Source organism: Rhinopithecus roxellana, chromosome 7, assembly GCF_007565055.1.
Source record: "Rhinopithecus roxellana isolate Shanxi Qingling chromosome 7, ASM756505v1, whole genome shotgun sequence".
NCBI lineage: Eukaryota > Metazoa > Chordata > Mammalia > Primates > Cercopithecidae > Rhinopithecus > Rhinopithecus roxellana.
This window is the reverse complement of record NC_044555.1, coordinates 49,989,796-50,133,974: the sequence shown is the minus strand read 5'-3', so window position 1 is coordinate 50,133,974 and position 144,179 is coordinate 49,989,796. Positions and strand designations below refer to the sequence as shown.

At 40.2% G+C, this 144,179-nt stretch overlaps 3 protein-coding genes across 5 annotated transcripts; 2 read left to right on the top strand and 1 right to left on the bottom strand.

Moving 5' to 3' along the window:
• The first annotated feature begins 18,778 nt into the window (after nucleotides 1-18,778).
• CYSLTR1 (cysteinyl leukotriene receptor 1) lies at nucleotides 18,779-41,378 on the top strand. Of its 2 annotated transcripts, none has more exons than XM_030934760.1 (3): nucleotides 18,779-18,803; nucleotides 29,561-29,647; nucleotides 39,070-41,378. In XM_030934760.1, exon 3 carries the CDS (start codon nucleotides 39,097-39,099, stop codon nucleotides 40,108-40,110), a length of 1,014 nt encoding a protein of 337 aa, XP_030790620.1. In that variant the 5' UTR covers nucleotides 18,779-18,803; nucleotides 29,561-29,647; nucleotides 39,070-39,096; the 3' UTR covers nucleotides 40,111-41,378. The 2 variants fall into 2 exon arrangements, with proteins under 2 accessions (XP_030790620.1, XP_030790619.1); XM_030934759.1 differs by lacking the exon at nucleotides 18,779-18,803 and adding an exon at nucleotides 22,139-22,251.
• A 31,190-nt stretch (nucleotides 41,379-72,568) lies between these two features.
• TAF9B (TATA-box binding protein associated factor 9b) lies at nucleotides 72,569-99,075 on the top strand. Of its 2 annotated transcripts, none has more exons than XM_030933787.1 (7): nucleotides 72,569-72,696; nucleotides 90,737-90,862; nucleotides 91,499-91,580; nucleotides 92,335-92,684; nucleotides 93,444-93,519; nucleotides 95,838-95,948; nucleotides 97,509-99,075. In XM_030933787.1, exons 2-7 carry the CDS (start codon nucleotides 90,812-90,814, stop codon nucleotides 97,670-97,672), a joined length of 834 nt encoding a protein of 277 aa, XP_030789647.1. In that variant the 5' UTR covers nucleotides 72,569-72,696; nucleotides 90,737-90,811; the 3' UTR covers nucleotides 97,673-99,075. The 2 variants fall into 2 exon arrangements, with proteins under 2 accessions (XP_030789647.1, XP_010387811.1); XM_010389509.2 differs by lacking the exon at nucleotides 72,569-72,696 and having other exon boundaries at nucleotides 90,194-90,862; nucleotides 92,335-92,471; nucleotides 92,550-92,684; nucleotides 97,509-98,797.
• A 3,715-nt stretch (nucleotides 99,076-102,790) lies between these two features.
• On the bottom strand, nucleotides 102,791-126,019 carry PGK1 (phosphoglycerate kinase 1). The gene is made up of 11 exons (XM_030933786.1): nucleotides 125,939-126,019; nucleotides 120,071-120,121; nucleotides 116,079-116,234; nucleotides 115,818-115,962; nucleotides 112,567-112,670; nucleotides 111,813-111,932; nucleotides 106,645-106,759; nucleotides 106,220-106,399; nucleotides 104,547-104,724; nucleotides 104,169-104,267; nucleotides 102,791-103,803 (listed from the first exon to the last, which is right to left on the bottom strand). Exons 1-11 carry the CDS (start codon nucleotides 126,001-126,003, stop codon nucleotides 103,763-103,765), a joined length of 1,254 nt encoding a protein of 417 aa, XP_030789646.1. The 5' UTR covers nucleotides 126,004-126,019; the 3' UTR covers nucleotides 102,791-103,762.
• Nucleotides 126,020-144,179: the final 18,160 nt, after the last annotated feature.

Sequence of the window (144,179 nt, the reverse complement as noted above, 5' to 3'; positions counted from 1 at the left end):
CCTGCTGCAAAAAGAAAAAAAAAAGGAATCAGTATATCAAAGCGATATCTGCACTTCTGTTTGTAACAGCACCATCACAATAGCCAATATTTGGGAACAACCTAAGGGCCCAACAACAGATGAATGGATAAAGCAAAAGATGGTACATATACACAATGGCATACTATTCAGCCGTAAAATAAAGAATTTAATCCTGTCATTTGCAACAACATGGATGGAACAGAAGATCATTATTTTAAGTGACATAAGCCAGGCACAAAAAGATAAACATTGGTTCTATTCCAAGATGGCCAAATAGGAACAACTCTAGTCTGCAGCTCCCAGCATGACCAACAAAGAAGACGGGTGATTTCAGCATTTCCATCTGAAGTACCTGTTTCATCTCACTGGGACTGGTTGGACAATGGGTGCAGCCCACTGAGGGCGAGCCAAAGTGGGGTGGGCATCACCTCACCTATGAATTTCAAGGGGTCAGGGGATTTCCCTTTCCTAGTCAAGGGAAGCTGTGACAGACTGTACTTGGAAAATCAGTACACTCCCGCCCAAATACTGTGCTTTTCCCACAGTCTTAGCAACTGGCAGACCGGGAGATTCTCCGACATGCCTGGATCGGTGGGTCACACGCACACAAAGCCTTGCTCCCTGCCAGCACAGCAGTCTGAGATTGAACTGTGAGGCTTCAACCTGGTAGATGGAGGGGCATCTGCCATTGCTGAGGCTTCAGTAGGTAAACCACGTGGCTGGGAAGCTCAAACTGGGTGGAGCCGACCACAGCTCAGCAAGGCCTACTGCCTCTATAGACTCCACCTCTGTGGGCAGGGCATAGCTGAACAAAAGGCAGCAGACAACTTCTGCAGACCTAAATGTCCCTGTCTGACAGGCCTAACAAAAGCAGTGGTTCTCCCTGCTTGGAGTTTGAGATCTGAGACTGGACATACTGCCTCCTCATGTGGGTCCCTGACCCCCATGTAGCCTAACTGGGAGTCAGCTCCTAGTAGGGGCTGACAGACACCTCATACAAGAGGGTGCCCCTCTGGGATGAAGTTTCCAGAGGAAGGATCAGGCAGCAATATTTGCTGTTCTGCAATATCTGCTGTTCTGCAGCCTCCACTGGTGATATCAAGGCAAACAGGGTCTGGAGTGGACCGCCAGCAAACTCCAACAGACCTGTATCTGAGAGACCTGTTAGAAGGAAAACTAACAAACAGAAAGTAAGAGCATCAATATCAACAAAAAGGACATCCACACCAAAACCTCATCTGCAGGTACCAATATCAAAGACCAAAGGTAGGAGAGGTTCCAAGATGGCCGAATAGGAACAGCTCCAGTCTACAGCTCCCAATGTGAGTGACGCAGAAGACAGATGATTTCTGCATTTCCAACTGAGATACAGGGTTGATCTCACTGGGGCTTGTCAGACAGTGGGTGCAGGACAGTGGGTGCAGTCCACGGACTGAGCTGAAGCAGGGTGAGGTATTGCCTCACCTGGGAAGTGCAAGGGGTCAGGGAATTCCCTTTCCTATCCAAAGGAAGCCATGACAGACAGCACCTGGAAAATTGGATCACTCCCACTCTAATACTGTGCTTTTCCAATGGTCTTAGCAAAAGGCACACCAGGAGATTATATCCTGTGCCTGGCTCAGAGGGCCCCACGCCAACAGAGCCTTGGTCACTGCTAGCACAGCAGTCTGAGATCAAACTGCAAGGCGGCAACAAGGCTGGGGGAAGGGCGTCCACCATTGCTGAGGCTTGAGTAGGTAAACAAAGTGGCCGGGAAGCTCGAATTGGGTGGAGCCCACCACAGCTCAAGGAGGCCTGCCTGCCTCTGTGGACTGCACCTCTAGGGGCAGAGTATAGCTGAACAAAAGGCAGCAGAAACTTCTGCAGACTTAAACATCCCTGTCTGACAGCTTTGAAGAGAGTAGTGGTTCTCCCAGGATGGAGTTTGAGATCGAAGAATGGACAGACTGCCTCCTCAAGTGGGTCCCTGACCCTCGAGTACCTTAACTGGGAGGCACCTCCCACTAGGGGCTGACAGAAACCTCATACGACTGGGTGCCCCTCTGAGACGAAGTTTCCAGAGGAACGATCAGGCAACAACACTTGCCATTCTGTAATATTTGTGGTTCTGCAGCCTCTGCTGGTGATACCCAGGCAAACAGGGTCTGGAGTGGACCTCCAGCAAACTGCAACAGAACTGCAGCTGAGGGTTCCTGACTGTTAGAATGAAAACTAACAAACAGAAAGGACATCCAAACCAAAACCCCATCTATACATCACCATCATCAAAGACCAAAGGAAGATAAAACCACAAAGATGGGAAGAAACCAGAGCAGAAACGCTGAAAATTCTAAAAATCAGAGCACCTCCTCTCCTCCAAAAGAAGGCAGCTCCTCACCAGCAACAGAACAAAGCTGGACGGAGAATGACTTTGACAAGTTGAGAGAAGATGGCTTCAGAAGATCACTAATAACAGTTATCCAAGCTAAAAGAGGATGTTCAAACCAATCGCAAAGAAGCTAAAAACTTTGGGAAAAGATTGGAAGAATGGCTAACTAGAATAAACAGCATAAAGAAGAACTTAAATGACCAGATGGAGCTGAAAACCATGGCATGAGAACTACGTGACACATGCACGAGCTTCAGTAGCTGATTCAATCAACTGGAAGAAAGGGTATCAGTGAATGAAGATCAAATGAATGAAATGAAGTGAGAAGAGAAGTTTAGAGAAAAAAAAAAAACAGTAAAAAGAAATGAACACAGCCTAAAAGCAATATGGGATTATGTGAAAAGACCAAATCTATGTCTGATTGGTGTCACTGAAAGTGACGGGGAGAATGGGACCAAGTTGGAAAACACTCTTCAGGATATAATCCAGGAGAACTACCCCAACCTAGCAAGGCAAGCCAACATTCAATTTCAGGAAATACAGAGAATGCGACATAGATACTCCTTGAGAGCAGCAACTCCAATACACATAATTGTCAGATTCACCAAAGTTGAAATGAAGGAAAAACTCTTAACGGCAGACAGAGAGAAAGGTCAAGTTACCCACAAAGGGAAGCCCATCAGACTAACAGCAAATCTCTCAGCAGAAACTCTACAAGCCAAAAGAGAGTGGGGGCCAATATTCAACATTCTTAAAGAAAAGAATTTCAACACAGAATTTCATATCCAGCCAAACTAAGCTTCAAAAGTGAAGGAGAAGGGGCGGAGCAAGATGGCCGAATAGGAACAACTCCAGTCTCCAACTCCCAGTGCGAGCGACACAGAAGACCGGTGATTTCTGCATTTTCAACTGAGGTACTGGGGTCATCTCACTAGGGAGTGCCGGACAATCGGTGCTGGTCAGCTGCTGCAGCCTGACCAGCGAGAGCTGAAGCAGGGCGAGGCATCGCCTCACCTGGAAGCGCAAGGGGGAAGGGGATCCGTTTTCCTAGCCAGGGGAACTGAGACACACAACACCTGGAAAATCGGGTAACTCCCACCCCAATACTGCGCTGTAAGCATACAGGCATTCCAGGAGAATATATCCCACACCTGGCCGGGAGGGTCCCACGCCCACGAAGCCTCCCTCACTGCTAACACAGCAGTCTGCCGCGATCTATCCGCAAGGCAGCAGCGAGGCTGGGGGAGGGGCGCCCGCCATTGCTGAGGCTTAAGTAGGTAAACAAAGCCGCTGGGAAGCTCGAACTGGGTGGAGCTCACAGCAGCTCAAGGAAGCCTGCCTGTCTCTGTAGTCTCCACCTCTGGGGACAGCGCACAGCTGAAGACCAACAGGGGAAGTAGCGGGAGCCGGTGCAGACGCGAACGACCCTGTCTGACAGCTTTGGGGAGAGCCACGGATCTCCCAACGCGGAGGTTGAGATCTGAGAACGGACAGACTGCCTGCTCAGGTGTGTCCCTGACCCCTGAGTAGCCTAGCTGGGAGAAATCCCCCACTAGGGGCAGTCTGACACCCCACACCTCACAGGGTGGAGTACACCCCTGAGAGGACACTTCCAAAGGAAGAATCAGACAGGTACACTCGCTGTTCAGCAATATTCTATCTTCGGCAACCTCTGCTGCTGATACCCAGGCAAACAGGGTCTGGAGTGGACCTCAAGCAATCTCCAACAGACCAACAGAGAGTCCTTCTGACTGTCAGAAGGAAAACTATCAAACAGGAAGGACACCTATACCAAAACCCCATCAGTTCGTCACCACCATCAAAGACCAGAGACAGATAAAACCACAAAGATGGGGAAGAAGCAGGGCAGAAAAGCTGGAAATTCAAAAAATAAGAGCGCATCTCCCCCTGCAAAGGAGCGCAGCCCATCACCAGCAACGGATCAAAGCTGGTCAGAGAATGACTTTGACGAGAGGAGAGAAGAAGGCTTCAGTCCATCAAACTTATCAGAGCTAAAGGAGGAATTACGTACCCAGCGCAAAGAAACTAAAAATCTTGAAAAAAGAGTGGAAGAATTGACAGCTAGACTCATTAATGCAGAGAAGATCATAAACGAAATGACAGAGATGAAAACCATGACACGAGAAATACGTGACAAATGCACAAGCTTCAGTAACCGACTCGATCAACTGGAAGAAAGAGTATCAGCGATTGAAGATCAAATGAATGAAATGAAGCGAGAAGAGAAACCAAAAGAAAAAAGAAGAAAAAGAAATGAGCAAAGCCTGCAAGAAGTATGGGATTACGTAAAAAGACCAAATCTACGTCTGATTGGGGTGCCTGAAAGTGAGGGGGAAAATGGAACCAAGTTGGAAAACACTCTTCAGGATATCATCCAGGAGAACTTCCCCAACCTAGTAGGGCAGGCCAACATTCAAATTCAGGAAATACAGAGAACGCCACAAAGATACTCCTCCAGAAGAGCAACTCCAAGACACATAATTGCCAGATTCACCAAAGTTGAAATGAAGGAAAAAATCTTAAGGGCAGCCAGAGAGAAAGGTCGGGTCACCCACAAAGGGAAGCCCATCAGACTAACAGCAGATCTCTCGGCAGAAACTCTACAAGCCAGAAGAGAGTGGGGGCCAATATTCAACGTTCTTAAAGAAAAGAATTTTAAACCCAGAATTTCATATCCAGCCAAACTAAGTTTCATAAGTGAAGGAGAAATAAAATCCTTTACAGATAAGCAAATGCTTAGAGATTTTGTCACCACCAGGCCTGCCTTACAAGAGACCCTGAAGGAAGCCCTAAACATGGAAAGGAACAACCGGTACCAGCCATCGCAAAAACTTGGCAAAATGTAAAGACCATCGAGGCTAGGAAGAAACTGCATCAACTAACGAGCAAAATAACCAGTTAATATCATAATGGCAGGATCAAGTTCACACATAACAATATTAACCTTAAATGTTAATGGACTAAATGCTCCAATTAAAAGACACAGACTGGCAAACTGGATAAAGAGTCAAGACCCATCAGTCTGCTGTATTCAGGAGACCCATCTCACATGCAGAGACATACATAGGCTCAAAATAAAGGGATGGAGGAAGATCTACCAAGCAAATGGAGAACAAAAAAAAGCAGGGGTTGCAATCCTAGTCTCTGATAAAACAGACTTTAAACCATCAAAGATCAAAAGAGACAAAGAAGGCCATTACATAATGGTAAAGGGATCAATTCAACAGGAAGAGCTAACTCTCCTAAATATATATGCACCCAATACAGGAGCACCCAGATTCATAAAGCAAGTCCTTAGAGACTTACAAAGAGACTTAGACTCCCATACAATAATAATGGGAGACTTCAACACTCCGCTGTCAACATTAGACAGATCAACGAGACAGAAAGTTAACAAGGATATCCAGGAATTGAACTCATCTCTGCACCAAGCGGACCTAATAGACATCTATAGAACTCTCCACCCCAAATCAACAGAATATACATTCTTCTCAGCACCACATCGCACTTATTCCAAAATTGACCACATAATTGGAAGTAAAGTACTCCTCAGCAAATGTAAAAGAACAGAAATTATAACAAACTGTCTCTCAGACCACAGTGCAATCAAACTAGAACTCAGGACTAAGAAACTCAATCAAAACCGCTCAACTACATGGAAACTGAACAACCTGCTCCTGAATGACTACTGGGTACATAACGAAATGAAAGCGGAAATAAAGATGTTCTTTGAAACCAATGAGAACAAAGATACAACATACCAGAATCTCTGGGACACATTTAAAGCAGTGTGTAGAGGGAAATTTATAGCACTAAATGCCCACAAGAGAAAGCAGGAAAGATCTAAAATTGACACTCTAACATCACAATTAAAAGAACTAGAGAGGCAAGAGCAATCACATTCAAAAGCTAGCAGAAGGCAAGAAATAACTAAGATCAGAGCAGAACTGAAGGAGATAGAGACACAAAAAACCCTCCAAAAAATCAATGAATCCAGGAGTTGGGTTTTTGAAAAGATCAACAAAATTGACAGACCGCTAGCAAGGCTAATAAAGAAAAAAAGAGAGAGGAATCAAATAGATGCAATAAAAAATGATAAAGGGGATATCACCACTGACCCCACAGAAATACAAACTACCATCAGAGAATACTATAAACGCCTCTACGCAAATCAACTAGAAAATCTAGAAGAAATGGATAATTTCCTGGACACTTACACTCTCCCAAGGCTAAACCAGGAAGAAGTTGAATCCCTGAATAGACCAATAGTAGGCTCTGAAATTGAGGCAACAATTAATAGCCTACCCACCAAAAAAAGTCCAGGACCAGATGGATTCACAGCTGAATTCTACCAGAGGTACAAGGAGGAGCTGGTACCATTCCTTCTGAAACTATTCCAATCAATAGAAAAAGAGGGAATCCTCCCTAACTCATTTGATGAGGCCAACATCATCCTGATACCAAAGCCTGGCAGAGACACAACAAAAAAAGAGAATTTTAGACCAATATCCCTGATGAACATTGATGCAAAAATCCTCAATAAAATACTGGCAAACCGGATTCAGCAGCACATCAAAAAGCTTATCCACCATGATCAAGTGGGCTTCATCCCTGGGATGCAAGGCTGCTTCAACATTCGCAAATCAATAAACGTAATCCAGCATATAAACAGAACCAAAGACAAGAACCACATGATTGTCTCAATAGATGCAGAAAAGGCTTTTGACAAAATTCAACAGCCCTTCATGCTAAAAACGCTCAATAAATTCGGTATTGATGGAACGTACCTCAAAATAATAAGAGCTATTTATGACAAACCCACAGCTAATATCATACTGAATGGGCAAAAACTGGAAAAATTCCCTTTGAAAACTGGCACAAGACAGGGATGCCCTCTCTCACCACTCCTATTCAACATAGTGTTGGAAGTTCTGGCTAGGGCAATCAGGCAAGAGAAAGAAATCAAGGGTATCCAGTTAGGAAAAGAAGAAGTCAAATTGTCCCTGTTTGCAGATGACATGATTGTATATTTAGAAAACCCCATCGTCTCAGCCCAAAATCTCCTTAAGCTGATAAGCAACTTCAGCAAAGTCTCAGGATACAAAATTAATGTGCAAAAATCACAAGCATTCTTATACACCAGCAACAGACAAGCAGAGAGCCAAATCAGGAATGAACTTCCATTCACAATTGCTTCAAAGAGAATAAAATACCTAGGAATCCAGCTTACAAGGGATGTAAAGGACCTCTTCAAGGAGAACTACAAACCACTGCTCAGTGAAATCAAAGAGGACACAAACAAATGGAAGAACATACCATGCTCATGGATAGGAAGAATCAATATCGTGAAAATGGCCATACTCCCCAAGGTTATTTATAGATTCAATGCCATCCCCATCAAGCTACCAATGACTTTCTTCACAGAATTGGAAAAAACTGCTTTAAAGTTCATATGGAACCAAAAAAGAGCCCGCATTGCCAAGACAATCCTAAGTCAAAAGGACAAAGCTGGAGGCGTCACGCTACCTGACTTCAAACTATACTACAAGGCTACAGTAACCAAAACAGCATGGTACTGGTACCAAAACAGAGATATAGACCAATGGAACAGAACAGAGTCCTCAGAAATAATACCGCACATCTACAGCCATCTGATCTTTGACAAACCTGAGAGAAACAAGAAATGGGGAAAGGATTCCCTATTTAATAAATGGTGCTGGGAAAATTGGCTAGCCATAAGTAGAAAGCTGAAACTGGATCCTTTCCTTACCCCTTATACGAAGATTAATTCAAGATGGATTAGAGACTTAAATGTTAGACCTAATACCATAAAAACCCTAGAAGAAAATCTAGGTAGTACCATTCAGGACATAGGCATGGGCAAGGACTTCATGTCTAAAACACCAAAAGCAACGGCAGCAAAAGCCAAAATTGACAAATGGGATCTAATTAAACTAAAGAGCTTTTGCACAGCAAAAGAAACTACCATCAGAGTGAACAGGCAACCTACAGAATGGGAGAAAATTTTTGCAACCTACTCATCTGACAAAGGGCTAATATCCAGAATCTACAAAGAACTCAAACAAATATACGAGAAAAAAACAAACAACCCCATCAAAAAGTGGGGAAAGGATATGAACAGACATTTCTCAAAAGAAGATATTCATACAGCCAACAGACACATGAAAAAATGCTCATCATCACTGGCCATCAGAGAAATGCAAATCAAAACCACAATGAGATACCATCTCACACCAGTTAGAATGGCAATCATTAAGAAGTCAGGAAACAACAGGTGTTGGAGAGGATGTGGAGAAATAGGAACACTTTTACACTGTTGGTGGGATTGTAAACTAGTTCAACCATTATGGAAAACAGTATGGCAATTCCTCAAGGATCTAGAACTAGATGTACCATATGACCCAGCCATCCCACTACTGGGTATATACCCAAAGGATTATAAATTAGTCTACTACAAAGACACATGTACACGTATGTTTATTGCGGCACTATTCACAATAGCAAAGACTTGGAATCAACCCAAATGTCCATCTGTGACAGACTGGATTAAGAAAATGTGGCACATATACACCATGGAATACTATGCAGCCATAAAAAAGGATGAGTTTGCGTCCTTTGTAGGGACATGGATGCAGCTGGAAACCATCATTCTTAGCAAACTATCACAAGAAGAGAAAACCAAACACCGCATGTTCTCACTCATAGGTGGGAACTGAACAATGAGATCACTTGGACTCGGGAAGGGGAACATCACACACTGGGGTCTATCATGGGGAGGGGGGAGGGGGGAGGAGGGAGGGATTGCATTGGGGAGTTATACATGATATAAATGATGAATTGATGGGTGCTGACGAGTTGATGGGTGCAGCACACCAACATGGCATAAGTTTACATATGTAACAAACCTGCACGTTATGCACATGTACCCTAGAACTTAAAGTATAATAATAAAAAAAAAAAATAAAATAAAATAAAAAAAAAAAAGAAAATTAAGAATACTATTTCTAAATGAAATTACTAAAATTTAAATTGTTTTTTATTTGTATTTTTCCTTTGAAAATAAATGAACTAAGCAACAATCTTTTATTTCAAAAAAAAAAAAAAAAAAAAAAAAAAAGTGAAGGAGAAATAAAATCCTTTGCAGACAAGCAAATGCTGAGAGATTTTTTCACCACCAGGCCTGCCTTACAAGAGCTCCTGAAGGAAGCACTAAATATGGAAAGGAAAAACCAGTAACAGCCACTGCGAAAACATGCTAACTTGTAAAGACTATCGATACTAGGAAGAAACTGCATCAGCTAATGAGAAAAATAACCAGCTAACCTCATAATGACAGGATCAAATTCATACATAACAATATTAACCTTAAATGTAAATGGGATAAATGCTCCAATTAAAAGACACAGACAGGCAAATTGGAAAAAGAGTCAAGACCCATCAGTATGCTGTATTCAGGAGACCCATCTCACGTGCAGAGACACACATAGGTTCAAAATAAAGGAAGGAAGAACTTCTAGGCAAATGGAAAACAAAAAAAAAGCAGGGGCTGCAATCATAGTTTCTGATACAACAGATGTTAAACCAACAAAGATGAACAGAGACAAAGAAGGCCATTACATAATGGTAAAGGGATCAATTCAACAAGAAGAGATAACTATCCTAAATATATATGCACCCAATACAGGAGCACCCAGATTCATAAAGCAAGTCCATAGAGACTTACAAAGAGACTTAAACTCCCACACAATAATAATGGGAGACTTTAACACCCCACTGTCAACATTACACAGATCAATGAGTCAGAAACTTAACAAGGATATCTAGGAATTGAACTCAACTCTGCAACAAGTGGAACTAAGAGACATGTGCAGAACTCTCCACCCCAAATCAACAGAATATACATTCTTTTCAGCACCACTTAACACTTATTCCAAAATTGAACAATATAGTTGGAAGTAAAGCACTCCTCAGCAAATGCACAAGAACAGAAATTATAACAAACTGTCTCTCAGACCACAGGGCAATCAAACTAGAACTCAGGATTAAGAAACTCACTCAAAACAGCTCAACTACATGGAAACTGAACAACCTGCTCCTGAATGACTACTGGGTACATAACGAAATGAAGGCAGAAATAAAGATGTTCTTTGAAACCAATGAGAAGAAAGATACAACATAACAGAATCTCTGGAACACATTTAAAGCCATGTGTAGAGGGAAATTTATAGAGCTAAATGCCCACAACAGAAAGCAGGAAAGATCTAAAATTGACACCTAACATCACAATTAAAAGAACTAGAGAAGCGAGAATAAATACATTCAAAAGCTAGCAGAAGGCAAGAAATAACTAAGATCAGAGCAGAACTGAAGGAGATAGAGACACAAAAAAAAACCTTCAAAAAAATGAATGAATCCAGGAGCTGGTTTTTTGAAAAGATCAACAAAATTGACAGACCACTAGCAATAATAATAAAGAAGAAAAGAGAAAAATCAGAAGCAATAAAAAGTGATAAAGGGAATATCACCACCGACCCCACAGAAATACAAACTACCATCAGAGAATACTATAATCACCTCTATGCAAATAAACTAGAAAACCTAGAAGAAATAGATAAATTCCTGGACAGATATACTATTCCAAAACTAAAGCAGCAAAAAGTTGAATCGCTGAATAGGCCAGTAACAGGCTCTGAAATTGAGGCAATAATTAATAGCCTATCAACCAAAAGAAGTCCAGGACCAGACGGATTCACAGCCAAATTCTACCAGAGGTACAAGAAGGAGCTGGTACCATTCCTTCTGAAACTATTCCAATGACTAGGAAAAGAGGGAATCCTCCCTAATTCATTTAATGAGGCCAACATCATCCTGATATCAAAGCCTGGCAAAGACACAACAAAAAAAGAGAATTTTAGACCAATATTCCTGATGAACATCGATGAAAATTTATTGAGGATGAAAATCCTCAATAAAATACTGACAAACAGAATCCAGCAGCACATCAAAAAGCTTATCCACCATAATCAAGTGGGCTTCACCCCTGGAATTCAAGGCTGGTTCAACATATGCAAATCAATAAACGTAATCCAGCATATAAACAGAATCAAAGACAAAAACCACATGATTATCTCAATAGATGCAGAAAAGGTCTTTGACAAAATTCAACAGCCCTTTATGCTAAAAACTCTCAATAAATTCGGTATGGACGGAATGTATCTCAAAATAATAAGAGCTATTTATGACAAACCCAGGGCCAATATCATACTGAATGGGCAAAAACTGGAAGGATTCCCTTTGAAAAGTGGCACAAGACAAGGATACCCTCTCTCACCACTCCTATTCAACATAGTTTTGGAAGTTCTGGCCAGGGCAATCAGGCAGAAGATTGAAATAAAGGGTATTTGATTAGGAAAAGAGGAAGTCAAATTATCCCCATTTGCAGATGACATGATTGTATATTTAGGAAACCCCATTGTCTCAGCCCAAAATCTCCTTAAGCTGATAAGCAACTTCAGCAAAGTCTCAGGATACAAAATCAATGTGCAAAAAACACAAACATTCCTATACACCAATAACAGACAAACAGAGAGCCAAACCATGAGTGAACTCCCATTACAATTGCTTCAAAGAGAATAAAACACCTAGGAATCCAACTTACAAGGGATGTGAAGGACCTTTTTAGGAGAACTATAAACCACTGCTCAATGAAATAAAAGAGGACACAAACAAATGGAAGAACATACCATGCTCATGGATAGGAAGAATCAATATTGTGAAAATGGCCATACTGCCCAAGGTAATTTATAGATTCAATGACATCCCCATCAAGCTATCAAAGACTTTCTTCACAGAATTGGAAAAAACGACTTTAAAGTTCATATGGAACCAAAAAAGAGCCTGCATTGCCAAGACAATCCTAAGCTGAAAGAACAAAGCTGGAGGCAGCATGCTACTTGACTTCAAACTATACTACAAATCTACAGTAACCAAAACATAATGGTACTGGTACCAAAACAGAGATATAGACCAATGGAACAGAAGGGAGCCCTCAGAAATAATACTACACATCTACAACCGTCTGATCTTTGACAAACCTAACAAAAACAAGAAATTGGGAAATGATTCCCTATTTAATAAATGGTGCTGGGAAAACTGGCTAGCCATATGTAGAAAGCTGAAACTGGATCCTTTCCTTACTCCTTATACAAAAATTAATTCAACATGGATTAGAGACTTAAATCTTAGACATAAAACCATAAAACCCCTAGAAGAAAACCTAGAAAATAACATTCAGGACATAGGCATGGGCAAGGACTTCATGTCTAAAACACCAAAAGCAATGGCAACAAAAGCCAAACTTGATGAATGGGATCTAATTAAACTAAAGAACTTCTGCACAGCAAAAGAAACTACCATCAGAGTCAACAGGCAACCTACAGAATGGGAGAAAATTTTTGCAATCTACCCATCTGACAAAGGGCTAATATCCAGAATCTACAAAGAATTCAAACACATTTACAAGAAAAAAAAAAACCATCAAAAAGTAGGCAAAGCATATGAACAGACATTTCTCAAAAAAAGACATGCATACAGCCAACAGACACATGAAAAAATGCTCGCCATCACTGGCCATCAGAGAAATGCAAATCAAAACCACAATGAGATACCATCTCACACCAGTTAGAATGGCGATCATTAAAAACTCAGTAAACAACAGGTACTGGAGAGGATGTGGAGAAATAGGAACAGTTTTACACTGTTGGTGGGACTGTAAACTAGTTCAACCACTGTGGAAGACAGTGTGACCACTCCTCAAGGATCCAGAACTAGAAATACCATTTGACCCAGTCATCTCATTGCTGGGTATATACCCAAAAGATTATAAATCATGCTGCTATAAAGACACATGAACACATATGTTTATTGCAGCACTATGCACAACAGGAAAGACTTGGAAACAACCCAAATGTACATCAATGACAGACTGGATTAAGAAAATGTGGCACATACACACCATGGAATATTATGCAGTCATAAAAAAGGATAAGTTCATGTCCTTTGTAGGGACATGGATGCAGCTGGAACCCATCATTCTCAGCAATCTATCGCAAGGAGAGAAAACCAAACACCACATGTTCTCACTCATAGGAGGGAATTGAAAAATGAGAACACTTGGACACAGGAAGGGGAATATCACATACCAGGGTCTGTCATGGGTGGGGGTAGGGGGGAGGGATAGCATTCGGAGATATACCTAATGTAAATGATGAGTTAATGGGTGTAGCACACTAACATGGCACATGTATACATATGTGGCAAACCTGCACATTGTGCACATGTACCCTAGAACTTAAAGTATAATAAAAAAGAAAAGACCAAAGGTAGATAAAACCACAAAGATGGGGAGAAACCAGAGCAGAAAAGCTGAAAATTCTAAAAACCAGAGTGGCTGTTCTCCTCCAAAGGAAGGCAGCTCCTTGCCAGCAATTGAACAAAGCTGGACGGGAATGAGTTTGACGAGCTGACAGAAGTAGGCTTCAGAAGGTGAGGAATAACAAACTTCTCCAAGCTAAAGGAGCATGATCTAACCCATCACAAGGAAGCTAAATACCTTGAAAAAAGGTTAGATGAATGGATAACTAGAATAAATAGTGTAGAAAAGAACTTAAATGACCTGATGGAGCTGAAAACCCTGGCATGAGAACTTCGTGATGCACGCACAAGCTTCAATAGCCAATTCAATCAAGTGGGAGAAACGATATAAGTGATTGAAGATCAAATTAATGAAATAAAGTGAGAAAACAAGTTAAGAGAAAAAAGAGTAAAAAGAAATGTACAAAACCTCCAAGAAATATGGGACTATGTGAAAAAAACCTAATCTACATTTGATTCGTGTACCTGAAAGTGACAGGGAGAATGGAACCAAGTTGGAATACACTTTTAAGGATATTATCCAGGAGAACTTCCCCAACCTAGCAAGGCAGGCCAACATTCAAATTCAGGAAATGCAAAGGACACCACAAAGATACTCCTCAAGAAGAGCAACCCCAAGACACATAATTGTCAGATTCACCAAGGTTGAAATGAAGAAAAAAATGTTAAGGGCAGACAGAGAGAAAGGTCGGGTTAACCACAAAGGGAAGCCCATCAGACTAACAGCGGATCTCGGCAGAAACCCTACAAGTCAGAAGAGAGTGGGGACCAATATTCCACATTCTCAAAGAATTTTCAACCAAGAATTTCATATTCAGCCAAACAAAGCTTCATAAGTGAACGAGAAATAAAATCCTTTACAGAAAAGCAAATACTGAGAGATTTTGTCACCAGCAGGCCTGCCTTAGAAGAGCTCCTGAAGGAAGCACTAAACATGGAAAGGAACAATAGGTACCAGCCACTGTGAAAACATGCCAAATTGTAAAGACCATTGATGCTATAAAGAAACTGCATCAAGTAATGGCCAAAATAACCAGTTAACATCATAATGACAGGATCAAATTCACACATAACAATATTAACCTTAAATGTAAATGGGCTAAATGCCCCCAATTACAAGACACAGACTGGAAAATTGGATAGAGTCAAGACCCGTCAGTGTACTGTATTCAGGAGACCCATCTCACATGCAAAGACATACATAGGCTCAAACTAAAGGGAAGGAGGAATACTTACCAAGCAAAGGGAAAGAAAAAGAAAGCAGAGGTTGCAATCCTAGTTTCTCATAAAACAGACTTTATTTTTGTGTGTGATGTCATGGTTAATTTTTAATTTCTTTTTTATTTATTTTTATTTTCTTTTTTAAATTACACTTTAAGTGATAAAACAGACTTTAAACCAATAAATATCAAAAGAGACAAAGAAGGCCATTACATAATGGTAAAGGGATCAATTCAACAAGAAGTGCTATCCTAAATACATACGCCTGCAATACAGGAGCAGCCAGATTCATAAAGCAAGTCCTTAGAGACCTACAAAGAGACTTAGACTCCCACACAATAATAATGGGAGACTGTAACACCCCGCTGTCAATACTAGACAGATCAATGAGACAGAAGGTTAACAAGGATATCTAGGACTTGAACTCAGCTCTGCACCAAGCAAACCTAATAGACATCTACAGAACTCTCCACCCCAAATCAACAGAATATACATTCTTCTCAGCATCACATCTCGCTTATTCTAAAATTGACCACATAATTGGAAATAAAGCACTCCTCAGCAAATGTAAAGGAACAGAAGTCACAACAAATTGTCTCTCAGGCCACAGTGCAATCAAATTAGAACTCAAGATTAAGAAATTCACTCAAAACCGCAAAACTACATGGAAATTGAACAATCTGCTCCTGAATGACTGCTGCATAAATAACAAAATGAAGGCAGAAATAAAGATGTTCTTTGAAACCAATGGGAACAAAGACAAAATGTACCAGAATCTCTGGGACACATTTAAAGCAGTGTGTAGAGGGAAATTCATAGCACTAAATGTTCACAAGGTAAAGCAGGAAAGATCTAAATTCGGCACCCTAACAAAACAATTAAAAGAACTAGAGAAGCAACAGCAAACAAATTTAATGCTAGCGGAAGACAAGAAATAACTAAGATCAGAGCAGAACTGAAGGAGATAGAGACACAAAAGAACCTTTCAAAAAATCAATGACTCCAGGAGCTGTTTTTTTTTAAGATCAACAAAATTGATAGACCACTAGCAAGACTTATAAAGAAGAAAAAAGAATCAAATAGACACAAAAAAAATGGCAAATGGGATATCACCACTGATCCCACAGCAATACAAACTACCATCACACAACATTATAAACACCTCTATGCAAATAAGCTGGAAAATATAGAAGAAATGGATAAATTCCTGGACACATACACCCTCCAAGACTAAACCAGGAAGAAGTTGAATCTCTAAACAGACTAATAACAGGCTCGGAAATTGAAGCAATAATTAATAGCCTACTAACCACAAAAAGTCCGGGACCAGATGGAATCACAACTGAATTCTGCCAGAGACACAAACAGGAGCTGGTACCATTCGTTCTGAAACTACTCCAATCAACAGAAAAAGAGGGAATCCTCCCTCACTCATTGTATGAGGCCAGCATCATCCTGATACCAAAGTCTGGCAGAGACACAACAAAAAAAGAGAATTTTAGACCAATATGCCTGATGAACATCAATGCAAAAATTCTCAAAAAAATACTGGCAAACCAAATCCAGCAGCACATCAAAAAGCTTATTCACCATGATCAAGTGGGCTTCATCACTCGGATGTAAGGCTGGTTCAACATATGCACATCAATAGACATAACCCATCACATAAACAGAACCAATGATGAAAACTACATGATTATCTCAATAGGTACAGAAAAGGCCTTCAACAGAATTTAACAGCCCTTCATGCTAAAAACTCTCAATAAACTGGTATTGATGGAACATATCTCAAAATAGTAAGAACGATTTATGACAAACCCACAGCCAATATCATATTGAATGGGCAAAAATGGGAAGCACTCCCTTTGAAAACTGACAGAAGACAGGGATGCCCTCTCTCACCACTCCTATTCAACATGGTGTTGGAAGTTCTGTCCTGGGAAATCAGGCAAGAGAAAGAAACATAGGGTATTCAATTAGGAAAAGAGGAAGTTAAATTGTCTGTGTTTGCAGATGACATGATTGTATATTTAGGAAACCCCATCATTTCAGCCCAAAATATCCTTTAGCTGATAAGCAACTTCAGCAAAGTCTCAGGGTACAAAATCAATGTGCAAAAATCACAAGCATTCCTATACACCAATAACACACAAACAGAGAGCCAAATCATGAGTGAACTCCCATTCACAATTGCTTCAAAGAGAATAAAATACCTAGGAGTCCAACTTACGAGGGATGTGAAGGACCTCCTCAAGGAGAACTACAAACCACTACTCAATGAAACAAAAGAGGACACAAACAAATGGAAGAACATTCCATGCTCTTGGATAGGAAGAATCAATATCATGAAATTGGCCATACTGCCAAAGGTAATTTATAGATTCAGTGGCATTACCATCAAGCTGTCAATGGCTTTCTTCACAGAATTGGAAAAAAGCTACTTTAAAGTTCATATGGAACCAAAAAAGAGCCCACATAGCCAAGACAATCCTAAGCCAAAAGAACAAAGCTGGAGGCATCGTGCTACCTGACTTCAAGTTATACTACAAGGCTATAGTAATGAAAACAGCACGGTACTGGTACCAAAACAGAGATATAGACCAGTGGAACAGAAGAGAGGCCTCAGAAATAATACCACACATCTACAACCATCTGACCTTTGACAAACCTGAGAAAAACAAGAAATGGGGAAAGGATTCCCTATTTAATAAATGGTGCTGGGAAAACTGGCTAGCCATATGTAGAAAGCTGAAACTGGATCCCTTCCTTACACCTTATACAAAAACTAATTCAAGATGGATAAAAGACTTAAATGTCAGGCCTAAAACCATAAAAACCCTAGAGAAAAGCCTAGGCAATATCATTCAGGACATAGGCATCGGCAAAGACTTCATGACTAAAACACCAATAGCAATGGCAACAAAAGCCAAAACTGACAAATGGGATCTAATTAAACTAAAGAGCTTCTGCACAGCAAAAGAAACTATCATTGGAGTGAACAGGAAACCTACAGAATGGGAGAAAATTTTTGCAATCTACCCATCTGACAAAGGGCTAATATCCAGAATCTACATAGAACTTAAAGAAATTTACAAGAACAAACAGCCCCATTAAAAAGTGGGAAAGGATATGAACAGACACTTCTCAAAAGAAGACATTTATGCAGCCAACAGACACATGAAAAAATGCTTATCATCACTGGTCATCAGAGAAATGCAAATCAAAACCACAATGAGATACCATCTAAAGCCAGTTAGAATGGCAATCATTAAAAAGTCAGGAAACAACAGGTGTTGGAGAGGATGTGGAGAAATAGGAACACTTTTACACTCTTGATGGGAGTGTCCATTAGTTCAACCATTGTGGAAGATGGTGTGGTGATTTCTCAAGGATCTAGAACTAGAAATACCATTTGACCCAGCAATCCCATTACTGGGTATATACCCAGATTATAAATCATGCTACTATAAAGACACATGCACACATAGTTTTATTGTGGCAATATTCACAATAGCAAAGATTTGGAACCAACCCATATGTCCATCAATGATAGACTGGATGAAGAAAATGTGGCACATATACACCATGGAATATTATGCAGCCATAAAAAAGGATGGATTCATGTCCTTTGCAGGGGCATGAATGAAGCCAGAAACCATCATTCTCAGCAAACTATCACAAGGACAGAAAACCAAACACCACATGTTCTCCCTCGTAGGTGGGAATTGAACAATGAGAACACTTGGACACAGGGTGGGGAACATCACACACCAGGGCCTGTCAGGAGGTGGGGGGCTGGGGGAGGGATAGCATTAGGAGAAATGCCTAATGCAAATGACGAGTTGATGTGTGCAGCGAACCAACATGGCACATGTGTACCTATGTAACAAACCTGCGCGTTGTGCACATGTACCCTAGAACTTAAAGTATAAGTTAAAAAAAGATAAACATATCATATTCTCACTTATTTGTGGGATATAGAAACCAAAACAATTTAATTCATGGATATAGACAGTTGAAAGGTGGTTACCAGAGGTTTGGAAGGGTAGTGGGAGGAGGTGGAGATGGTTAATGGATACAAAACATTAATTAGAGAGAATGAATAAGACACAGTATTTGACAGAACAACAGAGTGACTATAGTGAATAACAACTTATTTGTACCTTTTAAATAACCAAAAAGAGTAAAATTGGATTGTTTGTAACACAAAGGACAAATGCTTGAGGGGAAAGATACCCCATTCTTCATGATATGATTTTTACGCATTGCATGCTTGTATCAAAACATTTCACGTACCCTATAAATATATACAGCTACTATGTCCCCACAGAAATGAAAAATAAAAAAAAAATTAAAAACATAAATTGAATGACCACAGAGAAGCAATGAATGGAATTATCAAGAAAGGTACAGACAAAATACTGTAGCATTTCAAAGGAGAGAAATGTAAAATTGGGTTAAAAGGATCAATAATGGCTTACTATTTCATTAGAAACAAAAAAGAAGTATTATTACAATTTCATTTAGTAGAAGACACCAGTCTGGGAACTACCTGGGGACACTTTTGGATCACTAGCTGTTCCTGTGCCTCACTTAACACAATAGTATATAATTGATTCTTGTTCATACAATTCTATTGCAGTAACAATATAGTTGTATGGTATATGTGTTGGCACCTTTTTATTTTTTAAGAGACAGGCTCTCAGTCTGTCACCAGTCTGGAGTGCACTGGTACAATTATGACTCACTGCAGCCTTGACCTCATGGGCTCAAGCAATTCTCCCCCCTGAGCCTTCTGAGTAGCTAGGACTACTGGCACTATGCCACCATACTTAGCTAATTATTTTATCATTTTTTTGTTGTTGTTCTTTGTTTTTTTCTGAGAGAACTAATTTTTTAAAATTATCTTACCATTCATGTCCCTTAAAAACAGCTGTACTGAGGTAGAATTGACACTCAGTAATCTGCATACATTTAAAGTGCACAATTTGATGAGTTTTCACACATGTATATACTTATGAAACCATCAGCATAATCAACATAGTGAATATATCCATCACCCCAAAGTGTCCCCTTTGTAATTTCTCCCTCCTGTCTCTAGTTATGGGCTCTCCCCTTCCTACCCTGTTCCTATTCCCAGGGATCTGCTGATTTACTCTTCATCACTATGCACTAGCTTATCTAGAATTTTATATAAATGGAATCACACAGTATGGATTCTTTCTCGTCTGGCTTCTTTCACTCAGTATAATTGTTTTGAGATTCATCCACATTGTTGACTGTTTCAATAATTTCTTCATTTTTAGCGAAAACTCAAGGTATAATTTATACATCATAAAATTCACCCATTGTAAGTGTACAATTCAATTATTTATAGTAAATTTCCAGAACTGTGCAGTCATTATCACAATGCCATTTTAGAACACTTTCACCACCCCCCAGAAGATCCTTTGTGTCCAGTTGCAATCACTCCCTGCTCCCACGTGTGGATTCAGGCAGCTATCACCTATCTCTATAGGTTTGTCTTTTTAGGATATTTCAGATAAATGGAATAAGCAAAATGTGGTCTTTTGCATATAGCTTTTACATTTAGCAAATATTCCTGAGTTGATCCATGTTGTAGCATGTATCAGCACTTCCTCATGACTTTGAGTAAAGAAAAAATTTCTTAGATATGGCACCAAAACCACAATCTATAAAAGAAAAGTTGATAAATTGGATGTCATCACAATGAAAACTTCTGTTGTTTGGAAGGCACTGTTAAGAGAGTAAAAACGCAACCCATAAAATAGTAGCAAATATTTGCAAAGCATATATTTGATATAGGTATTGTGTCCAGAACATATAAAGAACTCTCATACACAATAATAAGAAAATAAACATCCTAATGGAAAAATGTGTGAAATATTTGAATAAACATTTCACCAAGGGAAATATATGTATGGCAAATAAGCACATGAAAAGGTGCTCAATATCATTCATCATTAGAAAAATGCAAATCAAAATCAAAATAAGATATCACAACACACGTATTAGATGGATATAATTTAAAAGACTGACCATACCAAGTGTTAGTATATGGAAATATGGAGGGGATATCAAGTAGTATACCCACATTACCCACCTTAAAAAGCAGTTTGTCAGTTTTTTAAAAAGTTTAACATACACCTACCTTATAATCCAGCTACCAAAAGAAAAGTGAAAACATGCCCATATAGAGACTTGCACATAAATGTTTGTGGCAGCTTTATTTGTAATAGTCAAAACCTGAAAGCAACTCATATGTCCATCAATGACTAAGTGTATAAACAATTTGTATATCTATATAATGAAATCCTATTCAGCAACAATTTTTTATTTTTTGTAGAGGAGTGGTCTTGCTGTGTTGCCCATGCTTGTCTCAAACTTCTGACCTCAAGCAATCCTCCCATCTCACCCTCCGGAAGCACTGGAATTACACAATTAACCTGGGGTCTGATATTCTTAGGAAACCTCTGCGCTCTCTTATTTACCTTGTACACTAGAGCTTGACCAGGTTATAGGTTCAATAGATGCTAAGGGCTGATGCAGAAAACGTATCCTCTTCCTTATAAGAATAGGGGCTCCTTAAATATTTGTTAATCTGAACTGAATTGGACTTAACATGAGCTGAATAAAAGATCTGAGTAGCTCTTGAATTAAACAATTAAAATCAAAATCATACAACCACATTTGACTTCATTAACTCACCTTTACCCTCCCTATCACCCAGATAACAATGGTAGAGCCCAATATTGGCAGAGCTCCTGTCAGAGACAAGAGTCCTCAAGGAACTGAAAAGGAAAGAGAAGCAAGGAGTGAAAGTATTGAGTGCCTACTATGTGCAAGGCTAATTCATAAAGGAACCATAGAAGACCCTTCAGAATCCCGAACTTGAAAAATACTACATTGTTGCCCAGACAATGTGACATTTACTCACTTGTGTATGTAAAGATTGGACTAAATTGTAATTGCACAGCCACCATGGAAATGGATAACCAGATAGTGCATTAAGCTGGTAATATTAAACTTCTCATAGGTGGGTCTTAGAAATTCATAAATTTTCTTTCTTGTCCCACACTAGGGAAAAAAAAAAAGCATTGTCTAAACACAAAACCAGGACAGAGCCAAGTTAATTTTCTTCACAGGTGAGTAGAATCATATAATTTCAGGATCAGAAAGGATTTTTATAAATTCAACATTCAGTCACTAGATTTTTACTGATGTACGGAGACCCGGGACAAGCTAAACAAACTTAAAAAATGTGTTTATTGGCGCGACACAGAAGACCGGTGATTTCTGCATTTTCAACTGAGACTCCACCTCTGGGGACAGCACACAGCTGAAGACCAACAGGGGAAGCAGCGGGGGCCGGTGCAGACGCGAACGACTCTGTCTGACAGCTTTGGGTAGAGCCGTGGATCTCCCAACGGGGAGGTTAAGATCTGAGAACGGACAGACTGCCTGCTCAGGTGGGTCCCTGACCCCTGAGTAGCCTAGCTGGGAGACATCCCCCACTAGGGGCAGTCTGACACCCCACACCTCACAGGGTGGAGTACACCCCTGAGAGGAAATTTCCAAAGGAAGAATCAGACAGCTACACTCGCTGTTCAGCAATATTCTATTTTCGGCAACCTCTGCTGCTGATACCCAGGCAAACACGGTCTGGAGTGGACCTCAAGCAATCTCCAACAGACCAACAGACAGTCCTTCTGACTGTCAGAAGGAAAACTATCAAACAGGAAGGACACCTATACCAAAACCCCATCAGTACGTCACCATCATCAAAGACCAGAGACAGATAAAACCACAAAGATGGGGAAGAAGCAGGGCAGAAAAGCTGGAAATTCAAAAAATAAGAGCGCATCTCCCCCTGCAAAGGAGCGCAGCCCATCGCCAGCAACGTATCAAAGCTGGTCAGAGAATAACTTTGACGAGACGAGAGAAGAAGGCTTCAGTCCATCAAACTTCTCAGAGCTAAAGGAGGAATTACGTACCCAGCACAAAGGAACTAAAAATCTTGAAAAAAGAGTGGAAGAATTGACAGCTAGACTAATTAATGCAGAGAAGATCATAAATGAAATGACAGAGATGAAAACCATGACACGAGAAATACGTGACAAATCCGCAAGCTTCAGTAACCGACTCGATCAACTGGAAGAAAGAGTATCAGCGATTGAAGATCAAATGAATGAAATGAAGCGAGAAGAGAAACCAAAAGAAAAAAGAAGAAAAAGAAATGAACAAAGCCTGCAAGAAGTATGGGATTATGTAAAGAGACCAAATCTACGTCTGATTGGGGTGCCTGAAAGTGAGGGGGAAAATGGAACCAAGTTGGAAAACACTCTTCACGATATCATCCAGGAGAACTTCCCCAACCTAGTAGGGCAGGCCAACATTCAAATTCAGGAAATACAGAGAATGCCACAAAGATACTCCTTGAGAAGAGCAACTCCAAGACACATAATTGCCAGATTCACCAAAGTTGAAATGAAGGAAAAAATCTTAAGGGCAGCCAGAGAGAAAGGTCGGGTTACCCACAAAGGGAAGCCCATCAGACTAACAGCAGAACTCTCGGCAGAAAATCTACAAGCCAGAAGAGAGTGGGGGCCAATATTCAACGTTCTTAAAGAGAAGAATTTTAAACCCAGAATTTCATATCCAGCCAAACTAAGTTTCATCAGTGAAGGAGAAATAAAATCCTTTACAGATAAGCAAATGCTTAGAGATTTTGTCACCACCAGGCCTGCCTTACAAGAGACCCTGAAGGAAGCCCTAAACATGGAAAGGAACAACCGGTACCAGCCATTGCAAAAACATGCCAAAATGTAAAGACCATCGAGGCTAGGAAGAAACTGCATCAACTAACAAGCAAAATGACCAGTTAATATCATAATGGCAGGATCAAGTTCACACATAACAATATTAACCTTAAATTTAAATGGACTAAATGCTCCAATGAAAAGACACAGACTGGCAAACTGGATAAACAGTCAAGACCCATCAGTCTGCTGTATTCAGGAGACCCATCTCACATGCAGAGACATACATAGGCTCAAAATAAAGGGATGGAGGAAGATCTACCAAGCAAATGGAGAACAAAAAAAAGCAGGGGTTGCAATCCTACTCTCTGATAAAACAGACTTTAAGCCATCAAAGATCAAAAGAGACAAAGAAGGCCATTACATAATGGTAAAGGGATCAATTCAACAGGAAGAGCTAACTCTCCTAAATATATATGCACCCAATACAGGAGCACCCAGAGTCATAAAGAAAGTCCTTAGAGACTTACAAAGAGACTTAGACTCCCATACAATAATAATGGGAGACTTCAACACTCCACTGTCAACATTAGACAGATCAACGAGACAGAAAGCTAACAATGATATCCAGGAATTGAACTCATCTCTGCACCAAGCAGACCTAATGGACATCTACAGAACTCTCCACCCCAAATCAACACAATATACATTCTTCTCAGCACCACATCGCACTTATTCCAAAATTGACCACATAATTGGAAGTAAAGCACTCCTAAGCAAATGTAAAAGAACAGAAATTATAACAAACTGTCTCTCAGACCACAGTGCAATCAAACTAGAACTCAGGACTAAGAAACTCAATCAAAACCGCTCAACTACATGGAAACTGAACAACCTGCTCCTGAATGACTACTGGGTACATAACGAAATGAAAGCGGAAATAAAGATGTTCTTTGAAACCAATGAGAACAAAGATACAACATACCAGAATCTCTGGGACACATTTAAAGCAGTGTGTAGAGGGAAATTTATAGCACTAAATGCCCACAAGGGAAAGCAGGAAAGATCTAAAATGGACACTCTACCATCACAATTAAAAGAACTAGAGAGGCAAGAGCAAACACATTCAAAAGCTAGCAGAAGGCAAGAAATAACTAAGATCAGAGCAGAACTGAAGGAGATAGAGACACAAAAAACCCTCCAAAAAATCAATGAATCCAGGAGTTGGTTTTTTGAAAAGATCAACAAAATTGACAGACCGCTAGCAAGGCTAATAAAGAAGAAAAGAGAGAGGAATCAAATAGACGCAATAAAAAATGATAAAGGGGATATCACCACTGACCCCACAGAAATACAAACAACCATCAGAGAATACTATAAACGCCTCTACGCAAATCAACTAGAAAATCTAGAAGAAATGGATAATTTCCTGGACACTTACACTCTCCCAAGACTAAACCAGGAAGAAGTTGAATCCCTGAATAGACCAATAGCAGGCTCTGAAATTGAGGCAACAATTAATAGCCTACCCACCAAAAAAAGTCCAGGATAAGATGGATTCACAGCTGAATTCTACCAGAGGTACAAGGAGGAGCTGGAACCTTTCCTTCTGAAACTATTCCAATCAATAGAAAAAGAGGGAATCCTCCCTAACTCATTTTATGAGGCCAACATCATCCTGATACCAAAGCCTGGCAGAGACACAACAAAAAAAGAGAATTTTAGACCAATATCCCTGATGAACATCGATGCAAAAATTCTCAATAAAATACTGGCAAACTGGATTCAGCAGCACATCAAAAAGCTTATCCACCATGATCAAGTGGGCTTCATCCCTGGGATGCAAGGCTGCTTCAACATTCGCAAATCAATAAACGTAATCCAGCATATAAACAGAACCAAAGACAAGAACCACGTGATTATCTCAATAGATGCAGAAAAGGCTTTTGACAAAATTCAACAGCCCTTCATGCTAAAAACGCTCAATAAATTCGGTATTGATGGAACGTACCTCAAAATAATAAGAGCTATTTATGACAAACCCACAGCCAATATCATCCTGAATGGGCAAAAACTGGAAAAATTCCCTTTGAAAACTGGCACAAGACAGGGATGCCCTCTCTCACCACTCCTATTCAACATAGTCTTGGAAGTTCTGGCTAGGGCAATCAGGCAAGAGAAAGAAATCAAGGGTATCCAGTTAGGAAAAGAAGAAGTCAAATTGTCCCTGTTTGCAGATGACATGATTGTATATTTAGAAAACCCCATCGTCTCAGCCCAAAATCTCCTTAAGCTGATAAGCAACTTCAGCAAAGTCTCAGGATACAAAATTAATGTGCAAAAATCACAAGCATTCTTATACACCAGTAACAGACAAGCAGAGAGCCAAGTCAGGAATGAACTTCCATTCACAATTGCTTCAAAGAAAATAAAATACCTAGGAATCCAGCTTACAAGGGATTCCAAGGACCTCTTCAAGGAGAACTACAAACCACTGCTCAGTGAAATCAAAGACGACACAAATGGAAGAACATACCATGCTCATGGATAGGAAGAATCAATATCGTGAAAATGGCCATACTGCCCAAGGTTATTTATAGATTCAATGCCATCCCCATCAAGCTACCAATGACTTTCTTCACAGAATTGGAAAAAACTGCTTTAAAGTTCATATGGAACCAAAAAAGAGCCCGCATTGCCAAGACAATCCTAAGTCAAAAGGACAAAGCTGGAGGCGTCACGCTACCTGACTTCAAACTATACTACAAGGCTACAGTAACCAAAACAGCATGGTACTGGTACCAAAACAGAGATATAGACCAATGGAACAGAACAGAGTCCTCAGAAATAATACCACACATCTACAGCCATCTGATCTTTGACAAACCTGAGAGAAACAAGAAATGGGGAAAGGATTCCCTATTTAATAAATGGTGGTCGGAAAATTGGCTAGCCATAAGTAGAAAGCTGAAACTGGATCCTTTCCTTACCCCTTATATGAAGATTAATTCAAGATGGATTAGAGACTTAAATGTTAGACCTAATACCATAAAAACCCTAGAAGAAAATCTAGGTAGTACCATTCAGGACATAGGCATGGGCAAGGACTTCATGTCTAAAGCACCAAAAGCAACGGCAGCAAAAGCCAAAATTGACAAATGGGATCTAATTAAACTAAAGAGCTTCTGCACAGCAAAAGAAACTACCCTCAGAGTGAACAGGCAACCTACAGAATGGGAGAAAATTTTTGCAACCTACTCATCTGACAAATGGCTAATATCCAGAATCTACAAAGAACTCAAACAAATATACAAGAAAAAAACAAACAACCCCATCAAAAAGTGGGGAAAGGATATGAACAGACATTTCTCAAAAGAAGACATTCATACAGCCAACAGACACATGAAAAAATGCTCATCATCACTCGCCATCAGAGAAATGCAAATCAAAACCACAATGAGATACCATCTCACACCAGTTAGAATGGCAATCATTAAAAAGTCAGGAAACAACAGGTGTTGGAGAGGATGTGGAGAAATAGGAACACTTTTACACTGTTGGTGGGATTGTAAACTAGTTCAACCATTATGGAAAACAGTATGGCAATTCCTCAAGGATCTAGAACTAGATGTACCATATGACCCAGCCATCCCACTACTGGGTATATACCCAAAGGATTATAAATTATTCTACTACAAAGATACATGCACACGTATGTTTATTGCAGCACTATTCACAATAGCAAAGACTTGGAATCAACCCAAATGTCCATCTGTGACAGACTGGAGTAAGAAAATGTGGCACATATACACCATGGAATACTATGCAGCCATAAAAAAGGATGAGTTTGCGTCCTTTGTAGGGACATGGATGCAGCTGGAAACCATCATTCTTAGCAAACTATCACAAGAACAGAAAACCAAACACCGCATCATCTCACTCATAGGTGGGAACTGAACAATGAGATCACTTGGACTCAGGAAGGGGAACATCACACACTGGGGCCTATCATGGGGAGGGGGGAGGAGGGAGGGATTGCATTGGGGAGTTATACATGATATAAATGATGAATTGATGGGTGCTGACGAGTTGATAGGTGCAGCACACCAACATGGCATAAGTATACATATGTAACAAACCTGCACGTTATGCACATGTACCCTAGAACTTAAAGTATAATAAAAAAAAAATGTGTTTATTGCCTGATTGACAAAATATAAAGGACAACTCTGAGTAATTTTGCACCAGCAACACACACTTTACCCAGAGTGTAGTAGGTTACATATGTCAACTTCTTACCTAGAGAAGAAGGAACAATTTGGAGAGGGAGAAGAAAGTGGAGAAGATCTAAGAAATGATTATCTGAGTACAAGGGGGGTTCAAATGGCAATATTGCAGCAGTAGGTTCAGGTTTCTACTTTTAAAACTAGACTATATTTTTCATTTTTGCATTTCTTTTATTTTCCTTTTGATTTTTTTTTTTTTTTTTTAGTAGAATTCCTTTAGAAAATTCCAGCCTATTTCTACTGATTAAGAATAAACTGAAGGGGCCAGATATGGTTGCTCATGCCTGTAGTCCCAGCACTTTGGGAGGCTGAGGCGAGCAGATTACCTGAGGTCGGGAGTTTGAGATCAGCCTGGCCAACATAGTGAAACCCCATCTCTACTAAAAATACAAAAATTAGCTGGGTGTGGTGGTGCATTCCTGCAATCCCAGCTACTCAGGAGGCTGAGGCAGGAGAATTGCTTGAATCCAGGAGGCGGACGTTAGAGTGAGCAGAGATCATGCCACTGCACTCCAGTCACTCCAGCCTGGGCAGAGTGAGACTCTGTCTCAAATAAATAAACAAACAAACAAATAAACTGAAGGAAAGTGTTTATTTTGTTAGCGCTTGGACCACGGATAAAGGAATAGTAGCTAGCCTCTGGAGGCCTTGCAGGCAGGAATTAAAGTTGCCATAGGACAAGAAAAACTTAGAAGAAAAGCATTCAGGTTGCTCCTCCTTCAAGAAAGCCCATCTCTGCTCATTTTTTGGAGATGTGTTATACTTTCTTAGATTATTGAGTATAACTTAATTGAAGAGAAGAGATATATGCTTATGAAAAGTTAACTATACAAAAAGTTGATCTCCAAAAGTATATAATATATGCCAAATTAGTGATATAAGCATTACATGCTATTATAGTTTATAAGGAGAAGAGTGCAAGGTTCTTTAAGCCATTCGTCCTTTAAGGAAAACTATTTCTAAGCCATTCCAGACAGATATACTTGATATTTTTAATGTTCTAACACCTATTCGTAGCAATCCAGATCCCTGGATGTAAAGTTCCAAATTACTTCCCCTCTTAACTTTATAACCAAGTGTTTAGAAGAGAAGATAGAGGAAATACCCTGGTTTCATAGAGAGAGGAATATTTTATAATAGTGTGTTCATTTTAGATAGAGAAGCTACAAGCACACAGCAGCAAATATCTGTGACCAGCCCTTGTCTGTATTCCAAGTTTCCCCCTGGGAATGTAAAAACAGATGGAGAAAAAAGGAGACACAGAATTCAGTGACTAGCCCTAAATCTGTCAGTAAAGCTTTGATGCCCCATTACACACTCTGGATCTATAAATAAGGCTGCTAAGTTCTCATGACCCTTCCGGACTGCTTCTATAGTTGTTAACTTCCTTTTCAATCTTATGATTTCAGCGTGGGCTTCCTCTGATATTACACCATAGAAAGCATTGATCACCATAAGAAGGAACATTTGTGAAGATACTCCAGTGCCAGAAAGAGGTATACCTGAATTTTCCAAAAGAACTTTGCTTTTTCAACTTGCAATTATCTTAACAAAGTAACTTACTTCATTATTCTCACGAAAATAAAATCAGTTCTATTTATGTTTGTTGCTAGCTTTTATTAACCCATTTGTTTTCTGCTAAGACGGCTTTTACAATGCTGTATTGTAACCTCTTCACACTTCTAAGTTATCATTCCTATCCCCCACTAGAAAATGAGCTGCTTGAAGGCAGGGATGAGGTCTTAAGTATCTTAGATTTCCAAAGAAACTCTCTGTATTCATCTAGTGGAGGGTAACATTATTGGGGGATCACAGTAAATTCTAAAAAACAAATTAAATGCTGTTTCAGACAAGTAAAGCCATAATCTGTGAAAAGAGTGGCTTGTACTAAATGATCTCTACCACTCTAGGATTCACCACTTGCTTGAAAGTTTTACAGTCTTCTTTTTATGGCTTAATACAAATTGTTGACTTCATTATAAATAGACAACTGAGTCTAAATATTTAAATTTTTAGAAAAGTTTATTTTGGTCTGCAAGGACTGGGACATTATTTTTTTTTTTTTCTTTTTTTTTTTTTATTATACTTTAAGTTCTAGGGTACATGTGCATAACGTGCAGGTTTGTTACATATGTAAACTTATGCCATGTTGGTGTGCTGCACCCATCAACTCGTCAGCACCCATCAATTCATCATTTATATCATGTATAACTCCCCAATGCAATCCCTCCCTCCTCCCCCCTCCCCCCTCCCCATGATAGACCCCAGTGTGTGATGTTCCCCTTCCCGAGTCCAAGTGATCTCATTGTTCAGTTCCCACCTATGAGTGAGAACATGCGGTGTTTGGTTTTCTCTTCTTGTGATAGTTTGCTAAGAATGATGGTTTCCAGCTGCATCCATGTCCCTACAAAGGACGCAAACTCATCCTTTTTTATGGCTGCGTAGTATTCCATGGTGTATATGTGCCACATTTTCTTAATCCAGTCTGTCACAGATGGACATTTGGGTTGATTCCAAGTCTTTGCTATTGTGAATAGTGCCGCAATAAACATACGTGTACATGTGTCTTTGTAGTAGACTAATTTATAATCCTTTGGGTATATACCCAGTAGTGGGATGGCTGGGTCATATGGTACATCTAGTTCTAGATCCTTGAGGAATTGCCATACTGTTTTCCATAATGGTTGAACTAGTTTACAATCCCACCAACAGTGTAAAAGTGTTCCTATTTCTCCACATCCTCTCCAACACCTGTTGTTTCCTGACTTCTTAATGATTGCCATTCTAACTGGTGTGAGATGGTATCTCATTGTGGTTTTGATTTGCATTTCTCTGATGGCCAGTGATGATGAGCATTTTTTCATGTGTCTGTTGGCTGTATGAATATCTTCTTTTGAGAAATGTCTGTTCATATCCTTTCCCCACTTTTTGATGGGGTTGTTTGTTTTTTTCTCGTATATTTGTTTGAGTTCTTTGTAGATTCTGGATATTAGCCCTTTGTCAGATGAGTAGGTTGCAAAAATTTTCTCCCATTCTGTAGGTTGCCTGTTCACTCTGATGGTAGTTTCTTTTGCTGTGCAAAAGCTCTTTAGTTTAATTAGATCCCATTTGTCAATTTTGGCTTTTGCTGCCGTTGCTTTTGGTGTTTTAGACATGAAGTCCTTGCCCATGCCTATGTCCTGAATGGTACTACCTAGATTTTCTTCTAGGGTTTTTATGGTATTAGGTCTAACATTTAAGTCTCTAATCCATCTTGAATTAATCTTCGTATAAGGGGTAAGGAAAGGATCCAGTTTCAGCTTTCTACTTATGGCTAGCCAATTTTCAGGACTGGGACATTATTAATGAGACTAGAGACCATCTGCTTCTTTGTATATTTTTATAGTTATTTATCAATTTTATTTAGCATCTTTCAAAGATGTGAGAATTTCAAATTTAATTATAATATGTAATGGATTAGTCTATATCAATGATATGGGTGGGATTTTTTTATTTTTTAGATACAAGGTCTCACTGTTTTGTCCAGGCTTGTCTCGAATTCCTGAGCTCAAGCAATCCTCCTGCCTCAGCCTCTTGAGTAGCTGGGATTACAGGCATATGCCACCACAACTGACATTATCTGTGCTTTTTAACATTATAGTTAGCCTTGTGACTTAGTACTTTCCTTGATATATTGGGAAGCAACTTTACTTACACAGCAACTTCGGACTCTGACATTGGAAAGATTTTAATTTATATTGGAATGAGAAGATAACTCCAAATGGTTTTAAATGACAAATACCTTCAAATGTTAAACTTGTCCTATCATTAATTTAGTATTCACTCAACACTTACTGAGCACTTATGGGCAAGGTACATACGTGCTAGGCCCTGTGTGGGCTGCTTTTTTATATATTAACCAGATAGTCTGGGAGCTAAGGTATTTACACAAATCATTGATTTGCAAGATTGATTTAAGTTTCTCTAGAAGTTCATCAAAGATAGAAATTACTTCAGATAGAGGCTGAAGGAAGACTTAGTAAAGAAAGTGTAATTTGAGCTGAATGATGAGTAGTTTTTGTATATGCAAAGAAGGAGGAAAGGGCATTTCAGGAAGCAGGAAAGGCCATTCAAGAAGAAAAAAAGACAGTGAAAAAAGACAGCCAGGTAGGTAAGCTTATGGCACATGTCACTGGTATACTAAAATAGTTGTTTCTTCTAACTACACAGTGTACAAAAGAGAGCAGTGAGAGAGAAACTTGGAAAGGTAAATTGTACTCAGACTATAGAGAGCCTTAAATATCAGGCCAAGAAGTCTAGATGTTATTCTGAAGGCATTCTAAGTCACTGAAGATTTTAAGGAAGACACGTCATAATTGAAAGCTACAGTGTGTAAAGAATTATTCCAGAAAGGGTTTGTAGCAAGGTAGATTGAAAGTTGATAGTGGTGGGAAGGCCTGCTGGTAATTATCTAATACCTTTCAAGTGTGGCTCATCTATAATATGAACAAGTTCTGAGGAGTTAATGTACAGTATGGTGGCTATAGTTAATATTATATTATTTACTTGAAATTATTATATTATTTACTTGAAATTTGATAAGGAAGATCTTATTTCAAAACCACAATGAAATACCATCTCACACCAGTTCGAATGGCTATTATTTAAAATTCAAAACATAAGGCAGGCCAGGCATGGTGGCTGACACCTGTAATCCCAGCACTTTGGGAGACCAAGGCAGGCAGATCACCAGAGGTCAGGAGTTCAACACCAACCTGGCCAACATGGTGAAATCTGGTCTCTACCAAAAAAATACAAAAATTAGCCAAGTGTGATGGCAAACGCCTGTAATCCCAGTTATTCGTGAGGTTGAGGTGGGAGAATAGCTTGAACCCGGGAAGTGGAGATTGCAGTGAGCCGAGATTATGCCATTGCACTCCAGCCTAGGTGACAGAGTGAGACCCTGTCTCAAAAATAAATAAATAAATAAAACATAACAGGTGCTGGTGAGATCGTGGAGAAAAAAACACTTATACAGTGTTGGTGGGAGTGTAAATTAGGTCAGCCATTGTAGACAGCAGTGTGGCAATTCCTCAAAGAGCTAAAAACAGAACTGTCATTCCACCCAGAAATTCTATTACTGGGTATATACCCAAAGGAATATAAATCATTCTACCATAAAGATGTGTGTATGCATATGTTCACTGCAGCACTAGTCACAATAGCAAAGACATGGAATCAACCTAAATGTCCCTGAATAGAAGACTGGATAAAGAAATTAGAGTATGTATGCACCATGGAATACTATGCAGCCATGTAAAAGAATGACATTATGTCCTTTGCAGGAACATGGATGGAGCTGGAGGCCATTATCCTTAGCAAACTAACACAGAAACAGAAAACCAAATACCACATGTTCTCACTTATAAGTGGGAACTAAATGATAAGAACACATGGACACAAAGAGGAGAACAACAGACACTGGGACCTACCTGAGGGTGGAGGCTGTGAGGCAGGAGAGGATAAGAAAAAATTAGCAATGTGTACTAGGCTTAACACCTAAGTGATGAAATAATCTGTACAACAAATGATTGTATAGATAAAAAAAAAAAAAGCGCATGACACAAGTTTACCTATATAACAAACCTGCACATGTACCCCTGAACCTAAAATAGAAGTGAAAAAAAAAGAAAGTAGATCTTAAGCATTCTTACCGCCCCCTGCCCCCACCCACCCAACACACACATACAAATGGTATATGAGGTAATGGATGTGTTGATTAACTTTGTTAGAGAAATGATTTCACAGTGTATACTTACATGAAATCATCACATTGTACACCTTAGAATATGCAATTTCTATTTGTCAATTATATCTCAATAAAGCTGAAATGGGTTATTACCAAAATTTTCAACAGCACTATCTAGTGTATTACAAGATAATACTGCTCAGTTTAGAAAAAAAACACTTGACATGGAACTAAGGAAAAGGTTAACTTTAGGCAGTTTTTTTTTTCCACAACTGCACCTGAATGAGCCAGGTAACTAGAAAGCAAACTGAGAAATAATGCAGGAGTTTCAAATAGGAGTCACATTTTTCTCTATGGCCTCAGAATGATTGTTCTTCAATTTTGGGGTTTGGGGAGGATTCAGGGGCTACACGTGCAGGTTTGTTACATGGGTATATTGTGTGATGCTAAGGATTGGGGTACGAATGGTTCCATCACTGAGGTAGTGAGTATAGTGCCCAATAGGTAGTTTTTCAGTCCACAATCCTCTCCCTTCCACCCTACCTCCTATGATAGTCTCCAATATATATGTTCCCATCTTTATGTCCATATATACCCAATGTTTAGCTCCCATTTACAAGTGAGAACATGCAGTATTTGATTTTCTGGTCATGCATTAATTTTCTTAGGATAATGGCCTCCAACTGCATAAATGTTGCAGTCAAGGACATTATTTAATGCTTTTTTTATGGCTGCCTAGTATCAAATAGTGTATACATACCATATTTTCTTTATCAGTCCACCACGGATGAGCATCTGAGTTGATTCCATGTTTTTACTATTGTGAATTGTGCTGCAATGAACACATGAGTATATGCATCTTTATAGAAAAACAATTTATATACCTGCGGGTATTTACCCAATAATGGGATTGTTTGGGTAAAATGGTAGTTCTGTTTTAAGTCTTTTCAGAAATCTCCAAACTGCTTTCCATAGTAGCTGAACTAACTCACATTCCCACCAGCAATGTATAAGTGTTCCCTTTTCGCAACCTCACCGACATCTATTATTTTTGTTACTTTTGAATAACAGCCATTTTCACTGGTGTGAGATTACCATCTCACTATGGTTTTGACTTGCATTTCTCTGAATAGTTACATTGAGCATTTTTTCATATGTTTGTCGGCTGCATCTATGTCTTGTTTTGAGAAGTGTCCATGTCCATTGCCCATTTTTTAACAGGGTTGTTTTTAGAATGTTGATTTAAATTTTCTTATAGATTCTGGATATTATACCTTTGTTGGATGTATAGTTTGCAAATATTTTCTCCCATTCTATAGATTGTCTGTTTGCTCTGTTGATAGCTCCTTTTGCTGTGTGGAAGCTCTTTAGTATAATTAGATCCCAATTGTTAATTTTTGCTTTTGCTGCAATTGCTTTTGATGTTTTCTTCATGAAATCTTTGCTAGGTACTGTGTCAAGAATGGTATTTCCTAAGTTTTCTTGTAAGGTTTTTATACTTTTAGGTCTTATGTTTAAGTCTTTCATTCATCTTGAGTTTATTTTTGTAGATGGTGAAAGGATGTGGTCCAGATTCAATCTTCTGCATATGGCACTAGCCAGTTATCACAGCACCATTTTCTGAATAGGAAGTCCCTTCTCCATGGCTTGTTATTGTTGACTTTGTTGAATATCAGATGGTTGTAGGTGTGCGGATTTATTTCTGGAATCCCTATTCTGTGTCATTGGTCTATGTGTCTGTTTTTGTACCCGCATTATGCTGTTTTGTTACTCTAGCTTTGTACTGTAGTTTAGTGTGATGCCTCCAGCTTTGTTCTTTTTGCTTAGTTTGCTTTGGATGTTCAGGTTCTTTTCTGGTGCCATATGAATTTTAGAAGTGATTTTCTTAATTCTGTGAAAAGTGATGTTGGTAGTTTCATAGGAATAGCATTAAATCTGTAAATGGGCAGTATGGCCATTTTAACAACATTGATTCTTCCCCTCCAGAAGCATAAAATGTATTTCTATTTGTTTATGTCATATCTGTTTCTTTGAGCAGTGTTTTGTAATTCTCATTGTAGAGATCTTCCACCTCCCTTGCTAGCTGTATTCCCATGAATTTTACTCTTTTTGTGGCTATTGTGAATGGACTTGTGTTCCTGATGTTTTCCATGTTGCTTGCTCTCTCTCCCTGTCTTTCTGGGATGCCAATGAGTCATGGGTTCAGTCTATTTACATAATCCCATATTTCTGAGGTTTTGTTCTTTCTTTATTTTTTTCTTTATTTTTGTCTGACTGAGTTATTTCTGAGAACTGATCTTTGAGCTCTGAGATTCTTTCCTCACTTTGGTCTGTTCTGCTGTTAATACTTCCATTTGCATTATGACATTCTCGAAGAGAGTTTTTCAGCTCTAGAAGATCAGTTTGTTTCTTTCTTAAAATGGCTATTTTACCTTTTAGCTCTTGTATCATTTTATTGGATTCATTAGCTTCTTTGAATTCTGTTGCAGCTTGCTCCTGAATTTCAATGAGATTTGTCGCCACACAGATTTTTTAATTCTATGTCTGTCATTTCAACTATTTCAATCTGGTTAAGAGTCATTCCTTGGGAGCCAGTGTGGTCATTTGGAGATAAGAAGATACTGATACTCTGGATTTTAGAATTGTCAGAGCTCTCCCACTGGTTCTTTCTTATTTGTGTGGGCTGATGTCCCTTTAAGGTTTGAAGTTGCTGTTCTTTGCATATGGCTTTTTGCTTTTATATTCTTTGATGCCCTTGAGGGTTTGACTGTGGTATAACTTAAGTTTAGTCAATTGACTTTGTTTCTGGATAATTTCAGGGGTCCAAGGTTCAGCCCAGTCCTCCTGAGCTGTGTGTTTTAACCTTGGTGGACTGGGACCAGGCCCACAGTTTTTCGCTGATCCTTCAAGATTAAGGACCTGCTGTGCTGGAGGAACCAAGGTGTTCCCAGTCTACTGACAACAACACATCAATAGGGACTGCCAGCAAAACCACTTCAGGGGGGTGGAGGGTGGCAGTGGGGTCTTTGCACATGTACTGGTGAAGTGGTGGGGAGAGGATGCAAGCAATTGCATGCTAGTGGCAGTCTATCTACAAAAGCTCTCTGACTGTTATGCAGGGTCATCTGGTGAAAGAGCTAAGGTGGTGGCTGCTAGCAAGTTATTTGGCTGGGCAGCTGAGGCTGTGCTGCAAGCAGGTGTGGCCAGGCAGGGACCCTGGGAGAGTCCAGCAGACAAGGGTATCCTCAGATCAGACTACCGCTATCCTATGAGCAAGATAGCCCTGCTCTGTCCAGGTCTGGCAGTCAACAAAGGATGAAGCTACTTAGAGGAGTATGGTGATCCTTGGGGTATGTGTAACCATGGCCATGCTCCACTATAGTCATTCTGGTGCCAAATACTCTAGGCTCTGTGAAGGCTAGATTTCTGTCTCTGCCAACTCTCTGAGCAGTTCTCCCTGCTAGCTCAAATGTCCATGGAGAACATGGGGTCTCCTGCAGTTAAGATTCCAAATGTCCATGGCCCACATGTCCCAAGGGCACTCCATGCCTGTTTCACTCATCTCTTCCCCAGGAGCTGCTCTGGGCCAGGAATGAGTCCTAGTACTTGGTACCCCTGTGCAGTGTTCTCAGCTTCCTCCCCTTTCAGCCCAGGGTCTCCATCCTCCATCTGTCCACTTTCAATGCCTTTTTTATAAGGATCAATTTGGAGTGTGCCAATCTTCTTCACAGTCTGGTCTTTTGGTGGAAGAAGCTCTTTCTGACTGCATATAATTGGCCATCTTGGCTCAGATAATCCATCCAATTTTTATCTTATACCAAAAGTTCTTGGTAACAATAATAAAAATGACATTTTTTAATGAAAGGGGAAAAATGGAACAACTTGCTGGGATGGCTAGACGGATGGACACTGCATCCTCAACAGCAAATATAATTGCTAGCAGTAGTAAACCTGGGAAGTTATATCCTACCTGCAACAACTACCATAGCTATCTGTTTCTGTATCCCTAGTAAAGATCAGTCCCCTTCATGGCTGGCAGTTTTTGCATACTCAAGCAGTCTTCCCACCTTACAAACCCCAACACCTCTCTTACAAGGGAGCGGGAGTTGTGTAAAAGGCCAACATCAGACTTCAATCAAAGATTATCTGACATATTACATATTGAGTACCTTCAACCTTTGTAAAGAATAAAAGAGGATAATCTAGAGAAACATGAGAGACATCACTACTTCTACACTACAATATCTCACCTCAAGCCTTCTCTGATCAGAACTTCTTGACTGCCCTCAGTGACATAGCTGAAATAGACTAGAGCAAGTATCAACTACAAGAGAAATTCTTCCTATAAGAGAAATAACTATATATTGCTAAACAGTACAGTCTATAAAGTTTAGAAAGAGAACAAGAATGAATGGCTACAACATTTTTCTCAGCCGACAAGTATATTCCAACTACTTGTACTACATCTTTCTTCAGAGATTTAAATACTGGTGCAGATTTTAGAAATGTATTTTATCACTCTGAAACATTTTTCTCATCTTTAAAATAACTATATGGCTTCTAAGGTTTCTCTTGCCATGGAGTTCTGCAGTTATAGGTAGAGTCAACCATGTTCTAGATTAATACTCTCCCCCAGGGGAGGGAGTTTCATTAACAGCAAATTAGATTATTTTCCACAAGTATGGGCGGCACTCAACAGATATTACCAAGGAAGTCCTCTTCTTGAGGGAACCAAGCATTTTCATCCAGATTTTATTCTCTAAAATATTTTAGAGATTTTCCAATAAATAGATAGATATAGATATAAATATATTCATACATGTGAAGCTGCTATCTTAAAGCTTTTCTCTAATAGAAAAACAAGTTCATTTGAAAGGATAACCTACCAAATTGTACTAGAGTAATATGATTTAAAATACAGGGGGGCTGTTTTACCTAGGTCTTGAAGATTTAGAGGAAGTCCATCAGAAAAACATGGGAGGGAAAGGACAAAAATAGTTTCTGGATGTCTGTAGGATACAAACTGTTCTCCAGAGGATAAGGTACAGCTGAATCCCTCCTCAATGCCTCACTACTCTTGCTTGCTGCCGTGGTCAAAAAGTATATATAGTGACACTATGAAATGAAACATTAGTACTTCCTGTAATTTATGGTCTAGTTAAAATTGACAATTTTTTTTATTTATTGTAGGCACAAAGCAGACATTCCTAGAGAAACATGGATGAAACCGGAAATCTGACAGTATCTTCTGCCACATGCCACGACACTATTGATGACTTCCGCAATCAAGTGTATTCCACCTTGTACTCTATGATCTCTGTTGTAGGCTTCTTTGGCAATGGCTTTGTGCTCTATGTCCTCATAAAAACCTATCATGAGAAGTCAGCCTTCCAAGTATACATGATTAATTTAGCAGTAGCAGATCTACTTTGTGTGTGCACACTGCCTCTCCGTGTGGTCTATTATGTTCACAAAGGCATTTGGTTCTTTGGTGACTTCTTATGCCGCCTCAGCACCTATGCTTTGTATGTCAACCTCTATTGTAGCATCTTCTTTATGACAGCCATGAGCTTTTTCCGGTGCATTGCAATTGTTTTTCCAGTCCAGAACATTAATTTGGTTACTCAGAAAAAAGCCAGGTTTGTGTGTATAGGTATTTGGATTTTTGTGATTTTGACCAGTTCTCCATTTCTAATGGCCAAACCACAAAAAGATGAGAAAAATAATACCAAGTGTTTTGAGCCCCCACAAGACAATCAAACTAAAAATCATGTTTTGGTCTTGCATTATGTGTCATTGTTTGTTGGCTTTATCATCCCTTTTGTTATTATAATTGTCTGTTACACAATGATCATTTTGACCTTACTAAAAAAATCAATGAAAAAAAATCTGCCAAGTCGTAAAAAGGCTGTAGGAATGATCGTGGTCGTGACCGCTGCCTTTTTAGTCAGTTTCATGCCATATCATATTCAACGTACCATTCACCTTCATTTTTTACACAATGAAACTAAACCCTGTGATTCTGTCCTTAGAATGCAGAAGTCCGTGGTCATAACCTTGTCTCTGGCTGCATCAAATTGTTGCTTTGACCCTCTCCTATATTTCTTTTCTGGAGGTAACTTTAGGAAAAGGCTGTCTACATTTAGAAAGCATTCTTTGTCCAGCATGACTTATGTACCCAGAAAGAAGGCCTCTTTGCCAGAAAAAGGAGAAGAAATATGTAAAGTGTAGTTTAAGCCCATTTCCAGTCCAAACCAATGAAAATAGTTTCCCAAATAAATATTTTGCCAAATCATTTACAAAAAAATACAATTTTTCATTAATATTTTACAAATACTTAACTATTTGGGCTTACAAATCTATCTCATTTTTGCATTCACATGATTAGATATTTATAGATATTTTAAGTGCTAAAAATACAGTCCACAACTATGAACTAAATTATAAATAATTTTGACCACTTACCAGAATTTGGAGACTATTTGTATGTTTACACTATAAAATATGTCTTATATTAAAGTTTTCCTTTTCAAATAAAAGCTTTACAAAGGATAAAATACATAAAATTAGTCAATATAAAATGTATGTAAGCTAAAAGTTATAAAATATAAAAATAGATATAAAATTGGCAAAGAGTTTTCAATCATTCTAACACATTCCTTTGCATGCATGCCATCGGATGAGAACTGGAGATGACTCAGAAGCTAAATAAAATGTACTGTCAGCTTTCTTTGTAGTACTGATTGGCTAGGCAAATTAGGGCCATTTCTTCCAAAAGAGAATGTAAAAGTGCTAGAACAGACTAGTATTCAGCTAAATGGTCCTAAAGGCACCATACAATGTTCAATATGGAAACAGGAGAAATCTGGTCAAAAGCCAGTTTGTCTCCAGTTTTCTTCTGCCTTTGCCTCAGGCTCCCAAAATTGAATAGTGGAGTTTTAGCTGCTCAGTGAGGTTCCTGTAGAGAATTCTCTCCATCCATGACATAAAATTCTTCCTTAAAAAGCCAGACAACTAGCACTCCCTTATATAAACAGAAGTAATTAAAAATTTATCTGAAGAAGAGGAAAGGAAAAGGAATCTACTTTTCTATATGCCAATTGCTGGGATCAAAATAAACTACAAGGGATTGATGAAGAAAATTGTGAATGTTCATGTTACAAATTATTTTAAGAAGTACATACATTTATGTATATGTATTCAACAACCTTATGTAAGAGATTTTGCTCTATGATATGCAGTATGGCTGAAAGTTCACTATAAGTTTTATTATTGTTTTATTACTTTTTATTGGTATGTTGACAGGAATATCATGGATATGTTTATAGTGACTTTTATATTACAGTGGATGCTTTGATCTTAAAACAGTCACAACTCATCTAGGGCTGAAATATAATATTCATGGACAAGCTTTTGCTGAAGTGTAGTGTGTCCTTTAGCTTTGCCTTTTAAGAGGTACATTACCTCAGAGGAAATAAATTATAACTATAAAGAAAAAAGAAAGCTTTGGGAAAATTTTCTATCTGAATCTGCCATGGGTACATTATTTCTATTTCATTTCTAATGTTGCAGTCCCTTGGGGAAAAAAATTACAAAACATAAACAGAAAGGACCTCTAAGGCATAGTAATAGCTTGTGCCCACTTATTTTTAATATACCTGTGACCTGGCCGTCCCTATACTCTTACCCTATACTATTTTTCCCTTGCTGGAGACAAAGACCAAACATAATATTTATCACAAAATTCAATCCTCATTTCTCATTTGCTGGGCCTTCTGCTATTCAGCAAGTAGCATAGTATGGTAGAAGAGCACTAGATTGGAATCCAGAAGACCTGGATGCTAACCTGGTCTCCATTGCTTACTAATTAAGTAACTCTAAGCAAATGACATAAACTCTAATCCTCAGCTTCCTCATTTGTAAAATGGTAATAACAATACTTATCTTGCATCGTTATAGGGCATTTGTGAAACTCAAATGAGATCAGGAATGTTAAAGTTTTTAAAAATATGTAACAAGATATAATTTTTAAGTATTTAGTGGTACTTCTGTTACTTAAAATTACTGAGTCATATTTACTACATAAGTTCTCAGATTTGAAAGAATTTGAACAAAAAATAGCCATAGTTAAATCCTACTCCACATCAAAGAATCTTGTGGGTTATTTATTTCTTCCAGGCTTTTGTCTATGTTGTCATTTCCAGTCATAGTCCCATTTCCTCCCATACAGCAACATACCATAAAATCTTCAATTACTTGCAAGCCCACCATAAATTTGCTTTTTTTCATGTCTTATGTATTTATAGCCTCTACCACACTGCATAGTACTTAATGTTTTCACCAATTTTTCCACGTGTTAATATTGTCTCCCAAAGTGGAGTTATCACTTTGTGGAATTATAAATTCCTTAAGGTTGAAAATTATGTATTTAAGTGGTAGTGTCTATCATTTAATAAACTCTAACTATATACTATATTCTATTTTAAGTGCTTTGCCCATATCAATTCATTTTATGCTTACAACTGCCCTGCAAGGTATGTACCATTATTATGCCTGCTTTGCTGAATTAAAAACTGAGGTGAGGTTATGTAACTTGCTCAGTCAGTCAGCTAGTAAGCACCGGAACCAAGGTCCAAACCCAGGCAGTCTGATTTCACAACCCATGTTCTTAATTTGCTATAATATCCTGCTGGACCATTTTCAGGCAAAAAGCTTCAGCTGTGAGAGAGAAATAGGTTCTACAGATGTGTTTTTCAACATTGAGCCTATAGTTAACAGTACAATATTATATATTTAAAAGTTTGTTAAGAGAATATATTTCATGTTAGGTGCTTTTACCACAGTAAAAGATATACAAATACAGAGAGAAAGAGAAATATAGAAAATTAAAGTTTATTTTTTAATGATGTTTAAATTATTTATTCATTTATTTTAAAAATTAGGTTTAATTAAACTACAGGCTTATATTTTTTAATTATATAAACACATGAACCATGACCTAAAGCCTATTATTTTAGTTGGAAGAACATCTTAAGAATATTATATCCTGGCCAGGCATGGTGGCTTACGCCTATAATCCCACCACTTTGGGAGACCAAGGCAAGTGGATCACGAGGTCAGGAGTTCGAGACCAGCCTGGCCAATATGGTGAAAACCCGTCTCCACTAAAAATACAAAAATTAGCTAGGTGTGGTGGCACGCACCTGCAATTCCAGCTACTAGGGAGGCTGAGGCAGAAGAATTGCTTGAACCCAGGAAGTAGAGGTTGCAGTGAGCCAAGATCGCACCACTGCATTCCAGCCTGGGTGACAGAGCAAGGCTCTGTCTCAAAAAAAAAAAAAAAAGAACATTATATCCTAGAACATTGACATTAGAAGGAGCTTCACATTTGTGATTCCTAATGGCCTTCACACACATTCTTTTGGTTGTAAACGGTCCTTTTAAATATTATCAGCTATCTAAACTCTCATTATATACTTAGTTTTTTATTTTGCTCCGCCAATATGGTTTCTGTATATCAAAAAAAATTTCAAATCTTGAAAGAATACTCTGCATTTTCTCCTACAAAATAAACATAAATGGTTCTGTGTACTCAGACTGTAAACTTTGGTTTTTTTGGTTGTCAAAACCTCCTAGCCTTTCACCTTAGTGACATAATTTTGCATTTTAATTGTCCTTTTAAGATAATTAAATATATATTTCAATATCTACTTCTTACTAACACTTCAGTGACTCCAAAGTTAGAAAATTTGGAAGATTGAAAGGTGAGATTAGATCTCAGCAATGTAAATTTGTGGACTTTTATTGGTAAGCACTACTGCACAGAAGGTAGGCAAAGAAGCTCATTTATCATATTCTAACTCATGTGTACAACTCAGGTTAGATTGGCTTTGCCTGATACTAAAATAGCAAAATGTTTCTGAGAACCACATCTGAAACATTTTCTTTGATCCACCAAGAGCTCTGTTACTCCAGATGAATCACAAGACAATTTCTAACTCCTCATTCATCTACTTAGTTCCCTTTTCTCTGCACTATATGTAATCCCTTCACATAATCCCCTCCATGGTAACTCTGCTAAATCACAAGAATATATTTCTTTTCTAAATTACAAAGGCATAACTTAAACTTTGTCAAACAGATTTACATGGAACACATGCTCAAGTGACATTTAAATTTGTATCCCCAAGAAGCTGACCTTTACAGTGTCTCTTGATAGCTAGTTACTTGATCTAAGAAATGTTTTGCATGTCCCTAGCACTATCTTAGAAATTTAACCCAATTAAATTATCCTTAAGGAAAACTGTCCTTTGGTGCAGAAAGTTATTTACTGGCTATCCAAATGGCAAAACAAAGTAAAAGTATGCTCTTGCCTCATTGCATTGCACTCTGGGTAAATAAAAAATAGCATATTTGTTTCTGAATACCCATAACTGCTTTTGGTTCAGTGTTTTTCACCTTCCTAACTGGAAAGAGTAATGGACTCTTGAAGACCCAGATAGTTATGAAAATTAAAGAATGAAAAGTAATGTTTTACATCCCATTAAAAACCAGATTATTCTTTCTGCAACTTGGCAAGGAATAATTCAAATTACTACCTAATTCTAGTCTCCCTTTAAAAAAATTCAAACAACTGACAAGAAACCAAGAAAGTTTCTCCCCTTTTACTCTTCCAAATAGTTTTCCCTTTTACTGGATAAAAGTTATTGTAGCTCAGCATAAAATTTGGCTCTTTATTCACTCCACAGGAGTTTTTGTCACTAAAACAGCACCACAACAACAACTCTTCATGTATATCAGGTTTTAAACTTAAGTCTAACTATAAAAGCATTGCAAATCAGATCCTATAGTGCTGCAGGGCTTGATTTCTAACTCTGTGTCTTTTCCCATTATGCCACATTTAGTACTCAGCATAACTGGCATCTTGAATGAACCCTTTCTTCCCCTGTTTTGGGAGGGTCCCATTGACAATCTATATTCTAATATTGTCAGAATATTAGAAAAAGCCTAAAATTCCTTGATTCAAGGGAGTGAGAAGCTAGTGTATTAACAGAAAAATTGGGCCTTTCTCAAGGCTAACATAATTAGGGACCCTTAAGGTAAGTGTTCCCATCATTATAAAACCCCAGGCAGTACCATGGAATGTTTGAAAGTAGAAGTTGAGGTGATATTAGGACAATATATATACAGGGGCACTCAAGGGAGTGCCCAAATGGATGACAGGAGATCTGGTTAGTTTGTACAGTCTTCTCTCTGGTCAAATGCATTATTTATCAATAAACTTTAGAATATCCATTTTTTTGCTTACTTGCCAGAAAGACAAAATATTGACTAGTTGATTAGAATATCATCTGCTTGGTTATTTCACTTTTTACTACATATTATTCAACTGGCTTTCTGGTACAGATTCTTTTCTGGTGAGTTTGGGTAACATGAGCTAGTTTCCCTGTGCCCCAACCTCCATCCCCTTTCCTCTCAGCTCCAAACCATCCCTGAAAAAATAAATTGACAAAAGATAGAAGTTTCAACTCTGGGATAGAGAAATACTGCAACCTCAATGTCTTGTTTATTAAGCTATTCCTCAATATTGCAAATATGGTTATGGTACTTTAAAAGCAGACACTATAAAAAAAAGTAGATACTATAATCACCTTGACTGTGTCTCCATATAACTATTGAATAATTTGACTAATTAAGAATCTTACAATCTGGGAATTGAAAGAGGCCCTAAAGATTGTGTAGTTCAGACTCCCATACATTGTTTGATTACCCTCTAGGGCTTTCTGCCAAGTGGCTATTTAACCTGTTCTTAAAAATGACAGGAACTCAAAACCAGAAAGGGAGAAAAAAAGAGTGAAAGATCAAAAAAAAAAAAAAGAAAGAAAGAAAAGAAAGAATCAGGGCAATGAATAGACAACAGTTATAAATATAGTAGTTATTAATTCAACTATATTGTTAATCACCTTAAATGTGAATAGTAGTCTAAATACACAAACTAAAAGACAGAGACTGTGCAAGTGAATTTCTTGAAAGACCAACTCTATGTTTTCTACACAATACTCACTTTAAATATAAAGACAGAGATACATCAAAACTAAAAGAATGGAGAAAATATACCATGATAGCACTAATCAAAAGAAAGAAGATACATATATCGATTCTGAAAAGGAGACTTCAGAGGAAGGGAAATTATCAGGGATTAAAAGGAGCAGGGATTTCCAAGATGGCCAACTAGAAACAGTTGTGGTCAGAGGATCTCACTAAGAAGAATGAAAACAGCAAATGAATCCTGCACCAGCAACTGAGGTATTCAAGTTCTCTCATTGGGACTAACTAAGCAGTTGGCACAACCCATGGAGAAAGAGGAAAAGCAATGTGGTGCAACAGCCCACTTGGGAGCCACAAGGGGCAAGGGGAGCCCCCACCCCTAGCCAAGGGAGGCAGTGAGTGACTGTGCTACCCCACCCAGGAAACCAGGCTTTTTTCCATGTATCTGTGCAACCTGTGGGTCAGGAAGTCCCCGTCATGTGCCTATGCCACCAGGGTCTTGGGTCCCAAGCACAGAACTGTGTGGATTCTCAGCAGTCATTCAATAATCCTAGGAGACTGCCTAAGATTATTGAGTTCCCACGGGGAGGGTTGGCCACCATCAATTGTGACTGCCTGCTGCCTAAGGCAACTGAGCTCCTCAAGGGAGAGGCAGTAGCCATCACTGCAGCTGCCTGTCACCTGAGAGGACTGAGCTCCCAGAGGGAAGAGGCAGCAGCCATCACTAAAGCTCAAGTCTGCCATTTCTCCCCTGCCAGAGTTGGGGAGATGAGGCAGTTTGGACTCAGAAGGAATTCCCCACAATGCAATGCAACACAGCAGCTGTGGCAGATCATGGCCAAACTGCCTCTTTAGGCTGGACCCTGACCCATCCCTCCTCACCAGGTGGGGCCTCCCTGTGGAAATTTCAGCAACTCCAGCCAGCGGATTATGAACAGAATTCTGATATCCCTAGGATGGACCCCATGAAGGGGAGGGTGGCCACCATCTCCACAGATCAGCAGATTTAGTCTTTCCCCTGCTGGTACTGAGGAATCCAGGCAGTTTGAATGAGTGGAATTTTTCCCCAGCAGAGTGCACCCCCTCCCCCAATGGACAGCCAGAGTGCTTCATTAAGCAGGATCCTGATACCATGCCTCCTGACTGGTTGAGCCCCCTCAACAGAGTTTGCCAGACAGCTTATATAGGAGTGTTCCCACTGGTATCAGGTTGGTGCCCCTCTAAGACAGAGCTCCCAGAGGAAGGAACAGGCTGCAATCTTTGCTATCTGCAGCCTCCAGTGGTGACACTTCCAGGTGCAGGAGGGACCCAGGTGAATAGGGTCTGGAGTGGACACCTAGCAAACCACAGAAGCCCTATGGAAGAAGGGCCTGACTGTTAAAAGAAAAACAAACAGAAACCAACAATAACAACAGCATCAACAAAAAATTCCCCACAAAAACTCCATCTGAAAGTCAGCAGCTGCAAAGATTGAAGCTAGATAAACTCATGAAAATGAGAAAGCATCAATGCAAAAACACTGAAAACTCAACAAGCCACAGTGTATCTTCTCTTCCAAATAATCACAACACCTCTCCAGCAAGGGCACAGAACTGGACAGAGGCTGAGATTGATAAATTGACATAAGTAGGCTTCAGAAGGCTGCTAATAATGAACTTCACTGAGCTAAAGGAGCATGATCCAACCCAGTGCAAAGAAGCTAAGAACCATGATAAAACATTACACAAGCTGTTAACCAGAATAACCAGTTTAGAAAGGAACATTAATAACCTGATAGAGCTGAAAAACACAATACAAGAACTTCACAATGCAAGCACAAGTATAAATAGCCAAATAGACCAAGCAAAGAATTTCAGAGCTTGAAGACTATCTTGTGAAATAAGACAGGCAAACAAGAATAGAAAAATCGGAATGAAAAAGAATTAATAAAATATCTGAGAACTACGGATTACGTAAAAAGACTGAATCTATGACTGATTGGGGTACCAATCAGTACCAATCTTCTGAAGGAGACAGAAGTAAAAAAACCAAGTTGGAAAACATACTTCAGGATATCATCGAGGAGAACTCCAACCTAGCTAGAGAGGCTAACATTCAAATCAAGGAAATCCAAAGAACCCCAGTAAGATGCTCCAAGAGAAGATCAATCCAAAGACTCATAATCATCAGATTCTCCAAGATCAGTTTGAAGGAAAAAATGCTAAGGGCAGGCAGAGAGAAAGGCTAGGTCACCTACAAAAAGAAGCCCATCAGACTAACAGAGGGCCTCTTAGCAGAAACCCTACAAGCCAGAAGAGATTGGGGGCAAATATTCAACATTCTTAAAAGAATTTCCAACCCAGAATTTGATACCTAGCCAAACTGAGCTTCATAAGCAAAGGAGAAATAATTTTTTCTCAGACAAGCAAATGCTGAGGGAGTTTGTCACCACTAAGCCTGCCTTGCAAGAGCTCCTGGAGGACGCACTAAATATGGAAAGGAAAAATTGTTACCAGCCACCACAAAAACACACTGAAGTACAAAGACCAATGACACTATGAAGCAATTACATCAACAAGTCTGCATGGCTAGGCATGGTGGCTCACACTGGTAATCCCAGCACTTTGGGAGACTGAGATAGGCAGATTACTTGAGGTCAGGAGTTCGAGACCAGCCTGATCAACATAGTGAAACCCCGTCTCTACTAAAAATACAAAAAAAATTAGCCAGGTGTGTTGGTGCGTGCCTGAAATCCCAGTTACACGGGAGGCTGAGGCAGAAGAATTGCTTGAGCCCAGGAGGCAGAGGTTGCAGTGAGCTGATATCATGCCATTGTACTCCAGCCTGGGCAACAGAGCAAGAATCCATCTCAAATATATATATACACAAAATAACCATCTAGAACCATTATGATAAAATCAAATTCACACATAACAATATTAACCTTAAATGTAAATTGGCTAAATGCCCCAATTAAAAGACACAGAAGGGTAAGCTGTATACAGAGTCAAGATTCATCAATATGGTGTCTTCAACAGACCTATCTCACATGAAAAGACACACAGAGGCTCAAAATAAGGGCTAAAGAAAAATTTACCAAGAAAATAGAAAGCAAAAAAGTAGGGGTTGGAATCCTAGTTTCTGACAAAACAAACTTTAAACCAACAAAGATCAAAAAAAGACAAAGAAGGGCATTACATAATGATGAAGGGGTCAATTCAACAGGAAGAGCTGACTATCCTAACTATATATGCAACCACTAGAGGAGCACCCAAATTCATCAAACAAGTTCTTGGAGACTGATAAAGAGATTTAGACTCCTACACAATAATAGTGGGAAATTTTAACACCCCACTGTCAGTATTAGACAGATCGACAAGGCAGAAAATTAACAAAAATATTCAGGACTTGAACTCAGCTCCAGATCAAGTGGATCTGATAGATATCTACAGAACTCTACACCGAAAAACAATAGAATATACATTCTTCTCGGTGCCACATGGCACTTTACTCTAAAATCCATCACAAAATTGGAAGTAAAACACTCCTCAACAAATGCAAAATAACAGAAATCATAACAGTCTCTCAGGTCACAACACAATCAAATTAGAACTCAAGATTAAAAAACTCACTCAAAACAAACATCTACATGGAAATGGAATAACCTGCTCCTGAATGACTGCTGGGTTAATAATGAAATTAAGGCAGAAATCAAGAAGTTATTTGAAACCAATGAGAACAAAGAGACAATGTACCAGAATCTCTCAGATGCAGCTAAAGAGTGTTAAGAGGGAAATTTATATATCACAACTAAAAGAACTAGAGAACCAAGAGCAAACAAACCCCAAAGTTCACAGAAGATAAAAAATGACCAAACTTACAGTGGAACTGAAGCAGATAGAGACATGAAAAATCCTTCAAAAAATAAATGAATCCAGGAGCTGGGTTTTTGAAAAAAAATAATAAAATAGATCACTAGCTAGACTAATAGAGAAGAAAACAGAGAAGAACTAAATAGATGCAATAAAAAATGATAAAGGGGATATCACCACTTATCCAACAGAAATACAAACATCCATCAGAGAATACTATAAACACCTCTCTGCAAACAAACTAGAAAATCCAGGATAAATGGACAAATTCCTGGGCACATATACCCTGCCAAGATTGAACCAGGAAGAAGTGGAATTTCTGAATAGACCAATAACAAGTTCTGAAATTTAGGCAGTAATAAATAGCCTACCAAGCAAAAAAGAAAAGGTCAGGACCAGACAGATTTACAGCTAAATTCTACCAGAGGTACAAAGAGGAGCCGGTACCATTTTTTTCTGAAATTATTCCAAACAGTTGAAAAGGAGGGACTCCTCCCTAACTCATTTAATGAGGCCAGCATCATCCTGATACCAAAACCTGGCAGAGATACAAAAAAAAAAAAAAGAAAGAAAACTTTAGGCCAATATTCCTTATAAATATTGATGCAAAAAAAATCTTAATAAAATACTAGCAAACCAAATCCAGCAGCAAGTCAAAGATGATAATTTAAATCTTCATCTGAAAAAACTAGAAAAAAAAGAGCAAACTGAATCCAAAGTAAGAAGAAGAAAGGAGATGGAAATTAGAGCAGAAATCGATGAAATTGAAAAATAGTAAGTCAAGAGAAAATCAACATAACCAAAAGCTGGTTCTTTAGGGCCAGAGGCATCACATTACACAACTTCAAACTATATATAATGCTACAGGGACCAAAACAGCATGGTCCTGGTTAAAACAATAAAGCAAACACGTAGGTCAATGGACTGAATTCAGAACCCAGAAATAAACCCACACACCTACAATGATTTGATCTTCAACAAAGTCAACAAAAATAAGCAATGGGGAAGAGATTTCCTATTCAAAAATAGTGCTGAAATAACTGGCTAGCCATATGCAGAAAAATAAAACTGGACCCCTACTTTTAACCATACACAAAAATTAACTCAAGATGGATTAAAGATTTAAATGGAAGACCCCCAAACTATAAAAATCCTAGAAGAAACTCTAAAAAATACTATTCTGAACCTTGGTGTAGGCAAATAATTTATGTCTAAGTTCTCAAAAGCAATTGCAGCAACAACAAACCTTGACAAATGGAACCTGATTAAGCTAAAAAGCATCTGCACAGCAAAAGAAACTATCAACAGATTAAACAGACAATGCACAGAATGGGAGAAAATATTTGCAAACTATGTATCTGACAGAGGTCTAATATCCAGAATTTATAAGGAACTTGTACAACTCAACAAGCAAAATACAAAAACCCCATTTAAAATTAGGAAGTGGACATAAAAGAAGACATACATGCAGTCAACAAACATATGAAAAAATGCTCAACATTACTAATCATCAGAGAAATGCAAATCAAAACCACAATGAGATCCCATCTTGCATGAGTCCAGAATAGCTATTACTAAAAAGATTTTTAAAAAATAACAGATGCTGGTCAAGCTGCAAAGAAAAGGGAATGCTTGTAAACTCATAAACTGTTGGTGGAAATGTGAATTAGCTCAGCCAAGTGTAGGAAGCAGTTTAGAGATTTCTCAACGAATTTTAAACAGAATTACCACTTGACACAGTAATCCCATTACTGGGTAGACACCCAAAGAAAAATAAATTGTTCTATAAACAAGACACACGTCTTCATATGTTCATTGCAGCACTATTCACAATAGCAAATACCTGGAATTAACCTAAGGGCCTATCAATAGTAAGTTGGATAAAGAAAATATGGTGTATATATACGCCATGGAATATTATGTGACCATATAAAAGGATAAATTTGTGTCCTTTGAAGAAACATGGATGCAGCTGAAGGCCATAATCCTAACCAAAACAGAGGAATGGAAAACTAAATATCACATGCTCTCACTTATAAGTGGGAGCTAAACATTGGGTATATATGGACATAAAGATGGCAACGATAGACATCACAGACACTAATGGAAGAAGAGAAAGTGGGGAAAGGGCTAAAACATGACCTGTTGCATCCTATGCTCACTTCTTGGGTGACAGGATCATTTTTAACCCAAACCTCAGTGTCACAAAATATAGCCATGTAACAGCCTGCACATGTACCCCCTGAACCTAAAATAAAAGTTGAAAAGATATTAAAAAAAAAAAAAACTGGTTCTTGAAAAGTTAGTAACATTAGAGAGACAGAGCAAAACGACAGAATACACAGCTCCATCAATCGTGCCGCCCACAAGGACACCACACAGAAAAAAAGAAAAAAAAAAAAAAACACTTGCATAAGAACCAAAAATCAGATGAGCACTCATAGTACCTCGTTTAAACATCATATTGCTGGAAGGGGCACTGAAGAGATCAAAAAAACAAATCTGAATTGCTGACACAACCCCACCCCCACTCCAGACGTGCTGAGAGCATCTCTGGACACTGAGGGAGGGAGAACACAGTAACTGTGAGGCATTGAACTCGGTGCCCTCCTGTTAGAGCAGAAAGAAAAGCAGATCCAACTCAGCTGATGCCCACCCACAGAGGAGGCATTTAAACAAGCCCTAGCCAAAGGAAAATCACCTATCCCAATGGTCCAAACTTGAGTAGTGCCTGAAAACCTCGCCACTGAGGGCCAAAGTGCTCTTATTCTCTAAGTAAACCTGAAAGGCAATCTAGGCCACAAGGACAGCAACTCTTAGGTGAGTCCTAGGCCTGAACTAGGCACAGAAACAGTGAACTGGGAGGGTACATGACATACTGAAAGACCGGCTGGGGCAGCCAACAGTGTGCTGGCATCACCCCTTCCCTAACCCCAGGCTGCACAGCTCCCAACTCAAGAAAAAACCCCTTCCTTCCACTTATGGAAAAGAGACAGAAAAGTGGGGAGGACATTGTTTTACATCTTGGATACCAGCTCACCCACAGCAGGATAGGGCTCTGGCCAGAGTCATGAGACCATCGTTCCAGGCCTTCGCTCCCAGATGACATTTCTAGACACACCCTGAACCAGAAGAGAACCTGGTGCCTTAAAGGAAAAAATTCATTCCTGCCAGCATTTATCACCTGCTAACTGAAGAGCCCTGGGGCCCTGAATAATAAGCAGCAATACCAAGGTACTACATCAAGGGCCTTGTGAGAGCCTCTGAGACTTCTTGGCTTCAGGTGAGACTCAGCACACTACCAGCTGTAGTGGCTATGGGGCAAAACTCCTCCTGCTTCAGAAAAGCAGAGGGAAAAGCCAAGGAGACTTAGTCTTGCACATTAGTTACCAACAATACCACAGGGTGTGGTAAATCACCAAGCAGGCTCTTAGGGATCCCCAATTTCAGGATATGAGTCTTGGATGGCATTTCTGGACCTGCCCTGGGCCAGAGGGGAATCCACTGACCTGAAGGGTGAGTCCTAGGTAAGGCAGCATTCACCACAAGCTGACCAAGAGACCCTGGGCCTTAAGGAAACATCAGTAGTAGACTGGTAGTACTCCTCATGACAAGAGTTGGTGGTAGCCACGGGGTGTAACTTCTCTGCCTTTGGAAAGGTGAGAGAAGAGTGAGAACTGCAACTTGTAGTTTGAGTGCCAGTTCAGCCACAATACAGTAAAATACCATGTAAACTTCTAAGGATTTTTACACTAGTCCCTGACTCCCTCCCAGATGGCACTCCTGGACCCATTCAGGGCCTGGGGGTCCTCTCCAACCTGAAGGGAAAGACATAAGTCTGACTGCCTTTGCTACCTGCTGATTTTAGAGCCCCAGGGCATCAAGTGAACATAGGCAATAATGAGGGAGTAGATACAGCAGGTCTTGCGTGAGACCCAGTACTGTGCTAGCTTCAGGTCTGACCCAGAGCAGTCACAGTGGTGGTGGCCAGAGGGGGGTTTGTGTCACTTCACCCCAAGGATTACATGACTTAGAACAGAGAGAGAGACTGTTTGGGAGAAAGTAAGGGAATTATACAACAGTCTCGGCCTGGTAATCCAGAGAATTCTCTTAAATCTTGTCCAAGACCATCAAGGAAGTACCTCTATGATTCTGCAAGAAACACGGCATTACGAGGATGGGGGTGCTCCTTAAAAAAGATATAGCTGGGGCAGAGCAAGATGGCCAAATAGGAACAGCTCCAGTCTCCAAATCCCAGCGCGAGTGACACAGAAGACAGGTAATTTCTGCATTTTGAACTGAGGTACTGGGTTCATCTCACTAGGGAGTGCCGGACAATCGGTGCTGGTCAGCTACTGCAGCCCAACCAGCGAGAGCTGAAGCAGGGCGAGGCAACACCTCACCTGGGAAGCACAAGGGGGAAGGGAATCCCTTTTCCTAGCCAGGGGAACTGAGACACACAACACCTGGAAAATCAGTTAACTCCCACCCCAATACTGTGTTTTACCAAGGGTTTTAGCAAACTGGCACACCAGGAGATTATGTCCCACACCTGGCAGAGAGGGTCCCACACCAATGGAGCCTCCCTCACTGCTAGCACAGCAGTCTGCTATCTAACAGCAAGGCAGCAGCGAGGCTGGAGGAGGGGCGCCCGCCATTGCTGAGGCTTAAGTAGGTAAACAAAGCCACTGGGAAGCTCAAACTGGGTGGAGCTCACAGCAGCTCAAGGAGGCCTGCCTGTCTCTGTAGACTCCACCTCTGGAGACAGGGCACAGCTAAACAACAACAACAAAAAGCAGCAGAAACCTGTGCAGACGCAAACGACTCTGACAGCTTTGAAGAAAGCAGTGGATCTCCCAACACGGAGGTTGAGATCTGAGAACGGACAGACTACCTGCTCAAGTGGGTGCCTGACCCCTGAGTAGCCTAACTGGGAGACATCCCCCACTAGGGGCAGACTGACACGCCACACCTCACACAGTGGAGTACACCCCTGAGAGGAAGCTTCCAAAGCAAGATTCAGACAGGTACACTCACTGTTAAGCAATATTCTATCTTCTGCAACCTCTGCTGCTGACACCCAGGCAAACAGGGTCTGGAGTGGACCTCAAGCAATCTCCAACAGACCTACAGCTGAGGGTCCTGATTATTAGAAGGAAAACTAACAAACAGGAAGGACACCCACACCAAAACCCCATCAGTATGTCACCATCATCAAAGACCAGAGGCAGATAAAACCAAAAAGATGGGGAAAAAGCAGGGCAGAAGAGCTGGAAATTCAAAAAATAAGAGCGCGTCTCCCCCTGCAAAGGAGTGCAGCCCATCGCCAGCAACGGATCAAAGCTGGTCAGAGAATGACTTTGACGAGATGAGAGAAGAAGGCTTCAGTCCATCAAACTTCTCAGAGCTAAAGGAGGAATTACGTACCCAGTGCAAAGAAACTAAAAATCTTGAAAAAAGAGTGGAAGAATTGATAACTAGAAAAATTAATGCAGAGAAGGCCATAAACGAACTGACAGAGATGAAAATCATGACACGAGAAATACGTGACAAATGCACAAGCTTCAGTAACCGACTCGATCAACTGGAAGAAAGAGTATCAGCGATTGAGGATCAAATGAATGAAATGAAGCAAGAAGAGAAATCTAAAGTAAAAAGAAGAAAAAGAAATGAACAAAGCCTGCAAGAAGGATGGGATTATGTAAAAAGACCAAATCTACGTCTGATTGGGGCGCCTGAAAGTGAGGGGGGAAATGGAACCAAGTTGGAAAACACTCTTCAGGATATCATCCAGGAGAACTTCCCCAACCTAGTAGGGCAGGCCAACATTCAAATTCAGGAAATACAGAGAATGCCACAAAGATACTCCTTGAGAAGAGCAACTCCAACACACATAATTGTCAGATACACCAAAGTTGAAATGAAGGAAAAAATCTTAAGGGCAGCCAGAGAGAAAGGTCGGGTTACACACAAAGAGAAGCCCATCAGACTAACAGCAGATCTCTTGGCAGAAACTCTACAAGCCAGAAGAAAGTGGGGGCCAATATTCAACATTCTTAAAGAAAAGAATATTAAACCCAGAATTTCATATCCAGCCAAACTAAGTTTCATAAGTGAAGGAGAAATAAGATCCTTTACAGATAAGCAAATGCTTAGAGATTTTGTCACCACCAGGCCTGCCTTACAAGAGACCCTGAAGGAAGCACTAAGCATGGAAAGGAAAAACCGGTACCAGCCTTTGCAAAAACATGCCAAAATGTAAAGACTATCGATGCTAAGAAGAAACTGCATCAACTAACAAGCAAAATAACCAGTTATTATCATAATGGCAGGATCAAGATCACAAATAACAATATTAACCTTAAATGTAAATGGACTAAATGCTCCAATTAAAAGACACAGACTGGCAAACTGGATAAAGAGTCAAGACCCATCAGTTTGCTGTATTCAGGAGACCCATCTCACATACAGAGACACACATAGGCTCAAAATAAAAGGATAGAAGAAGATCTACCAAGCAAATGGATAACAAAAAAAAAGCAGAGGTTGCAATCCTAGTCTCTGATAAAACAGACTTTAAACCATCAAAGATCAAAAGAGACAAAGAAGGCCATTACATAATGGTAAAGGGATCAATTCAACAGGAAGAGCTAACTCTCCTAAATATATATGCACCCAATACAGGAGCACCCAGATTCATAAAGCAAGTCCTTAGAGACTTACAAAGAGACTTAGACTCCCATGCAATAACAATGGGAGACTTCAACACCCCACTGTCAACATTAGACAGATCAATGAGACAGAAAGTTAACAAGGATATCCAGGAATTGAACTCATCTGTGCAGCAAGCAGACCTAATAGACATCTACAGAACTCTCCACCCCAAATCAACAGAATATACATTCTTCTCAGCACCACATCGCACTTATTCCAAAATTGACCACATAATTGGAAGTAAAGCACTTCTCAGCAAATGTAAAAGAACCGAAATTATAACAAACTGACTCTCAGACCACAGTGCAATCAAACTAGAACTCAGGACTAAGAAACTCAATCAAAACCGCTCAACTACATGGAAACTGAATAACCTGCTCCTGAATGACTACTGGGTACATAGCGAAATGAAGGCAGAAGTAAAGATGTTCCTTGAAACCAATGAGAACAAAGATACAACATACCAGAATCTCTGGGACACATTTAAAGCAGTGTGTAGAGGGAAATTTATAGCACTAAATGCCCACAAGAGAAAGCAGGAAAGATCTAAAATTGACACCCTAACATCACAATTAAAAGAACTAGAGAAGCAAGAGTAAACACATTCAAAAGCTAGCAGAAGGCAAGAAATAACTAATATCAGAGAAGAACTGAAGGAGATAGAGACACAAAAAACCCTCCAAAAAATCAATGAATCCAGGACTTGGTTTTTTGAAAAGATCAACAAAATTGATAGACTGCTAGTAAGACTAATAAGGAAGAAAAGAGAGAAGAATCAAATAGATGCAATAAAAAATGATAAAGGGGATATCACCACCGACCCCACAGAAATAAAAACTACCATCAGAGAATACTATAAACACCTCTACACAAATCAACTAGAAAATCTAGAAGAAATGGGTAATTTCCTGGACACGTACACTCTCCCAAGACTAAACCAGGAAGAAGTTGAATCCCTGAATAGACCAATAGCAGGCTCTGAAATTGAGGCAATAATTAATAGCCTACAAACCAAAAAAAGTCCAGGACCAGATGGATTCACAGCTGAATTCTACCAGAGGTACAAGGAGGAGCTGGTACCATTCCTTCTGAAATTATTCCAATCAATAGAAAAAGAGGGAATTCTCCCTAACTCATTTGATGAGGCCAACATCATCTTGATACCAAAGCCTGGCAGAGACACAATAAAAAAAAAGAGAATTTTAGACCAATATCCCTTAGGAACATCGATGAAAAATCCTCAATAAAATACTGGCAAACCGGATCCAGCAGCACATCAAAAAGCTTATCCACCATGATCAAGTGGGCTTCATCCCTGGAATGCAAGGCTGGTTCAACATTCACAAATCAATAAATGTAATCCAGCATATAAACAGAACCAAAGACAAAAACCACATGATTATCTCAATAGATGCAGGAAAGGCCTTTGACAAAATTCAACAGCCCTTCATGCTAAAAACACTCAAAAAATTCGGTATAGATGCAACGTATCTCAAAATAAAAAGAGCTCTTTATGACAAACCCACAGCCAATATCATACTGAATGGGCAAAAACTGGAAAAATTCCCTTTGAAAACTGGCACAAGACAGGGATACCCTCTCTCACCACTCCTATTCAACATAGTTTTGGAAGTTCTGGCTAGGGCAATCAGGCAAGAGAAAGAAATCAAGGATATTCAGTTAGGAAAAGAAGAAGTCAAATTGTGTCCCTGTTTGCAGATGACATGATTGTATATTTAGAAAACCCCATTGTCTCAGCCCAAAATCTCCTTAAGCTGATAAGCAACTTCAGCAAAGTCTCAGGATACAAAATTAATGTGCAAAAATCACAAGCATTCCTATACACCAGTAACAGACAAATAGAGAGCCAAATCATGAATAAACTGCCATTCACAATTGCTTCAAAGAGAATAAAATACCTAGGAATCCAACTTACAAGGGATGTCAAGGACCTCTTCAAGGAGAACTACAAACCACTGCTCAGTGAAATCAAAGAGGACACAAACCAATGGAAGAACATACCATGCTCATGGATAGGAAGAATCAATATCATGAAAATGGCCATACTGCCCAAGGTAATTTATAGATTCAATGCCATCCCCATCAAGCTACCAATGAGTTTCTTCACAGAATTGGAAAAAACTGCTTTAAAGTTCATATGGAACCAAAAAAGAGCCCGCATTGCCAAGACAATCCTACGTCAAAAGAACAAAGCTGGAGGCATCACGCTACCTGACTTCAAACTATACTACAAGGCTACAGTAAACAAAACAGCATGGTACTGGTACCAAAACAGAGATATAGACCAATGGAACAGAACAGAGTCCTCAGAAATAATACCACACATCTACAGCCATCTGATCTTTGACAAACCTGAGAGAAACAAGAAATGGGGAAAGGATTCCCTATTTAATAAATGGTGCTGGGAAAATCGGCTAGCCATAAGTAGAAAGATGAAGCTGGATCCTTTCCTTACTCCTTATATGAAAATTAATTCAAGATGGATTAGAGACTTGAACGTTAGACCTAACACCATAAAAACCCTAGAAGAAAACCTAGGTAGTACCATTCAGGACATAGGCATGGGCAAGGACTTCATGTCTAAAACACCAAAACCAATGGCAACAAAAGCCAAAATTGACAAATGCAATCTAATTAAACTAAAGAGCTTCTGCACAGCAAAAGAAACTACCATCAGAGTGAACAGGCAACCTACAGAATGGGAGAAAATTTTTGCAATCTACTCATGTGACAAAGGGCTAATATCCAGAACCTACAAAGAACTCAAACAAATTTACAAGAAAAAAACAAACAACCCCATCAAAAAGTGGGCAAAGGATATGAACAGACATTTCTCAAAAGAAGACATGCATACAGCCAACAGATACATGAAAAAATGCTCATCGTCACTGGCCATCAGAGAAATGCAAATCAAAACCACAATGAGGTACCATCTCACACCAGTTAGAATGGCAATCATTAAAAAGTCAGGAAACAACAGGTGCTGGAGAGGATGTGGAGAAATTACACTGTTGGTCGGATTGTAAACTAGTTCAACCATTATGGAAAACAGTATGGCGATTCCTCAAGGATCTAGAACTAGAAGTACCATATGACCCAGCCATCCCATTACTGGGTATATACCCAAAGGATTATAAATCATGCTGCTATAAAGACACATGCACACGTATGTTTATTGCGGCACTATTCACAATAGCAAAGACTTGGAATCAACCCAAATGTCCATCCGTGACAGACTGGATTAAGAAAATGTGGCACATATACACCATGGAATACTATGCGGCCATAAAAAAGGATGAGTTTTTGTCCTTTGTAGGGACATGGATGCAGCTGGAAACTATCATTCTCAGCAAACTATCGCAAGAACAGAAAACCAAACACCGCATGTTCTCACTCATAGGTGGGAACTGAACAATGAGATCACTTGGACTTGGGAAGGGGAACATCACACATCGGGGCCTATCATGGGGAGGGGGCCGGGGGGAGGGATTGCATTGGGAGTTATACCTGATGTAAATGATGAGTTGATGGGTGCTGACGAGTTGATGGGTGCAGCATACCAACATGGCACAAGTATACATATGTAACAAACCTGCACGTTATGCACATGTACCCTAGAACTTAAAGTATAATAATAATAAAAAACAAAAAAAGCACTTGATTTTGGATTATTATTAGTGTTATGTTGAATTTTTGTTGTTAACTGTAGCATTTTATGATATTCTAATATTTTGTGTCTATTATTAAAGGCAAAGATGAAGACTTCAAAAGTTGCTATATGAGTATCATAAAACAGCACAAGATCCTTGGACTGAGTGTTTCTACAAAATACTCATTCAGATTAGCTGCCAAAAATAACTTTGGCTTGAAGTATATTTAAGTGTTTACAATATTTAAGTCTGTACTTCAATAAGAATCTGAGACTAATTTTCCATCTTAATCTATTTTTCAGTGATTTCAGGTAAATAGCAGTCTTCCATACATCAGGAACTATGCCTCCAACACCTCAGCCTCCTGAGCTAAAAGAAGCAAGAATCCATTATTTGTCATTAGACTGCTGTGCCCCAACACAAACCAAAATGACACCCCTAGTTATGTACTAGAAATGGAGGAAGCAGGATCTGTACATTTTTCTTTCATATGCGTTAATCTTCGACCTCAGTTTTAGGTATTTGTTACATGGATTCCACACTTGAGAAGAGTTTTAATTTAATCAATTTGCTTTCTACTCAGTCAATTCATTCAGGAATTGCATAATTCCCGAGTCCCCTGTGTTCTGCAGGGAGCCAATACAGAGCCAAGGTTGGGTCAGGAATTGCGTGATTCCTGACTTCCTGTGTTCCAGATGGGGCCAGTGCAGAGCTGGGGTTAGGCAATGCTGCACAGAAAGATCTAAAACTACTCAAGTCCCTGCAAATTAGCTAGAAGCAGCAGCAGCCATAACAATAGCATAGAGACTCAGAGAATTGTGTTAGTTTTTAACTTTGGGCCTATACCAGACAACGTTGCATAGTCACATAAATCTTCAGCACCTCAACATATTTCTACCCTTTGTTCGTATCACTGGATTCTTGATAAGGGTGGGCAACTATTTCATTCCATCCTGAACTTTCAAGTCTGTACTGAATAGGCTGGTAAATTTGTAAAGCAGCTGTAAATTATATTATGTATATTTTACCACAGTTTACATAAAGTAGATAAATATTGAGAAGTGTTCTATGTTGCAAGTAATGTGCTAAGTGCTTTCACATTCATTACCTCATTAAATCCTCCCAAAGGAATGAGCCCATCAAAGTAGAAATTATCTCCATTTTTTATACAGAGAAACTGAAGTTCAGAGACACTAAGGGACTTGCTCAGAATCACCCAGATGGAAAATAAATTGAAGTTGTAATCCATGCTTGCCCAGTTCCAAAGTTCATTGTCTTTCTAGGGTTTAGATTTTAAGCTGAAATACAATGGAGAAGACTTTTCATGCACTATAAGAAGTCTTCAGAGAAGTACTACATACAAGGGTATGTGGCTATACTTTATAAATTTGTGTCATATTTTAATACAAAATTATACTTTTCACCAGAGAAATGAGTGTATTTTATTTGAAATTAAACCTTATTTTGTATTTATTTCTTAGAAATGCTCACTCAACTTACTTTATATTTGCAAACTGAACTTTTTCAAATCAAACATTCATTTGCAATGGTCAGCCACATCATCCTCTTTTATTTAAACAGATCTTTGCCTGCAATATGGAAGGAAGAAGCAACCCCAGTGGAGAAGTAAAATATACTACCTGTCCAGATAAAACTGGATCCCCTAGAAAACCATATATAAAGGGAAAGACCCATGCACACAGTATAAAAATGGGATGGAGTAAGTAATGTTTTTGTATTTAAAATTTTCCCTCTGTCTTAATATTAACTATTGAGAAGAAATCTTCCTCTCATTGTCCTCAGCTTTATAAAATGTTCTCTTAATCATTTATATGTGAGATATTCTGTCATATAAATGGGTTTAGTTGTAAACTATATTATTTTTCTAGTTCTCTCTTGCTATCTCATTAATTTGCACATGAACAAATTATTAAGCTTTATGTGTCCTTAAGTAAGATTATATCTAATATGGAGGCCACAATTAGAAGGCCACATCAATGATAAAAGTCAGCTTAAGAAATTATATTCATACAAATTATTTTCTCTCCAAACTAGAGAAATCAACTTTATGGCACATATACTTAGCTTTTCAGTGTCTTGCAAATAACTTTACAATATTTATTTAAATGCTTCATGTCCAATATTCCAAACATGTAACTTGAATTATGTTTTCATTATCTTTATTAATATCTGGTTATTAATACACTATTGTTTCATGTTTATATTTTTTCCTCTGTGAAAAATTTTTGTTAACTCATGAGATAACATTCAAGTGGGAGACTTTTAAGTTTATTCAAGAATAATTTTGATTTTATTTCTCTTTGCAGAACCATCCAAACATAATGGTGGAACATACATTTCAAGTTACAGTTTAGAAGTCAGTGAAAATTCAGATGGTAAGGCATCATGATTTTTTTTAATATTTTATTTTGAAATAATTTTAGACTCACTAGAAGCTGCAAAGAAAAAAAAAGGTATAGAGAGTTCCCATGTTAAATCTTCACTCAGCTTCTCCTAAGATTAATATTTTACATAACCATAGTACAATTATCAAAACTAGGAAATTGGCATTGGGATAATGCTATCACCTAAACCCAAGAAATTACTTGAGTTTCTGCAGTTTCTAGTAATAAATCATGTTTACTGACTGATATCTTATGATTTTATGGTTAATTCAAGGGGCATATATTATTTTACTATTGAAATAGATAACTGGACCAACTTCATTTCCAAAGTTGTTATTTCTTAGTATATACATGAGATATCATGGAAACCAATAACATTTATAAGCAAGCTGGGCATGGTGTTTCACGCCTGTAATCCCAACACTTTAGGAGACCAAGGCGGGTGGATCACTTGAGGTCAGGAGTTCAAGACCAGCCTGGCCAACATGGTAAAACCCCGTCTCTACTAAAAATACAAAAATTAGCCAGGCTTGGTGGCACAAGCTGGTAATCCCAGTTACTTGGGAGGCTGAGGCATGAGAATCGCTTGAACCCAGGAGGTGCAGGTTGCAGTGAGACAAGATTGCACCACTGCACTCCAGCCTGGACGATAGAGCAAGACTCCACTCAAAAAATTTTTTTAAATGATAAGCTACCTATAAATAAATTGAATAAATTTGCTTTTATCCCTTCAGTGAATCTCTGGAACATAATTTACAGTGGCAACAAAAGGGAATTTCTATATAATCACCTGCAACCTGGTACTGCATATAAACTGAGAGTCTTTTGTAACTCACTTATAGTCCAGACAGGTGAGAAAAGAAAGATGGAAAACATTTTAAACTGAAGACTGAAATGAGCTGTATCATATTACTAAATGTTTTACAAAACTGAACTTTAATTCAGTACAGTCATAACGTATTTTTTCTTTCTCTTAGCCTTCAGATATATTGACTATTCAAACACCTACTCTTTCTCCTGCATCTTGCTGTCCTCCACCCTTGAATGGTAAGACAAAGTCCAGAGAAACCAATGTCCTATGCAGTGAGCCTTCTTTGCATGATTTGTATGACTAAGCCTATATTTCCTGTTTTGTAACTTTTGATTTTTTATATATTAAATGATATTAAAGCAGAAAGAGTGATTTTCTTTTAGTATATAATCAAATATTGGTCAGCCAATTGTTTCTTTTTTTACTTTGTTCATTTTTTAGATTCTGGGTCTCACTCTGTCACCCAAGCTGGAGTGCACTGACAGTAATCATAGCTCATTGCAGCCTTGAACCCCTGGGCTCAAGCAAACCTCCCTCTTCAGCCTCCCGAGTAGCTGGGACTACAGGCATGCACCGTCATATCCAGCTACATTTTTTATTTTTTGAAGAAACAGGGTCTCACTTTGTTGCCCAGGCTGGTCATGAATTCCTGGCCTCAAGTGATCCTCCCACCTCAGCCTCCCAAAGCACTGAGATTACAGGCAGGAGCCACCGAGCCTGGCCAGTTGTTTCTTACTTAGTAATTGAAACCACAATTTTTTTAAGTCTGTAAATAAAATTTAAAAATTAATTGACACGATTACTACATTTTGAGTCTTCTGTTACTTTAAGTGTTTTAACAGTCTTCTCAAATTGTTTTGTATAATTTTAGAGAAGCACCTTTAAAACTATTTACAAAATACTTTAAATTTGATTTTGTATATTTTAATAGAAAATTCTGTTGCTAATGGAAACCCTGAAGCACTTGTATATGTCAAAAAAGCAAACGGTAACCACGATGACACACAAGGGCACCCTGGCTCTGAAGTGAAATACAGATCGAGAAAACAAATTCCTGTAGAATACACAATTTCTAGTTAAAAACAGCAAATAGGGATAGAGAAGTTATATAGTTACGTTGTCCCATTTGTAGTCCATTTCACTTTGGATGGATATATGCTGCTACTTCCCGTCAAGGTGGGAAGTGATCATGCCTGCACAATCATTTGTATGTTTGCTTATTTGTTTGTTTGTAGTTTGGATCTTTCAATGAAGTGTGAAACCACATCAGTCCCAGGCCCTCCTTCTCAATGTGGTACATCTGTACTAACCTGAAAGGGTCCAAACTGTGTTGTTGTTAGTTGGGGAGTATGTTATCAATTTATTGTTATTAATTTATGATTATTATAAAAGCACAGTAATTTTTTTAGAACCTTTTTTGGAAACTCTGGAACTCCCTAAGGAGTCAGAGTTTAGAATTAGAATCCCACAAATCTTGGATCATGGTTTCTGGAACACACCTAGGATGTAATACTAATGGTATTAGGAAGGCTATAGCAATGCTAATCCTGCTCTACAGAGCCTATATTTGAGGAGAGTAATACATTTGGAAAACCAAGTAGAATATCAATAGGTCACTAATTTAATTTTTAAAACTAAAATAGGAGATAAAGTTAAATCAATTTATAGAACTTAGCATTTTTTAAAGCATCATTGGGAAATCTCTGGTCATGTTTGCTTGCATGTAACTATACAGTATGACACATAAGAAATGTGGCTATAAGATAATGAGGCTTTAAAAAAAACAAACTTTTGGTTGGGCGCAGTGGCTCACAACTATAATCCCAGCACTTTAGGAGGCCAAGGCAGGCAGATCACCTGAGATCAGGAGTTCAAGACAGCCTGACTAACATGGAGAAACCCTGTCTCTACTAAAAATACAAAATTACCCGGGTGTGGTGGCGCATGCCTGTAATCCCAGCTACTCAGGAGGCTGAAGGAGGAGAATCACTGAATCACTTGCACCCTGGAGGCGGAGGTGGCGGTGGACCAAGATGGCGCCATTGCACTCTAACCTGGGCAACAAGAACGAAACTCCATCTCAAAAAAAAAAAACAAAAACCAGAAAATAACTTTTTTACATCCATGTGAATATTTTCACATTCAAACTAAGCTCTAAAAAAAAAAAAAAAAAAAAAAAAAAAAAAAAAAAAAAGGCCTAATTATTTAGCCATGTAAGTCTCTTTAAAATTTTCTTCCCTTTTTCCCAGACTCTAGCAGGGTATGTGTAGCATTAACAAAAAGCCTTAGTCTCTTAATAATAGATGACAGGTATGATTACATCACTGTATCACTGTATAAAGGCCAGAGAATACTGGGTTTTGTGTTTCATCCCAGTAACCAATAGTAATATAAAGCAACATTAGTATATGTAAGTTTGCTCTTTTTTAAGTAACTCACTTAAAAATAATTTTAATACATTTTTAAAGGCATTCATCTAATATGTAAAATTAGATTGTCCTTTTTCTTAGTTTTATTTGAGCCTTTTAATGTTAATTATAGTATACTGCCTTATGCTTAATTATTTCTACACTCGTCTGTATCTCATAGCATTTAATAGATTATAAGCTTTGACACTGAAAGGATCATGCTGTAACTCTTGACAGTATCTAGTATAGTGACTACCTAGAGAAAGAACTCAATTTCTGTGTCTGTTGCATCTTTCACATTCCTGTATGCAATGGTGCTGAAATCACTGATTACAGGCTAGAGTGGGGACAAATTGAAAAATCAGTGCACTTGATTGACACAGGCCCTTGCTTGAGCTATGAAGTTAAAGGTCTCATTCCTGCAACTACATATTTTTGCAGAGTCCAGGTAAACCTGACAGTTCCTCCAATGTAAACAAGACAACAGCTCATAACCTATGCTATCCACAGTCATAGTACTGGCAGCATTTCCAGTATGGAAAGCAGGAGATAGTCACAGACTTCCAAATGTTAGATATTGCTCATATTCAGTGGCAACATTCTGAGCTCCTGCACCTGGCTTTGAAAGTCTCACATAATCTAGCACCTACTTTCCATTCCACCTGGCAGAATAATTCTGCCATTATTCTCTCTACAGTTCTGTGTTTCCCAAATTTCCCTGAACCTAAGAATCATCTGATATGCTTGTTAAAAACACTGACTCCTATACCCTCACTCAGACCTATTGAATCAAAATTTCTAATCCAGAGGTTTGCTAATCATATATTTAACAAGCACCCAAAGTGATAATTATCATCAATTAGGAAAAACTGCATGAACTCTCCATTCGAAACAAACAAGTCTACTCCGCCATCACCACTAACAAATATGCCATGTGCATTTGTTCATACTGTGCTCTCTGCCTATCTTGTTCCTTGAAACCAAGATCCTGTATAAATGTTTCCCTGATAACCAAAATGGAAGTGATCTCTTCCTCTTCTGAACTACTAGAACTGTAAGATTCATAACCTGAACACTGATACTTGATATCTAATGTCTATCCCTCAGACTGCCTTTCATAACTGAAAGTTGTCTTTTTAAAAAAAAATCCTTTGTCAGATTTGTTGGGTGTCACTATTTTTTGTGTTGCAAAAAATGCTCTCACAATACATATTTATTAATTAGGAGGTCATTGCAATAGCCCAAAGGATAGGTGATGAAAGAAGACATACAAATGGCCAACAGGTATATTTTTAAATGCTCAACATTAGCAAATCAAAACCACAATAAGAAGATATCATCTTAAACCAGTCAGAAGGCTGTAATTAAAAAGACAAAGAAGGCCAGACTTGATGGCTCAGGCCTGTAATCCCAGCTCTTTGGGAGGTTGAGGTGGGAGGATTCCTTGAGCCCAGGAGTTCAAAATCAGGCTGGGCTCTGCTGACTGTTCCTTTTGCCATGCAAAAGCTCTTTAGTTTACTTAGGTCCCAGCTATTTATCTTTGTTTTGTTTTTGTTTTTGGTTTTGGTTTTTTTTTTTTTTTTTTTTTTTTTTTTTTTTTTTTTGCAATTGCTTTTAAGTTTCTGGTCATGAAATCCTCGCCTAAGCCAATGTCTAGAAGGGTTTTTCCAATGTTATCCTCTAGAATTGTTATAGTTTCAGGTCTTAGGTTTAAGTCCTTAATCCATCTTGAGTTGATTTTTGTATAAGGTGAGAGATAAGGATCCAGTTTCATTCTCCTACATGTGGCTAGCCAATTATCTCAGCAGCATTTGTTGAAAAGGCAGTCCTTTCCCCACGTTATGCTTTTGTTTGCTTTGTCAAAGATCAGTTGAATGTAAGAATTTGGCTTTATTTCTGGATTCTCTATTCTGTTCCATTGGTCTATGTGTGTATTTTTATACTAGTCCCATGCTGTTTTGGTGACTACGGCCTTATAGTATAGTTTGAAATCAGGTAGTGTGATGCCTCTGGATTTGTTATTTTTGCTTAGTCTTGCTTTGGCTGTGCGGGCTCTTTTTTGGTTCCATATGTATTTTAGAATTGCTTTTTCTAACTCTGTGAAGAATTATGGTGTTATTTTGATGGGGATTGCATTGAATTTGTAGATTGCTTTTGGCCGTATGGTCATTTTCACAATATTGATCCTACCCATCCATGAGTATGGGATGCGTTTCCATTTGTTTGTGTCATCTGATTCTTTTAGCAATGTTTTGTAGTTTTCCATGTAGAGGTCTTTCAGCTCCTTTGTTAGGTATATTCCTTTTTTTTTTTTTTTTTTTTTTTTTTTTTGTAGCTATTGTAAAAGGGGTCGAGTTCTTGATTTGATTCTCTGCGTGGTCACTGTTGGTGTATAGAAGGGCTACTGATTTGTGTACATTAATCTCGTATCCAGAAACTTTGCTGAATTTTTTGTTTGTTTGTTTTGGAGATAGTTTCAGTCTTGTCACCCAGACTGGAGTGCAGTGGTGCAATCTTAGCTCACTGCAACCTCCTCCTCCCAGGTTCAAGTGATTCTCCTGCCTCAGCCTCCCAAGTAACTGGGATTACAAGTGTGCACAAACACGCCTTTTCTAATTTTTGTATTTTCAGTAGAGACAGGGTTTCACCACGTTGGCCAGGCTGGTCTCGAACTCCTGAGCTCAGGTGATCCACCTGCCTCGGCCAGCCAAAGTGCTAGGATTACAGGCATGAGCCACCGCGTGCAGTCTGCTGAATTCTTTTATCAGTTCTAAGAGCTTTCTGGAGGAGTCCTTAGGGTTTTCAAGGTAAACTAACATATCATCAGGAAACAGGGACAATTTGACTTCCTCTTTACTGATTAGGATGCCTTTTATCTCTTTCTTTTGTTGGATTGCTCTGGCTAAGACTTCCAGTGTTATGTCGAAGAGGAGTAGTGAGAGTGGGCATCCTTGTCTTGTTCCCGTTCTCTGGGGGAATGCTTTCAACTTTTCCCCATTCAGTATCATGTTGGCTGTGGGTTTGTCAGAGATAGCTTTTATTACATTAAGGTATGCCCCTTGTATGCCGATTTTGCTGAGAGTTTTGATCATAAAGTGATGCTAGACTTTGTTGAATGCTTTTTCTGCATCTATTGTGATGATCATGTGATGTTTGTTTTAAATTCTGTTTATGTGGTGAATCACATTTATTGACTTGTGTGTATTAAACCATCCCTGCATCCCTGGTATGAAACCCACTTGATCATTGTGGATTATCTTTTTGATATGTTGTCAGATTCGGTTAGCTAGTACTTTGTTAAGAATTTTAGCATCCATGTTCATCAAGGATATCAGCACATAGTTTTCTTTTTTGGTTGTATCCTTTCCTGGTTTTGGTATTAGGGTAATGCTGGCTTCATAAAATGAATTAGGGAGGGTTCCTTCTTTCTCTATCATGTGGAATAGTGTCAAAAGGATTGGTACCAATTCTTCTTTGAATGTCTGGTCAAATTCTGCTGTGAATCCGTCTGGTCCTGGACTTTTTTTTGTTGGTAATTTTTAAATTACCATTTCAATCTCACTGCTTGTTATTGGTCTGTTCAGGTTATCTAACTCTTGCTGATTTAAGCTAGGAGGGTTGTATTTTTTCCAGGAATTTATCCATCTCTTGTAGGTTTTCTAGTTTATGTGCATAAAGCTGTTCACAGTAGCCTTGAATGATCTTTTGTATTTTGGTGGTGTGAGTTGTAATATCTCCTGTTTCATTTCTCAGTGAAGTTATTCAGATTTTCTCTCTTCTTTACTTCGTTAATCTTGCTAATGGTCTATCAATCTTATTTATCTTTTCAAAGAACCAGTCTTTTGTTTCATTTATCTTTCATACTTTTTTTTTGTTTCAATTTCGTTTAGTTCTGCTCTGATCTTTGTTATTTTCTTTCTTCTGCTGGTTTTGGTTTGTTCTTGTTTCTCTAGTTCCTTGAGGTGTGACCTTAGATTGTCTGTTTGTGCTCTTTCAGACTTTTTGATGTAGGTGTTTAGGAATATGAACTTTTCTCTTAGCACGATATTAGCTGTATCCCAGAGGTTTTGATAGGTTGTGTCATTATTGTCATTTAGTGTGAAAAAAAAAATTTAAGAGAGAGTCTCACTCTGTTGCCCAGGCTGTAGTGCAGTGGTGCGATCTCGGCTCACTGCAACCTCTGACTCCAAGGTTCAAGCAATTCTCGTGCCTCAGCCTCCCAAGTAGCTGGGAATGCAGGTACATGCCACCACACCTGGCTAATTTTTGTATTTTTAGAAGAGATGGGGTTTTACCATGTTGGTCAAGCTGGTCTTGAGAACTCCTGACCCCAGGTGATCCGCCTCCACCTCCCAAAGTGCTGGGATTACAGGCATGAGCCACTGCACCTGTCCTGAAAATTTTTTTAATTTCCATCTTGATTTCATTTTTGACCCAATGCTCATTCGGGAGCAGGTTATTTAATTTCCATGTATTTGCATGGCTTTGAGGGTCCCCTTTGGAGTTGATTTCCAGTTCTATTCCACTGTGGTCTGAGAAAGTGCTTGATATAATTTCAAATTTTTTTAAATTTATTGAGGCTCATTTTATGGACTTTCATATTGTCTATCTTGGGGAAAGTTCCACGAGCTGTTGAATAGAATGTGTATTCTGTGGCTGTTGGATGAAGTGATCTGTAGATAGCTGTTAGGTCCATTTGTTCCAAGGTATAGTTTAAATCCATTGTTTCTTTGTTGACTTTCTGTCTTGATGACCTGTCTAGTACTATCAGTGGAGTACTGAAGTCTCCCGCTATTATTGTGTTACTGTCTATCTCATTTCTTAGGTCTATTAGTAATTGTTTTATATATTTGGGAGGTCCAGTGTTAGGTGCATATATGTTTAGGATTGTGATATTTTCCTGGTGGATAAGGCCTTCCACCATTATATAATGTCCCCCTTTGTCTCTTTTAACCACTGTTGCTTTAAAGTTTGTTTTGTCTGATATAAGAATAGCTACCCCTGCTTAATTTTGGTGTCCATTTGCATGAAATGCTTTTTTCCACCCCTTTACTTTAACTTTATGTGAGTCCTTATGTGTTAGGTGAGTCTTCTGAAGGCAGCAGATGGTTGGTGAGTTCTTATCCATTCTGCAGTTCTGTATCTTTTCAGTAGAGAATTTAGGCCATTTATGAATGTTAGTATTGAAGAGTGAAGTACCATTGCATTCATCATGCTCTTTGTTACTTGTGTACTTTGTTTTTTGTTTTTGCTTTTTTTTTTTTTTTTTTGACAGAGTCTCACTCTGTCACCCAGGCTCTGGAGTGCAGTGGCGTGATCTCCACTCACTGCAAGCTCCGCCTCCCAGGTTCACCCCATTCTCCTGCCTCAGCCTCCCATGTAGCTGGGACTACAGGCGCCTCCACCATGCCCAGCTAATTTTTGTATTTTTAGTAGAGACGGGGTTTCACCATGTTAGCCAGGATGGTCTCAATCTCCTGACCTCGTGATCCGCCCATCTCAGCCTCACAAAGTGCTGGGATTACAGGCATGAGCCACCTTGCCTGGACATTGTTTTTGCTTTTTAACTTGAATTTTTGTTTTATAGGTCCTGTGTGCTTTATGCTTTAAAGTGATTCTGTTTTGATGTGTTTCCAGGATTCTTTCAAGATTTAGAGCTCCTTTTTAGCAGTTCTTGTAGTGGTGGCTTGGTAAATTCTCTCAGCATTTATCTGAAAACAATTATATCTTTTCTTCATATAGGATGCCTAGTTTTGCTGGACACAAAATTCTTGGCTGAAGATTGTTTTGTTTGAGGAGGTAAAAGATAGGGCCCCAATCTCTTCTAGCTTGTAGGCTTTCTGCTGAGAAGTCTACTGTTAATCTGATAGGTTTTCCTTTATAGGTTACCTGGTGCTTCTGTCTCACAGCTCTTAAGATTCTTTCCTTGGTCTTAAGTTTGAATAACCTGATAACAATTTGCCTAGGTGAAGATGTTTTTGTGATGAATTTTCCAGGTGTTCTTTGTGCTTTGTATGTTTGCAAATCTAGGTCTCTAGCAAGGTTGGGGAAGTTTTCCTTGATTATCTCCCCAAAATGTTTTTCCAAGCTTTTAGAATTGTCTTCCTCCTAATGAATACCAATTATTCTTAGGTTTGGTCATTTAACATAATCACAAACTTCTTGGAGGCTTTGATCATATTTCCTTATTCTTTTTTCTTTGTCTTTGTTGGATTGGGTTAATTTGAAGACCTTGTCTTCGAGCTCTGAATTTCTTTCTCCTACTTGTTCAATTCTATTGCTGAGACTTCCCAGAGCATTTTGCATTTCTAAAAGTGTGTCCAAAGTCTCCTGAATTTTTGTTTTTAAATTAAACTACCTATTTTATTGAATATTTCTCCCTTCACTTCTTGTATCATTTTTTGGATTTCCTTGCATTGGGCTTTGCTTTCTCTGGTGCCTCCTTTATTAGCTTAATAACTAACTTCCTGAATTCTTTTTCAGGTAAGTCAGGGATTTCTTCTTGGTTTGGATCCATTGCTGTTGAACTAGTGTGATTTTGGGGGGGTGGTAACGAGCCTTGTTTTGTCATATTACCAGCATTGCTTTTCTGGTTCCTTTCCATTTGGGTAGGCTCTGTCAGAGGGAAGGTCTAGGGCTGAAGGTTGTTGTTCAGATTTTTTTGTCTCACAGGGTATTCCCTTGATGTAGTACTCGCCCCCTTTTCCTGTGGTTGTGGCTTTCTGTGAGCTGAACTGCAGTGATTATTGTCTCTCTTCTGGGTCTAGCCACCCAGCGAGTCTACCCAGCTCCTGGCTGGTTCTGGGGGTTTCTGCACAGGGTCCTGTGGTGTGAACCATCTATGAGTCTCTCAACCGTGGATAACAGCCCCTGTGCCGGTAGAGGTGGTGAAAGTTGCAAGAACCTTCCGTGAGTGTTCTTAGCTTTAGTGGTTTAATGCTCTATTTTTGTGCTGGTTGACCTCCTGCCAGGAGGTGATGCTTTCCAGAAAGCATTAGCTGTAGTAGTGTGGAGAAGGACCGGCCGTGGGCAGGGCCCTAGAACTTCCAAGATTACATGTCCTTTGTCTTCCACTACCACGGTGGGCAGAGAAGGATCATCAGGTGGGGGCAGTGCTAGGTGTGTCTGAGCTCAGACTCTCCTTGGGCGGGTCTTGCTGTGGCTGCTGTGGGGATGGGGTAAGATTCCCAGGTCACTGGAGTTGTGTACTTAGGAGGATTATGGCTGCCTCTGCTGAGTCATGCAGGTTGTCAGGGAAGTCGGGAAAAGCCAGCAGTCACAGGCCTCACCCAGCTCCCACCCAAACCAAAGGCCGGTCTCACTCCCACCGTGCCACCCACAACAGCCCCAGGTCTGTTTCCAGGCAGAGTGCAGGCTTGAAAGCTTGCCCAAGGTTCTCCACTTCCCAGCCGCCAAAGAAAAGGGCTTTAGTTCTTCCCCCAGCTTGTGAAGTCTGTAAGCCGGATTCGTGCTCTCTCCTGAGTTCTGGCTAGGAGAATTCTCGCCACGTTCAAATTGTTACAGAGTTCAGCTAGGGAAGTCCTTCTCCCTGGTGGGGTTTTACCCCCTGCTCCTCTGGCCTCCCTCCTGATAGATCCCTGTGGTGTCAGGCAGGAATAGGCTGCTTGGGGATTCAGTGAGCTCCCTGGGCCTCCCTGCTGCCTCCTCTACCCTGTATTTCACTCGGCTCTGCTAACTTGACTCAGCTCCAGATAAAGTCCGGAATGTCTCTCACTAACAGACCTTCAACTTCTCCACTGGGGGTGTGTGTTCCAGAAAGGAGGGTCTCCCTTTCCCAGTTCCACAGTTGGGGCACTCACAGTATTTGGGGTGTCTCCTGGGTCCTGCAGAGCAGTCTGCTTCCTTCAGAGGGTCTGTGGGTCCTCTCAGGATTGCTGTTTTGTCCTTGTAGTCGATCTGGAGCTAAAATTCACAATGCAAAACAATGCAAGCCTCCACAATGCTGCTCTATCCAGAGCTGCAATCTATTCCTGCCTCTCGTCTGCCATGATCCACTGTCTCTCAAGAAAAGTAAACTCTATACACTGCTGGTAGAAACACAAATTACTAAAGCCACTATGGAAAACAGTATGGATATTTCTCAACAACAACAAAAAAAAACAACAAAAAAAAACAAAAAACAAAACAAAACAAAAAAAAAACCTCAATATCAAGGCCTGGATGAGATTAGAGACTATTATACTAAGTAAAGTAACTGAGGAATGGAAAACTAAACATCTTATATTCTCACTTATAAGTGGGAGCTAAGCTATGAGGATGCAAAGGCATAAGAATGACACAATGGACTTTGGGGACTCGGGGGAAAGGGATAAACTACAAATAGGGTGCAGTGTATACTGCTCCGGTGATGGGTAAACCAAAATCTCACAAATCACCACTAAAGAACTTACTTATGTAACCAAACACCGCCGGGCGCGGTGGCGCGTGCCTGTAGTCCCAGCTACTAGGGAGGCTGAGGCTGGAGGATCGCTTGAGTCCAGGAGTTCTGGGCTGTAGTGCGCTATGCCGATCGGGTGTCTGCACTAAGTTCGGCATCAATATGGTGACCTCCCGGGAGCGGGGGACCACCAGGTTGCCTAAGGAGGGGTGAACCGGCCCAGGTCGGAAACGGAGCGGGTCAAAACTCCCATGCTGATCAGTAACCAAACACCACCTGTTTCCCAATAACCTACGGAAATTTTTTTTTTAATTATTTTAAACCACTAGGTCATTCATATGGTATAGTTTCCTTATACATTAGACCAAGTTTCAACCTCACTTATTCCATTGAGGACTAACATTTGTTTGATCCCGTACTCTGCTTTTAGAGTTAACTATCAGCCTGTGAAATTGTCTGAATACACTCAATTTCAGTATGTTTATAGCAGCACAATTCACGATTGCAAAAATATGGAACCAGCCCAAATGCCCAACAATCAACAAGTGGTTAAAGAAACTGTGGTATATATGTATATGATCGAATACTACTCAGCCATAAAGGAATGAACTAATGGCCTTCACAGCAACCTGGATGGGAATGAATATTGCAGGATCTGGCCAGCAGCCTGCAATGCAACAGGGCTCTTTCTTTGTTCCCAGGTGGATCAGCAGGTCAAGAAATAATAGACACACACAAGATAGTGAAAGTGGGTCCAGGGGGGTCACCGCCTTCTGGTCCCATGGTGCGACCAATGCACTGGATATACCAGCATTTATTATTATATTCAGTGAGGGCGGGGGTAGGTTAGTGAGGGATTTAGGGTCATTTGATTATGAGGTTAGATGGTCACATGGGGATGAAGTAATTCTTTAACATAGCATGTGTATGCAGAAGTAAAGTATACAGAGATAGGAATTTACAAAATAGTGCATACATCAGTAGTTTCTAACAGAGACTTAAAACAGAAACATAGTCTTTCCATAACCTATGATTAGCCAGATATTAATCAGCAGTAACAGTTGCAGCAAAAGCTGGTTACAAACAATCCATAGCAACAGGATGTGAAGCTAGACAACCAATTAGACCAGAAATTCTCAGAAGGGAGTATGCCTTAACCCTAAAGAGATCTAGAAGAGCCATGGCAAGATGAGGGCGTTTATAGCCCTATCTTATCCATAAGGACAGGCGCCTCTCATGTGTGTGTTTATAGGCTCTCCACAAGGGTCGCATTCCATTCCCAGAGCTATGAACATCTGCTTTTCTGGGATAGGAATCTTAGTGACGTGAAACCTCCCTGACTGCATGTCCGTTCACAGGCTCTCTGCAGGGGGAAGCACATCATGTGCTGTTGGCTCATTCTGACAGTCCAACCTGGCATTGTCTTTACACAATCCTGCATTCAATTTTGTATTGACAACAATCAGGAGCATTTCATCTTTTATTGCATAGCAATAGTTTCAGGGGGTCTCCCTACATCTCCCCCTTTTCTCTGATTTAAATGAACCATAGCAATCATACCTTGGTGCTGATTACGACTAGATTGAAGAATACTTTTTCCAATTTTACACATGAACAATAAACTAATAGCACAAATTATACACAGAACAAAATTAACGATAGTGGATCCTCCCAAAGATTTTACCCATTGAATGGGGTTGAGATTAGATAACCCCTCAGAGATACCGTCTAAAACTTCAACACTGGGTAAAGCAGTTAAGTGTGCTTGAGAGGCCTCAAAAATCTGTTCTTTTAGTTTGCTTATGTCTAAACTTAAATTATCTTCACTTCCTTGTAAATGGCATTTTACCAATTCCCAATTGTGAACAGACTCATTATATTGAAATGGAGTTATACAAAAACCAGAAGTATTCCAAAGACATTGCATTTTTAATCTATGTTCTAAACTCATAATTCTATCTCCCATCCATATAACAGCTTGTCTTAGATCATTAATTTGGCCAATTTTTGATCAATACCTGACTGAGAATTCCATATTTGAGTAGAATTTGTTTGCCATTTATCCACAAAATGAATAGTTTGAATAGATTGATGTAATGCAACTCCAGCAGTAGCAGCAGTCGCAGTAACAGAAATCAAGCCCATTATTACTGCAATTAATGTAAAAATAAATCATTTACTCCTTTTAGGAATTTTTTGTAGAATATTGTTAATAACATGGATAGAAAGGGAAGATTCCCAAGGCCTATGTAAGGCTACAGGGAGCCAAATACCTTCTCTGAGTCTGACTATTAAAATACTATGGTATTGATTAAAGGATGAGTCAATACAAGTATACAAGTAACAATTAACACAGGTAAATATTTTTTTAAATAATATGCATCTTTTGTACTAATAACATATATGGTGGTCTAACACAACTTTTAAGTGGGATAGTTTTGTTGGACTCCATATAGAGAGTATATATATTTTGGGATAGTACTCTTTTTTGTGAATGTGGAGTGGGGGGAATAGGTTGAATGAGAGGTGGTGGGGGGACATTAGCAACAGGGGGGTAGAAGTCCTCATAATCTTTACTGTCCCATCTTTGAATTGACCTTTTGATGACTGCCATGGTGATATTTTTGGCTGTGTGGAAATAGCAGTGTAAATCAATCTGTTGTCTTAGTTTTCGAGGTGACAAGGTAGATTTACTTAAAACACTTTATCCAGCCCAAAGTCTCAACCAGTCATAGCTATGGTTAATCTCCATAATTCTGAATGTTCAGGTCCTAAGTGGGGAACAACAAGCCTTGGCTTTGGAGAGGCAACCCCTGCCCCTTTCCACTTAAAAGGAAAAAAGGAGTTAAACATACGATATAATAGTGGAGGGTTATCATTACTTTTTTGATAAGTAATATCATAGAGAAAATGTTGATAATCTCTGTCACCTTGAGAGCAATCATTAGTAATATGACCTTTAGGAGCCCAATCAGCAATGGTGTAGTGAGAAGAATTAAATAACACAGTTCCTTCTGAACTAACACAATCCTTCCATATTAATTTGTCAGCATTTGAAGACAAGTTCAGGGGACACGCAGGTCCTAAAGGCTTATATTGGGATGTGTGAATATAATCAGTGATTCTTATTTTGATCCGTCTTAGAGGTTTTAATGAGAGCCCTGATACCAAGTTTCCTAAAAGAGGGACAGAATGACTAGATGGTAGTGTAACTGCCCAAGTTTGAATATCTAATGAGAGACATCCATTAGCGGGTCCCAGGCACAAGGTGGATACCTAAAACCTAAAGTGATATTTAAAGGGGTTCTTTGTTCTGAAGGTTGGGCAGGACAACGATCATCTACAGAACGAGGCATCCAAATACTATCATTAACATAGACCTCGATAGGGGCGTCCATCCATGTCATGGCTCGAATAAGAAGAGGAAAAGGAATATAGGCTCAATATGTATGGTTTTCAACAGTCTGTGGGGTGACAGATGGTAGAAGCATCAGTGTCATCAGGAGGAGGCAGAGGTTGAGCCAGACCTGGATCGCTGCAGACAAGTTGTTCAGGATGATTGACTGGATTATCTGTTGTAAAGGAGTTAGCGTGGTCATTTTCTTCTTTTTGACGATTGGATGTGTTAGTTGTTTCCTGCTGTGGCATCTTTTCCAGCAAATTTCTCTGTCTTGTTGTTGCATGCATCTTCAGGACACAATTTCAGGTGTCTAGCAGGAATCCAAACAGGAGATTGATGTTCACATGGGGAAACACAAGCATAGCCTCTTCCCCACGTTAAAACAGAATCTTTTGACCATATATTAGATTAAACATCTTTCCACCATACTTCCCTTCCTTGGTTTACTGTGGGATAGTTACCAGAAAAATGTTTTTCAGCAGCAGTAACAGAACTAGATTTAGGAATATTAAGAAAATTTAATGTGAGCAATTCCAAGTTTAGTTGTATGTGAGGGATAGACAACTCCTTATTCCCCTCTTTTTGTTTAAGTAATTGTAATTTTAAAGTTTTGTTAGTTCTTTCTACAATAGCTTGGCTTTGTGAGTTATAAGGGATACCAGTAATATGTTTAATATGCCACTGATCAAGACATTTTTTAAAAGCTTTACTGCAATAGGCTGGACCATTGTCTGTTTTGAGCTCACTAGTAATTGCCATAACCACAAAACATGAAAACATATGTTTTTTAATGTGAGAAGTGGCTTCTCCAGTTTGACAGGTAGCCCAGATGAAACTGGAAAAGGTGTCAACTGCGACATGCACATAAGCTAATTTTCCAAAAGAAGGAACATGAGTAACATCCATTTGCCAAACAGCATTAGGAGAAAGGCCTTGGGGATTAACTCCGGGAGATTATGTGGGTAAGACAAGAACCTGACACTGAGAACAGTGTTGTACAATTTGTTTAGCTTGTTTCCAAATGAGAGAATATTTATGTTTAATATTCTCTCACTAATGAGGCATTAGTATGGGTGAGTTGATGAAATTGTTCTACATCTATAATGGCTAGAGAAACTATAGTATCAACGTTATGATTACCACTGGATAAAGGTCCAGGGAAATTAGTATGAAATCGAATGCGAGTGATGAAAAAAGGGTGGTTTCAGTTTCTGACATTTTTTTGTAACAAAGAGAACAAGGAAAATAGATTAGTGTCAGTAATATTTTTGGTGGTAGCTGTTTCTATTGCCTTAGTGGCATGGAATACATAAGCTGAGTCAGAGACAATATTAAGAGGCTGATCAAAATCCTGTAATGCAGAGATAACAGCAAACAACTCGGCTTTTTGAGCAGAAGTGTATGGAGTAGAAACGACTTTATCTTTAGGTCCTACATACCCTGCCTTTTCATTACTGGATCTATCAGTAAAAAGGGTAACAGCTGCCTCTAGTGGTGATGAACTTGTAAGTTTTGGTAGAATCCAGGAAGTATTTCACAGAAATTGAAAGAATTTTGACTTAGGCAAATGATTATCAATAGTGCCAGTGAATTCAGCCAGATTAGTCTGCCAGCACAAAGATGTAGAAAAGGCAGTTTTAACTTCATTTTTTGACAAAGGGACCACAATAATGTTTGGATCAAAGCCAGAAATTTTAGTGATATGTTGACGTCCTAACCCAATCAAAGTGGCCATTTGATCAAGATATAATGAAAGAGTTTTAGAGGCCGAATTAGGAGGAAATACCCTTTCAACTAGAGAATCATTTTGTACTGTAAGTCCCGTAGGAAAGTGGATGGAAGGAAAAACTAAAAATTGTAAAGGCAAATTTGGGTCAATACGAGAGACTTGTGCCTCTCTCACTCTTTGTTCTACAAAAGACAACTCTTGTTTTGCTGGTTCAGATAGAGAGCGAGGACTGTTTAAATCTGTATCTCCTGATAAAGTAGCAAATAGATGAGATAATGCATAAGTAGGGATGCCTAGGGTTGGTCTGAGATAGTTGATGTCACTAGTAATTTTTGAAAATAATTTAAGGTGTTTAAATTGTCAGTACAAAGTTGGACTTTTGGGGGCTTAATGGAGTGAGCTTCTAGCTGCATTCCTAAGTACAGAAAAGGAGTGGCTTGTTGAATTTTATCAGGAGTGATGTGGAGTCCTGCACTGGCAACAGCTAATTTTAAAGAAGTAAAACATTGAATTAATTCATCTTTAGTGAGGGCAGCAATCAGTATATCATCCATATAATGAAGAATGTAATTATTTTTAAAAGTCTGTTGGATAGGTTGTAACACAGTACCGACAAACAACTTACAAATAGTAGGACTGTTAATCATTCCTTAAGGTAAAACTTTCCATTGATATCTAGCTGCAGGAGCTGAATTGTTAATGGAAGGTATAGTGAAAGCAAATTTTTCACAGTCTGACTTGTCTAAAGGAATATGAAAAAAAGCAGTCTTTAAGGTCAATAATAATTAAAGGCCATATGATGTTTGGTTTTCCATTCCTAAGTTACTTCACTTAGAATATTAGTCTAATGAGATCAAAGATATAATAAAAAGTCTCCCACAAAAGAAAAGCCCAGGACCTGATGGCTTTACTGATTAATTCTATGAAATATTTAAAGAACTAATACCAATTCTATTAAAACTATTCTCAAAAAACAGAGGAGGATAGAACACCATCAAACTCTTTTCTACGAGGCCAGTATTACTCTGATACCAAAACCAGACAAAGACACTTCAAAAAAAGAAAACTACAGGCAATATCTTTGATGAATATTCATGCAAAAATCCTCAACAAAATACTAGCAAACCAAGTTAAACAAAACATTAAGAAGATAATTCATCACGATCAAGTGGGATTTATCCCTGGGATGAAAAACTGGTTCAACAAACACAAATCAATCAACGTGATAGATCTTAGCAACAAAATAAAGAATGAAAACTATATGATTATTTCAATTGATGGTGAAAAAGCATTTGATAAAATTCAACATCCCTTCAGGACAAAAACCATCAGAAAACTGGGTATAGAAGGAACATACCTCAACATAATAAAAGCCATATATGACAGACCCATAGATAGTATCATACTAAATGGGGAATAACTTAAAGCCCTTCCTCTAAGATATGGAACAGGATAAAGATGCCCACTTTCACTACTGTTATTCACCATAGTACTGGAAGTGCTTGCTAGAGCAATCAGACAAGAGAAAGAAATACAGGGCATCCAAATTGAAAAGGAAGAAGTCAAATTATCCTTGTTTGCAGATGATATAATCCTATATTTGGAAAAATCTAAAGATTCCATCAAAAAACCATCAAACTGACAAATTCAGTAAAGTTGTATAATACAAAATCAACATACAAAAATCAGTAGCATTTCTATATACCAACAGTAAACAATGGGAATAAGAAATAAACAAAAAAAGTAATCCTATTTAAAATTGCCACAAATAAATTTAAATACCTAAAAATTAACTTAAGAAGGTCTATTAGTCCATTTTCACACCACTGATAAAGACATACCCGAGACTGGGCAATTTACAAAAGAAAGGGGTTTAATAGACTTATGGTTCCACGTGGCTGCAGAGGCCTAACAATCAAGGTGGAAGGCAAGAAGGAGCAAGTCATGTCTTACATGGATGGCAGCAAGCAAAGACAGAGATTGTGCAAGGGAACTCCTCTTGATAAAACCATCAGATCTCCTGAGACTTATTCACTATTGTGAGAACAGCAGGGGAAAGACCAGCTCCCACGATTCAATTACCTCCCACTGGGTCCCACGCACAATACGTGGGAATTGTGGCAGTTACAATTCAAGATGAGATTTGGGTGGGGACACAGCCAAACCATATCATTCCAACCCCAGCCCCTTCCAAATCTCATATCCTCACATTTCAAAGCCAATCATGCTTTCCCAACAGTCCCCGAAAGTCTTACCTCATTTCAGCATTAACTCAAAAGTCCACAGTCCAAAGTCTCAACTGAGACAAGGCAAGTCCCTTCTGCCTATGAGCCTGTAAAATCAAAAGCAAGCTACTAACTTCCTAGACACAATGGAGGTACAGGCATTGGGTAAATACAGCCATTCCAAATGGGAGAAACTGGCCAAAATAAAGGGGCTATAGATCCCATGCAAATCCAAAATCCAGCAGGGCAGACAAATCTTAAAGGTCCAAAATGATCTCCTTTGACTCTATGTCTCACATCCAGGTCACACTGATGCAAAAGATGGGTTGCTATGGTCTTGGGTAGCGGGTAGCTCTAGCCCTGTGACTTTGCAGGGTATAGCCTCCCTCCTGAATGCCTTCACAGGCTGGCAGTGAGTGTCCGCAGCTTTTCCAGGCACACAGTACAAGTTGTCAGTGGATCTACCATTCTGGGGTCTGGAGGACAGTAACCCTCTTCTCATAGCTCCACCAGGTGGTGCCCCAGTAGGAACTCTTTGTGGGGGCTCTGACCCCACATTTCCCTCCCATACTGCCCTAGCAACAGGTTCTCCATGAGAAGGCTCCAACGCCACATTTCCCTTCCACACTGCCCTAGCAGACATTCTCCATGACAGCTCTGCGCCTGCAACAAACTTCTGCCTGGGGATCCAGGCATTTCTATACATCCTCTGAGATCTAGGCAGAGGTTCCCAAACCTCAATTCTTGACTTCTGTGTTCTTGCAGTCTCAATACCATGTGGCAAGGCTTGAGGCTTGAACCCTCTAAAGCCACAGCCCAAGCTCTACATTGACCCCTTTCACCCATGGCTGGAGTGGCTGGGATGTTGGGCACCAAGTCCCTAGGCTGCACACAGCACTGGGACCCTGGACCTGGCCCACAAAACTACTTTTTCCTCCTAGGCCTCTGGGCCTGTGATGGAGGGCCTGCCCTGAAGACCTCTGACATGCCCTGGATACATTTTCCCCATTGCCTTGAGGATTAACATTCAGCCCCTTGTTATTTATGCAGATTTCTTCAGTGGGCTTAAATTTATCCTCAGAAAATGGGATTTTCTCTTCTATGGCATTGTAAGGCTGCAAATTTTCCAAAGTTTTATGCTTTTCTTCCCTTATAAAACTGAATGCCTTTAACAACACCCAAGTTATTTCTTGAATGCTTTGTTGCTTAGAAATTTCTTCTGCCAGATACCCTAAATCATCTCTCAAGTTCAAAGTTCCACAAATCTCTAAGGCAGGGGCAAAATTCCACCAAGTCTCTCTGCTAAAACATAACAAGAGTCACCTCTGCTCCAGTTCTGAACAAGTTCCTCATTTCCATCTGAGACCACCTCAGCCTGGACTTTCTTGTCCAGATTGCTATCAGCATTTTGGGCAAAGCCATTAAACAAGCCCCTAGGGAGTTTCAAACTTTCCCACATTTTTTCTGTCTTCTTCTGAGCCCTCCAAACTGTTCCAACCTCTGCTTGTTACCCAGTTCCAAAGTCACTTCCACATTTTTGGGTATCTTTTCAGCAGCACCTCATTTCTGGTACCAATTTATTGTATTAGTCCACTTTCACACTGCTGATAAAGACATACCCGAGACTGGGCAGTTTACAAAAGAAAGAGGTTTAATTGGACTCAGTTCCACGTGGCAGGGGAGACCTCACAATCATGGCAGAAGGCAAGGAGGAGCAAGTCACATCTTACATGGATGGCAGCAGGGAAAAAGACCTTGTGCAGAAAAACCCTAGATTTTTAAAACATTCAGATCTCATGAAACTCATTCACTCTCACAAGAACAGTGCAGGAAAGACCCACCCCCATAATTCAGTCACCTCCCACCAGGTTCCTCCCATGCATGACACATGGGAAATGTGGGAGTTACAATTCAAGATGAGATTTGGTTGGGGACGCAGCCAAATCATATCACTACCCAAAGAAGACTATGTCAAGGCATTTAATAATCAGAACCCCAAAGGTCAAGGACAAACAAAGGATCATAAAAGCAGCAAGAGGAAAGAAACAAATAACATACAATGGAGCTGCAATACATGTGGCACCAAACTTTTCAGAGAAAACCTTACAGGCCAGGAGATCTGTAAGGTACAAGCAATCTACAGATTCAATAAAATTTCCATCAGTATACTAATGACATTCTTCACAGAAACAGAAAAAACAATCCTAAAATGTTTATAGAACCAATAAAACTCCAGAATAGCCAATGCTGTCCTAAGCAATAAGAACAAAACTAGAGGAATCACATTACCTGACCTCAAATTATATTACAGAGCTACAGTTACCAAAACAGCCTGGTAGTGGCATTAAAACAGACACATAGACCAATGGAACAAAATATAAAACCCAGAAACAAATCCACACAAATACAGTGAACTCATTGTTGACAAAGGTGCCAAGAACATACACTGGGAAAAAGACACTCTCTTCAATAAATGATGCTGGGAAAACTGAATATCCATATGCAGAAGAATGAAACTAGACTCATATATCTCTTGCCATATACAAAAATCAAATCAAAACGGGTTAAATATCTAAATCTAAGACCTGAAACTACGAAACTACTGAAACAAAACATTGGAGAAACTCCAAAAGGCATCAATCTTGGCAAAGATTTCTTGAGTAATACCCCACAAGCACAAGCAACCAAAGCAAAAATAGGCAAATGAGATCACATCAAGTTAAAAAGCTCCTGTACAGCAAATGATGCAATCAACAAAGTGAAGAGACTACCCATAGAATAGGAGAAAATATTTGCAAACTACCCATCTGACAAGGGATTAATAACCAGACAATATAAGAAGCTCAAACAACTCTATAGGAAAATAATCTAATAATCTGATTTTTTAAAATAGGCAAAAGAGTTGAATAGACATTCTCAAAAGAAGACACAAAAATGGAAAACGTACATGAAAAGGTGCTTGACATCATTGACAATCAGAGAAATACAAATCGAAACTACAATGAGATATTATATCATTCCAGTTAAAATGGCTTTTATACAAAAGACAGGCAGTAACAAATGCTGACGAGGGTGTGGAAAAAAGAGAGTCTCCTACACTGTTGGTGGGATTGTAAATTATTAATACTCAGCCACTATAAAGAAGAGTTTGGAGGTTCCTCAAAAAAACAAAAATATAGCTACCATGTAATCCAGCAATCCAACTGCTGGGTATACCCAAAAGAAAGAAAATCCGTATACCAAAGAGATGTCTGCACTCCCATGTTTATTGCAGCACTCTTCACAATAGCCATCATTTGGAAGCAATCTAAGTGTCCATCAACAGATGAATGGATAAAGAAAATGTGGTACCAAAACAAGGATGCCCTCTCTCACCACTCCTATTCAACATAGTATTGGATTCCTGGCCAAAACAATCAGGCAAAAGAAACAAAGCGCATCGAAATAGGAAGAGAGGACGTAAAACTGTCCCTGTTTGCAGATGACATGATTCTGTGTCTAGAAAATCCATAGTCTCAGGCCAAAAGCTCCTTTAGCTGATAAACAACTTCAGCAAAGTTTCAGGATACAAAAATCAATGGACAAAAATCACTAGCATTTCTATACACCAACAACAGTGAAGCCAAGAGCCACATTAGGAATACAATGCCATTCACAATTGCCACAAAAAGAATAAAATACCTAGGAATATAGCTAACCAGTGAGGTGAAAGATCTCTACAATCAGAACTCCAAAACACTGCTCAAAGAAATCTGAGATGATACAAACAAATGGAAAAACATTCCATGCTCATGGATAGGAAGAATCAATATTGTTTAAATGGCCATATTGCCCAAAGTAATTTACAGATTCAATGCTATTCCTATCAAACCACCAATGATATTCTTCACAGAACTAGAAAAAAATTTTCTTTTTTTTTTTTTTTTGAGACAGAGTCTTGCTCTGTCACCCAGTCTAGAGTACGATGGCATGATCTCAGCTCACTGCAACCTCCACCTCCCGGGTTTAAGCGATTCTCCTGCCTCAGTCTCCCGAGTAGCCGGGATTACAGGTGCCCACCACTGCACCCAGCTAATTTTTGTATTTTTAGTAGAGACTAAAAATCTCTACTAAAAGAGGGTTTCGCCATGTTGGCCAGACTGGTTTTGAACTCCTGACCTCAGGTGATCCGCCCACCCCAGCCTCCCAAAGTGCTGGGATTACAGGCGTGAGCCACCACGCCTGGCCAAAAAAACTATTTTAAAATTCATCTGGGGAAAAAAAAAAAAAAAGCCCTAATAGCCCAGGCAATCCTAAGCAAAGAGAACAAAGCTGGAGGCATCATGTTACCTGACTTCAAACTATACTACAGGACTACAGTAATCAAAATAGCACGGTGCTGATACAAAAACAGACACATAGACCAATGGAACAAAATAGGGGACCCAGAAATAAGCTCATACACCTACAACCATCTGATCTTCAACAAAGCTGACAAAAACAAGCAATGGGGAAAGGACTCCCTATTCAATAAATGGTGCTGGGATATCTGGCTAGCCATAGACAAAAGATTGAAACTGGACCCCTTTCTTATACCATATACAAAAATCAATGCAAGATGGATTAAAGACTTAAATGTAAAACTTGAAACTATAAAAATCCTGGAAGACAACCCAGGCAATGCCATTCTGGACATAGGAATAAGCAAAGATTCATAATAAAGATGCCAAAAGCAATTGCAACAAAAGCAAAAATTGACAGATGGGATCTAATTAAACTTGAGAGCTTCTGCACTGCAAAAGAAACTATCAACAGAGTAAACAGACAACCTACAGAATGGGAGAAAATATTTGCAAACTATGCATCTGACAAAGGTCTAGTATCCAGCATCTCTAAGCAACTTAAACAAATGCACAAGAAAAAACAACCCCATCAATAGGTGGGCAAAGGATATAAACTGATACTTTTCAAAAGAAGACATACATGTGGTCAACATGTATATGAGAAAAGCTCAATATCACTGATCATTAGAGAAATGCAAATCAAAGCCACAATGAGATACCATTTCACACCAGTCAGAATGACTGTTATTAAAAAGTCAAGCCAGGCACAGTGGCTTATTTCTGTAATCCTAGCACTTTGGGAGGCTGAAGTGGGCAGATCGGTTGAGTCCAGGAGTTAGAGACAAGCCTGGGCAATATGGCAGAACCCCACCTCTACAAAAAGTACCAAAATTACCTGGACATGGTGGCACACACCTACAGTCCCATCTACTAAGGAGGCTGAGGTGGGAGGATCGCTTGACCCCAGGAGGTCAAAGCTGCAATGAGCTGTGAGCGTGCCTCTGTAGTCCATCCAGGGTGACAGAGTGAGACCCAGTCTCAAATAAAAAGAAGTCAAAAAATAGCAGGCGTTGGCAAGGTTGCAGAGAAAAGGGAACGCTTATACACTGTTGGAGGTAGTGTAAATTAGTTCAGCCATTCTGGAAAGCAGTGTGGCAATTCCTCAAAGAGCTAAAAAGAGAACTACCATTTTACCCAACAATCCCATAACTGGGTATATACCCAAAGGAATATAAATCATCTACCATAAAGACAAATACAAGCCAGGTGCAGTGGACACCTATAATGCTAGCACTTTGGGAGGCCGAGGCAGGTGGATCACTTGAGGTCAGAAGTTCGAGACCAGCCTGGCCAACATGATGAAACCCTGTCTCTACTAAAAAAAAAATACATAAATTAGCTGGAAATCACTCGAACCTGGGAGGCAGAGGTTACAATGAACCGAGATCACATCACTACACTCTAGCCTGGGCAACAGAGCAGGACTCCATCTAAATATATATATACACACACACACACATATATATATATATATATGCATGTGAATGTTCATTGCAGCATTATGCACTATAGTAAAGACACGGAATCAAACTAAATGCCCATCAGTGACAGATTGGATAAATAAAATGTGGTACATATACACCATGGAATACTATGCAGCCATAAAAATGAACAAGATCAGGTCTTCTGGGAACATGGATGGAGCTGAAGGCCATTATCCTTGGCAAACTAACGCAGGAACGGAAAACCAAATACCACATGTTCTCACTCATAAGTGGGAGGTAAATGATGAGAACTCACAGACACAAAGAGGGGAACAACAGACACTGGGGCCTACCTAAGATTGGAGGGTAAGAGGAGGAAGAGGATTAGGAAAAATAACTATTTGGTGCTAGGGTGACAAAATAATCTGTATGACAAACCCCTGTGACACAAGTTTACCTATATAACAAACCTGTACATATACCCCTGAACATAAAATTAAAAAAATTTTTAATGTGGCACTCATACGCAATGGAGTACTATTCAGCCATAAAAAAGAATGAGATCCTGTTATTTGCAACCACAAGGATGGAACCAAAAGTCATTATGGTAAGTGAAATAAGCCAAGGACAGAAATACAAACATCACATGTTTTCACTTATTTGTGGGATCCAAAACTAAAAACAATTGAACTCATGGCCACAGAGAGTAGAAAGATGGTTACCACAGGCTGGAAAGGATAGTGGGATAGCAGGTATGTTTATGTGTACAACAAAATAGAAACAACGAATAAAACCTGGCATTTGCTAGCACGACAGGGTGACTATAGTCAAAATAACTTAATTGTAAATTTTAAAATAACAAAGAGTGCAATTGGATTGCTTGTAACACAAACAATAAATGCTTGAAGAGACAGATACCCTATTTTCCATGATGTGATTATTTCACATTGCATGCATGCATCAAAACATTTCACATACCCCATAAATATATATACTTACTATATACACAGAAAAATTAAAAATATAGATAGCTGTTTGTCTTATTGTATTTACATTCCTTTTAAAAGTCATATTTCTATATATAAAGAATACACAATACAGAGTACAAAATTTAAATGTGCAAGAGTTAGATTGTGCAGAGGACAGAAATATAATGAAAAACATTTTTAGATTTTCTCACACATATTATTTAACTTATTCTACTATTAATTACTACTAATGGCCACGGTTTAGTCCTAGTGTTTTGTTTAAATAGCACTTATGTAACAGAAAATAATACATAAAAACATAATTTCAAGCGAACACTTATTGTTAAGTAATGATACATATGGACAATTATTTATAATATATTATGGGTTTTCTTCATCTACAACATCTAGGTCCTGGGTTGGCTCTCTGAAAGTTGGTCACCCTAAGACTGTAGTACCATTCTAGTGGGAGGAAAAATACACAAACAAGATACTATTTGTAAATTGCACAGAATAGAAACTGATAAACAATGGTGCCTTCTGTGAAAGTGACATCAGTGGCCGGAACAGGTGAGAGAGGCTTTCTTTTACTAGAGTATTTTAAGGTAGTCTTAAATGTTGTACCCTGCAAATATACCACGTATTTTTATTTTATTTTATTTCTTTTTTTGAGACGGAGTCTCTCTGTCACCCAGGCTGGAGTGCAGTGGCACCATCTCGACTCACTGCAACCTCCACCTCCTGGGTTCCAGCTATTCTCCTGCCTCAGCCTCCTGAGTAGCTGGGACTATAGGCTTGTGTCGCCACGCCCGGCTAAATTTTGTATTTTTAGTAGAGACAGGATTTCACCACGTTAGCCAGGCCGATCTCAAACTCCTGACGTTAAGTGATCCGCCCGCCTCGGCCTCCCAAAGCGCTGGTATTACAGGCGTGAGCCACCGTGCCTGGCCTCCACCTATTTTTAAATGTACCTTGCAAATATTCAAAAGCAAGCGACTGTTAGTTCTGCAGAGGGGTTGGCAACAGTAAGAGTGTGGAAAGGCACTAGCTCAGCGTGGGGGCACGTGCTCTCACTCGAAACAATGTATTGAGAACACACGGTTCTTGGGGGTTCCTGCCCAAACTTCAAGATGGCGGCGAGGTGGACGGCTGATTCTGATGAGTCTGATGAGGTGAGCTGCTCCGCAAAACTGAAGGGCCCACTAAGCCTGGGAAATTAGTATGTACTTGTGTATGTGTTTGTGAGGAGAGCCGCTGGAGGGTTTTAAGGAAAACAGTGATTGGATTTATGACCAAAAGGTCCGTCTAGCTGTGTAAGGAATGTCGGGGGACACTATTTGGGGAGCGTATTTCTGTAATCTTCGTAAGGATGTTGGCTTGGACTCGTTAGCATAGTAGCACTGGATGGAGATGTGGAGACATGGATAGAACTTTGGGAGGTCACCCGGACAAGACTTGTTGCTAGATTGAATGTGGATTGTGAGGGAAAGCACCAACATGGCTGCCTGCTCCGTTTCTGGCCTGGGTGAGTTCCTGTTCCCGAGGTGGAGAATCCTAGGGCGTTGGTTTATGTGGAGGGTAAGAATGAGTTATCTGCGACATTTTAAGCCAGAGATAGTTAACTGATGCACTTTTTTTTAAAGTCACTGGGGCTAGATGGTCGGTTCTCATGAGAGTCATTCGGGCAGTTCTGTGGGGAGGGGCGGGGAAGGGTGTAACTGGGAGGCAAGGAAGGGTCCTGTGTTGGCCTCAGCGGGGAGACAGGAAGCTGCTCGGTGCCGAGAGTGGCTAGAGGGTCTCTAACGGGCAGAGTGAAGGCTTTAGTTTTTCATCAGTGTGAAATGGGCAGCCACGGTAGGGCTTTGAGTGTGACAAGGGCTAACGAAAATCCTGTGTGGACAGCAAGCTATTGGGTAGGATTGCCAGATTTAGCTAATAAAAATCCGGGACACCCGGTTAAATATGAACATCAAAACAATTATTTCGTAGCATAAGTATGGCCTGTGCAAATCTGGGATATACTTATACTAAAAATGTATTCGTTGTTGATGTGACATTCAAGTGTAACGAGTCCAACTGTGTTGGACCAAGCAGCCCTAACACTGACTGGGTCTGGAATTTCGGGAAGCCGAAAGGGGCCAAGGTGGTAGCCATGGAGGTGTGAGGAGGGACCCCCGCAAAGGTGAGGTTGGCCCATTTGGTGCCCTTTGCCGGAGAACAACTCTGGGGAGTCGAGCTTCTCGGCTCCTCTACTTCTTTTAGCCCCCAGCAGGCTCCACGGGAAAGGATTACCTGCCTCTTCCGATCCTGAGTTCCGGCGCCCGAGCGCCTCTCTTCCCCTGGCCAGCGTCTTGCTGAAACTCCCGCCCCCGGAGGCTGGCACGTAACCCCGCCTTCCACTTCCCTCCTCCCGCTCCCCGCAGGGGTGGAGCCTGAGCGAGGAGCCCGCGAGCTCCTCTGTCTCTCCTCTCTCCTCGGATGACGAGTGGCTGGATAACATGGAGTCGGGCAAGATGGCGCCTCCCAAGAACGCTCCGAGAGATGCCTTGGTAAGTGGGAAGGATGAGCGGCGGAGCGCGAAGCCAGGTGCAGCCAGGGACCTGCGAGGCAGGGCCACGCTGAGGGCCTGAGGGTGGGCTCGCACGCTCGTTTCAGTCTGGTCAGGGTCGTCAGGAGGTGAGGGTGATGGGGATGCGCCCTGGCCCCCGGGCCCCTATCTCGCCGCTCGGGCCAAGCTCTGCCAGAGGGTCGTGGTCCAGCGGAGCTTGCGGAACCGCTGCCCAGCTTTGTGTCCTGGGCTTCGGGCCCCTGCCGCCCCCCCGTCTCTACCTGTCTGCCAGCCCTGACTCTGCGTCCAGGGTTCTGATGCTAGCTTATCCTGCCGCCACAGCCAAAAATGACAACCAGCTGGAGCTATCCCTGCCTCTGCTGGGGAAGCCAACTTGTCTTCTCTTTGCCCCTCACCCCGCCCCCAACCCCGCCAAAAAATAAAAATAAAAGTTTTCTGCAAAAGCATACTATGCGATTTGGTGTGATCACTGACTCACTTGGGAGGGCAAGGGTGAGTAGAACTTTGGAGCCCAAAGAAGGGGAACCTTGTATCATAAATATAAATACTACCCTTCTGTCCAGCCTTGATTTCCACTACCAAATTCTGCATCTGGCGTTTTTATTTGAATCCACAGGTGATGGCACAGATCCTGAAGGATATGGGAATCACAGAGTATGAACCAAGGGTTATAAATCAAATGTTGGAATTTGCTTTCCGTAAGTTAATGAAACACCAAAAACTTGCCTAACTTGTGAACTAGAAAAGATATTTTTATTGTAAGGACATTTTCTTTTCTTTTCTTTTCTTTTTTGAGACAGGGACTCGCTGTTGCCCAGGCTGGAGGGCAGTGGCGGGATCTCGGGTCACTGCAGCCTCCGGCTCCTGGGTTCAAGCGATTCTCATGCCTCAACCTCCTGAGCTGGGACTACAGGCACTTGCCACCATGCCCGGCTAAGTTTTGTATTTTTAGTAGAAAGGGAGTTTCGCCATATTGCCCAGGCAGGCCTCGAACTACTGACTCAAGTCATCCGCCCATCTCGGCCTTCCAAAGTGCTGGGATTACAGGCGTAAGCCACCGCACCCAGCCTTGTAAGAACATTTTAAACCAAATTATGTTAACGGTATCGTAGAATTCAGCCTACAGAACTAAAAAGGAGTTCATGTTAGGGGACAGTAGTATTCATACTGTGATATCTGTTTAAAACTGATCATATAGACAGGACAATTACCTATTAAAATCAGCATTTAGGCTGGGCACAGTAGCTTACACCTGTAATCTCGGCACTTCGGGAGGCTGAGGCGGGAGGCCAGGAGTTTGAGTTATGCCTGGGCAACATAGTGAGACCCTGTCTCTACAAAAAAACCACAAAATTTATAAACTGTCTACAAATTAGTGGAAACTTTTTTTAAGTAGCCATAAATATTAAGCTGTCTTCATATGTTTAAGAAAAGATTGTTTTGTTCTTAAAGGTTATGTGACTACAATTCTGGATGATGCAAAAATTTATTCGAGCCATGCTAAGAAACCTAACGTTGATGCAGATGATGTGAGACTGGCAATCCAGTGTCGTGCTGACCAATCTTTTACCTCTCCTCCCCCAAGAGATGTGAGCAAACTTGGATTTGAAGTTATTTTTACTTACAATTTTTTAAACTGTAGTTCTAATAAGGATTTTTTTTTTAAGTTTTTACTGGATATCGCAAGGCAGAAAAATCAAACCCCTTTGCCACTGATTAAGCCATATGCAGGACCTAGACTGCCACCTGATAGATACTGCTTAACAGCTCCAAACTATAGGCTGAAGTCCTTAATTAAAAAGGTAAGAAATTTTAGCCAACTTTTCTTTTTTTAAAAGGTGGAATATGATAGGGGACTTTGTGAAAAGCAAATTCCTGTAGCTAGTATAGTAGATTAAAGGTTAAGATAACTTACTAGAATTTTTTTAATTTTAAAAATTTTTTTAGCTAGATGGAACTTTAGTGCTCATCTAACTCAACAGTCATTTTTCACATCAGGAAGCGGGGCCTGAACTCATTTGTGAAGTTGGTAGCAAAGCTAGGACTGATTCCAAGCCTCATAACTCCCAATCTTTCCACTATATCATAGTTTTTTAGTGAGGCCTAATAATAGAGGGAATGATACCATCAGGAATTGGGCCAGCTTTCTGAAATACGACCTAAAGCCCTCCCACCACTGAAAAAGTTCTCCCTATAATAGGCTGCCTTTGTTTTCTGAAGTTCCACTATAAGAGTTTTCTTCTTTTTGGGGTTAAGAAATTGACTAGTTAAGATTACAAATCACAAAGTAGTTAGCTGTTACCCCATTCAAATAAGACTCTATCTTAAACTTTAATACTGCATAAGATTATATATGTATTCATATCTATTTTTATATAAAGACATGTATATATGTTTATGCAAACCCCAGATTAAATGTTGGATTTAGAACACTGAGAGAACAAAAACAGGACTTTCTTGCCATGGATTATCCATAATCATTTACATCAGCAATCCTAATTTCATTCCTGGTAAATTTAGGTGTCATATCTTAACGTTAATTTGCTTTTTAAATCCCCTAGGGACCTAACCAAGGGAGACTAGTTCCACGATTAAGTGTTGGTGCTGTTAGTAGCAAACCTACTACTCCTACTATAGGTAAGTGAGAGGAGACAATGGCATTTCTGGCTGGTAAAGCAGTGCCTCAGCACTTGGTTTTGAACTATAATGCAAGTCAAAAAGTGAATCAGAAATTCTTGTGTATGTGTTACTATTAATAATTTTACTCATCCTCTAATAAAACTATAAACATACATGTTACTGGCTTTCAAAATGAGAAAGCCACAAGGAACGTCTGATCTCAAATGAGTATAAAATTGGATATTGCCCCCATTGTTGGTGGTATAAACTCTGATACCAAAAACAGGAGTTTACTCTTAGCTGTGTACTTTATGCCTTCTATAAGGTGCCACAGACACTTATGGCAGTAGACTACTTATTAGAAATTTAAATTTCCAAATAAATTGATAAGAGAATACAGTAGAAGATTAAGATGTACAAAAATCTTAAGGATCTCAAAGAAAAAAATTGTTTTTAATTCTAACCACCACTCCAGGCCTAAAGATGCAAGTTTTAAACTTTAAAAAAAATTAAAATGAGTTGGCCAGGTGCGGTGGCTCATGCCTGTAATCCTAGCACTTTGGGAGGCCGAGGCGGGCCTATCACTTGAGGTCAGGAGTTCAAGACCAGCCTGGCCAACATGGTGAAACCCCGTCTCTACTAAAAATACAAAAATTAGCCGGGCATGGTGATGGGTGCCCATAATCCCAGCTACTCAGGAGGCTGAGGCACGAGAATCACTTGAACCCAAGAGGCGGAGGTTACAGTGAGCCGAGGTCATACCACTGCACTCCAGCTTAGGCGACAGAGTAAGACTCTGTCTCAAAAAAAAAAAAAAAAAAAAAAGAAAATTAAAATGATTTATATAGACCTTAAGACCTGAGTATTTACTCTGTTCAATTTGGGGAGGCTCCATCTACAGTCTAATGTGTTCAGTTTTAAAGCCTGAACTCCATACCTGCTTAAATGTATTAATAATCCTTAGGCCAAGAAAACATTCACCTACTGTGAATTTTCCTTTTTCTTTATAAAATAAAATACTTACATTATTGCTTCATTACGCTTCACCAAATTCTTTGGACTGATCCTTAATACATGGGAAAACTTACTTAGGGATGGAGATATTTTAGAGGAAGGTCTTACCTTCTGTGTTTGGGAGAGAAAGCAGTAAAACCCGGATTTCTCGGCACTTTTGAGCTTTCTTCCCTTAGACTTTCTTCACCTTTTTCTCTAGAAATGATAATTGTAGTGTCCTCAGCAACTCTATCTCTGGGTAGGCTGCTGGTTCCAGGAGGAAGGGATGTATTGGATAGCCTGCATCCCCAAACAAAAAATTGGAAATGGATACATTTCCATAAATGTATTTTTTGAGAGAGCAATGAGGTCAGTATATATATTAAGTCTTCGAGTCTTGCAAAATACATTTATTAAGCAAACATTTGTTGAGTAGCTGTTAGGAGCAAGGTAAAAGAGCCGTGTGCTCACAAGGATGAAAAATGTTAGCCAAGCTTGTAATCTAGTCAGTGAGATAAGATAATAATAATGACTCCTATGACATTAAGGGAACTTCAGAGGCAGAATACAAGACATTTAACTGAGAAAATTAAGGAAAGTTTTATAAAACGGGGTAGTATTTGAGTTGTACCTTGGAATAATGGGTAGAATTTAGATGATTGGGGGTTTAGACTAGGTTATCTCCAAGATATTTTTCTGCTTAAGGAGTATCTGAACACAGAAAGGGAATAAATTTTCTGGGCCCACCTGGAGACCTCAAGGGGTATATTTGATCTCTGCTTTAGTTTCATGGGCATAGATGACATCTTCTGCTTCTCAGCAAGCGACCAAGATGAAAAGTGCTAACTAAGGTAATAAATAGAAAACCTGGGTCTTTATTCTGGTAGGTTAAACTCTCATCTTTATGTCTTCATCCAGCTAAACCTCAGTGCTTACTATGTACCAGATGCTGTTTGAAGAGTTTTACAGGGATTAGTTTTACTTAATTTTCACAAGAATTACATGAAATAGGTGATATTATCTCCCATTTTACAGAGGAGAAAACCGAGGCACAAAAATTTAAATAACTTGCCCAGGGACACTCAGCTAGTAGGTGAGAGCCTGAATTCAAACTCAAGCAGGTAGGCTACAGAGCCTACATTCTTTACCACTATTCTAAACTGAATTTTGTAACATCTAAGCAAGCTTGTAAATTTTTTAAGGTTCTTTTGCTCTTATTAATGACTTTTACCTCACCTTTTATTAGTTTCCTTTGCTTTGAAGATAGTTTGCGGTAAGCTGAGTGTAGAATATAAATCTGTATAAATCACCTAACAAACATGGTCTGTTTATTGTAACTACAGCAACCCCACAAACAGTGTCTGTCCCAAATAAAGTTGCAACTCCAATGTCAGTGACAAGCCAAAGATTTACGGTGCAGATTCCACCTTCTCAGTCCACACCTGTCAAACCAGGTAATGTGATCGGGGGTAGGGAACAGAGTTTGTGAATAATTTGAAATTGTAGAACCATTTGTGTTCCTATAGCAAGAGGTAAATTGTTTTAATATCCCAACAGGAAGGTGGCAGTAATGCTGCAAATCAGGGTTCTTCAGAGGGACCTATGAGCCCTCTAAAATTCTGTGAAATTTTAGAGTCTCCCCCCTTATCCTTGAGGGATTATGTTCCAAGACCCCCAGTTAAATTTACAACCTTTAAAGTTCAATTTATAAACTTTGTAAATTATGAGGTTTAATTTATAAATTAGGCACAGCAAGAAATTAACAATAAAAAAAGAACAATTACAACAATATACTGTAAAAAATATATATGAATGTGATCTCTCTCGAAGTATCTTACTGTACTGTACTCATCTATTTTTGGATCGCAATTGAACACAAGTAGCTGAAACTGCAGATAAGGGGGGACTACTATATATGTAATGTTTTGGGGAGGAGGAAAATAGTAGTCAGTGTGTTCATCAGATTTTCAAAGAACACCATGAACTAAACAGGATCCACAAATCTAAGGCATCTTCAAGGAAAAGCAGTTAAGGTAAAAGCTCAAGAAAGCGACAAAACTTAGTGATGAATATGTGTATGCAATCCAGAACATAAATGTAAATTCAAATGAAACTATCTTTAGTTCATAGGATACACACACACACACACACACACACACAGACACACGCGGCTGGAATAAGTAGAATTCTGTCATAGCACAGTTTACTAATAAGTATGTTTAGATTTCACATCTTCTGAAACCTAACTGCACGCAATAAGCAACTTACGTAAAATACTGACCTATTAGGGAAGTGATTCCTGACCTTGAACATAGGCCTTTATTTAGTATGTTGCATGATGAATCCAGTGCAGTTTCCCATGACTAAATTGAAATTCTAGGTTGTTAAAATACACAGAACTTCTTCAACCTTGTACTAGATATGTTTGATTTAATCTTTATCTATACATAGATCAGAACATCACATTATATGCCATAAATATGCACAATTATTGGCAGGGTGCGATGGCTCACACCTGTAATCCCAGCACTTTGGGAGACTGAGGCAGGAGGATCACTTCAGGCCAGGAGTTTGAGACCAGCCTGGCCAACATGGTGAAACCCTGTCTCTACTGAAAATACAAAAATTAGCCAGGTATGATGGCACATGCCTATAATCCCAGCTACTTGGGAACCTGGGGCATGAGAATCACTTGAACTCAGGAGGCAGAGGTTGCAGTGAGCCAAGATCACGCCAGCTTGGACGACAGAGCGAAATACTGTCTCAAAAAAAAATTAATAATTTAACAATAAATAAACATACAATTATTATTTGCTAATTAAAAATAAAGATTTTTTAAAATTTAATTCAACTCATTGCAGTGTAAGTACCTGTGTTTCTTCTATGATATAGTTGCACTTCATGCTACTGAAATTGGTATTAGAATTACATTCAGCTTTGTTGTATACTTTTTACCATGTTTTGGATTCTGGGTAATTCATAGCTTGGTTTTGGGGGGGCTTCTCTGTTTACAGTTCCTGCAACAACTGCAGTTCAAAATGTTCTGATTAATCCTTCAATGATTGGGCCCAAAAATATTCTTATTACCACCAACATGGTTTCGTCACAGAACACGGCCAATGAAGCAAACCCGCTGAAGAGAAAACATGAAAAAGATGATGACAATGATATTATGTAAGGAATATAGTCTAGTCTGGATGCATTTCAAAAGGAAAGTTGGTTTTGAACTCAGTATACTGAACTAGAATATTCTAGATCTTCTCGTTTTACCTTAAGACTGAAACGTAGCTGCAGTATTTTTCATCAGTTAAAACTGTTAGATCTCTTTAGTAAACATACAAATGTGTTTATCATTAGGCTTCAATTACAAACAGTTAAGTACTTGTTTCTTAATAGTTTCATTAATGTTGAGTCCTAGTATGGCAGTTCTGTTTTTGAGACTTTTCTGCCTTCTATCACTGATAGCAGCACCTAAGTTTCAGGTTCTACAGCCTGGTCAGCAGATTTATCTTTAACAGCATAATTTCTGATCTACATTTAAATACTACTTTATTTTATAAGGTAATATAGTTATTGTCACTAGCTTATTTTTTTTTTACCAAATCTCTCAATTTAGGAAACATTTTTTGGAAAGGGTGGATTTAGAGGAGAGATTCTAAATCCATTTTGAATGTATCTGTTTCTTTGCCTTCCTTAACTCCCAAACTCAACTCCTTTTCTGGATCCCATTCATTTTCTGCACTTCCCCCATAGGCTTGTTTCTCTCCATTGCTGTTAAATGTAAAAGGCCATACCTGGAATTTTAAAAATATCATTCCTGGTAATACAGCTCAGTGTCATTTTCCTATTTTTAAAACATGCTCTACATGCCTAATGTTTTGTGATTCACTTTAACCTGATGGTTTGCATTTGCTGGTTTTCACTCTTAATATCAGAGCAGTTGGGTTGTACACCTTAGTTTTTATGCCTGTTAAGCTTTACTGTGCTTGACAGGTAGTTTTGGGTTACATTCAGTTTTAGTCTTGTATTCCAAGTTGATAACTACATGTTTCACATTTCTAAATTTAACAGAGATGCTGTAGCTTAAAACATGTTTTGATAAGTAATTACACTGGACCTAGGCAAAACCACTGAAGAACAAGTGTTCCTTTTTACCACGTACATATTATGTTTTGATCACTGCTGCCTGAGCCCCCCCTATTGGTATAATTCAGATCATTTTTTTAGCTTGTTGACATGAGGATGTCACATATAAGACGGGATCAAACCTGAAAGTAAGACACTGATGGTTCTCCATCCTCTAGAGGAAAACAAATTAGTGTGATGTGACTTGCATTTATGTGCACTCTGCATAGGTTTCCCAATAATACTGTAATGTTGCTGAACACTTTACCCTGTTTTCCATTTACACAGATATTAAAGTCATATTGGGAAAGATGGCAAAGCTTTTGCAAATATAAACACACCTGTGGCCGGGCGCGGTGGCTCAAGCCTGTAATCCCAGCACTTTGGGAGGCCGAGACGGGCGGATCACGAGGTCAGGAGATCGAGACCATCCTGGCTAATACGGTGAAACCCTGTCTCTACTTAAAAATACAAAAAACTAGCCGGGCGACGAGGCGGGCGCCTGTAGTCCCAGCTACTTGGGAGGCTGAGACAGGAGAATGGCGTAAACCCGGGAGGCGGAGCTTGCAGTGAGCTGAGATCCGGCCACTGCACTCCAGCCTGGGTGGCAGAGCAAGACTCAGTCTCAAAAAAAAATAAATAAATAAAAAAAATAAACACACCTGTTTTGTTTTTCTTAAGTTCAATGTACTTTTGTAGAATTTTGTAAAATAAATGTGTTCGTATCATAATTTAGAATTTATAGCCAAGGATCCTCAAAACAGAAGTTTCATCTTAGGATAATGCTTGATATATCTAAGAAAAAGTCCAGTAACAGAGAAGAAATGTCTCATCAGTTTTAGTGTTTTCGATATTAGGGAAAGGTAATAAAAAAACAGGTAAAATGTATAAAAACAGACCTGATCAACATCATAGGAGATAAATATTCATTATATAGCATAGGATATTATTACTTGAATGTTCTCAGGGAGGCAGCAAGTCAGGAGGCCTAGGTTCTAGTCCTAGTTCCATCATTTACCAACTGTGTGACCTTACTTCACCTCTTAGCCTTGTTCTCCTCACTAGTAGTAGGAAAGTAACACCTACCCTGCCTACCTCACAGGGCTGTTGTGAGGGTTCAATTGGTATATGTGAAAATTCTTTCAAAACTGTAAAATACTATATGATTATAAGAAATTATTGTATTTGTTCCAAGGTTATTAATAAAAATTTGAGCTTATCAGTGCTCTTTCATTTTTTACTTAAAGGATTCAAGGGAGATAACAAAGCCCAGTAATTCTCATGGCCAAAAGCCATTAAGACTTGTTTAACAGTTAATTATATATCAGAAAATCACTTGCTTTTATCTGGAATCAGCATGTGACACATCATAGTGAAGCAAATTGAAAATGAGTAAAAGAATATGCATTTAAATCTGTTGTCCTTCAGGTTCTAGGTGGAATTTTTTAAAAATATGTGCTGATGGTAAATGGGGTGAGGACACTGTTACCTCTAGTTCTTCCTTTTATGGGTAGCAAACAAGTGTCTATAATCTAAGTATGAATATAGGAATATAGCCAGCATGGGGCAGGGGGAGAATGAAAGATACGATGCACACTATGGTCTAAGGGATCCAAAGTGACAGGGAATACTCAAGAGGCAGGAAAGAAAACACTAATCAGAACTACAGAAGAGCAGGTATGCCACCGTTTACATTTTAATATATTTATATACAGATAAACACACATGGTATGCTCTTTATGCAGTCTCACTCTGTTGCCCAGGCTGGAGTGCAGTGGCCCATCTCAGCTCACTGCAATCTCCACCTCCCGGGTTCACGCCATTCTCCTGCCTCAGCCTCCCGAGTAGCTGGGACTACAGGCGCCCACCATCACGCCCGGCTAATTTTTTGTATTTTTAGTAGAGACGGGGTTTCACCATGTTAGCCAGGATGGTCTCGATCTCCTGACCTCGTGACCCACCCACCTCGGCCTCCCAAAGTGTTGGGATTACAGGTGTGAGCCACCGCGCCCAGCCTCTTTATGTATATTAAGTAGCCTTAGATTGAAGGAAACTGGTCTTCCAGAGGTTGCTTCTGGGGAGGGAAACTGGTAGGTAGGGGAATGAGGAAGGTGTCTTCATTGTATACTCCTTTTTGATCATGTGTAAACCCCTGTGCTAGAGGGAAATTTTGGAAATGAAGAAGAAAACAGGAAAACACTGAGCTAAAGAACCAATTTTTTCACTTACGACATGGGGATTATTTTTTTTTCTGCATATAAACACACACATATACATAGTCTAGGGTTAAAGGTGAATTTACAACTTAAAAGCATATACCTTTGCAATATTTTACCAATAATTCATAATTCCAAATTAGAAAGCACATTCTTATACTGTTTTGTGGGGTTTTTGTTATGAGGCAGTCTCGCTCTGTCACCCAAGAAGGAGTGCAGTAGTGTGATCTCGGCTTACTGCAACCTCCACCTCCTGGGTTCAAGTGATTCTCCTGCCTCAGCCTTCCCAATAGCTGGGACTAGAGGCACCCGCCACCACACCCGGCTAATTTTTGTATTTTTGGTAGAAACGGGTTTTCACCATGTTAGCCAGACTGGTCCCAAACTCCTGACCTCAAGTGATCTGCCCGCCTCAGCCTCCCAAAGTCCTGGGATTACAGGTATAAGCCACCATGCCCCGCCCCTTACGCTGTTCTAGCTTATATGCACACAAGTTATCTACTATCTTCTTTGGCTAGGTTAAAAATTCCTTCGGAACATAAATGCTATCTTATATTCCCTCTATCACGTCGTCTTTAAGCACGTAACAGGAACTCAAATGTATTTGCCTGACAAGTTGTTTACGACTGGAGTTTCCCCCATTCATTCTTTAGGTTAACAACCCAAATAAATGGGGGGTACTTTTTAAGTACTTTCTACTGGAAACAGTCCAGTAGAAAGTACTTAAAAGGTACAGTCGGAGATTGTTGGATAGATAATGTTGGCAACTGTAGAGTCTAGGTGCTGGGTTTATGGGAGTTTATGCTTCTTTCAGTTCCATTTGAAATAATTTTTTAAATGTTGGAGGAAAGGTAATCAGTAGGAAAAAGAGTCAAAAAAATTGGACTAGAATTCCTGAGTACCCTTAGAGGTATGCAGAAACATAGTGCAATTTAAAATTAACTACAAATACGGGCACAGTATTAACTAAAATACAAATGAAGTAAGAAAAAACTTGAGCTTTCAAATTTGTTTTGTTCAGAGAAACCACCAAAATTTTCTTTTGCTATTCTATCACGGGTTAAACAAAATAGTCTAGAAGCATCGTGTCAGGGATAGAGTCTAGAAGCATCTATAGTCTAGAAGCATCATGTCAGGGAGGGAGGCACATTGGAAAAGCATCAGCCACTGGAACCAGACAAACCTGGACTTGAATCCCTGCTGTTACTCAGTAGCTCTGTGGTCCTGTCCAAAAGTTTAACTATTTCTTTGTCCCTAAAGGTGAAATACATATCTTGCCAGCACAGAATTTCCGGTCAGACATGGCTTTTTGAAGTCATGTTTACCTCTGCTCTCTCCCAAAACTCCATTAGAAGGACAGGAAAGAGATAGGAAGGTAAAATTATAAAGATGATGAAAGAATCCGAATGGCCATTAGATTCTCAACAGTGACAATGAAACAGTGGCTTCGAGTCTCAAAAAGTGATACTCAAGCTAAAATTCTATATATAGCCAAACTAGGAAGCTAAAATTCTATATATAGCCAAACTAGGAATCAAGCATATGGGTCGAATGAAGACATTTTCAGACTTACAAAGTCTTAGAGGTCTTGCCTCCCAGGCACCGTTTCTCAGGAAGCTAGTAGAGTCTTGTGTTCTACAAAAAGTAGACCAAGAAAGAGGGAAAAGGGGGAATCCAGAAAACAGGAGTCTAACACAGGAGGTAAAAGAAATCCCCAAGAAGGTTATATGAAATCCCAGAGCAATAGCTAGCTGTACAGCTTACTTAGAGGGCATCAAGTACCAATTGGAAAAGGAGCACCAAGGACTCCTGCAGGGATATCTCTAACAAGGATTATTCAATATTTTTTAATATATTGAGACACACTTCTGGAAGATTTGGGAATGAATCGCTGATGGGTATACACAGAAAAAGAAAATTTTTTTAAACACTGTTAACGCCAAAGACAATAAAAGTTACATAAGTAAATTCAATCGTGCATACTACATAGCTCAGCAGTGAGTATTAGGTATGAAGACTTTTGATCTAATCTATAATTGTGACAAAACTATACTGAGAATGAAGAAGTAGAAATATATGTGAAACAGAGCCTTCCTCCATGGTATGAAAGATAGATTTCTTTAAAAAATAAAAAAAAGAAGTGAACAATATAAGCATATTACTTAGAAACATGGAGGTATATACCTGAAAAACTCAAGAGTTGAAAGTGGTCACCTCTGGGCAGTGGGAATCTTGAATGGGAGGAATGGGCTGGGGCTTTTTTGTTACAAGCCCTGACTTTTTAAATTATGATCATGTGTAACTGATAAACATAAAAGTTAGAATAAAAGCACTAGCACAATGTCTGCCATAAAGTAGGACCTTGATAAAGACATTTATCTAATTGTCCCATCTCTCCACTGCTGCTGCCCCACTTCTCGCATTCAGCAATGCGTTCCTCAAGTTTCTATTCTCACCCTTCCTAACAAAGTATGACAGGAAAAAAAAAATCACGGTTTCAGTGGACACTTTTATTGTTTATTTAATGGATCATCAATTTTGTCTCCCTACCTACAAATGGAATTTCATCTTGTTTCCATGCTGAGTAGTGAAACAGTGACAAAGCTAATCATAATAGCCTACATCAAAAGAGAACTAAGCTAACACAGCTCACTTGTTTTAACAAGCAAAATATATATATGCACTCTAGAATGCACAATGTCTAGTCACTAAGAAATTCAAATGGGATCTTGAAGAATGTAGGTAAATCCAGGGTGCAGTAAAGATGAGCTGAGATGCTGTGCAACTGTTTAAGGGTTCCTGGCATTGCATCTCTTGGCCACTAGCTGAACCTTGACATGGAAGGTTTTAGCTAATGCCAAGTGGAGTTGCAGAAAATGCTAAGTTGACTTAGGGGCTGTGCACAGGAACTAAAAGGCAGGAAAGTACTAAATATTGCTGAGAGCATCCACCCCAGGAAGGACTTTACCTGTTTTTGAGAGAGCACACATACATAGACAGCATTACTATAGTGCACAGTAAGCCAGATCTCCCCCCACTTTATCTTCCCAATAACATGCCAGCTCTTTTTAGGATATATGGCCAGGAGTTGGCCAACTTTTACACTTTGGATTCCAGGTCTACTAGACCATAACTCTCAGAACAAGTTTCTATCTGTCCCTCCCCGCCTCAGCGGATGCCAGAAGCTTTATCTGAAGTTCCTCTGTACTGCCCAGCTAGTAATGACTGCTAATGAAAACACTACTTACTAACTTTCTCCACTCCATTCTACCCACCTCTCACTACACAGTCCCGCCCTTCTCCCAAACAAGTCAAAAAACAGAAGAACCTCACCTTCCAGGAGTTCCAAACTGGCACCACCCCCAGTGCTCACATGGCTGACTTTATCCTCCGTGTTCCATTTGGCACAGCAAGTGGCAGTGTCGCCACCACCTGTTGAATGAAAGCCAGGTAAAAAGGGAAGAGAGAGAAAAGAAAAGAAAAAAAATGGATTGGCACCAAAACTGTAAGGCAGTGTGCTCTCCAATCCAAAAGGTAGCTGATAAACCCCAACTCTATCTTACCAAGAGGCTCTTCTGTAAATTATCTACCTGTTTAGTTCTTAAGATTTACCCAGAATAAAGAGACACAGAAGAAGTTCTCCACTCCACCTTCCTCTGATCAGAATTCTGCCAGCTTATACTGGTAGTAGCTTTGTATAGTACCACTTACCTATGATGGTGATGCAGCCCCTAGAAGTGGCTTTCACCACCTCATCCATGAGGGCTTTGGTTCCCCGGGCAAAAGCTTCCCATTCAAATACCCCCACAGGACCATTCCACACAATCTGCTTAGCCCGAGTGACAGCCTCAGCATACTTCTTGCTGCTTTCAGGACCACAGTCCAAGCCCTGACGGGTAGAGGTGAGAGAAGATGAGCTATCAAGAAAAGCTACTTAAACACTACCTCCACCAAGAACAGAACTCAGGGCTGCACATCAAAGTTTCTTCTAGAACCAAATGGTACCCTTCAGTCTTTAAAATTATAAACCTGTTCATGCCCTTTGTACTCAAAAATTCTGCTGTATGGAAGATCAAGACTAAAAGAAAACCTCAAAAGTTATTTAATAAAGACATTCTTAGCCACACTATTTATGTTAGTGAAGACTAGATCAATGGTTCTCAACCAGGGTCAGTTCTGCCCCTTCACAATAGATAGGCATGTGGCAATGTCTAGAGATAGTGTTGTTGTTGCAACTTGGGAGGGTGCTACTGGCATCTAGTGGCCAAGGATGTTTTCAACAACCTTACAATTCAACAGTCCCCCACAAAAAAACAGATGTCAATAGTGTTGAGAATGACAGTGAACTAGATCAGTAGTACTCAAACTTTGCCACGCATGAGAATCACCAGGAGAGCTTATTCAAACACAGACTGTTGGGCCCCACCCCCAGTTCCTGATTCAGTAGGTCTGGGGTGGGGCCCAAGAACTTGCATTTTTAACAAGTTCCAAAAATGATACTGATACTGCTGGTCTTAGGAACACACTTTGAGAAACACTGAACTAAATAATACATGAATGCCTGACAAAAGAAAAATAAGCAAACTAGCACGGTAAAAACATGATACAATTTTACACAGCAATCAAAATGATATTTGGAGCACCCTAAAATCAACTATATTAGTCTTTAATATACACTTACATTTCTCCCTGATTGTAATCAATATACTTATTAATTTTTTCATATGAGAAAGTTTTCTTATATAGCTTTCTAGATAGCAACATAATCCAAAACAACCCAAACCTTGAAAGTACATGACACTATCTCCAGCACATAGTAAGTACTTAATACACATTAAACAGATAAAGAAAAAACAGATAAAACTAAAAATGGGCCGGGCACAGTGGCTCACACCTGTAATCCCAGCACTTTGGGAGACTGAAGTGGGTGGATCATGAGGTCAAGAGATCAAGATCATTCTGACCAACATGGTGCAACCCCGTCTCTACGAAAAATACAAAAATTAGCTGGGCATGGTGGTGCACACCTGTAGTCCCAGCTACTGGGGAGAGTGAGGAAGGAGAATTGCTTGAACCTGGGAGGCAGAGGTTGCAGTGAGCTGAGATCGTGCCACTGCACTCCAGCCTGGTGACACAGTGAGACTCCGTCTCAAAAAAAAAAAAAAAAAAAAAAAAGGTTTTGCAACACATTACTGAAGGCCAGAAATCCAATAGCACTGTTTTTCTCCCACAGATTCTTCCATAACGAGGGACTCACTGCAACAATCTCCTATAGAGATTGATAGAGATTGTTTTAAAATGCTTGTTGATTGGCTGATTCAATGAATGATTGATACCACAAAGTTTCTGTTCACTCACACTACCAACCCACTCAAGTGACTCACCATCCAGCCAGCAGGTATGCCAGAAGCCACAGTGGCTTGGCCAGTCTTGGCATTCTCATCAAACTTGTCAGCAGTGACAAAGTCAACAGGCAAGGTAATCTTCACACCATTCTTCTCAGCTTTGGACATTAGGTCTTTGACAATCTTGGCTCCCTCTTCATCAAACAGAGAAGTGCCAATCTACATAGGGGAGCCAAAATGATGGAAGTCAGCATCTATACTAAGAACAAGACTGCCTCACAAAGCAGAGAGGAACCAGACACAATACAGTATAAACGAACAATGCAAAGACAAAAGACTTGCCAAAATAAATAAAAATGGGAGTTTTCAGGGCTCATGTTAAAAGACTGTTCTCTTTTTACATTTATACAACCTGCTATTACCATGGAGAGCTATTTCACATCCACTTGGCATTGGTTTCCTACCTCCATGTTGTTGAGCACCTTAAGGAAGGTAAAAGCCATTCCGCCACCAATAATCATCTCATTGACTTTGTCCAGCATATTATTGATCAACTGGATCTTGTCTGCAACTTTAGCTCTAGAAGAGAAAGCAAGAATCATCACTTAAAGAACAATGGACTAGAGAAGTGATATTACATAGAACCTGAGTTTCTATTTCAAGGCACAGGAACAAAGAAAGTCTCAAAGTGACAAAAGTACTGCCTAACTTTGCTCTATGTTTCTCCAACCCAAAAACTCAATCCATTTCTAAGAAATCCTTTTAAGGTATGGCTCCAGACATCAGTACATCTTTTTAAAAATTCCTCACCCCACTTACCATCAGTACATTTTTTTTTAATTCCACCTAGAAGCTGATGGACAACAGATTTAAATCCATATTCTTTGTTTAAGTAGGGCTCAGAAGACCTACTCTTATCTAAGGAAACTATGGGTTCCAAATCTATTTTGCACACTCCCCAACACACACACACACACACACAATTCAGAGCATCAAGGTTGCTAATTGTGTCTAAGCACGATTGCTAACTGTGGGATCCTGGAGACACTCAGAATTATCCTAACCTTAGAGCAGGGATCAGACTGTATACTAAATAAATATATACTGAACAAAAATAGATATTCCAGAAGTCATACCCTATGCTCAGTTGCTGGGACATTTTTTTTCTCTGTCTTTTCAACACAAAGTCTCACTCTGTTGCCGAGGCTAAAGTGCAGTGGTACAATCATAGCTCACTGTAACCTGGAACTCCTAGGCTCAAGCAATCCTCTTGTCTCAGCCTCTCAAGGAGCTGTGACTACAGGCATACAACACTACCCCTGGATAATTTTTCTTTTTAAATTTTTTTGTAGAGACAAGATCTCACTATGTTGCCCAGGCTAGTCTCAAACTCCTGAGCTCAAGTGATCCTCCTATATTGGCCTTCCAAACTTCCACTAGGGTTACATGCCTAAGCCACCATGCCCAGCCGGGATATTTTCATTATGGCATTTATTTTTGTTGGATCACCCAATTCAACACATTTACTGGGCACCTACTCTGTGCCAAGCACTATTCTAGGTCTTTGAGAAACATCAGAGGGCAAAGGCAACAGAAAGAACCCTACCCTTTGGGAGTTTATTTTCTAGTAGATGGAAATAAGATAAACACACATTTATCTTTCATCTCTCTATGAGACAAAAAAGATCCAAACTAAAGAGAAACAAAGTAATAGCTTGCCTTCCATAAATATTCCCATATAACTAAATCCCACTTACATGGACAAATCACCTTGCGTCTGTTTCTTTCTTCATTCAATAAACAAGATAATACCTATCCGGTGAGAGACCCTATGCTAGGATTTGTGAAAAGGAGGTATGAAACAACAGTGATGTGGGTGAATGGATGGCAAGAAACTATTTACTATTTATTTCAGTTGTAAAGATTGGTTACCACCAAGAATAAAGATAGATCGTTTTAAATACACACATATATACACACACACACACGGAAGAAAGCAGTTAGAAAGGAGTTCAATTTCTTCTAAAGAATAGCTTACAGCTCGAATGCCTGTTTCTTCAACAAATCAACAAAATGAAAATAATAGGGGATTATTACAAGAGATACCTAACAGCCAAAGGCAATGCATGGACTTCATTTGAATCCTTATTCAAACAAACCAACTGTAAAAAGACACTTCTGAGATGATCAAGAACATCTGAATACAGATTGGGTATTAGATCATAGTAACAAAACTGCTAAATTTGTTAGGTATAATGTGGTGATTATTTAAAAGAAATCTGCTTATCAGTTACCAGATGTATACAGGAGTATTACAGGTTGAGGATCCCTATTCCAAAAATCTGAAATCCTCCAAGATCAAAACTATCTGAGCTCAAAGGAAATATCATTGGAACATTTCAGATTTCATATTTTCAGATTAGGATCCTCAACTAGTAAGTACCATGCAAATATTCCAAAATCCAAAAATAAATCTGAAATCCAAAACACTTATGGTCCCAAGCATTTCAGATAAGAGATACTCAAACCTACATAAGTGAAAGTATTATGATATCTAAGGCTAACTTAAAAACATTACAGGCACAAGCTCACACCTGTAATCTCAATACTTTGGGAGACCAAGGCAGTCAGATCGCCTGAGCCCAGGAGTTCGAGACCAGCCTGGGCAACATAGTGAGACCCTGTCTCTACAAAAAAAATTCAAAAACTAGCCGGGCATGGTGATGCATGCCTGTAGTCCTAGCTACTCGGGAGGTTGAGGTGGGAGGACCGCTTGAGTCCAGAAGGTCAAAGCTGCAGTGAGCTGTGATCATGTCACTGCACTTCAGCCCGGGCAGCAGAAAAAAAATAGATAGATAGGTAGATAGATAGATAGATAGATAGATAGATAGATAGATAGATAGATAGATACACACACACACACATATTTATTTCACTTGTATTCACTTTGTCAGGAATATATACATATATATGTGTGTATACATTCCTGACAAAACAGGACATAAAAGAAACAAGATTAGCAAAAATGTCAATTAATTGTTGAAACAGGGTAATGGGTACCTGGGAGTTTACTATACTATTCCCTCAACTTCTGTACATGAGTGTTTATTACAATTAACATGTTTAATAAAAAATAAGTTTTCCCAAAAACTGTTAATGGCCTAGGGAAACTACAATGCAAGAAAGGTGGCAAAAAAATCTCATATCCACTTCCCCATAACAGCTATTTCAGTCTGAACCTAAAAACCTAACTATACGGTGGCACTAGGTGGCACTCACTCCCATATTCCAGGTCTACAGAAAGTTGGAGAACAAAGCCCAGGAATATATATCTTTTTCCAAGAACAAGACACAATAACCTGTATCTACCTTAGTTATTTTTAAGACTCTGAAACTGGGCTCATAAAGCCTAGAGAGCAACTGTATTAGCCCATTTTCACAATGCTGTAAAGAACTACCTGAGACTTGGTAAGTTATAAAGAAAGGTTTAATTGACTCACAGTTCCCCATGGCTGGAGAGGCCTCAGGAAATTTACAATAATGGCGGAAGGCAAAGGGGAAGCAAGTCATCTTACATGGTGGCAAAAGAGAGGCAAGCGAGGGGGGAACTGCCAAACACTTTTAAACCATCAAATCTAGTGAGAACTCACTATCACAAGAACAGTAATGGGGGGAACCGCCCCCATGATCCAATCACCAGGTCCCTCCCACAATACATGGGGATTATAATTCGAGATGAGATTTGGCTGGAGACACAGAGCCAAACAGTATAAGCAACTATACTACGTGAAATTGACACCCAACTCCAGAGTCAATTTTCATCAGGAAAGAGTATGTTCACTCCCCTGGGGGAAAAAACTCTGCTCATAGAAGGGTAATGGGCCTCCAGCCATAAAGAGGCTGCTACCTAGATCACCACACCAAGTCACAGGAAGTTGTCTTATCCAAGCAGTGCTGGCTCTCTATCCCTGCTTTATCACCTAAAATTTATCCTCCTCTCAATCCTCAATTCTGAAATTTCTATTTTTAACTAAGCCATTAGAAAATCACAGATGGACATTTGGGTTGATTCCAAGTCTTTGCTATTGTGAATAGTGCCGCAATAAACATACGTGTGCATGTGTCTTTGTAGTAGAATAATTTATAATCCTTTGGGTATATACCCAGTAGTGGGATGGCTGGATTAAGAAAATGTGGCACATATACACCATGGAATACTATGCAGCCATAAAAAAGGATGAGTTTGCGTCCTTTGTAGGGACATGGATGCAGCTGGAAGCCATCATTCTTAGCAAACTATCACAAGAAGAGAAAACCAAACACCGCATGTTCTCACTCATAGGTGGGAACTGAACAATGAGGAAACTTGGACTCGGGAAGGGGAACATCACACATTGGGGCCTATCATGGGGAGGGGGGAGGGGGGAGGAATTGCACTGGGGAGTTATACATGATATAAATGATGACCTGATGGGTGCTGACGAGTTGATGGGTGCAGCACAACAACATGGCACAAGTATACATATGTAACAAACCTGCACGTTATGCACATGTACCCTAGAACTTAAAGTATAATAAAAAAAAAAAAAAAAGAAAATCATTATCTACTTGCTGCCTTACCCTATAGGAGAAAAAATAAAATAGGTATGTAATCTGGAGAAATTAGGTCTAAATTATATATTAAACACATATGAAGAGGTTTTCATAGTTATACCTTGCCAGGTTGTATGTATGTAAAAGGCTCACACACTTCAAAATTGCTAGATGAGCACCTATGGTGGATCTTTCCCATTCTTCCCTGCAGAACCATCTTCTATCCTTCTCTACCCTGTTGTGTCACAGGAGGCAGACCTGCATGGACTACATCAAGGAGCTTTCTTGCCCTCTGGTTTCCATTTGGGTTTCAGCCAAATTGAGGGTAGGAGGGAGCGCAGCAGCAGGAGACTGAAAGATTAGAATATTTATTGTCCTCGCTCCCCCTCCCTACCAGATCTTGTGTCCTCTGACCAAAGGCTACAGTTCCCATCAGATAGCTCTCTCCTCAACGACTGTCCTCTGAATTCTGATAACCATTTCCCTCCCTTTGTCCCTTCAGGCCTAGAGATGGTGATGCCTGTTGCTAGCCCCAAATTACTGTACTGTCCCTCTGCGGTTTCCTGAACCCTACCCACACCTCTGTATTTTATTTATTTATTTATTCATTCATTGATTCATTCACTCATTTTGAAACAGGGTCTTGCTCTGTCACCCAGGCTGGAGTGCAGTGGTGTGATCACAGTGCACTGCAGCCTCTACCTCCCAGGCTCAAGTGATCCTCCCACTTCAGCCTCTCTGGTAGCTGGGACCACAGGTGCATACCACCACCGCCCAGCTAATTTTTTTTGTAGACATGGGGTCTCACTTTGTTGCCTGGGCCCGTCTCAAACTCCTAGGCTCAAGCGATCTTCCTGCCTGGGCCCTCTCAAAGTGCTGGGATTACAGGTGTGAGCCACCATGCCCAGCCTGTAGTTCCTTTATTAAATTCTCCTCAGTTACCCAGTGTGACTGAGCTGTATGACAATAAACCACCCAAGTTATGGCCTACTACCAGGCAAACAATACTTAAAGCATGATCTTAAAGAGTTCTTCATACCCGCCCAGGATGGCCAGGAAAGGTCGCTCTGGGCTCTCCAAGGCCTTGGCAAAGTAGTTCAGCTCCTTCTTCATCAAAAATCCACCAGCCTTCTGTGGCAGATTGACTCCTACCATGGAGCTAGAAAAGATCAAAGACATTCAAATTCTAGTCAATCCCTATCATTCCTCCTAGTCCTAGAGGCCAGCTCCTTATCACTAAAATAGTTCTACTTTTGGACTGCAAGAAATCATGGTTTTCATCCCTACATTGCAACAAAAAACACTTAGGTACAAGTTAAGATTTTTAACTAATAATGCAAGGTCAAGGGGAAAGAGTAAAAAGTAATGAACTTAGGTAGAATTTAAGATACCCAGTTAACACTCTTCAGCAGGCCAAAGGGCAAATCACAGATGAGTAATTGGCCGGTTAATGATAGCAGAAGAGGATTCCTCAATTTGCTTCCTACTGACAGCATGAGAGTCTGATCTTATAACGTTCATAAAACGATAACTCTGTACAAAGTATCTAAGGTGAGAAAGAGCAACCTCTTCCTGAAACTCCACAAAAGGCTCTACAGTCACCAACATTTTTTTACTTTTATTTGCTTTTTGGATGAGAGCTACTCAACAAGAGCCACAGTGGCAGTTCCAATTAGAGAAGCTGAAAGGATTACAGTATAATACAGGACTCTCCAAAAGCAACCCAGAGCTTGGGCTACTCAAGTAAACAGGAATGCTGTTCTTAGTGTGGTAGTCAACAAGGTTCTTGGTACCTGTGGGCTCTGTGAGCAGTGCCAAAAGCATCATTGACGTAGACATCCCCTAGCTTGGAAAGTGAAGCTCGGAAAGCTTCTATTTTGGCTGGCTCGGCTTTAACCTATAGAGAAAAACAAAAACAGAAAATGTGATAGCTCCAAAGACAACTATAAAAGCGTTTCACATACCAAGAGTCCTCTTAAACATCTCTAAAGACCCTGAGTAGGTGGGACAGTGATTTTTTTACAACCAGCAGTAGGATGTGTTCTTTCTTCCAAATATTCCAGGTACTTTGGTCATTTCTACATGTTTCTACTCTCCCTTAACTTCCCTCAAATTGCAAACCTAATATTCCTGAACAATAGCTTAACCTCTAATCACATGAAGTTAACAACATCCCACTAGCCTCTCCCCAGCCTTCAGCTCAAGGTTCTGATTATCCTTCCCTCTCCTTGACTTAGTTCCTCATTTTAAACATTCTCCTTGTGATAGTATCATACTTGACTCAAGCTGCTGACTACCAAGGCTTTTCTGTGAAGTGAAAGGGGCTCTCACACATATTCCTTATAAAAGCAACAAGGGCAAGCTGGGACAGAGAAGGCAGATGGAAACATGACAACAGAAAAGGACTTCAGAAACACTTTACATTGACAAAGAGGTATTTTATGGCCTTGTCTGGAAGCTAGGCATCTGAGAACACAAGAAATATACTTCTACAAAAAGAGAGAGGAAGAAAATGTAGAAGTTAAACATAGAGCTTTGAAATGTCAGCTTGCCATCAAAGGATACCCCAAAGGGGACAGAAAGCAAGATGGGAGGATAAGCAAAACAGAGTCTCTGGCAGGAGATTAAGCAAAGATGCACAGGAAGCAAGCCAGATGAAAGGAGACATGACACAGAAGAGTACACAGCACAAAGCGGATGTTCATTTTAGTCACTGCCCACTCCTATGCTCCTATGTATCAAGGAGGTGAAGGGGACTGCCATAAAAAATGGGGCTTTTCCCTAAAGACTCAAAGAATTGCTGAGGCACTAATGCTAAAATTGAAGATTGTGGCACTCCCATAACCTCTCTAGAATAGAATAACATCTGCCACTAGTGATTGGAAGATGACACATGTAGTAATTATAACAATGCTCAAATGTAAGGAGACCTGAGTTCTATGTCCAGCTCTGACACTAATTCATTGTGTAACCTTTGGGAAGTTGTTCTTTCTGAAATTTTCCCTTCTGTCAAAAAGGCATAATAACCCCTCCATTTAAGAACTATTTAAGGAGGCCGGGGCAGTAGTTCACACCTATAATCCCAACACTTTGGGAGGCCAACATGGGAGGATCACTTAAGCCCAGGAGTTCGAGATGAGCCTGGGCAACATAGCAAGACCCCGTCTCTACCAGAAAAAAAAAAAAAGTAAAAGTCAGTTGGGCATGGTGGTATGTGCCTATAGTCCTCTCACGAGGATGAGGCAGGAAGATCACTTCAGCCCACAAGTTTGAGGGCTGCAATGAGTTAGGATCATGCCACCGCACTCCACCATGGGCAACAGAACAAGACCCTGTCTCTTTAAAAAGATATTTAAGGAAAAACGGGGTAAACTGAAAGCTCTTCATGAACAAAGGTGCCATGGAAATAAACAATATCAATCAGAACTCATTTCTCATTTACTGATCTGCAAATAACTAGAAGAAAGAGAAGGCCCTTAAAAGATCAATGTGGGCACTTTGGATAAAGGGAAAATGTTTATGTCCTCATGTCCTCACTTTGTTTTTGTGGTTTTTTTGAGACAGAGTCTTGCTCTGTTGCCCAGGCTGGAATGCAGTGGCGCAAACTCGGCTCACTGCAACCTCCACCTCCTCGGTTCAAGCAATTCTCCTGCCTCAGCCTCCCGAGTAGCTGGGATTACAGGCAATTGCCACCATGCCCAACTTTTTTGTATTTTTAGTAGAAACGGAGCTTCAGCATGTTGGGACAGGCTGGTCTTGAACTCCTGACCTCATGATCCAGCCTCCCAAAGTGCTGGAATTACAGGTGTGAGGCACCGTGCCCAGCCTCACTTTGTTTTTTTAATCCATTTTGAACTTGGGACTGACTCCTGAAATGTCAGGTATTAAAAGCCATTGGATAGTGAATGTCAAGTCAATTAACTAAAATAGTCATAGACTAGCACAGTCAGCTCATCATTTCCTAAATAAAAAGTTTTGCTTCAATTTGCCCATTGCCTCCTGCCACTTCTAAGCCCTAGAGTTCACGCATCATGAATTCCAGTTTAAAAGGACACCAAATTTTAGGTCAGCATTTGACTCCTAATACTGTAGCAAGACCATGCCAAAAGCAGGATAAGGCAAGACCAGCACCTTTGGTGCTAAAAACAGAAACTGCTTGAAAGCAGGCACTCCCAATGACCTTAAGAAATGTGAGAAGCCAAAGGAGACTGAGATACTAGACTCGGAGCATCTTGTTCTCTGAGACACTAAAGACCAGAATAGTGGAAAGTACTAAAAAATGCCTTCAGCTTCCTTTCTAGCCAATGCGCAAATTCAAAATCATCTGCAAAGAGACAGTTTTATCATTGAATATTTGAATTCCGGTTGTCAGTTCACAGTAATCTGTTTGGTGAGTTATCTAGGCTGCTTTTGCACAACATCGGCAGAGATGAGTAGTTCCAACAGAGACTATATGCAGACGGAAGTGACTGCACAACACAGAAAACCTAAAATATTAACTATCTGGCCATTTACAGAAAAAGTTTGCTGATTGAATGGGCTGAGCTCTAAAGCCCACCAACAGCACCACTGCCTCTAACTTTAATCATATGACTGCCTTTCAGAAACTAAAGTTTTTTTTTTTGAGGCTTAGTTTCTTTATGAAATAAGGTGATACCTGTACCTCTTTATCTTAAAGAGAGATTTAAAGGAACATGCTTTATACGTCTTAAGAAAATGCCTTAAATCCAAGGTGACATCATCATGACCATCATAATCACTTTCGAATACTCTTCCACGACAAAGGTGTTCACATACTTTTCAAACATATTTAAACATCACGTGAACATGAAGGAGGGCTTCTGGGACGCTGGTAATATTCTATCCCTTGACCTAGGTGGTGGTTACACAAGTGTGTTTACTTTGAGATAATCCATCAAGCTGTGTATTGTATACTTCAATAAAAGGTGTCTAAGGAAAACTAAATGAGCTTTCTCTATTCTTCAACCAGTCTCTTACAGACTCAGGCCCTCATCCCCAATAATGTCAAAATCACAGGTCCTACCTTGTTCCCAGAAGCATCTTTACCCTTCCCTTCTTCCTCCACATGAAAGCGGAGGTTCTCCAGCAGGATGACAGACTCAGCAGCTGGGTTGGCACAGGCTTTCTCCACTTCTGGGCCTACACAGTCCTTCAAGAACAGAATATCCCTGAGGAGAGGAAGAGATGAAGACACTTGAGCAGTCTGAAAGTTAAGAACCAGTAACAACGTGCTTGACAACCTCCCCCACCACAAAGTCTACCAGCACCAGAGCCTGGCACTTACTTGCCCAGCAGAGACTTGAGTTCTACAGCAACTGGCTCTAAGGAGTACTTGTCAGGCATAGGGACACCATCAGGCCGGCCTAGGTGGCTCATAAGGACTACCGACTTGGCTCCATTGTCCAAGCAGAATTTGATGCTTGGGACAGCAGCCTTAATCCTGCAACCAAAAAGAGACAACAAACAGAAGGAAGTTAGTCCTAGAAATTAGTGGGAACTACTTTACTGATAATCTCATAAAGCATAAAGTTCCTTTTCTTCTCCAAGTTCCTTCAAATCTACTTATCAGTAATTCAATGGTGGTCCTTAGGGGAAGAAGTTAAATACAATGCCAACCCTCCACCTAGGATTGTACAATCTCATTATGTATCTGCCCCTTTCACAGAAAAGAGTTAACACAGCAGGCCTGAGGCTGCTATCTACAGAAGGACCTGTTTGCAAGACTGGATCCTGGCTGGTATCTGGGAACTTGGCTTTCAAAGTTAACTGACAAGTGACAAGACCAACAAGGGCTATTCACTCTTCCTAGACTGTCTATACAAACATGGTGATTTATGCTGAACACCTGCCCCACTCTAGAAGTCTAGAATTTTTTTTTTTTTTTTTTGAGACAGGGTCTCACTGTCACCCAGCAGGCTGGAGTGGAGAGGCACAATCTCGGCTCACTGCTGCTTCAACCTCCCCGGGGGCTCAGGTGATCTTCCCACCTCAGCCTCCCAAGTCGCTGGAACTACAGGAATGTACTACCATGCCCAGCTAGTTTTTGTATTTTTTGTAGGGGTTTTGCCATGTTGTCCAGGCTGGTCTTGAACTCCTGGGCTCAAGTTATCTGCCAGCCTCAGCCTCCCAAACTGCTGGGAATATAGGCATGAGCCACCACACCCAGCCAAAGTTTAGAATTTTGGTAGTTGCTAGGCAGAGGATACCTACATGACCAGTTCCCAACAAAAATCTTGGGATCTGAGTCTCTAGCAGGATTCTCCAGGCAGAAATATTGCAGACAATTACTGCATTTTTCACAGCTGAAGAAAAACACTTGATGTGTCCCCTCATGGGAAACTGGAAGCCCATGGATTTCTCTAGACTGCCCCATGGTCTTTTCCTCTTCCTAATCTTGTCATGCATTCTTTCACTGTAATAAACTTTAGCCATGAGAACAACTCTGAATCCTAGTAAATCATCATAAGATATGTGGGTGGTCTTGGGGACCCCTGAACACACTCTTCTTATGTGACTATGGAAAATACATAAAATTCTCAAATCTTGAAACCATCAAAGGAAATTTGGGGAAAAATCAAAAACATGTAGTAACTTTTCTGCACCTATTATATTAATAGATACTAAGTCACTTTTTTATGTAGGAAAAAATAATTGCACTGTACAGAGCTTGGTTTCCATAACGTATCACATTTATTACATTACAAATTAATCAAAAAATTAACTCCCTTTAGACATTTAAAAGTTTTGTTACAAACCTGCTACTAACTTGCCATTTTGCCAGTTTATAAGAAATTAAAATTGATAAAGAAAAGCATTTATTTATTCACCAAATAGTTAATGCTTCTTTTGTGCCAGGCATCATTCCAGGTTCTGAGAATGAAACGGAAAACTTCTTTAAAAAGTCTATGTTCGGCCGGGCGCGGTGGCTCAAGCCTGTAATCCCAGCACTTTGGGAGGCCGAGACGGGCGGATCACGAGGTCAGGAGATCGAGACCATCCTGGCTAACACGGTGAAACCCCGTCTCTACTAAAAACTACAAAAAACTAGCCGGGCGACGTGGCGGCGCCTGTAGTCCCAGCTACCCGGGAGGCTGAGACAGGAGAATGGCGTGAACCCGGGAGGCGGAGCTTGCAGTGAGCTGAGATCCGGCCACTGCACTCCAGCCTGGGAGATAGAGCGAGACTCCTTCTCAAAAAAAAAAAAAAAAAAAAAAAAAAAAAAAAAGTCTATGTTCTCATGGAAGTGAAATTCTAATGGAGAGAGACAATAAACATGTACGTATGTGTGTGTACATGTAATACATCAGATGGTGAGATACAGAAAAAAACACACCATTGTTCCTCATTTTTGTCTCCCTACTTTTGAGGACAAAAATAATTGGAGAACAATGGTAGAGGAGATTTTTAGACAGGATGGCCAGGAACAGTCTGATAATATGACATCTGAGCAAAGAATGGAATGATTAAAAAAGTTATATTTCTAAAATATCTTACGCTATTAATATTTAACAGATATAAGAGATATGTGCTTGGCAAAATGACAGGCTCTATTCTGGGACCAATACCTGAAAATGTTCTGGGTCTAGACCTGCACCATCCAGTACGACAGTCATTTAGTCTGTGTGTCTGTTGAGTACTAGATATATAACTAGATCAAATTGAGATGTGCTGTAAGTATAAAAACACATGCCAGATCTTGAAGACTTAGTACCAAAAAAGTTAAATGTCCCTTTCATTTAATTAATACAATTTTGACTCACATTATATTTCTATTAGATGCCACTGGTCTACATCATTGGAAAGCACCTTGCCAATACAACCCTTCATTTAAAATTTAAAATAGGCTGAGCACAGTAGCTCACGCCTGGAATCCCAGCACTTTGAGAGGCCAAGGTGGGCAAGGTCCAGGAGTTCAAGGCCAGCGTGGGCAACATGGCAAAACCCTGTCTCTACAAAAAAAAAAAATACAAAAAAGTAGCCAGGTGTGGTGGCCCACACCTGTGGTCCCAGCTCCCTGGGAGGCTGAGATGGGAGGATCACTTGAGCCCAGGAGGCAGAGACTGTAGTGAGCCAAGATCGTGCCATTGCACTTCAGCCTGGGCAACAGAACGAGGCCCTGTCTCAAAAAAAAAAAAAAAAGAAAAAAATTAAATAAAAACCTTCTTGATGGTATCAAAATATCTCATGTAACCCATATATATATATATTCTACAAAAATTAAAAATTAAAAAGTAAAGACAAAAATAAATAAAGACCTTTTACAATCTAGTCAAAAGCAAGAGCAGTACTCTCACTTAAAATTTCTGTTTCTGAATCTAGGATCCAAGACATTGGAGCAGCTAAACTGACTGAAAATGCACTTCTGAAGTCTTTCCTGTTTGTTTTTTAGAAGCAAAAACAAACGAAAATTCTCAAAAATTGACTTTATCTGAGCCATCTGGAATGAGGGCTTGTAAAACTACACATAACCTTAATAACTACTGGTACTTTTAAAATCCTTCTCTTACATAGATCTTCATTTTGCAAGAGAAGCCAAGTAACTTTAAACTTTTATATTCTTTTTATTTTTGTGTGTTTTATAGAGATGGTGTCTCACTATGTTGGCCAGGCTGTTCTCGAACTACTGGCCTCAAGCAATCCTCCTGCCTCAGCCTTCCAAAGTGCTGGGATTACAGGTGTGAGCCACCGCACCCAGCCAACTTTTATATTCTTTAAAAATGAATACCTCTGCCAGGTGTGGTGGCTCACACCTGTGGTCCCAGCACTTTAGGAAGCCAAGACAGGAGGATCACTTGAGTCCAGGAGTTTGAGAACAGCCTAGGCAACACAGTGAGACCCCATCTCTACAAAAACATATTGTTTTAATTTAACCAGGCGTAGTGGCATGCATCTGTTGTCCCAGCTAGTCAGGAAGCTGAGGCCAAAGGATTGCTTGAGCCCAGAAGGTTAAGGCTGCAGTGAACCGTGATCACACCACTACACTCCAGTCTGGGTGACAGAGTGAGACCCTATCTGGGGTCTCAAAAAAAAAAAAAAATGAACTCCAAATTCTTCTAACTTTCAAAAAACAAAGGGAAGGGAATCACTTTCTTAAAGATTTTGCTTACATTTGTATATTCTCATAAATAAGAAAGCAGATCAGATAGTGGGTTGACAGAAAGCCAAAATCGTATGTCTCAAGTTGCTACAGTTCCATAACACAATATGAAAGGAAAAACATTTCATCCTATGTACCCACACATTTAAACCCAGCTCAAGGCTTAGCAGGGACCTTACCTCTGGTTGTTTGTTATCTGGTTGTTCTTCATAGGAACATTGAAGTCGACTCTAAAAAAGAAAGATTCAAGACCATGATCAACTTATTGTTCCATCAAAGATTAGGAGATGCACTTTTAATGAACCAGTTAAATAAGCTGGAAATTCAAATCTCATCTTAAAAATAATCAGTGGCATTAAAAGTTAAAATAGTGGTTAGTCATGGGGAGGATGGAGGGAGTGGTGACTGGGATAGGACACCAGAGGCTTTGGGGTTCTGGTAATGTTCTATCTCTTAACCTCAGTGATCATACAAACGTGCTCATTCTGTGGTAATTCTTTGAAATTGTGATTTGTGCCCTTTTGGGTATGTACTCATACTTTAAAAAGAATTTTAAAAAAATAAAACCTAACTTAAATCACAGGAACTAGCCCTGAAGATCTGGGAAGCTAAAGCCAGTTCCATCTAAAAAGATATCTGTCTGGGTCTGGCACAATAGTATCTGGGTAGCAGCTGGAGGGGTGAGGAATAATAAGGAATGCATCTTGATCCTAATTCCCTTGATACTATTTCTGGTCCTCGTGAAACTAACATGACTGGAGAAAAAAATTAACTGGAAAAATAAAACACACTAAGAGAAAATCATTCTTTTTTTTTTTTTTTTTTTTGAGACGGAGTCTCGCTCTGTCGCCTGGGCTGGAGTACAGTGGCCGGATCTCAGCTCACTGCAAGCTCCGTCTCCCGGGTTTACGCCATTCTCCTGCCTCAGCCTCCCGAGTAGCTGGGACTACAGGCGCCCACCACCTCGCCCGGCTAGTTTTTTAGTATTTTTTAGTAGAGACGGGGTTTCACCGTGTTAGCCAGGATGGTCTCGATCTCCTGACCTCGTGATCCACTCGTCTCGGCCTCCCAAAGTGCTAGGATTACAGGCTTGAGCCACCACGCCCAGCCTGAGAAAATCATTCTTTTTGGAGAAAGTCTGGGGCCTTAAGACTAGGGGTCCTTCAAGCAATACACACTAACATAAGACAGCCTCTTTCAAAAAGCCTGAGAAGAGAGGGTGGGACATGTGCCCCAGCCCACCTGACAAACAGGCAAATTAGAAGGGAAGTAATCAAGATGACACAAGATAATAATGCACTGCAGTCTCTCTTACCCAACAGATTACTGTGTTACCATTCTTAAGAACCAATTATTCTGAACTCCTTGGAACCTCAGCCTACTTCAATGTGAATGAAAACAATAATGTATAGTAGCTATTTTTAAGGTCTGTGCCTAGCATGATCATTTTTAAGTGATTTTTTTCTCATGGGGATGACAGTATCTACCTCGTAGTTATTGAGAGAATTAAGTCAGCCAGCAATTTGTAAAGTGCTAAGAAGTGTACCTGACACACAGTAAGTGCCATAAAAGTGTTAGTAGTTGTTATATGTTTCTCCAACATGTAATTCTGTGATTTGACAAGTACATCAACCACTACTAAAACAGCTAGCATCACTTGCAAAGGGACTACAGTGAAGTATGACCTAATCAGGAAGACTACTGCTATCCTTGATGATAAGCCTCCATCTTTTTCATCTGCCTTTTTAAATACCCCTTCCTCTCTAAGGCTAAGGCAATTACAAACTCCTACAGACATACTGAGAAGACCACCAATTTCCTATATCCACTAGGCCTGAACTCCAATCCACCTCACTGAAGAACAGCCTTTCCAAAGGTAGGTTGAAGAAAAATAATTCTATATTAAAACATGTTTTAAAGTCTTCAAAATTAAAGGCAGTAAGCCTCTGATGAAAGAAATACACTCTACTTTGCTTCAGGCCACTTGATTCTCTGTCTTCTTTAAATATCCTGAACAAGGTGCCTGCCAGCCTTAAAGTACATTCCAAAGAAGAGAGAGTATCCCATTACCATGGGTCATTTTGCCCCATGCAACCTCCCAGAAGGCCTATGCTCAAAAGGACTAATGGCAAAAGGATGGGCACAAGCCACTTCTTGCAGTGCTACTCTCCAACCCCCAACCCTTACAGAGAGAAATATCTTTGGGCAGAGACACCTAAGAATCTGTCTCATCTATCCTAGCTGCCATGGTGTCAGCTTACTAATGAATTAGACTTGGTTTATACTCTCTCCTCAATGCCCTCTGGATTACCTCCCCTCATCTCCTACACTCAAACAGCTCTGCTTTTACTTCTCCTCTGAGGACTCCAACACAGGAACTGCTCTTGCCTACAGATTCTACTTGTTCCATTTTACATAAAATATGCACAATTTCCTTTTTTTTTTTTTTTTTTTTTGTTTCCTTATAACACTCCTGAGCTTTACTTCAGGCACAAAGTCAGTTATTACTACATATCCATCAGAACGAAGAATAACTAAAATAAAAAATAATAGCACCACCAAGTGCTGGTAATGATGCAGAGAAACTCATTATTCACATACTGCTGGTAGAAATATAAAATGCTGCAGCCACCTTGGAAAACAGTCTGGGGATGATACCTCAAAAGGATGTGGCCCAGCAATTCCACTCCTAGGTGTTTACCCATGAAAAATGACCATACCAAGACTTGTATACAAATGTTCACAGCTTTATCTGTAATAGCCCCAAATCAGAAACAACCCTAATACCTTTCAATGATAGTTAAAGAAACTATGATACATCCATACCATGGAATACTACTCAAGAATACACAGGAATGAACTTTTGATACATGTGACAATGTGGATAAATTTTGAGGACATTATGCTAAGTGAAAAAAGTTAATCCCAAAAGGTTATACACCACGTGATTCTAACTGTATAGTATTTTTGAAGTGACAAAATTTTAGAAACAGTGGACAGATCAGTAGTTACCAGGAGTTAGGAAACAGGGTGGTTATTATTATAAAGGGGTAGCAAGAAGGAGATCTTGGTGGTGATTGAATGAATAGTTCTGTATCTTGATTGTGGTGGTGGTTACACAAATCTATGCATGTAAAAATGGCATAGAACCACACACAAGTGCAATTTCCTACTTTTGATATTATACTATAATTAGGTAAGATGCATTAATTAGGGGAAAATGGGTGAACACAAGACCTCTCTAACTTTGTAACCGCCCATGAATCTTTAATTATTTCAAAATAAAACATTAAAAAATATACTGGTTTAGCTGGAATAAGAATATCAAGTCTCTATCCCCTGAAATCTCAGGTCCCAGGTCCAGTTCCATTAAAAACTCTCAAAGGAACCATGTCCATCAATGCTTCACTGCCCCACATGGAAAACTGGGATATTGTGAGTGTCTTAGAGACTTTTTCTCTGCTCTCAATTTTTTCCTGTTTCTCTTCCCACTACATCAAAGCAGTTTCTTTACAAGTTACAACAGGTTGGAGAAAACCAGTGAGGTTTAAAAAAACAGGCAGGAGCAAGCAAAAAGGAAGTGCAAGCAAAGGATGACTGGCAACCTATGAGAGAAAGAAAGGAAATTACCACAAAAATAAGCAGAAGTGTATTCAAAGAGGCTGTAAAGTCAACTGGGAGTCCTAAAAAACTAAGATGGAACCTGGTAATTAACAAGTCAGAGGTTTCTGGCTACCCCATTTTCCCTCAACAAATCAATTTCCCTTGGCAATCCAAACCAGCGGACCAGAAGAGTCAGCAAATACCAGAGTTCACTTCTGCAGGACAAAGACGACAAACGAGGCAGCCACTACTCAGGAAGCCCCACTCCGGAAACACTGCCAGCAACCACCACGTTGAAACAAAAAAGAATTGAGCTGACACCACATGGCTGCCTAAGCACCTCCAAAAAAGTAGGCCTACAACGAAACTCTCTGTTCACAAGAAATACATTAATAATCAGGGAACGATGTCCTCAGCCTAAATAAGAAGGTATCCAGATTACAGGAGAAAGCTCTATTACAGGAGAAAGGTCTATTTCAACGTATCCTTGGTCATTGTCTCGAATATCTAGCTGATATTGTCTCGAATATCTAGCTGATCTAGAGGATCTAGCTGATAGCCAAGGAGACCTAAATTGTACTCCCAGCTCTGCCACCAACTTGGTAGTTCAGTAACCCTGAACAGGTCATTTTCCATCGGCAAAACATGACTAGCCAATCATTTCATGGCTTTGGATTGGTGTGTGCTAAATGAAACTTTATTAGGTCCAGAGGGAGAAAAGTTAAGCAGCTCCTACAATCCCACCCCCAGCTAGCTTCTTCAAGCCAGTTTCCCTACAGAGAGAGGAAATAAAGCCCAAGACTGCAATTATAGGAAGGTTATCCGCATGATGTCCCACTCTTTGTCTTTTAGTTGGTCCATGCATCTGGAAGAATCAGCCTCGAACACAGGGGAGATGCAAGGAACTAATTAAAACCTAAAAGCTAGTTGCATGCCAATGTCCACCTGTCCTGTTTTTTACAGGGTCTATCCCCTTTTATTAGGATTATATGAGGGCCAGAAAGGGCACTCTTCTAGTACTAACATGGCTGTGATTCCTACTTTGTCCAGATTACAAAGGCCTATGCCATTTGGGGAAATGTGGAAACCAGGTATTTTTCATAGACGTAAATTATTGGGTTATTCTATCTCCACAGCAGGGCAGAGGTTACCTGCAAAGTAATATTGACCAAAGTGAAATTAGAGAGAAGGGGAGAGCTACACGTACTTTTAGAGTACCCATACACTTCCCTAACTCAAACGTGTCCTCATATGTTTAAAGTTAAAGGGAGATCTCCTACTGACTTATCTGTCTGTTAATATCCAACACAAGCCCTCACTTGAACCAGCCCAAATTGGAAAAGGGGCTAGATTACACCAGCCACATGCCTACCCATCAATCAACCACTTCCCAAAAAGGTCAAGGTTGCAAAATGCTATCAACAGAAACCTTTATGAACCCTCAAAAACACCACTCTTGGATCCTGTTAAGGTATATGAACAGTCAAGTCCATCAGTTACATACCGACTCATCCTCCTGCACCTTGCTCCTGGCATGCACAAATACACCGCACGTGACAAAAAGGATAAAGGTAAAAGCTCCACACTATACCAACAATTCTGGCAGATAAGAGAGAAGCCGTGTTGGCAAGTGACCAGAGATCCACATGCGCAGAGTAAGAGACCCAAAGTGCACAAGGAACCTTCTCCCACTTTTAAAATTCTGATTTTCTAGCCACACGTGGGGATGAGGTTGGAGGCCAGCAAGTATGAGCAGCCACACCCTGCTCTACCATTACCTAGTATGTCACAATCCTGATGCAAATCCTGTGCCCAAGAGTCCAACGATACCACGCTGCAGGGCAGCAGAGGCCTGTTACATAAGCTCTGCAGGGCCTCCTCCGGTGCGCCCCGCCCTACCCTCCCACCCCAATTCTTTAGTGGTAGGGGACTGGGGGGTCTACTCCTGAACAGTTAAATCAACATCCTCTTGGAAAGATACCCTTTTGTGCAGGGACCTGTGAGATGTGGGCCGTTTCTCATTTGTCTGCGACGATCTAGGAGCGTGGGGGAAGGGAAATGAACAAGATGACCTTTCAAGGTCCCTTCCTTGAAGCCTAGAGATTTGTAGGATAAGCATTAAGTCTCATCTAGCCGACTGGGAGGTGGAGGCAACGGAACTGCATTTCACCAATAGGAAAAAGGACAAAATGGGTCCCAGCAGCAATCTCAGCCCTTCCTTAGTCGGACCCATCCCCGAAGGGGGTTTCGGCTGCTTTCTGGGCTGCAGAAAATGCGGCTAGAAACCACCAAACCCCTGAGCAGCCTCGCCCTCCAAGCCTAGGACCCGTGGGGCCCAGCCAAAAGCTAAAAGCGACGTAGAGCAGACGAGAGAACAAGTCGGCTCAGGCCAAAGAGGTTTGCGACAGAGCACAGAGGCCACACGGGCAAACGTGCGGAATTACCTCATAACGACCCGCTTCCCTTTAACATCCAGCTTGTCCAGCGTCAGCTTGTTAGAAAGCGACATTTTGGAAATACAGCTGGGAAGAGAGGTCGGTGATTCGGACAACCCGGGAGCCTGCTGCAGACTTGCGCTCGGGAAGAGAAGAATGCCGAACACCACGCGGGCAGGAACAGGGGCTGCACTGCCGCCCCACACCCCGCCTTCCGCACCGCCCCTTCCCGGCCGCTGCTCCCGGCGCGCCGTGCTGAGCAGCCGCTATTGGCCACGGCCCATCGCGGTCGGCGCGCTGCCATTGCTCCCTGTCGCTGTCCGTCTGCGAAGGTACTCGTGAGACGTGCGGCTTGCGTTTGTCACGTCCGGCACGCCGCGAACCGCAAGGAACCTTCCCGACTTAGGGGCGGAGCGGGAAGCATCGCGGGGCGCGGGGGCCCACAAGTGAAGCGGCGAAGATCCGGATGACGCTACGAACGGACGTGAAGAATGCGCGAGACCCAAGGTCGGCGCCGCTGCGTTTCCCGGAAGCGCGCCCAGAGCAGCCGCAGCCCAGTGTAAGCCCAGGACTGCCTTGGAAAAGGCTCCACCCCCTATCCCATGGAATTCGCAGCTGCCCTACCAGGATCAATGCAAATGCCACCTCCTTTTAGAAAATCCTGGTTTCCCAGCTCCCTTCATGGAATTCTGCTACTTAAGTCTTACTTAATAAGAGACCTCTCATAAGTTGGAAAAGGCCCAGGTCCACTCTGGCCCCCACCTTTTTAAAAATAAAAATGCAATGTAATTTTTTTGGTTATGGCATGATGGATGCTAATGGCAAACACATATGGCATTTTTCGTGTATTAACCAAAGCTCACAAAACGCAGAAGTGACTACTTTCATCCTCATTAGGCAAATGAAGTAGCTGATGCACAGAGAAGTTTAGTGGGCCAGGCGCTGTGGCTCACGCCTTTAATCCCGGCGCTTTGGGAGGACAAGGCTGGCGGATTCCTCGAGCCAGGTGGTTCGAGACCAGCCTGAGCAACATAGCGAAAGCCCATCTCTACTAAAAATACAAAAAAAAAAAAAAAAAAAAAACCCAGTCTGAGCAACATGGCAAAACCACATCTCTACCAAAATAAAAAAATTTAGCTAGACGTGGTGGCGGGCACCTGTAGTCTTGTTACCCGTGGGGGTGTCCAAATTCTTGGCGTCTTGAACTAAGAACTGGACAAAATGCACAAAGCAAGGAATGAATTAAGCAATAAAAGCAGAGATGTATTGAAAACGAAAGTGTAACCACCCAATGGGTTCACTTCGTCCGCTGCCTAGACAGAGCTGATTTATCAAGACAGGGAAATTGCAATGGCGAAAGAGTAATTCACGCAGAGCCGTTGTGCGGAAGACCAGAGTTTTATTATAACTCAAATCAGTCTCCCTGAGCATTCCGGAATCAGAGTTTTTAAGGATAATTTGGCGGGTATGGGTTGAGAAAGTGGGGAGTGCTAATTGGTCGGGATGAAGATGAAATAACAGGAGGTCGAAGTGAATTCTTGCAGAAGTGAGTTCTTCCTGGGTGGGATCGTGAAGCTAGTTGAGCCAGATTATCAGTCTGGGTGGTGTCTTCTGCTGCATGAGAATGCAGGGGCTGCAAAACATCTCAAGCACTGATCTTAGGTTTTGCAATGGTGATATTATTCCCAGGAGCAATTTGGGGAGGTTCAGACTTTTGCAGCCGGAGGCTGCATGGTCCCTAAACCGTAATTTCTAATCTGGTCCCCGCCAAGAAGGGGAAAGGGCTATTATCAATTTTTTCTCAGAGTTTACACTATAAATTCCTTCCCAAGGCTAGTTTGGCCTATACCCAGGAATGAACAAAGACATTTTAGAAGTTAGAAGGAAGATAAGGTAGGTTAGGTCTGATCTCTTTCACTGTCATAATTTCCTCAGTTATGATTTTTGCAAAGGCGGTTTCAAAAGTATACTCTACAGGGCAAGAACAGGCCTGAGCAAGCAGCTCATGAGCTTGATTACAGAAGTTTCTGGGATTTAAATACCCTCTAGAGGTTTCCCATTACACCCCATGCAAATGAAGTACTGGTCCATGATCAGTCTGATTGGTTGCAGAAAGTGACCAATCAGAAGCTGAAGTGAAGTTACACAGTTACACTCCTATACAAACTTGGCCTGCCACCAGCCTGGTTGGTTGCAGGAGGGGACCAATCAGAGGTACTTTCAATTTCTCATTCAACTGACTTTTATTCACGGTGCTGGGAAAATATGTATACTGACTGCGGAGATATTCCAGTTAACCAAGTGTAATGATGATATATCACTCAGATTCCCTTTCAGAACTGAGGCACTCATTATTGGCTGCTGGGAGTATTAGTTACTGACAGCTCACAGCTGAGTCTCTCCCCAGAAACTGCCCTCTGTTGAAGGAAGCTGCCTTGCCTAAGGTTATACCCACTTCCCTGGGGCATCCATCAATGATTGCTCAATACAGTTCCAAAGGCCTGGCTTCTTTGCTTCATTTCGGGACATCTCTTAAAGGACCAACTCTGCTTCAGAACTGTCTGTGGGGTTGGCTGAAGCCTCTATTGAAACTTCTCCCTCTCTATCCAAGTCTGATTTCCTTACTCCTTTACAGGTGTTGTTCCCAGAAGCAACCCCCAGTAATCCACCTGCACACAAATCTCAATCTCGGAGCCAGTTCCCGGGGAACACTGGGAAGAATTCTAAGATGGTGCCCATGATCTCTGCCCTCTAGTGTTCACATCTTTCTATAATTTCCTCCCCTTGAATGTGAGCTGGACCTATGACTGGCTTCTAACCAATAGAATGTGGCAAAAGTGATGAGATGTAACTCCCATGATTAGGTTATGATGTGGATATGAGAGTCCATCTTTCTAGTTTGGTCTAGAGAGACTCCCTTGTTGGCTTTTTTTTTTTTTTTTTTTGAGACGGAGTCTCACTCTGTTGCCTAGGGTGGAGTGCAGGGACACAATATCGGCTCACTGCAACCTCTGCCTCCCGGATTCAAGCGGTTCTCATACCTCAGCCTCCTGAGTAGCTGGGATTACAGGTGCATGCCAACACACCTGGCTAATTTTTGTATTTTTAGTAGAGACGGAGTTTCACCATGTTGGCCAGGCTGGTCTCGAACTCCTGACCTCAAGTGATCCGCCTGACACGGCCTCCCAAAGTGCTGGGATTACAGGTGTGAGCCACCACACCCAGCCCAATGTTATTTCTTTAAACCAATGAGAATTCTTGATAAACAACTTTGCAATCACCCCCTCTCCTGATTTCTTAAAAAATTTGAACCTCCGCATTGTTCTCCAGAGTACTGTTCAAGGCAACCTGGAAGTGTGTCCCAGGCTGCAGTTCTCAACCATGGCCGAAATGACCTCTCCATATTTTGCCTACACTTCTTCCTTTTAGGTAGACATGATCTATAGAGAAAAATCAATTGAAGATACCTGTAATGTTAAATTTGTTAACCATAAAATGCAACTGTGAGACAGATTGCAGGCAATTTTATGAAAAAACTTAAAACAATAAGACCATATTGAAAAAAATACATTTTTCAGAAAATTACCAGTAACATGGTATTAGAGACAGATATAGCTAAGCAACTGATCAAAATACGTGTATGCCCCAAAAAAAATCTGTGTGTGGTTATTTTTTGGTGGGGGGGGGGGGTGTTGTTTGCTTGTTTTAAAGACAGGACTTCGCTCTGTCTCCTATTGAGGACCGCGCTGGGGGTGGTGAAGAATGAACAGACACAAGAGACAAAGACAAACAGAGAACATGGCGGCCGCGCGCAGAGCCTCCGCCTCACTTTATTTATACTCCATAAACCTCACGTCAGCAGAAATAACACAATGCAAAACAAACTTTCTCTACCCAGATGTAACCTTCTGCTTAGTTCCTTGTCTCTAGGCTCTTCCTTATTTGTCTGCCTTCTTGGCGCCTACTGGAGTTCATTAAAAGTTCAACTGGAGATACTGTCCTTGAGCCCTATCTATTCTTAGCATATTGTTTTCAATGGCCCCTGCAGTCTCCCAGGCTGGAGTGCAGGCCAGCAATCAGCTCACTGCAATCAGGCTCAACCTCCGGGGTTCAAGGGATCCTCCTGCCTCAGTCTCCCAAGTAGCTAGGACTACAGGCGTGAGCCACCACGCCCAGCCTACCTAAACTCTTTATCCCAGTTTAGGTGGTAAATCATATGGTCTCTCTAAGGCTATAGAATCTTTCCTTTGTGGCTTTTTCCTATCCGTTAGTTATCTATTACCCAGATCCCCTTTTATATACAAGTGTAGCCTTCTGTAAATATAAAAGAGCCACTTACTTGAGCCACTTAAATTGTCTATTCTTTATCACATTCAAGGGAGATAGCAAAGGAAGGGAGATAGGAAGTTCAGAGGTATAAACAGGCTCGGGCTTTTGTTCCCTGAGAGGCTTCTTTTTGCCAATTAATTCATTAACAAGCCCCAAGAGTTGCCTCAGAAATAGATTGATAACTCTGGGGACATGTGAGTAAAGCAGTGAGAAAAGAACAACAACAAAAAAATGTACACAGGCCGGGCACGGTGGCTCAAGCCTGTAATCCCAGCACTTTGGGAGGCCGAGACGGGCGGATCACGAGGTCAGGAGATCGAGACCATCCTGGCTAACACGGTGAAACCCCGTCTCTACTAAAAATACAAAAACTAGCCGGGCGAAGTGGCGGGCGCCTGTAGTCCCAGCTACTCGGGAGGCTGAGGCAGGAGAATGGCGTAAACCCGGGAGGCGGAGCTTGCAGTGAGCTGAGATCCGGCCACTGCACTCCAGCCCCGGCGACAGAGTGAGACTCTGCCTCAAAAAACAAAAAAAAAAGGCCGGGCACGGTGGCTCAAGCCTGTAATCCCAGCACTTTGGGAGGCCGAGACGGAGGGATCACGAGGTCAGGAGATCGAGACCATCCTGGCTAACATGGTGAAACCCCGTCTCTACTAAAAATACAAAAAATTAGCCGGGCGAGGTGGCGGGCGCCTGTGGTCCCAGCTACTCGGGAGGCTGAGGCTGGAGAATGGCCTGAACCCGGGAGGCGGAGCTTGCAGTGAGCTGAGATCTGGCCACTGCACTTCAGCCTGGGCGACAGAGCAAGACTCCGTCTCAAAAAAAAAAAAAAAAAAAATGTACACATACAGCAACATATGCAGAAAAAGAGAAAGAGTGTGCAAGAGCTCTAACAAATAGTAAATACAATTCTAAGCAAAGAGAATCCCAAAAATGTGAAGGTAAGAGGTAGAGCCTATATGAATCCTAGACTCCTCTGTACCAATCCTCTATTGTGAATTCCTGGAGGAAAGTTAATGCCGTTATTTACGTTACAATGCCCCAATACCTTCTACATTGGGGTCCTTACCATCAGGTCACCATTGTGACAGAGACCATTTTCCCTATCTTTACTAATAGAACTCCTAAATTTTAATCAAACACATGGCTATCCAGCAAGAGACTACATTTCTCCATCTTCCTTGTGGCTTGGAGTGGCCATGTGACCAAGTTCTGGACAACTGATGTAAGCCCCGTTTCCACATAGTGACCCTAAAAAGGAAAGTTCATGCTGTCTTTTGGCCCTTTTCTGCCTTCTGCTGACTAGGAGATGGCAGAAGCTGGGGCAGCCACCTTGGCTTCAGTGATGATAGTGCTTTCTCACCAGCCCTGGACCACTCACCTCTATACTGTTAACATGACAGAGAAATCAACTTCTATCTTATTTAAACTACTTGTGTACAATCTTTGTTACAGTACCAGTCCCCTCCCTAATAAAACTATGGTGAGCTAACCTTGCAAAATGAAAAACACACATATTGAATCACTGGAACGTGAGTAGAAAGACCAATGGGACAGAATAGAAAGTCTATAAATAGAACCAAATGCATATAGAAAATTAGTACCGAGTCAAATCAGTGGGGTAATAATGGACTTTTATTTTAAATCAATAGTCTTGAGACAACAGCATAGCTATATAGAAAAGGTAAAGTTTTGCCGGGCGCAGTGGCTCACGCCTGTAATCCTAGCACTTTGGGAGGCCAAGGCAGGCGGATCACGAGGTCAGGAGATCGAGACCATCTTGGCTAACACGGTGAAACCCCGTCTCCACTAAAAATACAAAAAATTAGCCGGGCGTGGTGTCAGGTGCCTGTAGTCCCAGCTACTCGGGAGGCTGAGGCAGGAGAATGGTGTGAACCCAGGAGGCGGAGCTTGCAGTGAGCCGAGATCGCACCACTGCACTCCAGCCTGGGTGACAGAGCGAGACTCCATCTCAAAAAAAAAAAAAAATTGATCTCTTCTTCACACATATGGCTGGTAAACTCTTAAGTGACACAAAGATCTAATAGATTTACCCTTTGAGCCAGCAGTTTCATTTCTGTGAATCTAGTGTAAGGATAGATCTGGACTTTATGTATTTATGTATGTACATTTTCTCGTTGTTTGTCATAGCAAGAGACAGGAAAAATCCCAAGTGTCTGTCAATAAAGGACTAGTTAAATAAACTATGGTACATCAATACAATTGAATACTGTACTATATGAAGCTTAAGAATGAGGGAGTTCATTCCAAATCAAAGCTGCAGTAAGCTATGATGGCACCACTACACTCTGGGTGGCAGAGAGAAACCCTGTCTCCTGTCTCTATTTAAAAAAAAAATACATATATATATATATATATATGGCTTGTGGTTGCCTAAAAAAACACCGGCAGGACACGGTGGCTCACGACTATATCCCAGTCCTTTGGGAGGCCAAAGCCGGATAATCGCTGGAGGCAAGGAGTTAGAGACCATCCTGGGCAACATACCAAGACCCCTGTCTCTACAAAAAAGAAAAGAAGAAGAAGAAGAAAGAAGAAGGAGGAGAAGGAGGAGGAGGAGGAGGAAGAGGAAGGAAGAAGAAGAAGAAGGAACACTAAAAGGATATATAAGAAACGAATAATGTTATTTATTGGAATAGAAAGTGTAAGTTAGATTGGGACAGGAGTAGGTATGGGGGTTGTAAATGTAAATCTTATTACTTTAATTTTTGATCCATGTTAATGTATTATTCAAAATAAATAAATAACTTTAAAAAAAATCGGGGTTAGAGAAACAAGATCATCCATAAGCTACATTAGGATAGCCCAAGATTTTCTGAGAAGCTAAAGCTGTCAGTAGTCGCTGCTACTTAAACAACTCACTGAATACCCGTGTGCCCCCAGTGAACCTACGGAAAAGGAAATCAAGAAAACTGGCAAGTCGATGGGCTGTAAACTGGCTAGAGAATCCAGATACCATGAAACGACAGTAGAAATTCACACAGAAGTTGATGGGTTTAGCATTCTCTATGGTGGTAGATGAGACTTCTTTCTGTCCCTTTTCTGTCCCTTTTCTTGTCATCAAGTATGGTTTCACGTGCAGTCACTTTAGACCACATAGTAAAATGGCAGAGACCATTAACAATGAGATCACAAAACGCAATGAGCTTTTGTTGAATCACTTAGCCTCTGGGATATATGCAAAGACAGCTAGATGTGTAGGGAGAATTGATGATGATCTTCAAATGGCTTCCGATAGGCTAAGTAGCTCCCTTGCTCAGATTTTCTGCCTTGAACTACCAAGGATACAAATGTTACCCTTTAAGGCAATGATTGAGTAACAGGTTGGAATTCTCTGGCTAAATAGTGAGTTGGGGAGTTATCATATTAGGCAATTACCACCCAGTAACACCTTATTATGCACTGGCCAGTTAACTAGAGTTCTGAAATGTGAACAATAAGTTATTAGATTTTCATGCTGAAATAAAGGCTAAAAGGAATAGTGCAATGAATAGTATCAGAAGAGGGCAGGCTTGGGAGAGTAACAACAATGGGGGTTTGGGGAAGGGGATGAAACACGAGAGTCTGGGAAATGACAAGGTACAGACCTGGTCATGGAGGAATCATTACAAAAACTGCCTAGTTCCATGTAGTTTGCCACACAGATGTCCAAGCCCCACCTAGGTTTAGTGTTTTGTTTGTTTATTCATCTGTTTTGTTTGTTTTTGTTTTGAGACAATGTTTTGCTCTTGTTGCCCAGGCTGGAGTGCAATGGCGCGATCTTGGCTCACTGCAACCTCCGCCTCCTGGGTTCAAATGATTCTCCTGCTTCAGCCTTCCAAGGAGCTGGGATTACAGGCACCCACCTCCATGCCCAGCTAATTTTTGTATTTTTAGTAGAGACGGGGTTTCACCATGTTGGCCAAGCTGGTCTCGGACTCCTGAGCTCATGATCTGCCCGCCTCGGCCTCCCAAAGTGCCGGGATTACAGGTGTGAGCCACTGCGCCCGGCCCCACCTAGGTGTGTTAAATCATATGTCCTGTGAAATTCCAAATGGAACAACAATGTAATGCACTTAAAGGGAAGTTATAAAACTTCTCAAGTACCCCAGGTGAATCTAATGCACAGTAAGCCTCGCAAACTGCAACTTTCTGGTATCTACTGGCCATGACAGTTATATTTCTCACTTCAAATAAATTTATTTTTTCAGTCAGGTAGTTTCTGAAGGGATCAACCCTGGGACATGCGTAATTCCCCAATGAGAGCGGGGTAGCCAAATAGCTCATGATCGAAGACTGGAATTAACACACACGAAAACAGAGAGGGCAAAATAAACATTTTAAGAACAGTTTAAAGTAAGGCAAGTTTGCACAGACACTGGCCTAATCATAAGATGAAGGAATTAAAACTGCCTTTGCAAAAATTATATCAGTGAGTAATAGAGCAGCTTAGCTTCAAACTATGTTTTAATTTTTTTTTTCTTTTCTTCTTTCCCCCCAGTCTCAAGACATAGCTTTGAGACAAACTACAGAAGTATTTTCTTTTTTCTTAAAATACAGCCTGGGGATGTGCTTTAAAACTCCACTTCCTCCCCTTTCCCACATTATGCTCCCATGCCTTATGCATATTTATTTACCTGCATGCTTGTTAAGTTCACACTGGCTCACTTATCTGGTCATATATTTCCTTACAAGCTTCAAGGACCAAATCCTGACAGGAAACAGGCACCTCCAGTATTCTCTCCCCAGCAGGAGATTACTTCAAGACCGGAGTTCCCTCTGGGCTAGAGATTGACTGCAAGATTGAATGTGATTGATTTGTAACCTGTCAGGTCCACAATGGTGCCAGCCACTTCACCAGATGGAACAATAATTCAAGATAAGCCTTCAGAGCAAGTCACACCATCTGGCACCTCCTAGCCCCCTTTCTGTCTTGCATTCCAAGCCCCTCTTCTTAAACCCTTGCCATCTCTCCAGAAATTGGAAATTGGCAATTTTTGGAAAGGATTCCAGCCCCTTTCCCCCTTGCTGGCAATGGATAATAAAATTCACTCTCTTTTTATCATACCCAACTCTTGTTATTTTAACTTCTTACTGCAACCATCAAGCAGCCAGACCCTCTTTTGGTTATAAGACATACTCACAAATTCCAGTAGAATCTACTATTGTGGTTACAAACTGAAGGATAATGTTCACATATGCATACTACTAAAATAATTAGTGGTCATACACTGAACCATCCACCACATCACATTTCTCTCACTATTAGCCATATTATCATTAAACATAAAGGACAATAAATATATGTAATTTAAGTACTTTTACCAATGGAGGTGAGCAATGTCAGATAATTCAAGCTATCAAATAATTCAAAACGAATATCAGTTTGGCTGTGGAATATATTTTAAAATGTGCTCTGCTTTAACAAAACCAAATATATATCAAAGCTCAGATGATAACAGGTAAGTGTTTACTCGAATTACAAAAGATTTTTTGCGTTGTAGCAAGTGTGCTTACAGTATGATTCTGTTTATAATAATTCCTCTTGTTGCCATCTCTTTAAATCTGTTAAATTTGTTTTAATTATTTGGGGAGTTGAGGGGCAAGTAATGACTGAAAGGGACACAAGGAGGCTTCTGGGTGCTAACAATGTTCTGTTTGCTGATTGGCTGCCCATTACATGGGTGTTTTCAGTTTCTGGAATTTCATCATCTTACAATATGTTTGCTTTTATGTATGTATACATCAGTCGAAAGGTTAAAAATAAAAGATGGAGGCCTAGTGTGGTGGTGCACTCCTGTAGTCCAGCGACTCAGGAACCTGAAGCAGAAGGATTGCTTGAGCCCAGGAGTTTGAGGCTGCAGTGAGCTATGATCACACTACTGTACTCCAGCATGGACAAAAGAGTGAGACTTTGTCTCTAAAATAAAATAAAGGATGGACAGAAGTATAGCAGGAAAACAGAAAGAACACACAACAAAACATAAACAATGCTAGGGCATTATATCTAAATAGATGCTATCTCATTTTCTTTTTTTCCTTTTTTTTTTGTTTTTTTGTTTTTTTGTTTTGTTTGGAGAGACGAGGTCTCGCCATGTTGCCCATTCTGGAGTACAGTGGCATCATGATAGTTCACAACATCCTTGAACCCCTGGACTCAAGCCATCCTCCAGGCTCAAGCCATTTTCCTGCCTCAGCGTCCCGAGTAGCAAGGGCTATAGGCACACAACCACCATAGTCAGCTAATTTTTTAATTTTATAAAGACGGAGTCTCGCACTGTTGCCCAGGCTGATCTTGAACTCCTGGCTGCAAGCAACTCTCTCTCTTCGGCTTCCCAAAGTGCTGGGATTACAGGCATGAGCCACCACACCCAGCCAATACTGTCTCATTTTCCTGTAAGTTTGATGAAAACCAAACAATCCTGTCCCACTCACCAATCTAGAGATAACTGTGAACTACATGTGGAAGAAAATTTGGATACGGATGTGAATGACTGAACAAATGTGAATTAAATTTTTGACAGTATTTCTTTTTCTTTCTTTTTCTTTTCTTTTTTTTTTTTTTTTTTTTTTTTTTGAGACAGAGTTTTGCTCTGTCGCCCAGGCTGGAGTGCAGTGCAGTGACATGATCTTGGCTCACTCCAACCTTTGCCTCCTGGATTCAAGTGATTCTCCTGCCTCCGCCTCCCAAGTAGCTGACATTACTGGCATGCACCATCATGCCCGGCTAATATTTGTATTTTTAATAGAGACAGAATTTCACCATGTTGGCCAGACTGGTCTCAAACTCGTGACCTCAGGTGATCCACCCGCCTCTGCCTCGCAAAGTACTGCAATTACAGGTGTGAGTCACCATACCCGGCCAACATTACTTTCAAAAGCAGTAAGACAAAGCTTTTTGGATATATATATCCTCTCAGATTTTCTAGAAGAAAATTATATGGTTTGCAAACAGTGACAGTTTTGTCTCTTCCTTTACAATATTTATACATTTTTCTTTGTCTTTCACATTGACTGGAACCTCCAAGAAAATGTTGATGAGAAGCAGTGTTGTTGAACATCTTGCTTTTCTTTTTGACTTTGTAGACACTTTCACCATCTACATAAAAGTTTTTCAACTTTGTTTTACAATGTCCCACAGCAAAAAACAAACAGAAAACATTTTAGTTTTGCAACCCAGTATACACACAGACACACACACACACACACACAGACACATTTTCAAGAAATAATGCTTATCCTTTCTACCTGCAACACACTCTAATATTTTATGTTCTAGTACATGTTTTCATGCTGAGTGCATTAAAGACATTTAGAGGCTATTGGGGAAGTATGCATATGGCTAGGTTTTAGATGATATTAAGGGATTGCTGTTAATTTAGGTATGATAATGGTAGTGTGATTATGTGAGGAAATGTCCTTATATTTTAGAGATGCATACTGCTATGGCCTGAACGTCCCTTCCAAAACTCATGTTGAAACTTAATCCCCAATGTGGCAGTATTAAGAAGTGAGGCCTTTAAGAGGTGATTGGATCATGTAGGCTCTATCCTCAAGAATGGATTAATCCATTCATGAATTAATAAATTAATGGGTAATGAGCTATCATGGGAAGGGAACTGGTGGCTTTGTAAGAGAAAGAAGAGAGACCTGAGCTAGCATGCTATCACAGTAAGCCCCCTTGCCATGTGCTGCCCTGTGCCATCTTGGAACTCGTCAGGGAGTTCCTACCTGCAAGAAGGCTCTCACCAGTGTAGCTTCTCACTCTTGGACTTCTTTGCCTCCATGACTGTAAAATATAAATTCCTTTTCTTGATAAGTCGAGGCAGAGCAAGATGGGGGAATAGAAAGCTCTACAGGCCATCCCCCCACTCTGCAAAAACACAAAATTAACAACTATCTACACAGAAAATAACACCTTCATAAGAACCAAAAATTAGATAAACACTCCTAATACCTTGTTTTAACTTCGTATTACTGAAAGACGCACTGAAGAGATAGGAAAAACAGTTCTGGATTATAACGCCACCCCTCCCCAACCCTGGTAGCAAAAGCATGGTGTGGAGAGCATCTCTGGGGTGTGGGAGAGGCAGAGCACAGCAATTGTGAGGCACTGGACTCAGTGCCACCCTGTTAGAGTAGAAAGGAAACCTGAATCAAACTTAGATAACACCCACCCACAGAGTGAGCATTTAAACCAACCCTAGCCAGGAGGGAATCGCCAATCCCAGGGATGCTTCTTGAGTGCTTTCAAACCTTGCCACCGAGGGCTACAGCACTCCGTGTCTCCAAGTAAACTTGAGAGACAATCTAGGCCATAAGGACTGCAACTCTTAGGCAGCCCTAGTCTTGAACTAGGCCTAAAGGCAGTGGACTGAGGGGGCACGATGTGTCATACTGAGACACCAGCTGGGGCAGCCAAGGGAGTGCTGGCATCACCTCTCCCCTAACCCCAGGCTGCACAGCTTGAGACTCCAAAAGAGACCTCTTAATTCCACTTAAGGAGAGGAGAAGGAAAAGTAGGGAGGACTTTGTCTTACATCTAGGAAACCAGCTCAGTCACAGCAGGATAGGGCACTGGTCTGAGTTGTGAGGCCTCTGTTCCAGACCCTAGCTCCCAGATGACATTTCTAGAAGGGAACCCACTGCTTTAAAGGAAAGGACCCAGTTCTGGCAGCATTTATCACTTGCTAACTGAAGAGCCCTTGGGCCCTGAATAAACAGTAGCAATACCCGGGTACTACATCAAGGGCCTTCAGTGAGCCTCTGAGATTTGCTGAATTCACATGAGACTCAGCACATTACTAGCTGTGGTGGCTACCAGGAAAAACTCCTTCTGCTTGAGAAAAGCAGAAAGAAAAGTAAAGGGACTTGGGTACCAGAACAGCCACAGGGGGGTAGTAGAGCACCAAGCAGGCATTTGGGGTCTCTGATTCCAGGACTTAACTCTTCGATGACATTTCTGGACATGCCCTGGCCCAGAGGGAAAACCACTGCCCTGAAGGGTAAGTCCCAAGTCAGGCAGCATTCACCACAAGCTGACTTAAAGAGACCTTGGGGCTTAAGGGAACATCGGCTACAGCCTGACAGTAGTCCTCATGGCCTAGGTGGCAGTGGCCACTGGGTGGGGCTCATCATCCTTTGCAAAGCAGAGGAAAGAGTGGAAAGGACTGCATCTTGTGGTTTGAGTGCCAGCTCAGCTGCAATACAGTAAAACTACAGGTAGACATCTAAGATATTTGACTGTAGTCCCTGGCCCCTAGACAACACTTCCAGACCCACCTGGGACCTGAGGAAACTTGCGGCCCTGAAGGAAAGAATACAGGCTTCACTGGCTTTGCCACCTGCTGATCGTAGAGGCCCAGGGCCTCGAGTGAATATAAGCAGTAGCGAGGGAGTGGTCACAGCAGACCTTGGGGGAGATGCAGTGCTGTGTTGGCCTCAGGTCTGACCCAAAGCAGTCAAAGTAGTGATGGCCACAGGAGTGCTTGTGTCACTCCATCCCCAGCTTTAGGTGGCTCAGAACAGAGAGAGAGACTCAGTATGTTTGGGAGATAGTAAGGGAAGAGAACAAGGGTCTCTGCCTAGCAATCCAGAGAATTCTCTCAGATCTTATCCTAGACCATCAAGGCAGTACCTCTATGAGTTTGAAGAAACCACAGCGTTACTGAGCTTGGAGTGCTCCCTAAAGTAGATATAACTTAGATCACAACACTAAAGTTCTTTCAAATATCTGAAAAGCCTCCCCAAGAAGGACAGTTACAAATAACCACAGACAGGGAAGACTACAATAAATACCTAACTCCTTAATGCCCAGACACCAAAGAATATCTGCTAGCACCAACAACATCCAGGAAAGCACAGCCTCACCAAATGAACTAAACAAGGCACCAAGAACCAATCCTGGAGGAACAGCTATGCTACCTTTCAGACAGAGAATTCAAAATATCTGTGTTGAGGAAACTCAAAAAAATTCAAGATAACACAGAGAAGGAATGCAGAATTGTATCAGAGATATTTAACAAAGACATTAAAATAATTAAAAAGAATCAAGCAGAATTTCTGGAGTTGAAAAATGCAATTGGCATACTGAAGAATGCATCAGAGTCCATTAATAGCAGAACTGATCAAACAGAAGAAAGAATTAGTGAGCTTGAAGATAGGCTATTTGAAAATACACAGTCAGGAGACAAAAGAAAAACTAATAAAAAACCTTAAAGCATGCCTATAGGGTATAGAAAATAGCCTCAAAAGGGCAAATCTAAGAGTTATTGGCCTTAAAGCAGAGGTAGAGAAAGAGATAAGGGTAGAAAGTTTATTCAAAGGGATAATAACAGAGAACTTCACAAACCTAAAGAAAGATATCAATATCCAAAAACAAGAAGGTTATAGAATACCAAGCAGATTTAACTCAAAGAAAACTTCCTCAAAGCATTTACTAATCAAACTCCCAAAGATGAAGGGTAAAGAAAAAAATTTTTAAAGCAGCAAGAAAACAAGAAACAATTAAAATTAAATGGACCTTCAATACATCTGGCAGCAGACTTGTCAGTGGAAACCTTAAGGCCAAGAGAGAGTGGCATGACATATTTAAAGTGCTGAAGGAAAAAAAATGTTTACCCTAGAATAGTATATTTGGTGAAAATATCCTTCAAGCATGAATGAGAAATAGACTTTCCCAGAAAAACAAAAGCTGAGGGATTTCATTAATATCAGACCTGTCCTATAAGAAATGCTAAAGGGAGTACTTCAGTCAGAAAAAAAAGGACATTAATGAGACATAAGTAATCATCTGAAGGTACAAAACTCACTGGTAATAGTAAGTACACAGAAAAACACAGAACATTATAACACTGTAACTGTTGTGTGTAACTACTCTTATCTTAAGTAGAAAGACTAAACAATGAACCAATCCAAAAATAATAACTACAATGATTTTTCAAGACTCAGACAGTACAATAAAATATATGTAGAAACAATAAAATGTTAAAAAAGTGGAGGTATAAAATTAAGGCATACAGTATTAGTGGGTTTTTTTTTTTTTTGCTTGTTTATGCAAACAGTGTTGTCATCAGCTTAAAATAATGGGTTATAGTATCTCCAAGCGTCATAGCAACCTCAAACCATAAAACACACAATGGATACACAAAAAATAAAAAGCAAGAAAGTAAATCATATCACTAGAGAAAATTATCTTCCCTAATGAATTCAAAAAGGAGAAAAAGAAGGAAGAGAAGACCACAAAATAACCAGAAAACAAATAACAAAATGGCAGGAGTAAGTCCTTACTTATCGATAATGACATTGACTGTAAATGGACTAAACTATCCAATCAAAAGACATAAAATGGAGCCTGGATGAAGTGGCTCATGCCTGTAATCCCAGCACTTTGGGAGGCTGAGGAGGGCAGATCACTTGAGGTCAGGAGTTTGAGACCAGCCTGGCCAACATGTTGAAACCTCATCTCTACTAAAAATACAAAAATTAGCTGGGTGTGGTGGCAGGTACCTGTAATCCCAGCTACTCGGGGGGCTGAGATGGAAAGATCACTTGAACCCAAGAGATGGGGAGGTTGTAGTGAGATGAGTCACTCCAGCCTGGGTGACAGAGCAAGACTCCACCTCCAAAAAAATAAAAAAGAAAAGAAAAGAAAATGACTGGCCAGGCGCGGTGGCACAAGCCTGTAATCCCAGCATTTTGGGAGGCCGAGACGGGTGGATCACGAGGTCAGGAGATCGAGACCATCCTGGCTAACATGGTGAAACCCCGTCTCTACTAAAAAAAATACAAAAAACTAGCCAGGTGAGGTGGTGGGCACCTGTAGTCCCAGCTACTCGGGAGGCTGAGGCAGGAGAATGGTGTAAACCCGGGAGGCGGAGCTTGCAGTGAGCTGAGATCCGGCAACTGCACTCCAGCCAGGGCGACAGAGCAAGACTCCGTCTCAAAAAAAAAAAAAAAAAAAAGAAAAGAAAAGAAAATGACTGAAGGGATGAGAAAACAAAAGCCATTGATCTGTTGGCTACAAGAAACATACTTCACCTGTAAAGACACATGTAGACTGAGAATAAAAGGATAGGAAAAAAACATTCCATACCAATGGAAACCAAAAAAGAGCAGGAGTAGCTATACTTACAGCAGACAAAACAGATTTCAAGACAAAAACTATAAGAAGAGACAAAGAGGGTCACTATATAATGATAAAGGGGTCAATTCAGCAAGAGGATATAACAGTTTTAAATATGTCTGCACCAAACACTAGAGCGCCCAGATACATAAAGCAAATATTATTAGAGATAAAGAGAGAGATAGGCTCCAATACAATACTAGCTGGATACTTCAAAACCCTACCTTTAGCATTAGACTTATCTTCTGGACAGAAAATCAACAAAAAAATCAGACTTAATCTACATCATAGATCAAACGGATCTAATAGACTTTACAGAACATTTAATCCCCAAGAGCTGCAGAATACACATTTCTTTCCTCCCCACATGGATCATTCTCAAGGAGAGACTATATGTTATGTCACAAAATAAGCCTTAAAACATTCACAATATTGAAATACCATCAAGCATCTTATCTGACCAAACTGGAATAAAACTAGAAATTAATAAGAGGAATTTTGGAAACTATACAAATACATGGAAATTAAACAATATGCTCCTGAATGACCAGCGGGCAATGAAAAAATGCAGAAAGAAATTGAGGCCAGGTGCAGTGGCTCACACCTGTAATTCCATTACTTTGGGAGGCCGAGGCAGGCAGATCATGAGGTCAGGAGATTGAGACCATCCTGACTAACACAGTGAAACCCCATCTCTACTAAAAATACAAAAAATTAGCTGGGCACAGTGGCACACAGCTGTAGTCCCAGCTACTCAGGAGGCTGAGGCAGGAGAATTGCTTGAACCCAGGAGGTGGAGGTTGCAATGAGCCAAGATCGTGCCACTGCACTCCAACCTAAGCAACAGAGCAAGACTCCATCTAAAAAAAAAAAAAAAAGAAAGAAAGAAAGAAAGAAAGAAAGAAAAAGAAATTGAAAAAATATCTTGAAATGAATAATAGTGGAAACACAACATACCAAAGCCTATGGGATACAGCAAAAGCAGTACTAACAGGGAATTTATAGCTATAAGTGCCTACATCAAAAAAGAGGAAAAACTTCAAATGAACAATCTTAATGATGCATCATAAAGAACTAGAAAAGTAAAAGCAAATCAAACCCAAAATTAGTAGAAGAAAAGAAATAATAAAGATCAGAGCAGAAATAAATCAAATGAAAATGAAAAAGATAATACAAAAGGGCAAGGAAACAAAAAGTTGGTTTTCCAAAAAGTTAAACAAAATTAACAAACCTTCAGCCACACTAAGAAAAAAAGAGAGATGGTTCAAATAAATAAAATAAGAAGTGAAAAAGTACACATTATAACCAATACTGCAGAAATTCAAGGGATCATTAGTGGCTACTGTGAGCAACTATATACCAATAAATTAGAAAATCTAGAATAAAAAGACGAATCCCTAGATACTAGACCCTAGAAATCCAAAACCTGAAGAGAACAATAACAAATAATAAGATTGAAGCCATAATAAAAAGTCTCCCAGCTGGGCATGGTGGCTTATGCCTATAATCCTAGCACTTTGGGAGGTCGAGGCAGGCAGATCACTTGAGGTCAGGAGTTCAAAACCAGGCTGGCCAACATGATGAAACCCCATCTCTACTAAAAACACACAAAAAATAGCTGGGCATAGTAGGGAGTGCCTGTAATCCCAGCTACTCAGGAGGCTGAGGCAGGAGAATTGCTTGAACCTGGGAGGCAGAGGTTGCAGTGAGCCAAGATCACACCACTGACCTCTAGCCTGGGCAAAAGAGCAAAATTCTGTCTCAAAAAAAAAAAAAAAAAAAAAAGCCTGGGAACTG

What these genes read in the sequence shown, in the direction of transcription:
- TAF9B (XM_030933787.1), top strand. Translation starts at nt 90,812, where the DNA reads ATGGAGTCGGGCAAGATGGCGCCTCCCAAGAACGCTCCGAGAGATGCC. An exon ending in AATGTTGGAATTTGCTTTCC is followed by an intron (nt 91,581 to 92,334) that starts GTAAGTTAATGA and finishes TTGTTCTTAAAG; the next exon opens with GTTATGTGACTACAATTCTG. An exon ending in ACCTACTACTCCTACTATAG is followed by an intron (nt 93,520 to 95,837) that starts GTAAGTGAGAGG and finishes TTGTAACTACAG; the next exon opens with CAACCCCACAAACAGTGTCT.
- CYSLTR1 (XM_030934760.1), top strand. Translation starts at nt 39,097, where the DNA reads ATGGATGAAACCGGAAATCTGACAGTATCTTCTGCCACATGCCACGAC.
- PGK1 (XM_030933786.1), bottom strand. Translation starts at nt 126,003, where the DNA reads ATGTCGCTTTCTAACAAGCTGACGCTGGACAAGCTGGATGTTAAAGGG. An exon ending in AGGTGCTCAACAACATGGAG is followed by an intron (nt 106,400 to 106,644) that starts GTAGGAAACCAA and finishes TCCCCTATGTAG; the next exon opens with ATTGGCACTTCTCTGTTTGA. An exon ending in GGGCTGCATCACCATCATAG is followed by an intron (nt 104,268 to 104,546) that starts GTAAGTGGTACT and finishes TTCATTCAACAG; the next exon opens with GTGGTGGCGACACTGCCACT.